Source organism: Denticeps clupeoides, chromosome 15, assembly GCF_900700375.1.
Source record: "Denticeps clupeoides chromosome 15, fDenClu1.1, whole genome shotgun sequence".
Lineage (NCBI taxonomy): Eukaryota > Metazoa > Chordata > Actinopteri > Clupeiformes > Denticipitidae > Denticeps > Denticeps clupeoides.
This window is the reverse complement of record NC_041721.1, coordinates 1,101,592-1,242,732: the sequence shown is the minus strand read 5'-3', so window position 1 is coordinate 1,242,732 and position 141,141 is coordinate 1,101,592. Positions and strand designations below refer to the sequence as shown.

The 141,141-nt window shown below is 48.1% G+C and overlaps 7 protein-coding genes and 1 long non-coding RNA gene across 23 annotated transcripts; 3 read left to right on the top strand and 5 right to left on the bottom strand.

Annotated features, from left to right (window-relative positions):
- Nucleotides 1-23,353: 23,353 nt before the first annotated feature.
- Nucleotides 23,354-63,822, top strand: LOC114764566 (cGMP-inhibited 3',5'-cyclic phosphodiesterase A-like). 6 transcript variants are annotated; one of them, XM_028954292.1, is made up of 16 exons: nucleotides 23,354-24,058; nucleotides 43,619-43,669; nucleotides 50,598-50,858; nucleotides 52,367-52,524; nucleotides 54,298-54,419; nucleotides 54,493-54,703; nucleotides 55,309-55,379; nucleotides 55,675-55,856; nucleotides 56,102-56,239; nucleotides 56,334-56,445; nucleotides 56,526-56,636; nucleotides 56,703-56,902; nucleotides 57,503-57,706; nucleotides 57,789-57,950; nucleotides 59,957-60,230; nucleotides 60,341-63,822. In XM_028954292.1, exons 1-16 carry the CDS (start codon nucleotides 23,354-23,356, stop codon nucleotides 60,568-60,570), a joined length of 3,192 nt encoding a protein of 1,063 aa, XP_028810125.1. In that variant the 3' UTR covers nucleotides 60,571-63,822. The 6 variants fall into 6 exon arrangements, with proteins under 6 accessions (XP_028810125.1, XP_028810126.1, XP_028810130.1 ...); XM_028954297.1 differs by lacking the exon at nucleotides 23,354-24,058 and adding an exon at nucleotides 26,353-26,392; XM_028954294.1 differs by lacking the exon at nucleotides 23,354-24,058 and adding an exon at nucleotides 28,205-28,409.
- On the bottom strand, nucleotides 24,620-28,462 carry LOC114764568 (uncharacterized). The gene is made up of 3 exons (XR_003742525.1): nucleotides 28,263-28,462; nucleotides 27,973-28,176; nucleotides 24,620-24,821 (listed from the first exon to the last, which is right to left on the bottom strand). It is a non-coding gene; the product is annotated as an uncharacterized LOC114764568 (long non-coding RNA).
- A 2,797-nt stretch (nucleotides 63,823-66,619) lies between the features above and the next one.
- On the top strand, nucleotides 66,620-79,952 carry slco1c1 (solute carrier organic anion transporter family, member 1C1). Of its 6 annotated transcripts, none has more exons than XM_028954223.1 (16): nucleotides 66,620-66,749; nucleotides 66,944-67,092; nucleotides 67,806-67,951; nucleotides 69,970-70,111; nucleotides 71,476-71,608; nucleotides 72,768-72,889; nucleotides 73,032-73,178; nucleotides 73,500-73,598; nucleotides 73,893-74,144; nucleotides 74,422-74,586; nucleotides 75,309-75,504; nucleotides 75,592-75,757; nucleotides 76,615-76,784; nucleotides 78,127-78,191; nucleotides 78,314-78,428; nucleotides 78,497-79,952. In XM_028954223.1, exons 3-16 carry the CDS (start codon nucleotides 67,820-67,822, stop codon nucleotides 78,702-78,704), a joined length of 2,112 nt encoding a protein of 703 aa, XP_028810056.1. In that variant the 5' UTR covers nucleotides 66,620-66,749; nucleotides 66,944-67,092; nucleotides 67,806-67,819; the 3' UTR covers nucleotides 78,705-79,952. The 6 variants fall into 6 exon arrangements, with proteins under 6 accessions (XP_028810056.1, XP_028810053.1, XP_028810055.1 ...); XM_028954220.1 differs by having other exon boundaries at nucleotides 78,311-78,428; XM_028954222.1 differs by having other exon boundaries at nucleotides 66,661-66,749; nucleotides 66,876-67,044; nucleotides 78,311-78,428.
- Nucleotides 79,953-79,997: 45 nt separating this feature from the next.
- bcap29 (B cell receptor associated protein 29) lies at nucleotides 79,998-82,807 on the bottom strand. 5 transcript variants are annotated; one of them, XM_028954226.1, is made up of 8 exons: nucleotides 82,741-82,807; nucleotides 81,966-82,068; nucleotides 81,770-81,870; nucleotides 81,543-81,690; nucleotides 81,328-81,463; nucleotides 81,148-81,250; nucleotides 80,659-80,759; nucleotides 79,998-80,578 (listed from the first exon to the last, which is right to left on the bottom strand). In XM_028954226.1, the coding sequence occupies exons 2-8, from the start codon at nucleotides 82,055-82,057 to the stop codon at nucleotides 80,540-80,542; spliced, it is 720 nt and encodes a 239-aa protein (XP_028810059.1). In that variant the 5' UTR covers nucleotides 82,058-82,068; nucleotides 82,741-82,807; the 3' UTR covers nucleotides 79,998-80,539. The 5 variants fall into 5 exon arrangements, with proteins under 5 accessions (XP_028810059.1, XP_028810062.1, XP_028810063.1 ...); XM_028954229.1 differs by having other exon boundaries at nucleotides 81,966-82,150; nucleotides 82,741-82,801; XM_028954230.1 differs by lacking the exon at nucleotides 82,741-82,807 and adding an exon at nucleotides 82,309-82,481 and having other exon boundaries at nucleotides 81,966-82,150.
- An 816-nt stretch (nucleotides 82,808-83,623) lies between these two features.
- dus4l (dihydrouridine synthase 4-like (S. cerevisiae)) lies at nucleotides 83,624-86,219 on the bottom strand. Its single transcript, XM_028954219.1, has 6 exons — nucleotides 86,052-86,219; nucleotides 85,264-85,385; nucleotides 85,050-85,167; nucleotides 84,844-84,966; nucleotides 84,547-84,773; nucleotides 83,624-84,159 (listed from the first exon to the last, which is right to left on the bottom strand). The coding sequence occupies exons 1-6, from the start codon at nucleotides 86,171-86,173 to the stop codon at nucleotides 83,909-83,911; spliced, it is 963 nt and encodes a 320-aa protein (XP_028810052.1). The 5' UTR covers nucleotides 86,174-86,219; the 3' UTR covers nucleotides 83,624-83,908.
- Nucleotides 86,220-87,237: 1,018 nt separating this feature from the next.
- Nucleotides 87,238-124,850, top strand: cog5 (component of oligomeric golgi complex 5). Its single transcript, XM_028954792.1, has 22 exons — nucleotides 87,238-87,306; nucleotides 87,950-88,089; nucleotides 88,180-88,237; nucleotides 88,861-88,915; nucleotides 89,010-89,079; nucleotides 90,993-91,113; nucleotides 101,968-102,098; nucleotides 110,357-110,516; nucleotides 110,597-110,709; nucleotides 110,823-110,900; nucleotides 113,674-113,755; nucleotides 116,083-116,287; nucleotides 117,196-117,357; nucleotides 117,441-117,540; nucleotides 120,713-120,823; nucleotides 121,247-121,309; nucleotides 121,605-121,708; nucleotides 122,927-123,164; nucleotides 123,317-123,393; nucleotides 123,475-123,601; nucleotides 124,226-124,305; nucleotides 124,519-124,850. The coding sequence occupies exons 1-22, from the start codon at nucleotides 87,258-87,260 to the stop codon at nucleotides 124,628-124,630; spliced, it is 2,436 nt and encodes an 811-aa protein (XP_028810625.1). The 5' UTR covers nucleotides 87,238-87,257; the 3' UTR covers nucleotides 124,631-124,850.
- Nucleotides 95,264-98,198, bottom strand: gpr22a (G protein-coupled receptor 22a). The gene is made up of 3 exons (XM_028954793.1): nucleotides 97,901-98,198; nucleotides 97,245-97,708; nucleotides 95,264-96,823 (listed from the first exon to the last, which is right to left on the bottom strand). Exons 2-3 carry the CDS (start codon nucleotides 97,454-97,456, stop codon nucleotides 95,521-95,523), a joined length of 1,515 nt encoding a protein of 504 aa, XP_028810626.1. The 5' UTR covers nucleotides 97,457-97,708; nucleotides 97,901-98,198; the 3' UTR covers nucleotides 95,264-95,520.
- Nucleotides 124,851-127,323: 2,473 nt separating the features above from the next.
- Nucleotides 127,324-138,672, bottom strand: ano6 (anoctamin 6). Of its 2 annotated transcripts, XM_028954704.1 has the most exons (20): nucleotides 138,303-138,672; nucleotides 136,322-136,392; nucleotides 135,891-136,019; nucleotides 134,405-134,470; nucleotides 134,017-134,295; nucleotides 133,830-133,940; nucleotides 133,620-133,735; nucleotides 132,926-133,060; nucleotides 132,712-132,817; nucleotides 132,436-132,496; nucleotides 132,206-132,351; nucleotides 132,052-132,129; nucleotides 131,560-131,794; nucleotides 131,281-131,450; nucleotides 131,097-131,194; nucleotides 130,748-130,878; nucleotides 130,139-130,344; nucleotides 129,440-129,636; nucleotides 128,181-128,286; nucleotides 127,324-128,096 (listed from the first exon to the last, which is right to left on the bottom strand). In XM_028954704.1, exons 1-20 carry the CDS (start codon nucleotides 138,406-138,408, stop codon nucleotides 127,905-127,907), a joined length of 2,739 nt encoding a protein of 912 aa, XP_028810537.1. In that variant the 5' UTR covers nucleotides 138,409-138,672; the 3' UTR covers nucleotides 127,324-127,904. The 2 variants fall into 2 exon arrangements, with proteins under 2 accessions (XP_028810537.1, XP_028810538.1); XM_028954705.1 differs by lacking the exon at nucleotides 136,322-136,392.
- Between the last annotated feature and the right edge of the window lie 2,469 nt (nucleotides 138,673-141,141).

The following is a 141,141-nucleotide window of genomic DNA, read 5'->3' as shown; positions in this document are numbered from 1 at the left end:
CAGCGTCTGCGATCGTGTCCTTCGGAGGTCCTGCTGGTTCCGCAGGGATTTCTGTGGTGTCATCGCTTCCATGTGCTCATCCTGCAGGCAGTTTCAGCAACAGTTCTAAAATGTCTCCTTCACATCCCATCAAATGCATTTCACTTCAGTTTTAGTCGAGTCTTTGCGTCAAGGGGTCATTTGAGTCTTTATTAGTCTTTTAGTCCACGTCCAGACTCAAATCAGTCATGTCAGGTTTCAGTCGACTATTTTAGTCAGAATTATCCATTTTAGTCTAGCTTTAGTCAATGAAAATTGTATTTTAGTCTTTTTTTGTAGTAATCCAATTCTATTTAACCCAGTCAATATTTTATTTTTAGTCAAACACATTTCATAATTAAAACAAGGTTATCTTATTATATTAGTATTACCTCATAGACTCAAGAATACTTGACATCCATTCCAGCGGCCGCATTTCTCACGTGTTTTTCCGACATACATTGTTTTCTTTTCCACATTATTGTTAAGAAAGTGTCCAAAAATCACCTCGTCCAATACCAATACATCTGATATCCAGCCACCATATACCTATAACCCGCCACCATATACCTATAACCCGCCACCATATATCTATAACCCGCCACCATATATCTATAACCCGCCACCACATATCTATAACTTACCACCATATATCTATAACCCGCGACCATATATCTATAACTTACCACCATATATCTATAACCCACCACCATATATCTATAACCCGCCACCATATACCTATAACCCGCCACCATATATCTATAACCCGCCACCATATATCTATAACCCGCCACCATATATCTATAACTTACCACCATATACCTATAACCCGCCACCATATATCTAACCCGCCACCATATATCTATAACCTGCCACCATATATCTATAACCCACCACCATATATCTATAACCCACCACCATATATCTATAACCCGCCACCATATATCTATAACCCGCCACCATATATCTATAACCCACCACCATATATCTATAACTTACCACCATATACCTATAACCCGCCACCATATATCTGTAACCCACCACCATATATCTATAACTTACCACCATATATCTATAACCCGCCACCATATATCTATAACCCACCACCATATATCTATAACTTACCACCATATATCTATAACCCGCCACCATATATCTATAACCCACCACCATATATCTATAACCCACCACCATATATCTATAACTTACCACCATATATCTATAACCCGCCACCATATATCTATAACCCGCCCACCATATATCTATAACTTACCACCATATATCTATAACCCGCCACCATATATCTATAACTTACCACCATATACCTATAACCCGCCACCATATATCTAACCCGCCACCATATATCTATAACCCGCCACCATATATTTATAACCCACCACCATATATCTATAACTTACCACCATATATCTATAACCCGCCACCATATATCTATAACCCACCACCATATATCTATAACTTACCACCATGTCTCCAACCTGCCACCATATATTTATAACCTGCCACTATATATCTATAACCCACCACCATATATTTATAACTTTCCAACATATATGTATATAACCCGCCACCATATATCTATAACCCAATGGTTATCATCACATGACCGTTGTGTCTCATCTTGTTTCTGTCATAAAGGGTATTTAGATATTTATATTATTTAGATTCTTTTGTTGAGTCTCCTGCTCGTCCTCATCTTCCCATTTCTGTGGTTTATTCAGGTTAGTTGTGTTTTTTCTCTCTCTCTCTTCTATATTTGTCCCTCAGAAGTTCATCGTCTCCTTAGTCCCAGGAAGTCCAGATGAAATAACTGTGTGATCTAATCAGGCGAGATCCGGGAACGGAGTGAGTAACATAAACCGCGGCGCTCCAGAACCCTCATCCGAGGCGTGATTTATTCAGCTGCGGTGTGGGGAACGTGTGAAGACGGATGCATGGAGGCCGCTCTGACGTCGCCATTTTTCCCCGGAACGTTACTCAGGCGCGCGTATTAAAGACGCATTATCCGTGATCGATTACAGAGCATCATCACCCCCCCCCCCAGAAGAGTCGTTCAGGTCACACGTGGCCCACCGCCCCGCTCGTCTGACATCACACGCAGCACGTGACTCCCAGGAGCCAGCCCTCATTGGCCGACGAGTCCTCTCTCTCTCCCTCTCTCTCTCTCTCTCTCTCTCTCCCTCTCTCTCTACCCCCCTCTCTCTCTCCCTTCCCCCCCCCCTCCCCCCCCCCCCTCTCTCTCCCTCTCTCTCTCTCTCTCTCTCCCTCTCTCGCTGGTTCAGGCCTTCTGATGTGCACAGAGAATGTAGGTCAGCGCGATGGAGCCGGTCTCGTGACTCACGCTGCATTAAGGCTTCCTTAATGTGTGTGTGTGTGTGTGCGTGTGTGTGTGTAAAAAGCTTTCTTCATCATCATACGTGCCGCAGGGCTAAATCTGCCAGCCCTCCGTCCTGCTTTCCTGCAGGAGATTCGTTCTGTTTGGCGATCGGGTGTAGACGGAAAAAGGTATTTTTCTGTGCGAACTTCCATTTTCCATAAACTCCTTATCGTCCCGGGGCAGTGGTGGCCTAGTGGTTAAGGAAGTGGCCCCGTAATCAGAAGGTTGCTGGTTCGAATCCCGATCTGCCAAGGTACCACTGAGGTGCCACTGAGCAAAGCACCGTCCCCACACACTGCTCCCCGGCCGCCTGTCATGGTGCCCACTGCTCACCAAGGGCGATGGTTAAATGCAGAGGACACATTTCACTGTGTGCACCGTGTGCTGTGCTGCTGTGTATCACATGTGACAATCACTTTCACAACCTGGGTAATAAGGCTCCTTATAGAATTATTTAAAAAATGACCACAATGTGCACCCCACGGCCCAACGTAGAGTCGAGTTATCTTCTCATAGTAAGAAGAACTATTCCCAGCTCTGCTTATCTCCTCGGGATGGAAGCACCCTATGGCCGACTGCATCATCTGTTGCACTTTTTGGCTGTGAAAAGTGACGGACCCACAGTTCATCAGTTGAATACGAGGCACCGCTGAAGCCCCGAGCCCCAAAACCCCACACTTGTCTCTGTAACAGTTTTACATACGAGTCACAGCATTTACATTTACAGCATTTACCAGACGCCCTTATCCAGAGCGACTTACAATCAGTAGTTACAGGGACAGTCACCCCCTGGAGCAACTCAGGGTTAAGTGTCCTGCTCAGGGACACGATGGTAGTAAGTGGGGTTTGAACCTGGGTCTTCTGGTTCATAGGCGAGTGTGTTACCTGCTAGGCTACTACCACCAGCAAACTTTACTCTTTAGAATTAACTGTGATCATTGTGATTGCAGCATGTCTGATGTATTGGTATTTTTTTGTAATCGTTGGTTTGGAATATGTGCATATAAATACACGGCGTGGTGTAAAACCGGAGCGGAGGAGCAGCAGACTTCCGTATGGCGGTGTGTCTGTTGTTCAGTCAGGCCTGCATGGACAACCGTATGCATGAGAGCGTATGAGATCATGCATAAACGTGCTCCGAGCGAGAGCTTTTACTTCTCAGAGGGGACTCGGCCGCGTGAGAACATCTTAATGAAGAATCGCCTCCATTGTTATTTCTCCAAACACGGAACCGGGCCGGTCGAGGCAGTCTCGGTTCCAGTCCTCTGGACTTCATTCTTTTTTTAAAGGGCACGTCTCATTTTAAAGGATTTTAAAACTATATTATGGAATTGTACAATATGAAGAATTGCGCAGGTTTTTGGTTTTGAAGAAAGTTCTGAAAGAGAGGAGGCCATCAAGCATTTACATTTACAGCATTTACCAGACGCCCTTATCCAGAGCGACTTACAATCAGTAGTTACAGGGACAGTCCCCCCCTGGAGACACTCAGGGTTAAGTGTCCTGCTCAGGGACGTGATGCTAGTAAGTGGGATTTGAACCTGGGTCTCCCACTAGGCTACTAGCACAGTTGAAGGGAATTAAAATGATCATCTAGACTTGCCAGATTTGGAGGAATCCAGGCTTTGGTATATCTGCGCCAACCCCTCAGGGAAACTATGGGAAGAATTCCCTCTCGGATCGGAACCGAAGTGTTCCCTCCACCAACCAAGGCATCACAGAGTGGAATTGGTGTCGTATTTTAACGCACGAAGAGCACAATCGTCAGCCATGACGGGCACCGCGAGCCACGCGGCATCGATGGTTGAGCAGAGCGTCGGCATTATTGTGTTGAAGGCGGACGTCCTTGCAAGCTTTGCATGACCTTTAACCCATATGTCTGGCTTCAGCGGCCTCGAACGGCGGTGTAACGACGCACCGCGAATTGGCCAGAAATCGATATAAACGTGAGAAGATTAGAATCGGTTGATATTAAAGCATGTTGCATTTTTGCCTCGGCGCATTAGGAAGTCTTCCAGTTCGCCTCACTCGCTCTTCTTACAAGCCAGAGACGGGTTTCTAGGTAAACGCTGGGGGTCGGAGGTCAGATCTGGCCTTCTGATAAAGAGGCGAAATTGGATCCCGGTCGCGAAGAAAAAAACCACACAGGAAACCGCCGTCCAGATGTGTTTACAATGACATCCAATAAGGTCTCGGGTTCGGCACCCGCCGATGGCCACGCCCCCTCCATCACCCCACATTCCTCACGAGCCGGCGATAATGAGAGGAACCCTCAGATTTTGGCTCAAATTCCTGCGGACGCGAGTCATTTATGAAACTAAATCGCAACCCGGTGATTTGACAATCTGGACCGACTTGATGTTCTACAAGCCTGAGTCGGGTTCTCCGCCGTGTCTTTTCACCACGGTGCAGTAAGGTGTTGGGTCGGCGTCCCCGGGTCGAGTTCTGATGACTGCCAGATGTATAATAAGCGGCATTCTGCTTCACACACGATCTTCTCTCCTCACTTAGATGAGTTCAGAAGCAAAGCAGAGCGCTCCCTCGTCATCCAGCTCCCATCCCGCATCCCTCTTTCATGCTCAGTGGGGATTGTGGGTAGTATGGCTACATTAGGGTTCAAATCCTGCTTACTACCATCGTGTCCCTGAGCAGGACACTTAACCCTGAGTGTCTCCAGGGGGGACTGTCCCTGTCACTACGGATTGTAAGTCACTCTGAATAAGGGTAAATGTAAATGTAAATTTTGAGGCTGCCGGAGCCCGTCCCAGTGTCCAACCCAGAGAGGACGCTGTCTTATAAGCACTACCTGAACTTTACTTTAATACTCAAACGCACTAATATGTAGACTAAAATCTGGAATTCATCTCTCGTCCATGCCAATACCATTCAACAAGGTTTCCATTCTCCACCCACATTAGTACTGGAGTGTTTTCGTCCTTCTGCACTTTTTGTCCTTGTCGAGTGTAATGTTCAGTGTTACTATATGTTGCACCGGAGACATGGGGACACATCATCTCACCACACTGTGTATAAAGCTGCTGATGACGAGAAAGTAGCCTTGAACCAACACGGGCAGAGCCTTCAAACTCCACCCACGCAAGGTCCAGGCCGGGATTCGAACCCACAACCTTGGAGGTGTGAGGCCACGATCTTTATTCAATATTTTTCATCTTTTTTTGCTAATTTTGCATCTGGACGTAAAATTTGATTGGCCACCCGTGACCGTAATAAACGCTGCGTAGACTGGAGGAGGTGCACATGTTGACTTGCCATCGTGAAAGTGAAGCGATTGTCATTGTGAGACACTGCAGCGCAGCACGCGGTGACACGGCGGAGCGTGTCCGCCGTATTTAACCGCCAGACTACGATTGCGAGTCTGCTACTTTCTCCGCCACTGTAGGGGGGGCTGGTTTTGTTTGTCTAGTTGTCCCCTCGTGACTGACAGGCCTCTGTCCCTCGCTCCACGCCAGGGTAAAATAGTCGCTCGGCGCGTACGGCGCTACGAATCCTCCGAGCACCAATAAACACGCTCCTCCTCCTCGCCAGCCCAGTAAAACGCTCGCCGTGCGAACTCTTTATTAGCCAGTTTCCACCGCCTTGTCCAGCCGCCGTGCGCGGCAGTAAAAAACAGGCGCATGTACGGTAATTGCGGTGAAAATCCGAAACGTTCTGCTTTACTGCGGCTGCAGCCTCTCTGGCTTCCTTTTGTGTTCACAAATCTGCCTTTATGAGCCTCTCCCGCTCCGGCCGAGTCAGGAAAACCGAGGCCGCTGCCAGGCGAGGGGGGCAGGGCTGGACTCCTGAACTCGCCGTTTTTTTACCGCGCACGACAACAGCCAGCGTTCCCCCCCCCCCTCCTGCTCTCTCCTGTTCTGCAGTGCCGATGTTTTGGGAATTTATTTCATATGCATGAAGCTGCAGCAGCTTTCTCGGCTGAGCCAGGCTTTCCAAACCACACACATGTTGAAGCAGTTCCATTAATCCTAAAAAACGGGGGGGGGGGGGGGGGGGGGGGGGGGGGGACGCTTCCATCACAAAGAAACGATTGTGTTGCCAGCGTTAAACTCTTCTGAAAAAAAAAAGAAACAGCAAACCACCTGCTAATGCTTACTTCTCAGAAAGCGAGGATGGGCCTGAAATCACATCTGTGCTTCTGCACACGGCTTCACCGCTGCTGACCCCCATCTCGGGGTCGCCGAGAACAGCAAACTATAAAAAAAAACATCAAAGCACCGAACTGAACCAAGTTGAACCGCCTCATAATTGGCTGTGTGGCACTGAGGACCGACTGCTCCAGCGTGGAACAATTTGTAAACAAGGACCGCCATCACAGACCCATGTCAAAGGTCAGAGGTCGAGGTCTTTGGACACCCAGTCTTTTGTTGCTTTTACTTCCATGGGAATTAAAACGTAATGAAACTATAGGTAAGTAAATAAGTAAAAATTTATTATCATCACGCTGCGACAAAATATGGACCGTCGGTGCAACGTAGAACACAACAGAACAGCAGTTATTTTACAAGTTATTGTTATTCCAGCTACATACGTGTTAGACGTTACATAGTGAAACTGAACCTGGTGTTACATGTAACGCATAAACAACGTTTCTCCAGAACCTGGTGCTACATGTAACATTTAAACAATGTTTCTCCAGAACCTGGTGCTACATGTAACATTTAAACAATGTTTCTCCGGAACCTGGTGCTACATGTAACATTTAAACAACGTTACTCAGGAACCTGGTGCTACATGTAACATTTAAACAAAGTTTCTCCGGAACCTGGTGTCACATGTAAGATTTAAACAATGTTACTCTGGAACCTGGTGCTACATGTAACATTTAAACAACGTTTCTCCAGAACCTGGTGCTACATGTAACATTTAAACAATGTTTCTCCGGAACCTGGTGCTACATGTAACATTACTCCGGTATTACATGTAACATTTAAACAATGTTTCGGAACCTGGTGCTACATGTAACATTTAAACAACGTTACCCCAGAACCTGGTACTACATGTAACATTTGAACAATGTTTCTCTGGAACCTGGTGCTACATGTAACATTTAAACAATGTTTCTCTGGAACCTGGTGCTACATGTAACATTTAAACAACGTTACTCCGGAACCTGGTGTTACATGTAACATTTAAAATTACTCCGGAACCTGGTGCTACATGTAACATTTAAACAATGTTACTCCGGAACCTGGTGCTACATGTAACGTTTAAACAAAGTTTCTCCGGAACCTGGTGTCACATGTAAGATTTAAACAATGTTACTCTGGAACCTGGTGCTACATGTAACATTTAAACAACGTTTCTCCAGAACCTGGTGCTACATGTAACATTTAAACAATGTTTCTCCGGAACCTGGTGCTACATGTAACATTTAAACAACGTTACTCCGGAACCTGGTGTTACATGTAACATTTAAACAATGTTTCGGAACCTGGTGCTACATGTAACATTTAAACAACGTTTCTCCAGAACCTGGTGCTACATGTAACATTTAAACAATGTTTCTCCGGAACCTGGTGCTACATGTAACATTTAAACAACGTTACTCCGGAACCTGGTGCTACATGTAACATTTAAACAATGTTTCTCCGGAACCTGGTGCTACATGTAACATTTAAACAACGTTACTCCGGAACCTGGTGTTACATGTAACATTTAAACAATGTTTCGGAACCTGGTGCTACATGTAACATTTAAACAACGTTTCTCCAGAACCTGGTGCTACATGTAACATTTAAACAATGTTTCTCCGGAACCTGGTGCTACATGTAACATTTAAACAACGTTACTCCGGAACCTGGTGCTACATGTAACATTTAAACAATGTTACTCCGGAACCTGGTGCTACATGTAATGTTTAAACAAAGTTTCTCCGGAACCTGGTGTCACATGTAAGATTTAAACAATGTTACTCTGGAACCTGGTGCTACATGTAACATTTAAACAACGTTTCTCCATAACCTGGTGCTACATGTAACATTTAAACAATGTTTCTCCGGAACCTGGTGCTACATGTAACATTACTCCGGAACCTGGTGCTACATGTAACATTTAAACAACGTTTCTCCAGAACCTGGTGTTACATGTAACATTTAAACAACGTTACCCCAGAACCTGGTACTACATGTAACATTTGAACAATGTTTCTCTGGAACCTGGTGCTACATGTAACATTTAAACAATGTTTCTCTGGAACCTGGTGCTACATGTAACATTTAAACAACGTTACTCTGGAACCTGGTGCTTCATGTAACATTTAAACAATGGTACATACTGAAATAAAGTGACGGGTCAGACAAGTAATTTTTAGTACATTAACATTCACTTCTCTGTTTGAAGAGGTGCTGGGAGGGTTTTGGATCACAGCGAATCGTCTGTTATGAAGGTGAGGGGGGATGGTTTGGATGAAATGTTCAGTTACATTGTTATAATCAGTTATTACAAGACAACAGTGTTGTCTCGTAATAACGTCTTGTAATAACGTATATGTTTTTTAATAGTTTTTCACCCGGAGAGCGGGCCCAGTCTTCTGACCTGTGGACCGCATCTTTATTTAAGCTGCGTTGGCTGAATGGGCTGGATCTGGTAAATTGACGCCCTTTTGAATCTTGTGAAGATCGGCGCTGTAATGGGAGCTCCCGCTGCCCAGAGCCAGTGAGGATGATGGCGATGATGACGATCATCATCATCATTGTTGCCGCCCCCCTTCCCAGGCTCCCCTGAGCGTGAGCAGCTGTCATCGCCCATGATTACTCTCGCAGAGAGGTGAGCAGCTCCGGCCGTGACTCCTGTATCAGCGCCGGTCCTCGTTTCTGCCCTAATTACCTGTTTTTTTAATGTCCACCGTAGTCTCTAACGCGTCTTCTGTGCCCATGTCAGTAGCTCACCTACCTGGGAACATCTGTACATCTTCAGCAACTACAGCACCAGTACGGGACCAATCAGCAGGCATCATCTCTTTATCTCTTTCTACCTTTATATCTCCGAATGCAAGAGCACAGTAGCATAGCGTGCAGCGTAGGATAAGATGGAATTTTGTTCACTGTTTTGTGTGTCCATTTTGTTGCATTAAATCACATTGCTTTAAAACATGGATGGCCGTTATAAACAATATTTTTTCATTTTTTGTCACTATCTTTGACACTAGCTTTCCCGTGTCTTTTGTGTGATCCCCGTTCCTGTGTGCTTGTAGTTTCCTGCCGTCTTTCTTGTTTCGCCCATTAGATCTCTGTGTGTCCCAGACTTTGTGTCCTATCCGTCCTGCGCCGCCGTGACAGTTTTGTTTTGGTTTGTTCCTTATTTCATAACTAAAGTAACGATGTGATCGTTTTTGGACCTGGGAAATGTGTTCATTTCGATGAGATGGCCATCAAACGTTCCGCCCCATGACAGAACACCAAGGTGTTCCTGAAGACGGGCGTCCACGGGGAACTGGCTGTTCGACGACTGGAACGCGGTGTACAGAACGACAGGCTGACTTACAGCAGGGTGGCGCTTTAGGCTGAACATGACCTGTTCTCCATCGTGGTCTTGTGGTCCTAACAACCGCTCACTTCTTTTCCTTTCATTTGCTGCGTGCACTAAACAGCTCGCTGGTGGACATTTTACTTTCCGATTAAAACAGTTCAACCAACACAGCTCCAAAACCCAACACATGGTTCACAGGTTCTAGTTGAGAAATGACACCTGAGCTGATGCACATCTGAGCAGGTTCTGACCTGCTGATGAATGCTCGAGTAAGAAGACGAGGCGACCCTGCTCTGGGGTTCACGTGGGCCAACATTCTTTCACCACGCTAGATGGTGTTCTCCTGGGTGTTCTCCAAGTTCTCCAGCTCTCAGCCGGTTTGAGCATCCGTGGGATGTGGTGGAGAAACACCTCAGATCCATGGAGAACAACGTGGACAACAACAGTTGAAGTTCAGCTTTATTGTCATTTCAGTTATATACGTGTTATAAGAAATAACGTTTCTCCAGAACCTGGTGCTACATGTAACATTTAAACAATGTTTCTCTATAACCTGGTGCTACATGTAACGTTTGAACAACGTTTCTCCAGAACCTGGTGCTACATGTAACATTTAAACAATGTTTCTCCAGAACCTGGTGCTACATGTAACATTTAAACAATGTTTCTCTATAACCTGGTGCTACATGTAACGTTTGAACAATTAGACAATGTTCTAAGTGCACGCTACAGCAGATACCTTCAGAGCTTCAGTGGTTGAAATCTTGATATACTACAACATCACAATCGCCTTTTCCGCTGGTGGACCATAACCAGGATGTATGTGAAGGTTCAAAACTCAAAATGAAAAAATAGATTAATGCACATTTTGGTCTTTAACTCTTGAAATTTTGTGGGCCCATGTGCAAAAGTGAAAATACTTGCATTTGAAGGGTTAAGGAGAAATGGCGATAATTTGCCCGGTGCGGTGATGATGACGTGCGCTTTTCTCCCCACCGAGCTCCTCGGGGCGGCAGGAGCCGCACAGTATCTCAGGCCGGGAAAAGGAGAAGTGAGTTCATTTAACCAGCAAACATCCAGGCCGCGCCGTAACTGCGCCGTAAAACTCACTCATGACAGCAGGGCGGCGACGTTCCCACAAACGGCCCGGTCGCAGCGTACGGCAGTAAATCTGCGGCCTAATCAGGAGCGCTGAGCTGACGTCGTCCCGGCGCGGCAGCCGTAACTCACATCGCGGAACAGAGGGCCCCGCCCGCCGATTAGTTCACCGTAAACCGCGCCGACGGCGGATGATTTACTGGCTAATTAATGAGGGAACGAATTGGAGCCGCTTCTCGCCCTTTAATTGGTTCAGTGTGCTGCACGCTGATGAATGGCCTCCGACCTGATTGATTGAGCCAATTAGAAGAGGACTTTTTATTTTTTTTAAAGGTCGCTAGGCTCCAGCGAGGGTCCATTTTAGCCACGCAGCACTTATTAACCGCTCTGCAGAGACTCGTCCACATGAGGTCGGGGGTCACGGGGTCAGGGGTTTTGGAGCCGCAGTCATATCACTTGCAGGCGCGGACAAGAAAAATAAATTGGCACCTCTAAATATCCCGGCCATAGCTGAGGGTCCCCCGAGCGGGTCCCCCAGGGCCACGGCTGCGCATGGCGTCCTCACGTGAACCCACACGGCGAGTGTTCACTTCCACCTCGTGTTGGATGGTGACGGTGACGCGTGGTGCTCATTAGCAGGCCGCTGGACGAGGCCGGCTGGTTCTGCTAAAGCCCAGAATCTCGGGTTCAGGCGCGACGCTTCGCGGATATGCCGGCGGGTCCTGCTCGTGATCGGTGGCACCGGGAAACTGGAATTCCGTGAGAAAAGAGAAAACGGAAACGACATCAGGAGTCGCGCCTTCGTGATCGATAATTATTCATTATGTGTAAAACTGTGCGGTCAGTGTTAATATAATAAACCATGTTCTGCCACATACGAAGACTTCATTCATTATTAAATCTTTCATTTTATTTAGTTATTTACATTTTAGCAAAAAATGTCCTTAATGCCCAATTAATTGAAGTCATGTTGTTTTTAATTGCCTTTCATTAGATTTGTATTTTACTGTATTAACTGTATTTTATACGGTTCTTTTTGTTGCCTTGGAGGACCAGTAAAGCTGCGCGTGTTAGCAGGACAGAGACGACTGAGGACGATGTGGCGTCCCCGTGTGTGACCGGGTTCCGGCACCTTCTGCGGACGTCACTGTGGAAGACTCCTCATGCCGGGCAAGACGAACACCAAGAAAAGGACCAAATCAGCCTTTTTTGTTGATAATTTGGGGGGAAATGATGTCTAGAAAAAAAAAAGATCGTCACTGTCTTTGTGAGAGACGGCGTGTCCCACCAGCAATTTTTATATAACATCCCTGCAGCAGCATCCATCTGACCGGCAGGCGAGTCGCCAAGCGTGATAAATAAGAGATTACGGTGCACCGTCCTGCATCGGGTTCACAGCCTTTTTCAGCACATTCTCACAAACGACACCAGTGGCTCCCAGTCCCAGTCCCGTTTCTAATGTCCCCCTTTCCCGCCATCTGACCACCCATCAGTCACTCGCCAGGCCCTCAGACGGGATGTCACGCGTCACGACGGGATGTCTCACGTCTTTTACTCTCGTTGGCTCGGTGGGAAGTGCCTCTTTTGGGACTTTGCTTCTTGCTTCAGAGAACATCAACACACAAGAAATTGTTAATAATGCGACTGTTCATACGCGCTGTATTGCAAGTCACTTAATATCTTAATACCTATCATGTAAATTCTTTTCATTCTTAATAGTTTTTTAGTAATCAGTTAAAAAGATACGCAATGCTGAAGAAGATTAAATGCAGAACCTACTGTGAATGCAGTCTGGGTTTTAGTATAAATTAATAAATATGAAAGGTCAGGCCCTTTAATGATTTTAAAACGTCCTGCGGCGTCCCGATGGGTCTTTCTTGTCCAAGACGTCCCACATACAAAAGACGTTCAGGGCCTCGTGCCATTTAGTGCTAAATTTATCCACGTTTCGTCCATATTTCTCGCCTGCGCTTTGTGTCTCTGGCTGGTTAGCGAAGCCGGCGCCGGGGACGAGGTCACCCCCGAACGCGGCTTGATGCGGTGCGGACAGGTCATTATCTCCTAATCACCAAGGCCTGATTGTGGGTAATGAGAGCCACCTGCAGCTGTCCCCCGAACAACGTCTCCCCGCAATCTGGTGCTTTTCATGTCCACGTTTCCCCTCCTGCGCTCCCCGCTGTCACCTGCAGTTGGTAACCAGTTAGAACGAAATGGAGGAACGGATAATTGAGACATTCGAAACGAATGGATCAGTGACTGGGAACGTTGTCAAAGAACACACGGCCGCTGCTGAAGTCGGTGCTCCAGCTTCCAGATCCAGTGACGGTTACTGGGACGGTTACATTTGGGTTGGAAATTTGCCGTTATGAACCCGTTTGCACCCCGTACTGCCCCTGCCTGGTTTAATTCTGTGCAACATTTTGTTTGCTAATTACGAGTGGATCTGCTGAAGTTCCTCTCTCAGGCACTGTGAGGAACATCATGCTGCTCATTCCTCCGCTATGGATTTGATGCAAAAATTGTGTGCAAATTTGCATAAACGTGCATTGTGTTTATGACTGGTGGTAGTAGCCTAGTGGGTAACACACTCTACTACGAACCAGAAGACCCAGGTTCGAACCCCACTTACTACCATCGTGTCCCTGAGCAAGACACTTAATCCTGAGTGTCTCCAGGGGGGGACTGTCCCTGTAACTACTGACTGTAAGGCGCTCTTGATAAATGTATGGGCGTCTGGTAAATGGCGTAAATGTAAATGACTGTGGTTTGTTTGCTGGCCACTCAGGTTTTGCAGGAAGTAAAACAGAACTTTACCTGGACGGCTTTAACACTGCAGCACTGTTTGAACCCAGTGTGTTGATTGGCTGGCTTCAGTTTTTAAAGGTATTGATGGCTGATAAATCTCTAAATGGTGCACAGCCAGGGGAACCTGATGGAGACACCAACCGGAACTAAGCATGGTGAGACAGGAACCATTTTCGTCAGGATCTTAGATGTGCACCAACACCAGACCTGGTCCAGCAGGCCTGGTGTTACGTATCGGGCCGGTCCCCTCTGGTGGCATTTGCATGAGACACAAATGAGCGTGTGCGGTGTGTTTTTATGCTGCAAATGGCAGGAAACACATTCCAGATGCAATGCGGTTGGCGCCACTCCTGGCCTTTTTGGGCAGATGCTGTCACAAAATCGAATGAGGAAAAGTCCATCTGCTTGGTCTCCTGCAGAGACACATATTTTTTTATTTCAAATGGGACTTCCATCCTGAACTTCTGCACTTTTGCAGACGCTAAAAAACAGCACACAGTGCATCCACACACATGGCCGAGACTCACCCTCGGCCCAGTCACATTCCCAGAATCCCTCTCACCTGCTGGGGCCGGGAGCAGTGACCAGGGACGCAATCAGCCACTGATAAAAGTGGCTTTTATCCACAGATTCCTGAAGGGTTAGCAGTCACCGCTTATCAGTGTGTTTGACGCAAGCGAGCCGGCGTGGAGGAAAGAGCACTTTTCTATTCCGACAAGAGGGAATAACAAGTTTTTGTTGGATTTCCTGGGCTGCAGATTAGATTGGGGCAAGATTGGCACGTCTGGGGGCTGAGAGGCCTATTAGCCTTACGGGCCAAGACCGTGGAGGTGTGGCCCTGGGGGACACGTCCGTCTCCAGGAAAAGTCCCAACGCCACAAAGAAACCGAGCAGGAAATGGGCGAGCACACACTCAGGAAGTCATTTAGTCGCTGCTGTGCCTGGTGCAAGTTTTACTGTTGTTTCTCTGAGACGGTGCAGGACATGCTTTTCCATCTGTTCAACTGGAGTGCCTGGGCTCACGGTGAACCTACACTCCTGCTGGCACAACTCAGCTTAGGAACTTATGCTATTCTGTCTCCTGAGCTCCAGTGAGAAGATTTTTGGGAAAACCTTTGAAATTTTAATTCTATGGAAGGAAAACTGTCTATGTGGCAGTGGTATGACTGCTAATCAGACCCAAGGAGGTGGAACAGAAAATAAAAACAGACAAAAGCACAAAATGACTTTATTGATATCAGGGGGAAAAACAAGAGGTCCCAGCATTAAACCCTGAGGTACCCCAAAGGAGAGACGATGCAATATGCATGTTTACATTGTGTTATGACCTCCTTGTAATGCTTTATTATCTAAATGTCCTTCTCCCTCTGGGTACGTGGCTCAAGTAAGTCCTCATCCTTCTAAATAAAGAACCTGGTGACTTAATTCTTGTTGTTATTACAGATTTTCCACCTTTCTGACATGCAACTGTGCATCTGCAGAGTTTGGTTGACGTTCCAAACCTTGGTCTTCTGACTTTGTAGATGCTCTTGTCCCCCAGAGTCCCCCATCCCCCCCGTGGTGAAACAACCGGAATGCAACGTTAGAAAGTTGGACTTGTGCAGATCCCTGCTCCCAGATGTCTGGCTAGCGTGTGTATTGACATTAGACTAAGACAAAAGACAGGAAGCTGTGTATTTTCTGTTCCTCCGAGGCACGAGCGAGACACCGGCGTCTGATGGAAACAATTTGGGAAAAGCGAGGCATGCAATGAGACGCGAGAACCCAGCTGAGCTTTAACCACTGACCCCCCCCACCCCCACCCCCCTCGTTCTCTGTCTCCTGTCGAGAGTAAAACTACCTTTAGCACAATGGGATTTCGACTGGTTAATCTTTAAAGCGCATCTCAGAGCTAAGCTTATGCATGGCGCGCTTATGGGTTGAGGTCACGATTTCCCACCTCAACTGCACGTGCTGCCGTGACTTCAGCAACTTTTCTCTGAAAACATCCAGTCTTCCATGAAATAAAGTCACATCCTGTCTCCCAGTAGATGTGTACAGCGTCCCACCATCAGCTATAAACTGAAATTCTCAATCCCCCCCGTCCACAATATCCAGAGTCTGTTTCATCGCTTCACACAAATTGTTGTTGCGTTTTTTTCTTTTTTTTTTACATTTATTTCTCCATATGCTCCCATCTGCACTCGTTGCAATATTTTCCCCCATCGTGGGAATTAGTTCCTTCTTCCTCTCGTATATTAGCAATATTTAACTGGGCCAGTGACTGACACCCTATTGTTCAGTAACGATCTTCAGACTTGCACGCGGGGTTTGCTGACTGCAGCACATCCTGGTATCTCCTGTGCATCATCCAATAAACAAGTTCGCCGCATTGCCAGTGGTTCGTAGCATCCATGGCGCAGAGAGCGATGCGGAATGGGTAGATGACAGCCTCTGGCCTGGGTTGAATTTTATTTTTGTGATGAGTATTTAATGCATATGGCACAACATGGGAAGTCTGTTTCGAATTGAAAAGGGGGGACAATATCTGTCACCACTGATTGTAAGGCGCTCGTAAATGCCCTAAATTTTAATGTAAAAACCCACCGTTTACTACAGTCGGTGTGGAAGGATTAACAGATGCCATGGTGGACTGTACTACAACCTGATGTTGTGCACTATACTGTACCACACAGGACATGACCCCCCTCTCGCTGCCTAGAACACCTAGAACACTGCGGAACCATGAAAACGTTGACATGAGCACGTGAGTTTGAGACGCGCACAAGACTTCTCGTCCCTGCCAGCGGTTTGCGAGCACCTCTGCTGCTCAGCGGGATTTTTCGCTGCGTCAGGCGTGACGTGCACAGCCTGTCCCCCCCCCTTCGTTCCTGGGTGATATTTGCATGTGTGCAGGTATGTAAATGTCCCTCCATGCTCGGACACTCTCTGGGTAAGGACGATGTTCCACTGGCTCCCAGGACATGTGTCCACGCTAAACGTCAGTTGGTCGGATGCATATTGACAAAAGGTCTTGGCCAGTGTGAGTTTACCACTTATATTGACAATAAAATTGACAGTCATTGTCCATATCTGAGTGCATGACACAGAACACAGAAACACAGCCTTGTGACCAATAAAGTCACAGACTTAAAAAAAAAAATGCATTTAAGCGTCAACTTTAATACAGACAGGAAATTTTTTTTAGAAACAGTTCTGTTTTCCTATTAAGAAATGAATGTATTAATCGCTGCCATACATTTAAAATATTCCCTTACGGCCTCACTGCTGTTGCATCTCGAGTCTCTGTAACGATAAATGATTTAAATCACAAATAATTCTGATTAATCGTGATTAATTTGTTGATTCTTTTTATCGACTGACAGGCCTGTTTTTTCATATTCTCAGTGTGAAACGACGGTTTGTTTTTTGAACCCAAGTGACCCAGAAATCGGGAGAGGAACTTGTCCCGGTGAGCGGGACGGATGAAAGGCGGAGGCGCGAGGGAGGGAGGAGGCGCAGCACCTTTAACAACATTCCTGGTGTTTAGGAAAACATGCCAGAGGGGCGGGGCAGGAACTGAGCATGTGCAGTCATCACCTCGGCCCCGGGCCCCGGGTCCCGCTCCAGTGTCCCCCCGGGCCCCAATGAAAGGCCACGTTTGTTGCGCCGAGCGTGTCTCAGCTCCGAGGAGGACGCGGCCTGTTTTCACTGGCAGCGGCTGGACAAACACGAAGGCATTACAGCACCCTGGCCTCAGAATGTCCAAGCGCAGCGCGCACTGCAGCCCGGTATTATTCCGAGAGCTGCAACCGCTCACTTCCTGTATCCGCCGTTTACATCACAGCGCCGGTGCTGGAACTGCTGGCGGTGTTAAAAGACGCAGCGCCACTCGTATTACACGCAGCGTTACAGCGAAGAGCGATCTGGTTTATCAGTTGGCCTCGGAAGCAACAATTTGAAATCAAAAGTTGATATATATTTTGGTTTTTCAGGATATTATCGCCAAGGTGCCACAAGGTCATGGCTAAATACAGAGGACACATATTGTCGTGTGTCACCTGTGCTGTGTGACCCACATCAACTGCTCAAATGGATAGAAATATAAAACGTGAAGATACAGTACTTCATGGTTGACTTATTTCAGTCGGACCATGAGAGTACAAAATCAATCTAATAGTGTATAAATCCTCACAATGTTACCCTGTTCCCTCCTGGATGGGACGTGGCTGGGAAAGTTCCGTCTCTCTTTCTTTGTGGTAATAGCGAAGGTGGAGAATGGGTGTTGTGTGGGGACTTGGGAGGGTGTTGGGATCAGCACATGTGATGTTAATGGTCAGTATTGTTGTGCATTTTGTGTATTTTGGTGGTGAGATGCTTCGCTCCTGTCTGATCTCAGCTCCAGACCGGGGTGACACTGGTGCAACGTAGGAGGTACAGAGCTGCTGTTGCACTTTTAATGAGCATACGGCATGGTGAGTGTGTGTCTGTGTGTGTGTGTGTGTGTGTGTGTGTGTGTGTGGCCGTGAATAGGAAGTGGTCCAAAGGGCCATTTTTAATTGGAACTCCTCTCCGGCTTCTAAAAACAGCACGTCTAAACATTCCTCTCCAATGGGCCGCATCTGAGAGCCGGCCGACTTCAGAAGGGCCCTCCGGTGATGGCGGTCCAATTGGAGGCTCACCTGGACGCGGAGACGGCTGGACCTCGGAGCCTGGAGAGGCTTCAGACGCGGCCCCGCTTTCACTCCATTTCGTCTCATGAATTATTCAGGCCGCTGTTGGCTGAATGTTGGGGTTTTTTTTTGTACCTCGACAGCTGTGTCGGAGTCGGGGGGTCACGAGCGTGACCCCTCACGCTTTCTCCTAGTCGGGGACCAGTAAGTAATGAGGTCTTCGTTCAAAGCGAGACAATTACTGACCCGTAATGAAACCACGGCAATCAAGAAGCCAAAATGAGCCGTTTGTCTCGTGAAATACGGGAAGCTGACGACCCGGAGCTCGAGCAGCGTTCCACGTCCCCTCCGGACCCGAAGGAGGTCCCAGGACCGGGCAGCATGAACCCAGGACTTCCAGACCCAGTGGACAACTCTCTACAGAAGAAGTTCCTACAGAAGTACAGAATGACGCACGCCGCATGTGATGTATGGAAATGCGTTTCCTCGTAGGAATTTCGGCTGTCCGAGCGGTCAGCTGCCGAACAGGAAATGCGAGGGATGACTGATCCGTTTGTTCCACGCCGTCACTCGGCAGGTAACCATGATGGCCGCCTGCTTCACGAGACAAACAGGCGCTGTGAAAATTAGACAGTAGCCGCTTCTCGTTCTGAATATATGATATAAAATATAAAACCACACCTCACCGTTCTTGTTAAACACGTTTAAAGTACCCACTTACAATGATGCAATTTTCTCTTAAACTGACAATAACATTTCATTCTGAATACAATTTCTAAAATGAATATAGTTTTTTAACTATATGTCTGATATATAGCATATATATTAAATCATATTATAATTTGCTGTTTTGTATGGCAATCCTGCAGAAGAGGCACCTTGCTGAAAGCGTGTACGGAGGACCATATGCACAAAATGTAAGACAATGTATGATAATAACGATGGGCAAAGACTGAAAATTATGCAAAAGAAGATGCATCTCATCGTGGGTCTTTAAGGACTTAATTATGAATGTGGAATGTGTTACACACATTCTAAATAATTCACCATGCATTCTTGCAACCCTGAGCTGATGGCATCACTCTTGCATCTTCACCACGATGACGAGAGTCATGCTTTTGTGCTTTTGACCCGCCAGGGTTGGGTGGGAGGAGTCAGTGGGAGGGGCCATGGCAGGACTTTTTAATGTTACCCAAGCCTGCTAGCAGTGTGGCGCAGCTGTTCCCCCCCCCCCCCCTACAATGTCTTTATTTTGCTTTATTTCACATTTTTGCACATGTATATTTATCCTTGATGTAGGAATGCAAATTTTCAGCCAGACCTTCCCTGGCCCGTGTAGAGTCGGGCTTCTAAAAAGCTGATCAGAAAATACTGAACCAACCAATCCGATGTAAGGTGTGAAGGGAGGATGTGTAGGATCTTGTGGTATTAGTGGGGACCTTGTGTAATGTGTGAGGTTCTGTCCGTGGCCACAGATGAATTGTAAGGACATTTGGTCACATGCCCAGGGGCGCCAGGTTCCCCCCCTTGCAGCAAACGTCCCACATTTTTTGAAGGAGAACAGGGGTCTGTCCAAAAGCCATTGGCTCTCCGTTCAAATTTGAAACTTAACATCTGTTAGGACTTTTGTGCACATTTGTGGTTGTTGAACGCGCACGCAGTCACACGGTAACATTCCAAAATTCTGACTAGTAAACGGATGATTTACAGCCTAACGGAATAAAAGAAATGCTGAAGTTACACCGGGGCGGTTGCGATGAAAATGCTGACTAGCTGTTAGGTTCTAGAACCAGCAGGCCCCGCGCCAGGGTGCGGAGGATAAAATCTGTTCAGTCACACCTGCTCACTTTTAACATAGATCAGTAAAAACGAAGCCACCAAACTGCATGTACCTGCACAGGGTCCCTGTTGCCCTTTCAGGAGGTTACTCTTGGCGGCGCTGGTTTTTAAATACGTGCACTTTCCGCGCTTCTGAAGTCTTCTGGCTTGGCGTGCTGACCGCCGGGGTTCTGGAAGTGATTGACAGAATTACACCAAGGTGGTTAAGAGCGAAATGTCTGCCTGTTTGGAAGCGTATGCCACCATTTTTTTCCCAGATGAACTCTAAACAAGCCTTTCCTGTTGCTGTCTGTGGGTAATTGACGTGTGAGGATTCTTTACAGCGGCCAGCGTTCCTGTCCAGCAGCCTTGGGAACGGTCTGCTTCCTTTGGTTTCGAGCTCTGGCACTTTCACGAGAACACAGGCTGGATGGTAGAAGACGCTGCCAAGGCAGGGTTCGCATTAGCACTGTGATGTACTAGCAGCGAAAGTGGAATTCCGTCCCAGATCGTCCCTCCCTGTTCAGCCTCGGTAGAGAAGCCGAGGGAATCAGCTCATTTTTCATCTCCAAGAGACATGAGGACAAAAACAGATGACTGCGTCCTCAGTGTTCTCCATCGTGGGTTCCTCCCATGTTTTCTGTGTCAGGTCCCAGGGCCCATGTGGGGTCCCCAAGGCTGTCAGTCCACACCTCCATACACCCTCTGAAACACGTCTCTTCACTCGGCAACGTTTCTTGGTGTAGAACATCAATCAGATCTCCAACCAACTAAAAATATGTGGGAGGTGCAGGAAAAACAAATGCAATCCAGCTTCCAGTTTATGGGATTTAATGGTTCTGCTGCTGATGGCCTGGTTGGAGATACCACAGCAGACACCTTCAGAGCTGTAGTGCTTCAGGGCGGCTTTGGCCACGAAAGTAGGACCTTCTCCGTCATATTTGATTCCTGTCTATGGGATCGCTCCAGCAAAACAGTGTGAAACAAAATTAATGTGCAATAAGTTTACATACAGTGCAGTTGTAATGTGTGTTACAGTTCAGCTTTTCAGAAGAGTGAAGGCGAGAGGAAAGAAAAAAAAGTTCGACCCGACACGAGCCAAACAGAATCAAACAAGTATGGTGCTTTAAAAGTCCGGCTTTCCTTGTGCGCTACAAGCCCTGGACTAAGAGGGAAAGGAAACAAGCTAGTTTAAAATATGATATCCTCCGTTTCACCTCCTCAGCATTCATTTTCACATCTCTCTCTCTCGATAATTAACACGCATCACCGAGAATTGCAAGTCAAATGAACTTTTCCTTAAAATTTTACATTTGATAAAAAAATTTTAATCATGCAAAACATTTTTACCAATCACTGAAACAAAGTCACTAGCGATGGGTACTATAGACCAAAAGGATGGGTACTATAGACAGAAAGGATGGGTACTAGGTACTATAGACAGAAAGGATGGGTACTATAGACAGGAAGGATGGGTACTATAGACAGGAAGGAGGGGTACTATAGACAGAAAGGATGGATGGGTACTATAGACAGAATGGATGGGTACTATAGACAGGAAGGATGGGTACTATAGACAGGAAGGATGGGTACTATAGACAGGAAGGAGGGGTACTATAGACAGAAAGGATGGATGGGTACTATAGACAGAATGGATGGGTACTATAGACAGGAAGGATGGGTACTATAGACAGGAAGGATGGGTACTATAGACAGAAGGAATGGATGGGTACTATAGACAGAAAGGATGGGTACTATAGACAGAAAGGATGGGTACTATAGACAGGAAGAATGGGTACTATAGACAGGAAGGATGGGTACTATAGACAGAAAGGATGGGTACTATAGACAGAAAGGATGGGTACTATAGACAGGAAGAATGGGTACTATAGACAGAAAGAATGGATGGGTACTATAGACAGAAAGGATGGGTACTATAGACAGGAAGAATGGGTACTCTAGACAGAAAGGATGGGTACTATAGACAGGAAGAATGGGTACTATAGACAGAAAGGATGGGTACTATAGACGGGAGGTTCCCGAACCGACTAAAATGAGAAAAATTGAGCCTGAACCAAGATTTACGGCTCTACTGCAGGCTTCTGGATCATCTGTGTCCAGGGTGTAATGATGTTATAATGTTATGGGACGTCGGTGAACTTGCGTCGCTTTATTACACTCCACTATTCAGCCCCGCATGAATGTTTAATGCCGTCATGGGTGTTTGGAGGCGGGGCTACATAGTGGGCGCTTCGCTTTGACTGAGCATCAGCTCCTGTGAAGGAAGCCGAGGGAGGGAGCGGGGTTCCAGAGGAACACTCCCTGGAGAGGAAAGAAATGTGCAGCCGAGGCAGTTTCAGCCGCCTGATGGATGGCCGCCTCTGTGTCCACAACCTTCAGTGGCCGATGCCCATTTTTCTTCTACGTCTGGCCCCACCAGTAAATATCGAGGCGCTTCTGTTGAAGAAAAGATCAAGATCAGGGTTTGTCTTCCTTTCTGTCCAATCAAAAATAACTGAACATACAAAAATACACTGATCGGCCATAAATAGCAGACCCTTCAAATCCTGTAAGTTGTGAGGTGATGCCTCCATAGATCGTACTCGTTCTTCTGCCACATCTCATGCCGAGGCGCCACTGAGGTCCCCTTGATGAAGGTCCCGTCCCCACACGCTGCTCGCCGGCGCCTGTCATGGTGCCCACTGCTCACTCAGGGCGATGGTTAAATACAGAGGACACATTTCACTGTGTGCACCGTGTGCTGTGCTGCAGTGTTTCACAATTTTTTTTTCATGAGCAGGAGAAAATCGGGGTTATTATCCGTACCTATCAATGGCCCTTGATTATTGATTAGCTGGCGGTAATTGATCGGTTCCAGTGCAGGTGAGGGGTTGAGAAGTTCTGCAGCAGGGCTGGGGTGCGCGCTGCGCGCCCCCGTTTCCGGGCAGAAGAGCCGCGACCCGCAGCGCGTCCGCGGAGGGAGAAGCGCGGGGAAAATGCGCCGGGAAGCGCGGCCGCGGGCTCGCCGCTGGCCTAGATGCGCCGCTCCCGCACTGATCTGGGACCTGCGCGCCGAGTCGTGATGGCGACGGCCGACGGGGCGCGCAACGGCTACGTGAAGGCGTGCGTGACGCCCCTGCGCGACTCCGCGTCGGGACCGAGCCACGCGTGGGCGTGCGTGGCGTCCGCGTCGCTGGTGCTGTCGCTGCTGCTGTCGCTGGTGGACTGGGACGCGCAGCAGCGGCCCCCGGGACCCTCCGTCCCCTCCGTCCCCGTCCTGCCCGCGATCGCCCTCCTGGGCGCCTTCCTCTGGCTCGGCCTCTACCTGCGGCGCCGCGGCGTGTCGGTGCGCGGCGCGCTGCTCCTGCTCGCCGCCTGCCACGTCGGAGAGGCGGCGGCGCAGTGGCTGGTACGCGCGGCGGGCGGGCGGCTGCTGTCCTTCACGGCCACGGCGGCGGCGCTGCTGTGCGTGGCCGGCGGGGCGCTGATGGTGCTGCGGGTCGGCCAGGGGGTGTCCGTCGTGCTCTTCGTCGGCGTCGTCAGGACCGTGTCGCTCGTGTCGCTGCGCAAGGTCCGCGCCGGCTGGAGACCGTACCTGGCGTACCTGCTGGGCGTGCTGGGCGTCCTGCTGGCCAGGTATGCGGACCGGCTGCTGCCCGGCCCGGCGGCGAGGGAGCGCGTCCCGGCGTTTAAAAGGCGGAGGAGGTCCAGCTCCGTGGCATCGGCGGACATGGCGCACCACGGGCAGCCCAGGCGGACGTCGCTGCCCTGCATCCAGAGAGAGCAGGTAGGCGCCGGGGACGCGGCGGGGACGCGGCGGGGACGCGGCGGTGCGTAATTACGCGGAATAGGGACGCGCGGCGGACTTTTCGCTCGAGAATACACAACGAATCACGTTTTAGGTGAAGCCATATTTCCATGTTGGCGATAAATAAATACATTTTACATGTACATCGCATTTCAGAGTTAAATAAAACTCGTTTGGTTGTTTAAAGGTTTCGGTAACGCGGTCATTCATAATTTCATGCAACATTTCTTTACACCCGGACAATGCTGCCCCGGTGCAGCTATATTGCGGCATCATTTCATGCATAATCACTTTAAAATATACGAACAACAAGCAATCGCGTTGTCTGAAATGAATATCTAAAATGAGTTCTGATGAAGCACATCAATAAGTGTGAGTTTAACCTAGTATTACCCTGCAGTGATAAAATATATATATATTAACAAGATATTAAGTTGAAGGAGGGAATTCTGGGCCAACATTGAGATGTTTTTGCTGTTTTCTGGAAAACTGCTGCTGCTGCTGTTTTCCTCCTCCAGACCCGCGCCATCTAGTGGCAGCCGGTGGCCCCCTCGACACGCCCCGCTTCGAACCCTTCATGTGCAGTCCAGTCCCCGGATGTCATATGGCCCTCACATGTGCCCCTGCGGAGCCGGTCCCGCCTGTGTGGTCCCTCTGTCCAAACATGCCTCGCGCCGGGCACCCGCTGATGTCCCCCTCTGCTCTGGAAACCTCCGTCTGACCTGGGGAAGCCGGCACGGGCCTAATAATAATGTCATATCGGAGAAAAAATCCACAAAGACATTTGGTGTTTATTCGTCGCACGTTTTTATAAAGCAGCTCTCCACTAATGGAACGTTCTCAATATTTACGATGTCTTGCGGGTAAATTGTTTGTGATGATGAGTTCCATTTCGCCCCCAACCCTGTTGTCTGAAATGCCCCGTCCCGGACTGTGTCGGAGGATAATGGGGTTAGTGGTGAAGGAGAAGGGGGTGCGCGCTGAGCTATTTGAGGGAGAACCCTATTCTCTCGTTGACGCAAGCGAGGACCCGGAGGGACCCGGAGCCGGCAGGGTTTCTGTGTCGTGGTTTCTCCACGCCCCCACCCGGCCTGTCAGATACGAGGTTAGTGGGCGGGACTAACGCCTCGGCCTGCCGTACCCGGCTGACCGGTATTATAAGCCACATAAAAGTATACATGCGTGATCACACCTTGAAAACGCGACGAGTGCAACTCCAACGTGGTAAAATGTGCCGGTGCGTGTATAAGTAGGCCAGGGCGGTTAAACCACGTTGTTATTTAGGTCGCTGGTCGTCGCGCCTTTCTGATTGGTGGAGGTGCTGCACCTTAGATTTGGTCTACTGGCACGAAGTCAGCTTGCCGTGAACGTTGCCGTTTTCCTCCCGGTTCAGCGGCGGGGTCCTTTTCCGCACCTCGGCGAGGAATGCGTGGATTCAGCTGACGGCACGAGTCCACCGACCCCCCAACCAGGCCCCGGGTGCGGCGCGAGCGAAGGGGGCGCCGAGTCTCACGGCTCGACTCGTACGCGCCATGTCAGCTATGTTCATGTTTTCTTTTTTTTAAAGTGGAGTGATTGTCACATGTGATACACAGCAGCACAGCACACGGTGCACACAGTGAAACGTGTCCTCTGTATTTAACCATCACCCTGAGTGAGCAGTGGGCACCATGACAGGCGCCCGGGGACCAGTGTGTGGGGACGGTGCTTTGCTCAGTGGCACCTTGGCGGACCGGGATTCGAACCGGCAACCTTCTGATTAACCGGTTGTCTTCGTTTTGCGTCACTTAAACGTAATCGGTTTTACTTTAGTGTTACGAACATGCAGACACATGCCACGGGTATTTCCGTCAAGGAACCTGCACAACTGTACGTAAAATATTGTCCCGTGTCCTTACAACGGCTGCTGCGGCCAGGCCCATGGTCAACGTCGACCTTAAGCTCCAGCACCTGGTGTTTGATGTCAGCGCCGGTGACGTCACAAAAAAAAAAATGTCATATCCGCTTCTCAGGAACTACTTATACTAGACGCCAACGTCACTCTGTCGATGCGGGAACACAAGCGAAAGTCGCTCTTACTTCAGCAGGTTCACATCAACCTTCCCTGGAAGAGAAGTTGCCGCAAATTCGGCCATTTTTGATCGCAGCACTCGCAAAACTTTATTGCGAACACCCGGAGGAGCTGAATTTTGGAGAGCGACACGAGGCCCCGTCAACTTCTGGGTCTTCTACGCCAAGCTGCTTTGTTCTTCCTTGCACTGCGCCATCTAGTGGTGCTTTCGGAAATGACAGCAAGAACCCATGAGAATTCAGGTAGTGTTAATTAAACATTATTATGCATAAATGATTATGTGGCAAACGAACTGATCTTCATGCTGATGGACGAAAGTCGTGGAACGCGGGTTCTCTGGCATCTGATACAGTGACATGTTGATGCTGCCTATGGGCCCCATGCTTCATGTCTGTGTGTGTGTGTGTGTGTGTGTGTCTGTGTGTGTGTGTGTGTACACATGTTCCTGTGTAGCAGCTTGTTGTTTTAACCTGGCCTGGCCGCGGCCCAGCGGGGAGCGCGCCGACTGAGTGTCCATACGAGCTCCCCGCCTGGGACAGAGCCCGCCTTGTCCCTCCCTCAATGCCGTGTTTTACTTCCAAAATATGCCTGGCTGGTGGCGGGAACGTCGGTCTGTCCGTCAGTCTGGACCTCTGTCCCTTCAGCGGATGAAAGGAGCTCTTAAATAATTCTGATGAGAGGTTAATTTTCCCAGAGACCTAAAAACAGGGACATGCACGCTTTTCCGGTCATCCCAGTTTTAGAATCGTCACTGTTAGCCCCCCAAATTGTGTATTTCTTATTGTACTGCGTCCTAGAGGATCATGGTCCAAAGTCTGAGGTCATTTTACATATAACTTAGAATGTGGATTATTAGATTATCTTTAAAAGTAAAAAAGTGATTGTCATACACTGCAGCACAGCACACGGTGCCACTGTGAAACGTGTCCTCTGTATTTATCCCATCACCCTGAGTGAACAGTGGGCACCATGACAGGTACCTGGGGAGCAGTGTGTGGGGACGGTACTTTGCTCAGTGGCACCTCGGCGGATCAGGATTCGAACCGGCAACCTTCTGATTATGGGGCCGCTTCCTTAACCGCTAGGCTGCCGCTCAAACCCACAATTGCTGACTTATCCATTATCACAGCATGTTGATTACGGATTATATCATGCTTCCGTTAATAAAAGTGTAGTGTTTGTGGTGTGTGTGTGTTGTGTGTGTGAGTGTGTGTGTATGTGTGAGTGTGTTGTGTGTGTGAGTGTGTGTGTGTTGTGTGTGTGTGAGTGAGTGTGTGTGTGAGTCTGTGTGAGTGTGTATTGTGTGTGTGTGAGTGTGTGTGAGTGAGTGTGTGTGTGTGTTGTGTGTGTGAGTGTGTGTGTGAGTGTGTGTGTGTGTGTGAGTGTCTATGTGTGTGAGTGTGTGTGTGTTGTGTGTGTAAGGTGAGTGTGTGTGAGTGAGTGAGTGTGTGTGTATGTGAGTGTGTGTGAGTGAGTGAGTGAGTGAGTGTGTGTGAGGTGAGTGTGTGTGTGTGAGTGAGTGTGTGTGAGTGTGTGTGTGTTGTGTGTGTAAGGTGAGTGTGTGTGAGTGTCTGTGTGTGTGTGTATGTGAGTGTGTGTGAGTGAGTGAGTGAGTGAGTGTGTGTGAGGTGAGTGTGTATGTGAGTGTGTGTGAGTGAGTGAGTGTGTGTGTGTGTATGTGAGTGTGTGTGTGTGAGTGAGTGTGTGTGTGAGTGTCTATGTGTGTGTGAGTGTGTGTGTGTTGTGTGTGTGAGGTGAGTGTGTGTATGTGAGTGTGTGTGAGTGAGTGAGTGAGTGTGTGTGTGTGTGTGAGATGAGTCACCTCTCTGTTCAGGACAGTAGACCAGATCACACGGATCCCCAGTGAAAAGTGGCTTCGGTAGAAGAAGGAGCCCAGATGAGGTTATTTTGTTATTCCACCGTTGCTTCGGTGAACCAGGACGATGGGTTTTATTGCTCAGCCGCTGGTTATCGTTCCTGCGTGATGAGCAACTGAGTCCTTCCATCCTGGTATCTAGAAGAAGATCTAGAACACATTTTTGGCAGGTCTCCTTTTCAACGCGCTTCTAGTCCGTTAGTATGTCCTGGGTTCTCCAGGGCCGGGCCGCGTACCTGCTGCGGTCGGGGCCTCCAGGTGTGCGCCAGATGTTGCGCCGCCATCTTCAGGTCCTGTTGTTCCCACACTCGATGGAGGCGGGGAAAGCGGGGAAAGAGTTCCTCCTCCGTCTGCGTTCCTCATGTGGACGAGAGGGAACGCGTGTGAGTGATTTGTATGTTTTGTTGGTGTGTGCGTTTATATACAGATGTCAGCGTGTTTATCCGCGCGGAAGACAGAGTGTGTGTGTGTGTGTGTGTGTGTGTGTGTGTGTGTGTTACCAGTCTGTGAAAGTCCCCGTGTAGGCCGAGGTGTGAAGGCGCGTGGTGGGAATGTGACATTTTGTGAAGGGAAGTGAGGTCGTGACCCCGAGCTGTAAAGTGAGCTGCTGCCTCTGTGACGGACACGGCCAGCGGCTACCCAGCAGGCATTGCAACCCGGTCAGCTGATCCCACGATCCCATGCACCATCATTTCACTCGGCTCTCTGGTTATTTTGCCTGTTTGGTTGTTGAGAATTTATCGTGATTATTCGGTTAGATGCTGATGTTAATAAAGGTAGAGGTGGGTAGGTGGGCGGGGCTTGTAGAGTTTGACTGCAGGATTATCTTTTCATGTGGAATATTCTAGTTTGGAATATTCTAGTTTGGAATGTTCTAGTTTGGAATGTTCTAGTTTGGAATGTTCTAATTTGGAATGGTCTAGTTTGGAATGTTTTGGTTTGGAATATTCTGGTTTGGAATATTCTAGTTTGGAATGTTCTGTTTTGGAATGTTCTAGTTTGGAATATTCTGGTTTGGAATATTGTAGTTTGAAATATTGTAGTTTGGAATATTCTGGTCTGGAATATTCTAGTTTGGAATATTCTGGTTTGGAATATTGTAGTTTGGAATATTGTACTTTGGAATATTCTGGTTTGGAATATTCTAGTTTGGAATATTCTAGTTTGGAATATTCTGGTTTGGAAAATTCTGGTTTGGAATATTCTAGTTTGGAATGTTCTAGTTTGGAATGTTCTAGTTTGGAATATTCTGGTTTGGAATATTGTAGTTTGGAATATTCTAGTTTGGAATGTTCTGTTTTGGAATGTTCTAGTTTGGAATATTCTAGTTTGGAATATTCTAGTTTGGAATATTCTAGTTGGGAATATTCTAGTTTGGAATGTTCTAGTTTGGAATATTCTGGTTTGGAATATTCTAGTTTGGAATATTCTAGTTTGGAATATTCTGGTTTGGAATATTCTGGTTTGGAATATTCTAGTTTGGAATATTCTAGTTTGGAATATTCTGGTTTGGAATATTCTGGTTCGGAATATTCTAGTTTGGAATATTCTGGTTTGGAATATTCTGGTTTGGAAAATTCTGGTTTGGAATATTCTAGTTTGGAATATTCTAGTTTGGAATGTTCTGTTTTGGAATGTTCTAGTTTGGAATATTCTGCTTTGGAATATTCTAGTTTGGAATATTCTGGTTTGGAATGTGGAAAGATGGAGAGTTCAGTTACGTTGGTGGTTATTTTGGTCACATTTCTAACGAATGGGGCTAATGATTTTGTTGTATTATTGTTATGATATTGATGCTGATACCGTACAGTCGAAGAGATTTGGGACGTATAACGGGTTACGCAACGCAGGTCCCGTTTCCTCTCCGCTCCAGTTCTCTCCGCCTGCCGGTCTTTCATGTGACAGCTGGCAGCGGCCGCGGCATCGTCCTCGCCTGTCACGCTGCTGATGTCGCTGGCCGTTGCGTAAGCCTGAGCGCAGACCCCGGGTCCCGGACCGACGCCGTGTCCCGACGGGACCTGGACAGGGCGAGACGAGGCGCATTCGTCCAGAAAAACCAACAACAACACAGGAACGTAAGATAAAATGACGGAGGATTTCCTCAATCATTAAACATGGGCGCCTATTCACCCCGAAAGGCCTCGCCGGCACGATAAACCCCGACTGGCAGGCCGAGTCGGTTTTATTATCCCTCATCCCGGGGACTCGGCCAGTTTTCCCACCGAAACGCGGCATTTTTATCCCATGATGTATTCACGGGGCTGTTATTATTGGTCTTCCGATCTTATCTGGGGCAAATTTGATGAGCGTGTGTGTGTGTGTGTGTGTGTGCGCAGCTGTTAAATCTGGTTACGAGACCGTGGGTTCTGCGCGTCGGTTAATCCAATCATTGGAAGCCATTCCGCTAAATTTACTCGTGCTGGACTTTGATCCTCAGCCAATCAAAACAGTGAATATTGGGGGACGTTAATGGACTCCTGTTTGTACGGTCTGGGCCTATAGTCCTCAGATGAAGCTTCATGCCGCGAACTGGATCTCATCTAAACGGAACCGTGCGACGAGCTTCCTCGATGCTTCGGGTAGGACAGCATCAAGCGGTGTGTGTGTGTGTGTGTGTGTGTATGCATACGTCTGTGTGTGTGTGTGTGTATGTTCACTCATGTCGTAGATCTGTGGGAGAAAACCCGGGTTATTTCAGGAAACCCTGAAGAAGTCTGAGACACTCTTGAAGTTTGGGAGTAAGAGGGCCACAAAGCCATGCACTTTCCCAGTAGTGTGTCTCCAAACACACACACACACACTCACACACCATTGGATTAGTTTTGCACGGCTCCTCTTAGAACAGACTTGAGATCCACGGGCAATTTTGCAGCACGAAGCTGAAAGTGCCACCGTCTCCCGGCAGTGTTGCCCTCGCATTTCATAATGCAGCACGACCCTGCATATTTCATGCATCTGGTGTGTATCTGTCTCCGTGATTGGCTCTTTCAGTCACGCTCGTGCGCATGGCTTTTTTATTGCTAGAGTGTGTGTGCGTGTGTGTGTGTGTGTGAGCGTTCGGAGGTTGAACGTGGATCTGAAGAGCGTCTTTACGAGCCCCATCCGTCTCTCTCTGTCCACATAACCGACTGACATAAACACAGTTGAGTTTACGGTGATGCCGCGGCATTAAGGAAACGATCCATCCAGCGATAACCAGTGAGCGCTCGGTGGCTTTATTAATTATAACCCGCTGCCTCTTCTGTTATTATTTCGTCTGTTTATTTTTTACACGCCGCGTCCGGCGACGTACCGACGTGACTCGTTCGTGCCCTTAAATGGACTTTCTCTCCCTTCCATCTGTCCTTCTCTAATCCCCCCGTCATCCGTGTAGAACAGCGGTGAGGAGGAGGAGGTCCGTCCCTGCTCTTCTGTGAGACAGATGTGGACACACTCACGCACACATGGATACAAACACACGCATGCACATACACAGACGCATGCATACACACATACACACACACGCATGCATATACACACCCACGCATGCATACACACATGCACGTGCATGCATACACACACATGCATACACACACACGCATGCATACAAACACACGCATGCATACACACACGCATGCATACACTCATACACACACGCATGCATACACGCACGCACATGCATGCATATATACACACTCACGCATGCATACACACATGCGCGCGCATGCATACACACATACACACGCGCATGCATACAAACACACGCATGCATACACACACGCATGCACACATGCATACACACATGCATGCATACACTCATACATACACACGCATGCATACACACATGCACACACACACACACACACGCATGCACACACATGCATGCATATATACACCCACGCATGCATACACACATGCGCGCGCATGCATACACACATACACACGCGCATGCATACAAACACACACGCATGCATACAAACACACACACGCATGCATACACACACGCATGCATACAAACACACACATGCATACACATCAATTCAGTTGAACTGGTCAACAAAAAAACTTTCAGATGCAAATTTACACATAATAATCTATTCTGCCCCGCCATGCCTGGCCGGATTCAGTCGCCGTGTGTTACATGAAAGTGCCGGAGTGGCGTGATTTGAAAGTCGTTTCAGGAATGGCATGGAGTGAGCGGGGCTGCGTTGTTTAATGGTTGCCAGCGGTTCTCTGTTGTTTTATTGGGACGATGTTCGGAACCACGGTAGGACAAGAAGGCAGAAAAAAACTCGACTTTTCTACACGGTTCCTGCTCTGGAGTGGTGAAGTTTGAGGATGGATGGGTGAACATGCAGGTCCCATAATATGGCATGTTGGGAGTGAGGTGGACAGGTGGACAGTGGGGTCCTCCAAGGCCAGACCTTCGTACACCATGCTCTTGAAGGGAATCTCACAGCAAGCGCGGTGATAAGAAAAAGTCCAGCCCTGGTCACCAAGAGAGATTATTAAAGGAACACGCGATCGAAAAGCGTTTATTTCCGGGCCGACCGGGCCACGCCGCGGCGGTCTACACGTTCTGGCTTTATTTGAGCCACTCGTTGCCCAAGATCAGCGTGACTTCAGCTCCGGCAAACGCTCCACTTAGCGAATTGACGCTCGGCGTGGGGGGGGGGGGGGTATGGAGCTGGGCACGCATGAGATGATGCAGGAACACTTCCTAACGCGGCCTGGCAACGAATCCCCGTCCTTACGACGTTCTTAACGGGTGCGCGGCTGCAGCGTTGCCAGATTCGCTGCTTTTCGGCCAGACTGTGACAGATCGGAGGGAGCTGAAGTAAAGAAGGCTCTGCGAAGAGCAGAATTAGGCAGTGGTTGGTGTGAGATGCTCGTGGTCCAGCTGCACAGTCACTGCTTTGAGGAGAGAAGAGCGTTTCATCGGCAGCCACCTTCGTGCCGGTTGCAGCTGTGCGTTTTATTTAGTCGCTGCTTAGGTTGCAGTGCTCTGAAATTCATTACGAAGGCCTAAGCGGCTGGGGCAGTTTATGTTCCTATCCCATTTTATAATCTGGCAACTCTACGCAGCCGTCTGCGTATTCAAGGACATTGTTGGAACATGTTTTGCTTGGTGGAAGTGAGATTCTCCCATTTCCTGCATCAGGCCCTTTACTGCGCCGCAGCCGCGAGGTCCCGGGTGGCCTGAGTGTCCACGCTGAGATTCATCGGCGTGCCTACACACACACAGCATTACTGTAAACAACGCATTCACTTGCACACAGACATTCATGGATTCCCATGCGCGAGCAGGGGCGTGTCTGATGCAGGTGATCTCCCCCAATCACTGATGAGGGATTTTAACGGGGGTGTAAATGAGCAGGAAAGTCGCGGCGGGACGGGCTTCTCCTCCTTCACCGGCCCCGTGCGTAATACCGCGATGGCCAAACGCACGTCACCCCGCACGCATGTTGCCGTGGTTACACCGCAGCAGGGTGGGGGAGGCTGGCTGGGAACACCCGCATCAGCGGATGAGAGTTCTCCCCCAGTTTTACGTTTTAGGGAATAACCTTCTCCTGTCCTGTCTGGTCGCAATAATAAAAAAGGAGGTCTTATAATAATAATCGCTGTATAAATTATTATTTATATTTTTTGCATATTTTGGCAGATATTTCTCAGTATTTATTTATTGGTCAGATGACAAATGTGAAGTCCTTTCTTGTTGTTAATGATGGCACCCGTGGTATGTTCTAGGCTCTCCAGCGATCGTGTGACTTGGAGGGGCGAGGCTATTATCAAGTCATAGATTTAGTAATTATAGATCAATAGTTCTGGGTGAACCCCTCACGTCTCTTTACTTGTGAAAAGGCGACTCCCGTTACACTCAGCTACTCCTGGGAAGAAATACATTCGTCCGCTCGGCCCATTTTATTTCATTTCATCTCAGATTGGATTCAGCCGGGGCTCTCATAGACATTAGAGAACGTCTGATGGGTTCTCGGTTCCTCCCGAACATGGCCGGGTCTTCAATAGATGTTCTTGGGCTTTTTGGCGAGGGCTATTTTGGATGCTGTAAATGATCCAATTTTGTTCTTGAAACATGAAACATTTTATTTATCTAAAAATATGTCTTTCACACTGGTGCCTGGTATCGTTTTTCCACTTCTGTGTACACCCTGTCCCCATCTACACCATCTGCATTCATTTCTCCCAATTAGATTGTGTTGCAAATGGAAAGCAGGTGTGTGTGTATGTGTGTGTGTGTGTGAGGTGCACAGTCTCTCTGCCCGGGTTTCATGCAGGGCCATATTGTGCTGATTTGGGACACCAGACACGTCCTCATTAGCGTCCGAATGTGATCTGTGCCGTGGCTGCGTGGAGGCGCGGGGTTAATGCAGACGCCCACAGGCCGGCCATTAGAGCCGCCTAACCCAATCAGAGCCGAGCCAGAAGCCCCGCTCCTTCCCGCTCTCCAGGGACAGGGACGCCCTGTTTACATTTCGCCTCATCGCACGTTACACTCGCACCGGGGTCAAGTCATGTCCTGCATGCTGTCCTGTGTTATATGCATTATGGGTAATTACCGGCCAGCATGTGGCACCGCGATGACGTTGGAGCTTTACTCAGCAGTATTCATTTAATATTAGTGATGGAGAGATGCACGCAACTTACGATCTTCACACTATTTTTTTTTTACAGATTGAGCTGCAGACAAATTATGGATTTTATTTAAAATGATTAAAAATAAATTTTGTCCCATGTGTAGATGGACGGACGTGGGTGACAGATGTGACCCAGCAGGGGCGTGGATGTGGGGTTCACATTCTACATTATGGCTTTTCACGCCTCTGTGAGTGAGAGTATTGTGTGTGTGTGTATTGTTTAATATTGAACAAAACCTCACGCTCTATCAAAATACCGAGAATCAATGGCTTTGTTATTTGATATAAATTCTGTTGCAAATAATCACAAACCCCAGATTGATCATTTTGGTAGAAAGTTGTGGCTGGAGAACCTGTTGAGTGGCATATAAAGCGCAACTCTACTGTACTTTCATCTTACATCAGAATTAAGAAGAAGTGCAGCGAAGATCGCATCTTGTTGCATCATTTTCGGTTATCAGCCTCTTCACCTGGCCACCCCGCCATGCCACGTGCCATGTGACGCCTGGACTTAATCAAATCAATAACCAATCAGGATCTGAGCACATTTTGGATTGACAGGCCTCTTCCGTGTCAGATCAGGACCTAATTAGCATTGATGAGCATTGACGAGAGGTGTGAGTCATCGTTAGGGAGTCCATCAAGACTGATACAGCGGTGCAAGTTGGTGAATTCCAATTGGGCAGTGTGTGAGTGTGTGTGTGTGAGTGTGTGTGTGTGAGTGCGTGTGTGTGAGTGTGTGTGTTTTAATTTTTTTTTTGTGTTAATGGAGCTGTCCGTGATATCTGAACTTTGGGAGTAAACTTACACACCTTGTTATTTGAAAAATTAAAGAGCCATTGGATGATCAGTAGGCTTGGGATCAATAAATTTGTCATCCACCAATGAAATCAGAATCATTAGATTTTTGTGGCTAACATGAATACGTGGCCTGATTATTCTGATTTAAGTATAGTATTTATGTATAACCCCTTTGAAGACCAGCTGAATCAATATGAATTGATATTGTCCCATTATACATGTCCTATATATATATATACACACACACACACACACATCTGTAGACTCCGGACCTCACAGGGTTTATGAAGGGGAGCTCGATGCTTGATACACGTTGCCGATGGGACCTGGGAAGGGAACGTGATGAGGAACCTACAACCCGGAAATGTGAAAGACGTGCCGCCAAGTGCGCACTATTTGATGGGGTTACAGGTACAAACGGCACGTCGCGGTGACACAGATCCTAATACTCAGGGGGGACGTGACAATATGTGTGATCAGTTTCACCCAGATGGAATTGCTGTATATCATATTCAACCCCATGCTTTATAATTATACATATTTTTAATATTTGATATTTTTCCTGTTGAAAACTTCAGCTGCAGTATAGGGTGTGTGCTCTGTAGACACTCTGCATTTTCCACCGCTGCTGATTAAAGGCAATTTACTCCTTAATACGTCCATGTTTACGAATCCCTGTTGACGTCGCAGCCATCTGCTTTATCAAGAACTGACGTCAGGCCGTCTTTGAGCCAGTTTCTCACAATCTGTTCAACTGGAAAGGAAAAACCTGTTGAGCTGCGGTCCTTTCCGATGGAAAATCACGTCTAGTAACAGCTTCACTTGACGTCCCGTGTGGAACGCGAGTTCAAACCAACCGGTTTTCCAAGATAACGTCAAGAAAGTCGTTCATATACATGATTAAATCATATAGTGCAATAGGGAAAAAATGGAAGTTTTTTGTTGCGAGTTTGCAGCAATGCATTTTTCGTGCCATGTTTTTTTTGTTGCTTCACACTTCGAGCACCGCTGAGTGACCCGTATGTCCGGAATTCCAGACCCGGCACACATTGTGCTGCTACAGGGCCGCTGAAGAAAACCAGCAGCATTTCTATTATTTTGCAGGAACTTGCAGTTGAGTGCAGAACCCGTGTAAGAACCCGTTTTACACGGCCAGTATGTTTTATTTTGAGTTCTATCAGAGAACAACCTGTACCTGGTTCCTGTTCCAAAGTGGAACCGCCGGATCAAAAAGGAAGAGACAGGCCCTTCAAATGTTGCCAGATTTGGAGTAAGTGTAAGTATGGTGAGAAGTGTTGATCAGATAGCTTTTTTTAAACTATTGAATATCTGGCAACTTAGGGCCAGTGGTGGCCTAGCGGTTAAGGAAGTGGCCCCGTAATTAGAAGGTTGCCAGTTCGAATCCCGATCCGCCAAGGTGCCACTGAGGTGCCACTGAGCAAAGCACCGTCCCCACCCACTGCTCCCCGGGCGCCTGTCATGGCTGCCCACTGCTCACTCAGGGTGATGGTTAAATGCAGAGGACAAATTTCACTGTGTGCACCGTGTGCTGTGCTGCTGTGTATCACATGTGACAATCACTTCACTTCACTTCACTTGCTTTCCCTACTCTGCGTGTGTGATATATTGACAGGAGCGGTTTAAATCATCCAGAATGAGGAAGTAGGGCGTGTGACAGCTGTCAATCATGCACACCGGCTCCTCCCCTTTTTAAATTTTGTTTATGAAACACCATTCGAGATCACCTTCTACATTTGCACACCACCAAAACGGTGTGGGTGGGTAGTCGGTTCCAGTTCTTTTTCCAGTCTGTTCATTTGATGTGGTACTGGGTTCGGAGTCCTGGGAACCTGTGCGTCCTGCGGCTCTCCTGTGTTGTGCTTGGCGTTTCTTCTGTCACCAGCCTCCGACCCGGGATGGCTAATCTTATCTCGCTGGGCAGTAAGTGCCTCGGTATCAGAAGTGACATTTAGCGGCGGCCAGCGTGTGTGTTTTAGGAGTCATGTGAAGGTATAGCTGCCAGGGTTAAGAGTGCCGTGCGAGGGGCAGCCAGCGCTCATCTGTCCCCCGGGCGCTCTGAAGGATTCCCTCAGTGGCACTTACTCGCGCCAGGGCCCTCGGCGGCGGTGCCAAGTTAAACATTTACCCAGCGGCCAAGTGAGTGGGTGCATGCGGGAGCCGATAAGGGCCGCAGCTTTCCTGCAGAGCGGAAACGGGACGGGCCAGAACCGGAGCCGGGCCCTGGCTCCGGCCTTAAAAGTCCGGGCGCTGGGGAGAGGTGTGAGTGCCATGACGGCATCGTTTCCATGCTAATCCTCACCGACGCGGGTTATTTTAATACGTGGCGGATTATTAAACCGTGGAAGGTGGAAGACGCGAATAAACATGTTGTCACTGGACGGAGGGGTAGCTCGGGTTCGGCACGTGACGGTGACGAGGTCAGAGGCCTCTCGGGCGTCCAAGTGGTGCTGCCGTGACGTACGTCAGCCTCTTGCTCTCTTTTAGACGCCGTTGTCCATCTAGGGGATGATGGGAGGGGGACCCCACATTGTCCCGTTGTGCGTTTGCCAGCCTCAATAGGACCTTAATGGGCTTTTATTCCTTACAAGGCCCTGAGTGTGAACGCTGTAGTCCCGCGTCGCGGGGAGAGCCCCACCCCCAGGACAAGATTTATCTGGGGCCATTTACACTGACCTCAGATCAGCTAATGCACCGGGGAGATAAATGATGCTATTAATAAAGCCAATATTTATTAATAACTTTTTAACCTTGTTAATCAGCTGGGTTTTTACAGTGCCCTACAGCTGGAATGCTGTCCCTCTGAATTTATTCACTGTTGATTAATTAATTGAAATGGCTTGATATGTAACTGGCTGGTAAAAAAAGCAGGGAATAATATTTTAAAAATATTTTTCCAGTTTCCAAAGAACTGGACACACCCTGTGAACCATTTGGGAAAGCTCCTGACAAAGCTTACAGGTGACACATTTACACACACATACACACACACACACACACACACACATACAGTTACTTAGCTTTCAGTTTCAGGCCTTCTGGCTGCTGACGCAGTTACGTGTGCTGGCCCTTTTTTTCTGCGTTCTGTCGGCTTTAGTTGGCCTCATGTGCTAGTTTGAATGCACGTGATTATCATTTACGATCCATCAGTCAGTGTGTGGTGTGGGCATGAATGTGATTTAAGGATCCATTTACATTTACAGCATTTATCAGACGCCCTTATCCAGAGCGACTTACAATCAGTAGTTACAGGGACAGTCCCCCCCCTGGAGCAATTTAGGGTTAAGTGTCTTGCTCGGGGACACAATGGTAGTAAGTGGTGTTCGAACCTGGGACTTCTGGTTCATAGGCGAGTGTCTAACCCACTAGGCCACTACCACCCTGGATCCCAGTGTGTCTGGCTCGCCTCCACCATTCATTTGTGCGCCGCAGTGATACTGTAGAATGTAGATGGTGTGTAGCTCCTCCTGCAGGTGTGTGTGTGTGTGTGTGTGTGTGTGTGTGTGTGTGTGTGTGTTTGTATGTTTGCGTGCAGCTTGACCATACAGTGGATTGGTGCATGTCTGCTGATGTTGCTTTTTAACCAAGAGCAGATGCTAACAGGCTCATCGCCATAATCACAGGGTCGATTTCCAACGCAGGGATTCACGTCATGTTTTCTGTCACTCGGGAGCCAGCTGGTGTGTTAAAAGGCTGTTTGCTGCACTATATACAGGCCCTGTCAGCAAAAACCCGCCGATCCCACCCACAGTCAGCTCCTCAGGAGAAGGCCTTCCCTTCCCCACCCGCCATGGTGCTACACTACACTAATACACTAACGTGTCTACACTATAGTACTGACTCTCAAACAGTTCTACTTCACACTTTACTGGCATGTGCTCTTCACTACGTTACACTAGCGTGTGTTTTATTGCAGTGTATTTAGACTCCACGCCGTTGCACTAGCGTGTGTTGGAGTTCAGTGTATTTAGACTCCACAACGTTACACTAGCATGTGTTGGAGTTCAGTGTATTTAGACTCCACAACTTAGCACTAGCGTGTGTTTGATTGCAGCGTATTTAGACTTCACAACTTTTCACTAGCGTGTGTTTGATTGCAGTGTATTTAAACTCCATGAAGTTGCACTAGCGTGTGTTTGCAGTGTATTTAGAATCTATGACTTTGCACTAGCATGTTTTATTGCAATGTATTTAAACTCCTCAACGTTGCACTAGCATGTGTTTAATTGCATTGTATTTAAGCTCCATGAAATTATACTAGCGTGTGTTTGCAGTGTATTTAGACTGTATGATGTTGAACTAGCGTGTTTTATTGCAGTGTATTTAGACTCCACAACGTTGCACTAGTGCGTGTTTGATTACATAGTATTTAGTCTCTATGACATTGCACTAGCGTGTGTTTGATTACATTGTTTTTAGACTCTATGACATTACACTAGCATGTTTTATTGCAGTGTATTTAAACCATGATGTTGCACTAGCATTTTTTTTATTGCAGTGTATTTAGACTCCACAACGTTGCACTAGCGTGTGTTTGATTGCAGTTTATTTAGACTCCACGACGTTGCACTTGTGTGTTTTTGATTGCAGTGTATTTAGACTCCACGACGTTGCACTTGTGTGTTTTTGATTGCAGTTTATTTAGACTCCACGACGTTGCACTTGTGTGTTTTTGATTGCAGTGTATTTAGACTCCACGACGTTGCACTTGTGTGTTTTTGATTGCAGTGTATTTAGACTCCATGACGTTGCACTTGTGTGTTTTTGACTGCAGTGTATTTAGACTTCACAACGTTGCACTAGTGTGTGTTTGATTGCAGTGTATTTAAACTCCATGAAGTTGCACTAGCGTGTGTTTGCAGTGTATTTAGACTGTATGATGTTGAACTTGCGTGTGTTTGATTACATTGTATTTAAACTCTATGACATTGCACTAGCGTGTTTTTGATTTCAGCATATTTAGACTCCACAACGTAGCACTAGCGTGTGTTTGATTGCAGTGTATTTGGACTCTAAGATGTTAAACTAGCGTGTGTTTGATTGCAGTGTATTTAGACTCTATGACGTTACACTAGCGTGTGTTTGATTGCAATGTATTTAAACTCCATGAAGTTGCACTAGTGTGTGTTTGCAGTGTATTTAGACTCTATGACGTTACACTAGCGTGTGTTTGATTGCAATGTATTTAAACTCCACAACGCTACACTAGCGTGTGTTTGCTGTGTATTTAGACTCTATGATGTTGCACTAGTGTGTTTTAGGGTCAGCGGTGGCCTAGCGGTTAAGGAAGCGGCCCCGTAATCAGAAGGTTGCCGGTTTGAATCCTGATCCGCCAAGGTGTCACTGAGGTGCCACTGAGCAAAGCACCGTCCCCACACACTGCTCCCCGGGCGCCTGTCATGGCTGCCCACTGCTCACTCAGGGTGATGGGTTAAATGCAGAGGACAAATTTCACTGTGTGCACCGTGTGCTGTGCTGCTGTGTATCACATGTGACAATCACTTCACTTATTGCAGTGTATTTAAACTCCACAACGGTGCACTAGCATGTTTTTGATTGCAGTGTATTTAGACTCCACAAAGTTGCACTAGTGCAACTTTGTTTGATTACATAGTATTTAGTCTCTATGACATTGCACTAGCGTGTGTTTGATTACATTGTATTTAGACTCTATGACATTACACTAGCATGTTTTACTACAGTGTATTTAAACCACGATGTTGCACCAGCATTTTTTTATTGCAGTGTATTTAGACTCCACAACGGTGCACTAGCATGTTTTTGATTGCAGTGTATTTAAACTCCATGACGTTGCACTAGCGTGTGTTTGGTTACACTGTATTTATACAGCCCTATGACATTTATGTGTGTCTGGCTGTGTTATATGAATGAGTCTATACTGTACACCACAGCCCTTCCTCCCGTACATCTGGTCCCATTCGTCTCAGCTCTTCCAGCTCTGCCTCTTATGTAATGACACAGTTTTAACTGTAGCGGTGGCACAGAGACAGCTGCTGAAAAGCTGAATGGATTTCCTTGGTTTTCATTGTGAGTTTGAATGGACTGTTCATAGTACCTGGTCTAATACTGAATTATACATGTCAGTAAAAACTTTCTCTAGACCCACATGTCTGGAGGCAGATCGTCAAGACAACCATTCTTTTAACCCCGATGATACTCTGGAGATCACCCTCAAATGACAGGAACAACACTGCTCCAAAGCAGCAGTGGATTTCTAGGAATTTTTCCATACTGTATGTGTGGAAAGACTTGGCTGCTCGGTCTGTCTAAATATGCCGTAAAAACTGCACCGACTGCACTGGCTATAGCGCCACCTGGAGTTTTTAATGCGAGGCAGATTTCATCAGCAGCGTTCTAGAATACTCAAAAGCACAAATCTGTCTGTTAAAGCCTCAGCGCTCGGGCCCCAGGCGTCCCTCGGAGCCAGGCAGTGCTGGTGTCCAGGCCTCCTGGCTGGTCAGCCTCAGGTGAGCATTCAGGCTCATGGGGTGAGTACGGGGGTCCAAGTAAAAGCGCTGCCCGCTCGAACTGGCATCTGGTTTTGTCAACTGGGCGACGAAGGGCAGGTTGGATCCTTGCTGGCGACGGTGCGGCAGATGAAGGACCCCCCGGTGGGCTTGACGTTCTGTCAGAATTACGGATGAGGAGCGAGGCGAGGCGTTGGTGTCTCTCTGGCCGTAGCTCAGAACGTCTCGGGGTTTAACGTGTCCTTCCCGCGTGGAACCCGCGTGGGTTCCGTCTGCAGCTTTTTTCCGAGGCGGCAGAGGCGTCGCCCTGCAGGGCATCAGCAGCACTTCACCGCCACAAATTTATCGACCCTGATGGTGGGAACAAATGAGCATCACAGGTGGGCGGAGAGAAAGGGTGGAGCGGCGTGGCTGTGAAAGTGTGAATGGTCTCTCGTGCCAGGCTGCCTGCGGCCTTTACGTTATTAAAAGGGACGTCCCGGCCGGGGAGGCCGGACACGCACGTGGCACAGAGAGGCCGATTAAAAACCCGCCCTCGATTCCAGTTTCTCCGTCCCCTCCCATCACTGGCCGTCACCGCCCCCATTCACATAGCCAAATATGGGCAAATTCTGTGGAGGGGAAAAGTAATGACCCTCCGTCCCTTCTTGGTGAAGTGAGTCCAGCACACCAGGTTCTTCTGAAGTGCTGGAGGGCGTCCATGAATAATGTTGACTTGCCGGAGGAGCCCCCCCACCCCCTCGCTTGGCCGGGCAGAGAGTCTGTATGGCAGGTGCCGCTCCGGGCCGAGGGGACCTTATTCGCAGGTGAGTCACGGCGCGAGGGCGCGGCGAAGTGACATTTCCACGTCCCCCTCAATAATTCAGCGGAGGAGTTGCGGCAGCGTCCTCGGCCCTGGAAAACGCTGGAATATGCATGAGAAGGAGAACAAAGTCCGTTACGTAACATTACATAACCCCCCGCCGCCCGGCTCTGGCCACGCCCCCTGACCCTCGTGTCTAATCCGCCGGTCTTCAGTCATCCCGACCTTCTTCGCTCACCGACTGCGGGTTTAGGGCCCTGACCAGGGGTCACCTGCTGTATAAACCAGGCTGTGGACCCCCCTAGTACAGATCACCGGGTGTAAATGGTGTCCCGGTGAGGGGGTACAGTGATTTACCGGCTCCCCACCGCGGCCGGATGAGGCTCTTTACAGCCATCAGGACGCGGCGCCGGCTGCTAATTAGAACGCATCAGGTTTACAGCCGGGAAGAGGCCATTAAACGGCGGCGAGGGCGAAGGGAGGCTGGCTGGCTGTCTGCGAAATTGAATTATGCCGAACAGAACGGGAACCGCGTGACGCGCCGCGAGCCTCCGTGGGTGTGAGGGGCGTGTCCGGTTCGGGGATTCTGGTCCCTCAGGCCTGCTGGTGGCCAGAGGTCGGTTGTCTGGACCGACGTCCCCGCGTAAGATGATTACCCCCCCCCCCCCCCCCCGTTTTTTATGAAAAGGACTTTATTCCGCGCCCCACCGTTAAAGCACAGCCCCTCGTACGTTTGCGTGAACCTGCCCGCCCGCCGCGCTCCCTCTCCACATCCCTCGCTCTCTGCCGGGGCTGAATGGGAGTGTGTGCCGCAAGCTCACCGCGTGACGCTCTTCTTCTCCCCGCAGATGCTGCCGCAGCCAGAATGGGACCAAAAGCGAGGAGCCCGAGGATCTCAGGTCAGCGCCAGTCTGTTTCTGCGCATTACATGCATTAAAGACAGAACAGTGATCACAGAGTAACAGAAGTGTGTGTGTGTGTGTGTGTGTGTGTGTGTGTCATCCTCCATATTGCTTTTGTCTCCTCCACGTTACCTTCACATGTGGACCGGACCCATGTGTGTCCCCACGAGCAGTGACTGTGTTCCGCTGATGTCATCGCTGACGCTCGCCCGCCTTCCCTTTATGTGCTGTGACAGCGAAAGAAAAGACGTGCGTGCGTGCGTGCGTGTGTGTGTGTGCGTGTGTGCGTGTGTGTGTGTGTGTGTGTGTGTGTGTGTGCGTGCGTGCGTGTGTGTGTGTGTGTTTTATCTCAGTGTGTCCTGTATAGGGATGACGGAACCTCAGCTTCTGCTTCATGGCACTGTGGACCGAGGACATTTTGAGAATGAAGTTTTAAATGATCAAGTGTAGAACGTTCCTATTGGACAGTCTCTACAAGACTACAGTATTGGGAAGATGATATAAGAAACAGTACAATGGAGGTGTGTGTGTGTGTGTGTGTGTGTGTACGGTATTGCTTATCAGTAGAACATCCTTGCGCTCCCTCAGCCAGCATCGCAGCCGAGTGGACCAGAAACTGTAAAATAGTTCTCCATTGCTTTGTTCCTTTGCTCCCTGCGCTGACCTTTCTCTTGCCGTGGACAGACAGGCACGTATCGCCAAAAAAACGAGTGTAATTCTGTCTGTACCTGGCAACAGACTCCACCCTCCAATTCTCCTACATAATTTTTTTTTGGTCGTTTTCTGCAAGCGTGCAATGCTGCTCTTTGGCCTGGCCATCTCCTAGCAACAGGCTGTTCGAAGTCCGAATCTGCCCCGATGCCGCACTTCTACTGACGGCCTTGTTTGCCGTCGTTCTTTACTTGTTGGTTTGATGTTTTGTTGGGGCTGGACGAATCTCCTTTGAGGGACCAGAATCGTGTTTTGGCTCCTCGTCCAGTCACATCCACGCTCTTCGTCTGCTCGCATTTCTGTAAACCAGGTCTCATGTCTGTACTCCATCAGCTGGATTGATTTGTTTCTGGCAACTTCTCATTCCATGACGATACTTAAAAAAAAAAATTAAATGAAATGCATAAGAATATGGCCCAAATAAAAGCCCCCATGATTTCAAGACTATTTAAAACATTAGTAAGATAACATTGTTCTAAAGTAAAATAAAACGAGTTTTTGTCTGGTGAGGGGAATGTAAGATTCCTTATAATTATTTTTTTAATTATTTCTCACACACACAAAATTCTATACGTACATATATATAATAGTGTAGGCTATAGTAAACTTGAGGTGAGTGTGTTTTGGAATGATGCTGGGCCAGTGGAACGTCCCCTCATCTCAGTACTACCTAGTGGGGGGGGGGCAAGGTGGGTGTGGTCATCCTCTCCAGGCCATGGAGGTGAATGAGTGGTAGAATAGTAGTGGTAGAATGTGTGAGAGAGAGAGAGAGAGAGAGAGAGAGAGACTCAGCATCTGAAAGCAGTGTTTTGTCTCGGTTGTGTACATCGGAGTCGATGAGCCAATATTGACTGCCTGTTTTGTGTGTGTGTGTGTGTGTGTGTGTGTGTGTGTGTGTCACTTGCTAGTGTGGCCCGATGGTTGTTGCTGGGCTGACAGATCGATGATGTTTCTTCTGCCTCAGTTCTGTTCCACTGTTTACTGGGACTGTTTTCAGTTTTACCTGAACACACACACACACACACACACATTAACAACACATTCACACAACATACACAATCACACAAAATCACACACTCATACTGAAATACACTCATTTCCACACAACCACACACACACACCGTCACGCACCTAGTGAAATGCACACACACACAGTACATTAAGCACACGGAGAGTCCATTACTGGGAGGTAATAGGTGAGCGCGGCGATGACAGGATGTTGTAAAAGTCGGCGTGTGTTGGGGGGGTTAATGTGTTGTTTCAGGACGGGGAGTGTGGAGTAACTGTGTACTCGTGTCTGAGGAGGTCATTAGCGATGCTATTAACCGTCTGATGATGGAGACGCATTCCTCGGACCCGCCGCGTTTATCACCCGGGGGTCATGGCGTTCACGACCGTTCCGCATTTGCACATGTTGACCGTGTGTGTGTGCGTGTGTTTTTGTGCATGGTGTGTGTTTTGGGCCATATTTTCCCAGTGCTGTATGAAACGTGGTGCAGGGGTCACGTTCACTGACGTCACTCTATACAGAAATGAAACAGGAAGTGGCTGGTTACCGGTATGAGGACCTTTTTATTGGTGTGTGATTATTTCTGATGCCAAGAAGTTGAACTGATGTTTTATAAAGAACTTTCGACAGGGAGAGGAGCCTGTGTGCATGATTGACAGCTGTCACACGCCCCACTTCCTCATTCTGGACGATTTAAACCCTCCTGTCAATACGGGACACGTCCATTTACATTTACATTTACAGCATTTATCAGACGCCCTTATCCAGAGCGACTTATAATCAGTAGTTACAGGGACAGTCTCCCTGGAGCAACTTAGGGTTAAGTGTCTTGCTCAGGGACACAATGGTAGTAAGTGGGATTCGAACCCGGGTCTTCTGGTTCTAAGGCGAGTGTGTTACCCACTAGGCTATTACCACCCAGGTGTGACACAGAATCCATCTCCTCCCTTTCAAATCTAATCAAATCAAATCATGAGTCTAAATAATTTCATCTGGTGACCAGAACATTTATTAAAAAGTGTCACATTCTACATCTCTGTGTCTATTTGGGTCAGTGGTGGCCTAGCGGTTAAGGAAGCGGCCCCGTAATCAGAAGGTTGCCGGTTCGAATCCCGACCCGCCAAGGTGCCACTGAGGTGCCACTGAGCAAAGCACCGTCCCCACACACTGCTCCCCGGGCGCCTGTCATGGCTGCCCACTGCTCACACAGGGTGATGGGTTAAATGCAGAGGACAAATTTCACTGTGTGCACCGTGTGCTGTGCTGCTGTGTATCACATTTATTTAGAGAAATCGATGGTCTGACGAGAATGGTGACTTTCTAGTCCCAGTTTTTGCTCAATTTCATTGGTTCTCTGTGAAATCTGTTTCGTATGAATTAGCCACCAACCTCCAGGCTGGATTTGCATTTTTGTGACATTTCTGATGGAAGCATCATTTCCCAGCATCCCCTCCGCCTGACTCCTGATGAAGAGCGGGGTTTGTAAGCGGGTCAGATGATTGCGGCTGCGCCGCGTGGTATTTTTAGCGCGCCTCCTGCGGGACCCTGCGTGGTGTTGAGTGTCTCCCTGGGGTCTCTGTCGCCGCGCTGGGTTCCCACGGTGACGGAGTCAGTCACTCCGCCCGTCACACGCCCGCCTGTAATCTGCTCTCGAGCGCGTGGATAATGAGGACGTTCGTCAGCAGAGCGCCGACGTTCCCGCTGTCACTTGCACTCCGAACACGGACCCCAAAGTGGAGCAGTCAGGTTATAAAGTCCCGACAGGAAGCGCTGCCTGAAAACAGGAAGACCTGTAGAAGAGGCAGGTTGTTCGATTGCAGAGCGTGGAGGGACCTGAGAAGACCCACCCAACCATGGACAGAAAAAGGGTCAAATTGCTCTGTATGAAGAGCAAACGTCTGAGTCTGATTAAGTAGACTGTAGTATATATTTTATATAGTGTATATATATATATACATATACATATACATACACACACACGACCAGTTAAACGTCTGGACGCCCCGACTCTGTGGCGGTTGGAGAATCCAGTAGAAGAAACGTATTTCGTATTTGTTGTATGAGGAGAAAGTGACGTATGTTTGATGAATCAGTCATTTCCTCTTTTTACCGCCATGGCGGCTTTGTTCACCATCGTAACTGTCGTCAGCCGCTTGATGAGACGCTCATTAACATGAGTGGATGATCAGAAAGTGTTCAGTAGAAACCTTCAGGACTGTTGGAACCCGTCCCCGTTGTCCAACTGAAGGCGGTGGAGAGAAGACGAGATGAAGAAAAAATCTTCATCTTTTTATTTATTACATGACCTGACGTGGGTTATTTCCTGCGTCTTCAGTTTTGTTCCGTAATGTAAAAATGACGAGACCCATAAATGAGTAGGGGCGTCCAGACTTTTGACGGCTAGTGTACATATAGGTGCGCAGGAGATATTTTTATGGATATTTTATATATACTAGAACATTAATGCGTTAATTGCTGTGATTAATTGTATATTTGAATGTGTTAAAATACTTTTAATTAACATCGGCTGGTTTACGTTACAACAGCAGCATAGAAACAGCGATAGACCCAACTGATTTGCAGTCTGATACAAACAATGCACAGCGATGGACAGTCAATTCCGTTTGGACGTGGACGTCATCACCCCATTCAAAGCGCCGCCTTCGTTACGTCCTTGTCTCCGTAATAGCCTTACAGATTGTAGGGAGCTTTCATTCAAGCACGAATTATGTTTATTTGCTATTAATTCTGAATTGACTGCAGAAGTGCAGCTGCGTGCCTGGTGTGAATGAGCAGCACCCAGAGGCCAATCTGAGAGGTTCTGGGACAAGGTCCTGGGAAAAGGGGACGGTTTGATTCGAACTCGCGTTGAAATGGAGCTGACTGATGCATGCATCCGTTGCAACGCTGGGAGTTTTGGGCTGCTGAGCTGAATAAGGAACGTGGACGCTAGATTTTTGACCAACGGTCAAGAAAATGGATTTTTCACTCTGTGCTTTAGGGACTCAAAGACGAAGCGGAAAATTCCAGAACGTTGCTATAATCAGTGGCTTGCTTCATACCCCATTTAACCGCAGGGTGCGTGGGAATTCCGTGGGGAATTTTGTGGGAAGTTCGTATTAGCGTCCAGAGGACAAGAGCAAGTTAAACTTGGTTGAAAGTGTGATTCTTTTTGAAATAAATAGATTTGAATTTGTGTGGATATATATATTTTTTAGGAAGAGGTACGATCAGGCATGCCATGGCTGTTGCTGGTGCAGGTCTGAGTTCTGTTTGCGCAGGAACGCTGCGATGGAAAGTTAAACATGTGCAGATGGATCGTGGTTAATGTTCGCCAGTGTGAACCCGTGCTCGTTGCACCCGTCCATTACGTCTGCACTTTCACGTGCGTCTCCTTTTCCGAACGCTCGCGTCTGCATGTGGAACGAATGTACTTTGACTCAGATCTGTAAGAAGAAGGTATCTCCGTATGAGATCCTGTTGCCACAGCAACAACTCATGTCCATGGGTGCATCTGGTACCTGAAAATATAACATTTTATAGCATTTTATCCACACAGATTTAAGGCTGTTCCCCCAAAATGTGCAATGTCAGTTCATTTAGTTACATTTTTACTGGTTTTATTGTGTTTTTTTTTTTTTTATTAGAACATGAACTTTATTTGCCTTTAGCGAGTGCTTGCACTCGTCTTGCTGCACTGACCCACTTTCTCCTGAGATTCAGTTCAATTTTGTTATATTTTTAAAAGTGAAGTCATTGTCACATACACAGCAGCACAGCACACGGTTCACACAGTGAAATGTGTCCTCTGCATTTAACCATCACCCTGCGTGAGCAGTGGGCACCATGACAGGCGCCCGGGGAGCAGTGTGCGGGGACGGTGCTTTGCTCAGTGGCACCTCAGTGGTAACTTGGCATATCGGGATTCGAACCGGCAACCTTCTGATTACGGGGCCGCTTCCTTAACCGCTAGGCCACCACTGCCCCAAAAGCATGGCACTCTTTGTAACGGGCTCATCCGGGATCATGTTTGGTCTTGTAATTTCATTTTTTCTATTTTGGTCTCATATTTTTCCCGCATCTTTCACCTTTAGGGTAATAAAGTTGGTTTTGGAGAGCGGGGGCTTCCTCCCTGCCCTGCATGCCTTTTCTACTGATGGCTGAATTCCTAATGAAACTTGTTCGACTTCGATCCCTTCTGCTTATGACAATTTTTGGAGGGATGTCAAATTATGACATTCTGTTAAAAGACTGTCTTGCCAATTTGAGTGTCTTTTGAATATTTTTATCTAATGTCACGATGGTTTGACACGGTGAGGCAGTAGATATGGACCGATGGCTGGACATGGCAAGGAAGAAGGACACATACGCATGATGTCACGAAGCAGGGGTTTAATACGTGGTGAGCAGGACAGGGGAGACATCCAGTAGCTGCACGTATCAGGTTCAAAAAACTGATGCTGGCCTACAAAGCCAAACATGGAGTAGCACCATCCTACCTCACAGCCCTTATTACACCTCGCACTGCACCTGGTATACTCCGAGCCTCCAGTACTGCTCGCCTGGTCCCTCCATCTCTGAAGGTAAAAGGAAGACGCTCATCTAGACTCTTCTCCGTCTTGGCCCCTCGGTGGTGGAATGAACTTCCAGCTCAGTCACTGAGCACCTTCACACGGCAGCTCAAGACCTTCCTCTTTAGAGAATATTTAGATGAACTTGTAACCTTCTTCTTGTCTGACTTCTGTATAGAAACTAGAACAGTGTGAATAAAAAGATAGTTGGGGGTCCTAGTGAACCAGAACTGACCACTTCATCCATGGTGACATGGAAGCACGTTGTAAGTCGCTCTGGATCAGGGCCAAATGGCATAAATGTAAATGTAAACGTAACACTAACCCGACGGTGAACAGACACGAACTGGGCAGCTTTATACAATCAGACACAGGTGAACACAACCAGGAAAGATAACACAGGTCCAACATGAAACTCCGGTCCGGATCCCGGAGTTACCCTTTCAGAACCAGATCATGACACCTAAAATGAGTTGATTAAGCAAGGGCCCTGTTACAGAAACCACTATAATTTGATTCATTTTAATCCGTTTCACTTGAGCTCATGTCCACTGTTACTGTTGTTCTCTGACAGCCAGGTTGTGCGTCAGTCGGGTGTTAAATATATTTCACTCTTCCACTTCCTCCCCTGCAGTCCTCGGGCACCGCCGTGATGGTGGACCTCGCCGTGATGGGCGAAGCCCACGGCCTGATCTCCGACCTGCTGGCCGACCCGTCGCTGCCCCCCAACACCTGCAGCTCCCTGCGGGCCGTCAGCAACCTGCTCAGCACGCAGCTCACCTTCCAGCCCCTCCACCGGCCGCACCTCAACCCCCTGGTGTCCTTCAGCGACACCCACACCTGCTCCGACTCCGAGGAGGGCCTGGAAAAGGGCGAGAAGCTGGCCATCCCCAAGGTAAAGATTTTATCAATGGCTGCAGGTGTAAATAATCTCACCGTTCTCACAAACGCTTCACACCCCTGCCGTGCAAACTGGCACAGACACGCACACACAAACACGTCTAAAAATACACACAGGTCACAGATGCATGCAAATTATGCACACTTGCACACTCACACACACACACACACACACACACAGACACACATGCACACGCAAGCCCATGACAGGTGAGTGATGTGGAGGACAATGACGCACTGGAGGCTTTTAAAGTTTTACAAGAACAGCACTTACAAAACGAACGGCAGCACTTAAGGTCCAGGTGAGACTAAATAAAGGGGCTGTGACGTTAACCAGAATAGACACACACACACACACACACACACACACACACACTGTACTCACAGACATGCAGCCCCAAAGTGGCGACACATAAGACAAGTTGCATGGCGGAAGCAGGAGATGTTCAGCCATATTTAACCCTAGGATGTCCATTAATGTCGGTTATAGTGCACTGACTCACAAACCAGTACCGCACTGACTCACAAACCAGCACCGCACTGACTCACAAACCAGTACCGCACTGACTCACAAACCAGCACCGCACTGACTCACAAACAAGTACCACACTGACTCACAAACCAGCACCGCACTGACTCACAAACCAGTACCGCACTGACTCACAAACCAGCACCGCACTGACTCACAAACCAGCACCGCACTGACTCACAAACAAGTACCACAGTGAATCACAAACCAGTACCACACTGACTCACAAACCAGCACCGCACTGACTCACAAACCAGTACCGCACTGACTCACAAACCAGCACCGCACTGACTCACAAACCAGTACCACAGTGAATCACAAACCAGCACCGCACTTACTCACAAACCAGTACCGCACTGACTCACAAACAAGTACCACACGGACTCACAAACCAGCACCGCACTTACTCACAAACCAGTACCACACTGACTCACAAAGAAGTACCACACTGACTCACAAACCAGTACCGCACTGACTCGCAAACCAGTACCGCACTGACTGACAAACCAGCAACACACTGAATTACAAACCAGCACACACTGATCAGCTTTTCCTCCATTCCCGCCTTGTGTGTGTTGTTCAAAGGGGCACGATATTCACAAATTTCATGTATGATCATTCAAAAAATATTTGTCACTGCCGACATGGCCATCTTTGCAAGTGGTAGCAGCCTAGCGGGTAACACACTCGTCTATGAACCAGAAGACCCAGGTTCAAATTCCACTTACTACCATCGTGTCCCTGAGCACTTAACCCTGAGTGTCTCCAGGGGGGGACTGTCCCTGTAACTACTGACTGTAAGTCCCTCTGGATAAGGGCGTCTGGTAAATGCCAGAAATGTAAATGTTTCCTTCAGCAGCATTCATGATGGAGAGTAGGCATGCAACGATGCAAACAGACACACAGCAGTACTGACTGGAGTGTCTTATTTTATTAGATTTCTCAAAATGTCTTCTCTCGCTCCCCTGTTGCAGCGTCTGAGGCGCAGTCTGCCACCAGGCCTGCTGAGAAGAATCTCCTCCACGTGGACGACTACCACCTCTGCCACGGGCCTCCCTACCATCGAGCCAGGGCCCGTCCGGCGGGACCGCAGCTCCAGCATCAAGCCCACCCACGACTGTCCCGCCTCCAGGTACGAGGCTCCGCCCCTCCTCCCCAACCCCAGGAGTCCTGGGTCAGTTGTTTTTTATCATTTTTTCAATTTGTCAAAAGAGATCCACAGTTGTGTACACACATCTTACAGCTTCGCATAATTTGAAAAGGGCAGCCAAGAAAAAATTATGTATAAAAATGAATGTCTGTGTAATTAATTTCCCATGAAATCCCATCTAAGATTAGATATAATCTGCATCTATAAAACTGCTTTGGATTAATGAAAATGGAGCAACTGTGCTTTATAGGAGCAAGAAGGATCTGTGCTGTAATGCAATCTTACCGTGCAGGTGAGATTTAATTCTCCCACTTCATTTCAATGGAGCTCAGATGCCAGACTGCGCTGGGGATTATGGGATTTTACAGTGATGCAGAAAAAAAATCAAGAAATCTTCAGATTTATGCAAATAGGGAGCCAGTTGCTCACACTGCTCCACTTAAATTCGCACCTAAATATGAAACGCAACAGTGGAGAATTTCGCTTTCATGACACACAAGGAAACAAGTCTCTTCAATGATCATTTAGTGAACACTTGTCTGGTCTGAAAAACTGGTCTGATGGTTTTATTCTTGAAGGATCTTCTCTTTTTGTGCAAAGCTGTTGCCCAAGGTATTTGTGCACTTTGTAATGGAGAAAAAACAATACAGCAGTAAGATGCCACTCAAGGCGTCCCAACGATAGTAAGAATTTTGAATTGACCTCGTAACATGGAATACCCATCAGGCCCTCTTTTTACAGGGATTTCTATAACACCAAACACCCCCTGCTTCCTGTGCAGAGGCTTAAAGCTCCAAACCGAACGTTGCATGGTTTATGTGCATGATTGACAGCTCACGCCCTACTTCCTCATGTTGGAGGATTTAACCCCAACTTTTCTCCTCCTAATACCCCTAATACACAAAGGTGACCACGCCCACTACCGACACCAACATGCAGGTTATCAGGCGCTTTAATTCCAGTGAACGTGACCACGCCCACTACCGACACCAACATGCAGGTTATCAGACGCTTTAATTCCAGTCAATGTGACCACGCCCACTACCAACACGAACATGCAGGTTATCAGGCGCTTTAATTCCTAGTGAACGTGACCACGCCCACTACCGACACCAACATGCAGGTTATCAGGCGCTTTAATTCCAGTGAACATGACCACGCCCACTACCGACACCAACATGCAGGTTATCAGACGCTTTAATTCCAGTCGACGTGACCACGCCCACTACCAACACCAACATGCAGGTTATCATTTATGTAATTCCAGTGTCCTGATGAGGGAACTGGTGAATGTGACTTTATGCCCCATGCCCTTGGTCTAGGTCTTATACAGCCCTGTGTGTGTGTGAGTGTTATATAAATCCAGTGTGGATGTATATAGAGAAGCTGGTCTCCAATGAGTTGATCATGATTTCCATCTCAGGAAGATCTTGGTCCACTCTGAGTTGTGGAAGCAGTCTGCCGTTCCCTCATTAATCTGCACTCAGATGCCTATCTGTAGACTGGAGACGGACCCCACTGCCATTTCCTGCATATTTTTATTTTTTCCTCTGCTGTAAATTGTGTTCTTCAGTCCTGGGCCTGGAGCTATGTTTGCTTCAGCCCCATTGCTCTGACCCTTGAACTCTTTCTAATGTCCTTTTTCAGCCGCTCCCTAAATAAAATCCACTTCCTGGTCTTAGTTAGTACAATACTGTCTGCAGTATAGAAAAATGTAGATTTCCACTGACGTGTGTGTGTGTGTGTTTCTTCCAGTGTGGGCAGCAGTGAGTCATGGAACTCCTCTGTCATGATGACCATCTCCAAGAGTCGCTCCATGTCAGCCTCATACACTCCATCAGCCACCAAGCCGATGTACAAGAGACTGAGCAGACCAGGTAGACCTCTGTTTGAGTGTATGTGTGTGGGTGTGTTACTGTATGAACTGTTCTCCTCTCTTGTCAATTGCAGGTTGTCCCCCCACCTGCATTTCGCCCCTGGCGTCGCCGTGCCACTCACCCCCCCAGCAGGGGACCCCCGTCAACAGCCCCACGTCCAAAAACCCGTCAGTCGACCTGCCTGAACCCACCGCTGTCCGGGCGCCACACCGAGCCTTAATACACAGCCAGAGTGCCCCCAGCGCCACAGCCTCACAATGGGGATCGTCACCCCTCTGTGGCAGGTGGGCTCTCCTCGACAAAATCCTCCCCTTTTTAATCATCTTCTGGGCGTGAGAAATGAATGCACAATAATTATTTCCTCCTCTGTAACGCAGTAACATGGTGTACCATTTTAGTAAAGGACAGTAGTAGAAACCCAGTAGTGAATAACAGGCTTTATAAAAACGGCAGTGGGCGATTCCAGAGCGTGCACACCGTTTACACACACACACACACACACACACACACGGGGAACAGCAACCCCACGGGCAGCATGACTTTTATTGCACTTTGAAAGAAAAATAATAAACATATTTGAATCAGTCAAAATTCAATCAAAAATGTTCATTACAAAAATTGAAATACAAAAATTGTACTGTACTGTTGCACAGCAATGCTTCCCAGATCTCCCTAGAGTGCGGTACATATTTCTGTGCACAAAATGACAAAATCAACTTTATTTTAGCATAAACTTTGTAAGTGTTATTTTTATTAAATATAACTGATAATTTTAATATTACCTAGAATAAAAAAAATGTATAATGCGTGAATTGGTTGGACGTGAAAGGTTGAATTAAATAGCATAAAACAAAATGAAATGCACAACAAATTCCCTTTTTCCCCCTAGCTGTGGGAGACCCTTCACCAAACTCAGCCACGAGGAGTCAGTTGAACAAGGAGACCGATTACAGCAGACAGGTGAGGGGAATGATATAAGTGAAGTGATTCTGAAACACTGCAGCACAGCACCCGGTGACACGGTGAAACGTGTCCTCTGCATTTAACCATCACCCTCGGTGAAGCGCCCGGGGATCAGTGTGCTTTCATCAAGGGGACCTCAGTGGCACCTTCCGGTCACGAGTCCAATTCCTTACCTGCTAGGCCACCACTAATAACCACCTGAAACATCTCGATCTCGACTGGACTCTGAATAAATCGATTTCCAGCTGGGTGGGTAGACTGATAGACTGGGCGTCTCCCCTCTGCACTGCAGACGACCCGGTGCTGGCCTCATCTGACTACGACAGCACCTACGAGACCAACCACAGTGACAGCAGCGATTTTGCACAGAACGAGGAGGAGCAGGTGGGGCGCAGGAGAGCTCCCGACGTCCAGGATGGGTGCGGGGCGTATGAGGCCGAGGGCCTCGTTCTGCACGCCCTGCTGCCGCCAGAGGTCAGTCCTGACAGGAATCCTCCTTATGCAAGATGAACATCCAATAAACCTGGAAAAGAGACAGTGGGCTTACTGCTTTTATTTTTGACTTTTTTGTCTCTCAGCTAGTTTTACAGCCCACACTGACAAATTCGTCACTTCATGTCGTGTTCGGGTCACAAGGGCCATAGACGGATTTAAACAGACGACTAGTTAGCTGAGAAAATGGAAAGAAAAATGTCCTTTAATTCCGCTTAATACTCCAGGACAAGGCCGTCCTGGCCCCGGAGCCGCTGGTGATGGAGGGCCTGGAGCCGCTCATGAGTCAGATCAACAACTGGAACTTCCCCATCTTCAGCCTGGTGGAGCAGGCCGAGGGGAAATGTGGCCGGATTCTCAGCCAGGTGAGTGGTGCTGCGCTGTCCCCTGGTGTTGGGCGGTGGGCACTGCGGCCCATCGCCTCGCCGCCGACTCACGCGCCCGCGCCGTGTGTTCCAGGTCTCCTACAGGCTCTTTGAAGACACGGGGCTCTTTGAAACCTTCAAGATCCCTGTGAGGGAGTTCATGAATTATTTCCACGCGCTGGAGAATGGATACAGGGACATCCCATGTGAGCAGGTTTACCACGTTATGCAACTTCGGAGAAATTTGACGTGACGGGGAAATAACATGTGATTTAATTCTCCCCAGACCATAACAGGATCCACGCCACCGACGTTCTTCACGCTGTGTGGTACCTCACCACGCAGCCTGTGCCAGGGCTGCCCAACATGACAGAACAGGGCTCCGTCAGTGACTCAGGTGAGTGGGTTTTTACATCGTTCAGTCACTCCATTTCGGAGAACTTGACTCACACCGCACCCTCAGACTCAGAGAGCAGCATGAGCCACGGCCACACGGGGTTCCTGACGTCCAGGACGTACCCGGCGGTGGAGGACGGCTACGGCTGCCTGTCGGGCCTCATTCCCGCCCTAGAGCTGATGGCGCTGTACGTGGCGGCCGCCATGCACGACTACGACCACCCCGGCCGCACCAACGCCTTCCTGGTGGCCACCAGCGCCCCGCAGGTACAAACCCCGACTTCCTGTAGCTGCTCCAGAACTACAGCCATGAATGTTAGAATATACCAATACAAAATGGTGGTGGTAGTAGCCTAGCGGGTAACACACTCGCCTATGAACCAGAAGACCCAGGTTCAAACCCCACTTACTACCATCGTGTCCCTGAGCAGGACACTTAACCCTGAGTGTCTCCAGGGGGGGACTGTCCCTGTAACTACTGATTGTAAGTCGCTCTGGATTAGAGCGTCTGATAAATTCTGTAAATGTAAAAATCCGTTTTTGATTGATAGTAGATAGGTAGTATTATAATTTCTCATGACCAGCCTATCACAATTGGCAACTAAAGATTTGGCATGTAATAACTGTAGCGTAGCAAGGTGAAATTGAACGCGGTGACACGTGTCCTCTGTATTTAACCATCACCCTTGGTGACAGTGGGCAGCCGTGACAGGAAATAAGTCATCTTCCATTCGCAGTCTACACACATTACCAGGTGGTGGCGCCAAATATGATATCTTGCAGCTAATGTTTTTCACAATGACGATGCCGATGCAGCCGGTTATATGTGTAGAAGACGGGTTTCTGGAATTCTCTGCTCCTCCGCAGGCCGTGCTCTACAACGACCGCTCCGTGCTGGAGAACCACCACGCCGCCTCCGCCTGGAACCTCTTCATGTCACGTCCCGAGTACAACTTCCTGTCCTACCTGGACCACGTGGAGTTCAAGCGCTTTCGCTTCCTCGTCATCGAAGCCATCCTCGCCACCGACCTGAAGAAGCACTTTGACTTCCTGGCCGAGTTTAATGCCAAGGTAACGGCCCCGCCCAGCCCGACGGCGGCTGTGACGGCCACCTCCGTCCCTCCGTGTGACTCCTGCTTCCTCCCGCCCGCAGGTGGGGGACGACGGCTGCTCAGGCATCGACTGGTCCAATGAGAACGACCGGCTGCTCCTGTGTCAGATGTGCATCAAGCTTGCCGACATCAACGGCCCACTCAAGTGCAAAGAGCTCCACCTGCAGTGGACCGAGGGCATCGTCAACGAGTTCTACGAGCAGGTTGTTACTCCTCCTCTCCTCCTGTGTTCAGCACCAAAATACTGCACTTCGTACCAAATATGAAATAAATATACACGGAAAAGATGAGGGGATTCAGGTACTTTTGTGCTGCGGTGTGAGTCTGATGGCGCGTGAACGGGATATAAATGGCCGTTTGTGGCGACATTGTGTAGTATTGTAATGATGCGCCGTGAATCAACGGGAGGGACGCCAGACTGGTCCCATATCGAGTGTTTAAGACACTCCTCGTCACGTGTCTGCTGGCTCACAACGAAGACCAACGTCCGTCCAGATGCGAACATTATATTTATTTTTGGTTTAGCCCATTAAATATTTTTTTTATTTAATTTGTTTTAATCGAATAAGATGCTAATTTGTTTCTATCAAACGGTATTTTTCACAGTGTATATTAATAAAGTCAAATTTTCAACCATAATTTGTCTTGTCAGCCAATACAGTGAACTAGAAAAGAGTTACGTATCAGGTGCATCGTTATATCCCTAAAATGGAGACAAGTAATGACATTTTTCTGAACATTCATTAACTATTTGGATCATATTTAGCTCTGTTTTTTGAGGAAATCAACAGCAAATTTTCCTATTTTCTGTTTTGTTTGTTTGTTTTTTTATATTTATAGATTTATAGATTTATAGATTTATGATCCAGCCAGCATTATAACTTCGATCGACCACAAGAAATGCAAGAAAATGTAAATATGGCAGGGAGAGCAGGGGGCTCAATAAGCCATTTTCTGAATGAGGATACAACTGCCTGCATTTCTCGGTATCGTCCACGCCGGCGGTTCTGGGGGGGGGGTAACCCCAGGTGGCGAGGTGGACGTCTTGCGGCGAAGGGGACGTCCTTGGAGAACTCTGCTGACCCAGTGGTGTCAGACGCACAGACCTGCTGCTCCGAGAACGTAAACCTGCGTGAGGGCTTTTTTTTTTTTTTCCCGTCAGATTATGATTCATACGGACTCACACCTGCAAACACACACACACTCGTACACTACAGCCCAATGACGTCAGCTCCCCTGTTCCCATGGCAACAGGCGGCATTGTCAGCTGTGCTCCACTTGCACTGTTTACACCTTGTCATCAGGGTGCGCGTTCATTCGGATTTGCGATTCGTAGGTGCTCTGCGGACAATATTTCTCCGCTGGCGGCCCGGATCTGCCCATCACAAATGTACCTGAACGCCCCTCCCTCCACAGCTGACCCTACGCGCGAGGTGATCTCAGACCAGGCTGGTTCATGGTTACCAGATGCTGGATTGAAGACATAATGTAATGTACCGGGTCGACTCAGATTCATGATTCTGAGTCATTTGCTGATGAATTGATTCAAAGCCTTCGCCACCTCGTTTTGACTTTGTTCAGATCCGACCGTCTGAACTGCCGCTTTCTGAGCACTGTTTACACCTACCGCCATTTATAACCACTGCAGGGCCACAGACAGGCTCAGGGAACTCGTATTAATGTTAAATAACCTCACAGAGTCACATTTTCACGATAGGGGACCTAGCAAATAGTGTTACAAAACAAAGGACACAAAGGATCGCTTTGTTCGCTTTTATTAGATATTATCCGGAGCAGGTCACCACCGGCTGGCAGACAGGAAGTTCCCCACAGGAAGTTCCACTTTGCTGCAACGTGCGGAGCTGTTGTAAGACGTGTAAATGAGCGCTGTTGGGAGCTTTTTCTTAAGGACCCCGGATTGTGCGTCTCAATAAACTGCAATTGAATTGTGAGAAGTGAAGAATTTACGGATGTAAAAATGCAGTTTCAATTTCATCCGATTTCATATATTGAAATTATTACATTCAGATTCAAATATATTCCATTCAAATCTCAGCCCATATCTCTGCCTGTGTGTTTCCATGACGGCGTTATTACCAGATTATTACCTGCATTATTAGGGGATTAAAACTCATTAAACTGCTCAGTTACAGCTTCTTACAGGCAGCGCTGTGTCTTGGCGACTAACAATTAGCTGACGCCATTGCAGGGCGATGAGGAGTCCAGCCTCGGCCTTCCCATCAGCCCCTTCATGGACCGCTCAGCACCACAGCTGGCCAAGCTGCAGGAGTCCTTCATCACGCACATCGTGGGGCCGCTCTGCAGGTCGTACGACTCGGCCGCCCTGATGCCAGGCCGCTGCGTGGACCCGGCCGGGAGCCAGGCCCCGAAGGAGGACGAGCAGGACGCCGAGGCGGGGGACACCGATGAGGAAGACGAGGACACGCCCGAGGAAGACGCATCCACCAGCTCGGAGCAGTCTCGTAAGATGCACCCTGCTCACTACTGCATGCCCGGTTTACAAAGTTGTTAAAAGGGGAGGGGCCTAGTTCAAATTCATCTGTCTGATCTTGCTGTTTGTTCCGTCATACAGAGAAGCGAGCGCCAAAGACGCGACGGAAAGTCTTCTGCCAAATCACACAGCACCTGCTGGAGAACCACGAGATGTGGAAGAAAGTCATCGCCGAAGAGAGCCAAAGCCAGACCGAGGAGCCGATCCTGGCCATTAGTGAGGAGGAGGAGCCTGTGAGCAAGGAGGAGGAGCCGGTGGATGATCGGGAGGAGGACTCGTCAGAGACTCTGGAGGACAAGGAAGGCGAATGAAGACCTTGTCTGCACATGACAAGAACTTTGTAACATTTTCTCCTGATAAACGGTTGCCAGCACATCACTTAGACACAACACTGTAGACGCGCAGGGAACATGTGCCTATAGATAAACGCGGGGGGGGCGGAGCTCTTCCCCTGTCCAGTTCAGAGACGTGGCGTGGGCGGGGTTTGTTGTTTTGTGGGTGTGGCTTGGATTGGCTGAATTTGCGTTAGCAGCGGGGTTTGTCGGTAACGGCGGTCGAGATCCACTCAGTGTCAAGAAACGACTTTGGTTCCGCCCAGGTGACCAGAACCCGTTCTAAAAACCTCACTTGCCTCAATTCAGTCGCATTCCAAGCAGGGAGAGACACGGAATCTTTTCTTCTTTTCCTTTTTTTCCGGAGAAAACACTTTACACGAATCTCAAGGGGAACTAACAATGAGAACACACACACACACACAGTCGGTTCCTCACTTTTTTCCAGAGGAAAAGTGCCACACAAACCGAACCCTTCATCCGTCACTTGAAGCCAAATTCCTGCAGCATTTCTTACACCTTTTTTTCAGGGGGTCCGTTTCAGCTCTTCTTTTCATGTAAATACTGTGTAGAAATGATCTTTTTTTTTTTTATTGTATTTATTTTCACTGATTCGTTCCTTAACGCCACAAAGGGGACGCCTCATTTTAATATGGCTTTCAGGGTGGAGTTTATGGTGTGTGTTTCACCCAGTCTGGTTTCATGTAGACAAAAGGGATTATAGACACGTTCTGTCAGACGTCTGGTTCAACGTTAGGAGCGTTTTAAGGGTGTGTTTTTAGAACTGAAACCAGTGGGTTCTAGTTGGGGTCCTAGGTTCTCTCTCATTTCCATGCACTCTGACACTTGTGAAGAACCTTCTATGTTTTTTAACGTGGTCCAGCTGGATCTGGCACTCCGTCCAGATGGAGAAAGGTTCTTGTGTTCCTTCATTCGTGCTAAGCGGATCCGTAAGTGGAACCTCTGGTGGTTCTGGACTGGAAAGAAAGGAGAGTGTGCAGTTCCAGGTTTGGTGCAGCGGGAAGGTTCTCCAGCCACGAGAGCGGTCAGCTGGCGGGCCGCGTGATTGGAGAACTTCAGATGGGCTGGCATTGGTTCCGCAGGTCGGGGCAGAAGCGCATCGCCGGGCCTAATCACCTCCGGCCCGCCGGCCCGCTTCTCCGGCCCGTCGCTTTCAAGTGCATCCAATTAAACATTTCGGGCACGCCGGCGCCGCCATTCATCTCGGCCGCAGCTCAGTGTAGCGCCGAATATCATTATGGAAAGAAGAAGGAGAAGAAGGCCTGGGTGTCCTGGGAGTCTCACGCGTTCTCTCCTGCTTATTAAAGGGACACTTTTTTTATCATTTATTATCTTTATTACGTAACCCAGTGCAATTCGAGCATGAGCGCCTAATATGACTTTAATGCCTTTCTTGAACTTTGTCCAAAGTATGTAGCAGCCCCGTCTCCTCTCTCTTATCTTCAAAAAATTCCCAGCAGGAAATCTTATTTGACGTTAGCAAGAACGTGACTCGGTCCAAAGTAGCGCCAAACGTAAAGGCTGAACTATATGGGAAGTGGGAGATAAAGCAATATGAGCTCTTGTGAGGAGTCATGTGTGTGTGTGTGTGGGTGTGTGTGATTTCCTATAGACTGTATGAAAGTTCAGAAAGTGCAGCTGCAGGGCGGATATTGTAGCGAAGGTCTTGAGGAGAAGAGGGTCTCGTGGCTCCACACAAAACAGGCGTTTGTGCTGAAGACCCCTTTCATCTTGAACTTAGTGGGCTGATGGGACTGGTGCTGGTTGGACTGAGTTGACGAAAATGCAAATTAGCCTGGGCTTTGCGTATCACTGTGAGCCAATGGGATCGTCTCCTTCTCTCTGATGCTCTCAGGACGTTTTCTTCTGGTACGGAAGCAAGAGTACCTGCATCCAGGCCCCACGATGCAGCACAGTTCATCAAACCCTCGTCTGTCTCACAAAATGGCCGTTCGTAACGTGCTCATCAGCAGATGTTCAAAGAACATACCACACGTCGCGTCTTTTTTTAATGCATCACCGCTCGGAATCTCCCCATGGAAGTTCAGCTTGTCACACAGTGGTTCCCACACGCTTCTTCTGGTTGTATTCGAACTGCGGAGCGAGATGAACCATCTGACACAAGCGTGACACGATGTCCCCGAGGCCCTTTTTACGCGGTGACCACAAAGTGAACCGAGGCCTTTAACGCCGCTGCGGTTAATCCACGTTCGAGCACGTTACAGCATTCAGGAGAGACTTGGTCCGGTTAAAACTCACCCAGGGACCTCCACCTTAACGTAGCTGGTTTACCACCAACTGTTCGTCTTATTCTCCTCCGTTCTTGAGTGCCTCAGCGATTCGGCCTTTTTTTCTGTGTGTAGAAGCTGTTTGTTCGCGGAATGAAGCCCCCAGGAGCGCTTCCTTTTAATTATTTCCCTCCTCGGTAATTACGTGCACGATTTGAGGGTTTTTCGCACATAGCTTTTCGTGATTCGAGTTCACCGTGCCAACGCGTCCTGCTCCGCGGGGCTTAAATTGAAGCGTGACCGCGACCCACTTCCCCCGAGGGACGTCCGGCCAGAACGGCCTCCTTTCCTGATGCATTATGGGAAATGAATTTCTCTTCCTGGCCACTATTAATTAGCACTTTTCCCCCACAGTTCCACTATCTGTGTGTGTGTGTGTGTGTGTGTGCGTTTTTCTGCCGTTCCTTTACACTGCCACTACCTGTCCCCACCTAAAACAACGCAAAACAATCATCGGCCCGGACGAGCTTTAAAGGAGAGCCGAGACGTGCAACTTCTCACTTCACAGATGAGATCTTCTCCTCACCGGTAACTTGCACTTATCACATGTAGCAATACCCGTAGAAAAGGGACGCGTGGAAGCCACCAGTATTCGTAAAGTGAAAAATGTTCATTTTATTGCTGGTCGTTGCTCCATTTTGTACAAAAAAAAAAAAAATTATATATATGCTGTACAGATGACAAAAAAAAAAAGTATGAAAACAACAAGTCTTTTAGATAAACATTATTTATTTTTACTGTTTTTTGTAATTTAGACACTATACTGTAGCTCCTTTATTCCCAGGATTACTGGAAGTGCCTCTTGGTATAATGTATCATACAGTAAATATCATATGGAGATTATTAGACCTTGTCACACGCGGAACAATGTGGATGTTGTGATGTGAATACAGTTGAATAACACGAGTTAAGCGCTGTTGTATCTGCCGAGTCTCCGTGTGGTTTCTTCCTTATCGACGGCGACCGACACCTCGGGTCACACGCTCACAGGCTGTCCCTGTGCTATCCGATATCTCGTTTTGGGGGGTTTTATTCCTCTTCTTAAAGAATAATAATAATAATAATGATGCAGCCTGAACGCCCAGAACCGGGGAGGAAATGTCTGAAGAACAGAGGGATGTTTCTACACCTCTGAGGGAGAAGCATCTGGCGCACGTTCACGTTCACCACGTTCTGAATGTGGAACGGCCTGCTGTTGGATGGGGAAAAGCATGCAGAATTATGAAACGATGAGGAAGATCCTGGATGGAGAGTCTGTGCACTAGTCTGTGAACAACAGGACGGTTATGTAAGTGGATTAAACGGATCCGTGTTCCTTTTAACTTCAGGATTTCTCGGAAAGATTCCCATTGGGAAGAGTGAATGGCGACACCAGGCAAATTAAAAAAAAAAAAAAAAGATCTCAGCTTTTTAAAGCTACAGCTATTGATCATCCAGCCTTTCAAGATTGCCCAAGATCTAATGGTTCTGAAAGGCTGTCTGCTAGGTTCCTTCTGGATGACTTGGTCTAGTACGCTGATGCGCAGACAGCAGTCAGAACTCTGGAACGAGGAGAAGAAGGACTGCAGGAACACCAGAATGCGGCCATTAGAACCTGCTGAGGTCATGCCCCTGTCTCTTCATCCAGAGATGGAGGTGGAACCAGATGACGGTCCGTCATCTTAATAGCCCGTCATTAAATCGATGAAAATAAAAAAAAAGTTGTCTTGTCATTATCATTCTACATGTCACAGTGACACTTTAATGGTTCTGAGTGCAGTCATCATGTGACGTCCTCAAATTCACACGCAGACCACTATTCATTTACATTTTCCCAAACATCTCTTCTCAGCGGTCCACAGCACAGCACACGGTGACACGGTGAAACGTGTCCTCTGCATTTAACCATCACCCTTGGTGAGCAGTGGGCAGCCATGACAGGCGCCCGGGGAGCAGCGTGTGTGGGGAGTTAAGGGTGCTAAGGGACACATTTCACTGTGTCACCAGGTGCTGTGGGTGATGTGTCACATGTCACATCACTTTCACTTCTGGGATTGGGATTTGAACTTTAGGATCACTTTCTTACCCACTAGGACACCACTGTATAGATGCCTGCACCGAACGGATATATAATTACAGGATATTATAAATTATTATACCCACAAATATTATTGATAACTGAAGCCAGTGGCTCCTCAGAAGGTCCCTTTCGTCGGATGGCGCGGGTCATGTTTTTTCTGCTTCATGTCTTGGCCTGGCTGCTGTAAGTGGGTTAAGTGGGACCTTTATTAAAGCGGGTCGTGTTATGGCCACTCCAGCAGGAATGAAAGGGAGGGAACAGAAGCTGTTTGTTGACTCTGGTCTCATGCGGCGCCGCAGTGCTCAAGACAGAATCCCTTTGTACCACGAGTCCCGCCTCGGCCTCCTATCCTATGTTTACCCATAATCCACAGAGCAAAACCCACTGTCCAATTATCATCCATGAGCGTGTGTTCTTTAACGGGTTTTCTGGTGCATTTTATAGCAGGCAGCATGGCTTATTTCATCAGAACTGCATCGAAGGACGCTGGTTTTAGGCTGAAGAGACCTAGTTTTACAATGTGAAGGTGTCTCAGAGCACATTGTTCTACAGATCAGAGGGTGGGGGGGGGCATCAACAGGAGACACCTTCCAGTCACTTCCCGAACATCTGCCCCTGTCTCGAAGGCTTGTTTCCCGTTTTCCTGAAGGCCTCGGATTCTGTGAACCCATACGATTATTGTTCCAAATCCAATTCGCCAGACCAGGTCCTGATAACCCTCAAGCGACTGGATCCTGGAACGCTTCTTGAAGAGGAGCCTGCTGGTATTAATAAGGATCAAAAGCATAGCCAGAAGTTGCAATTACGAGGGTCCAAGCACCATGACCTGAGCAGATGCAAATGCTGAACGTCGGGTTCCATCAACATGTCTGCTGTACTGAACACTATGGATGCCTGAGTAGCATATACACATATTTTTATTCGTCATAAGCCAAGAAAGGCAGTTTGTATGATTGAGGAATATGAGGCCAACATTAAAGAAGATTGTTGTACATTTAATTCTACCTGTACCATGTGCAATTGTCACGGGTGGGCTGGACATGGCGGTGAAGGAGGACGCATTCGCACGATCACAGGACAGGGGTTTAATATAAACTACACACGAGACAAGGGAACATGAACACGCACAATGACCCGACGGCGAACAGACACGAACAGGATAGCTTTATACAATTATATAAATATACAGCAAGTGAACACGATCAGGGAACTTTACACGAGACGAACATGAAACGCCGGTCCGGACCCCGGATCCGGAGTCAACCCCTGCCGGTCCGGATCATGACAGCAATATTAATAAAGCTTATGCAACAGAACACAAAACTTGATCCGTGTGTTACAAAATACTTAAATAAAGTGAAGTGATTGTCACATGTGATACACAGCAGCACAGCACACGGTGCCACAGTAAAATGTGTCCTCTGCATTTAACCCATCACCCTTGGTGACAGTGGGCACCATGACAGGCGCCCGGGGAGCAGTGTGTGGGGACGGGACCTTCATCAAGGGGACCTCAGTGGCACCTTGGCCGATATTAGATCACTTATGCGTCTTTATCACGAAATTATTATTATTAAGATTATTATTTATGATCACGCCGCTGTTTACTCCGCGCAGGCCACGCCCCCGCCGTCTCCATGGCAACCTCCAGCCGCCTTGCGGTGCGCCGTGCGCCGGGTGCGCGTCTCCCCGGAACGCGCACTGGCTCCTGATCGCCTCCGACTGACGTCACGCAGCGCGTTTTCTGATAAGGGCCCTACTTTTTAATCGCGCTAAATACTAACGCAGAGGTTTGGGCTGTTTCTACATTTCCATTCAGCATTTTTGTATTGTTGATCAAGCTGGCCCCGTTTTGGCGCGGGTTTATAAAATGTCGAAAAGTGGTGAATGAATGCTTTTTTAATTATCTGTGAAAGTGAACCGGATCGGTCCTGGTCCTGGACTCCTGGTCCTGGACCCTCCTCTCATCACGTGTCTCCGCCAGTTCCTCCAGAAGCCGCGGATCCGCGTCACTCCCCGGCGAAGGAGCAGCCACGACCAGGACATGGCACCCACCGGAACCCAGCGAGCCGCGCCGAACTGAAGGTCCGGACCCCGTTTCGGGAAGTTTCTCCGCGCCGCCGGGGGTGTCGGGTGAGGGTCTTTCATTATGGGGCGCGGAGAGTCCACATTTCAGCAGCGGACGATGGGAAACGTCGCGCGTAATAACGCGCAGTAATATGTAGGTCGACCCCCCTCCCGTTCCGACGAAAACACGCAGATGAGCCTGCGAACAGACGGAATAATGCACGTGGAATAATGTATAAAAGATGGAAATATGTATTTCTGCACCTGAGTAGCTCTTATGTGACGGCATATGGTGCGTTTTTGGGGACGCGCGTTGCGCATTTTGCGCAGACCGGATGAGTGCAGTCGCGGTTTACTACGTGTCATCATCATCATCATCCTCATCATCACTGGCCGCTGTGGAAACGTGTAACGCGCTGCGTTTTAATGACGTCTGCAGCGTCTAGTGTGCACGACACTGGCACCCCGAGGTGACCCCTCACCTTCCCCAACACCTCAGATGAGATGACGGACAGCGTCTGACCTTTAACTCGGCCTGTCTGTCACGTTTATTCCAACAATAAGGCCACTGTTCACCGCAGGGGTGCTAATCTGTGCTGCCACCATAAGCAGGTTAATCCCACCATGCTGCACGTATCTGAGATGGAACTTCTTCTGCCGAGGGCAAATTCCCTGACCAGAGGAGTAACATGCTCAGATATGCAGAGTGTTCTGTCGGCATGGATCTTACTGGCTCGGCGGGGCCACAGAGGTCACATGATCCAATCATCTGCTTGCAGGGGTGTGTGCATCAATGCCAGTTCATTTCGCCGGGCAGCCTTCACCCAGAGCGCTCAAGACGTTCCTGCCGAGCATGGATGTGCCCAGCAAGCCCGACAACGGACCCGTCCGCTCCGGGGGGCGCCCCTGTTGCTCCGGCCTGAAGGTACGTTTTCCCGGCAATCTTCTTTCCCGATCCCTCGTGGGAATTCTTGAGGTCCAACGTGCCTGGTGCATGAGGTCTAACCTGCACGCGGCTCTGCTGAGTGCCGCCCATTCAAACGCGGCCTTGGATGGGAGCGAAGCAGAAGAATCACCTGAATCCAGCATTTATACTTTTATTCAAAAAGAAGAATGTTAGTTCTTCCCTCTGCATGATGACGCTTTATGACATTCAGGATTTGGAAACTGTTCATAAATGCATGCAATTTTTTTTTTATTATTGTACGTAATGTATTTCTCCTCATATTAAATACACGTACACATTAAAAATGTGGATGTTGGGAAGGACTTTTTTTTTTTTTTGGAAAGCCAATACAAGTGAAATTCAGGTTCCACGGGGCAGCAAGGAATATTAAATTCTGACAGAGGAAAGTCCCACTTTCACTTTAGCCCATATTTAGGCCTTGTTTTTCTACGGGATTAAGTCTCTATGAGACAATCGCGTGAAAGCTGCTGAAAATCAGATTATTTTGCGCAGCAACCAAATCTGAAATGACTCTTTCTTAGAAAGTGGACCATGCTGGGTGTGGCGTATTGTGCTTATGTTTATCTTGGCAATAATCCTATAAGAACTCCCACGCTGCGCTTTTCCGTCCTGTTGTGGGCAGCGTGTGACCAGGACATGTGCACCATGACCGCTGTCACTGTCCTGGATTGCGGTGGACATCTTTCACATGCTTGGTGATGTCGAACACGTTCGACTTGTTGAGAAGTCAGGAAAACTTTGGTGAGATGTTGGTGAATTGCAACGTCTGCATCTCTGCGAAGACCCTGCTGTTCCTTCGCTGTTCCTTTGTGGCCAGGGTTCTTCGCTGGACCCAGTGTGTCGTTCTGTTGAGTGTGTGTGTGTGTGTGTGTGTGTGTGCTGTCCGGCTGATCTGAGCATGACCTCTGACCCGGGGGCCATGCAGTCCCGCTCTGTGTGTGTTTGCTCTGTCTGGGGTGTGACCTGATAATTATCAGTCTGTGGTCTCGTAGATCACCCGCCATTTCCGATTCCTCCAGATGTGCACGCTTCACGCACCATCATTCTGAACGTCCCCCCGTCCCACATACACGTCGGTTCCCGCTGCACTTCATGATGCACCATGAGATGTAAATTGCCGCCGGAGATATAAATACACGTGCTGGTATTTATAAAGGAATCATGTGAACTGGCACACAAGTGAGTTTGTTCATTAGAAGCGCCGGTGGTGCCAGGAGCTGGAAGTGTGGAACTAGGTCAGGGGAATGGAAATCGCACCGGCCCTTCGCTGCTGTTTGCCCGATAAGATGGAGGCTTATTCCCCTCGTGCCGCCGAGCAGATCAGTGGCCCTGGGGATTATGGGATATTAACTGTCGTGAATGGGAAGATGGCAGCGTCTTGCATTATTATAAGATAATACGGCGGTGGGCGGTGGAGCTTTGGGATGAGTTCAGATTTTTAATCTGGCGCTATAAACTCTAATCTGCGCGCTGATATTAGGAATCCATTTTCATCTCCGCCCGGTCCGTTGGGTCTCCATCTCCGACCAGATATCTAGCCTGCTAGGAAACCGTGCACTAGGCTGAACCAGGCGTTGGACTGACCTGAACTTGATTTCTCTCCTTCTTTCCTTCCTCTTCTCATCTCCGCTCCCCTTTGAAGATCATTAGCTGCCCTGGCTGCATGTGTGTGTGTGTGTGTGTGTGTGTGTGAAGGTGTAATGAATGAAGATGTTAGCTGTGATCGCGGGTGAGATCACGGCGCCTGTTGTCACCAGCACGTCTCCAGCCAGCGGGCGTTCCGTACGGAGCGCGGAACCTCGCAGGAGCGTAAGCTCCCCTAATCCACTTCTTTTCTGCTGCTCCAGGGTGCCGGGCTTCGGTTTCCGTTCTCAGCCGCCTCGCTCCGCCCACCATTCGGAAGCGGGCTGATAACGGAACGCGTCTTTATCCCCTCCTCACCTCCTCCACCTCTCCGTGCCTCTCTCTCTTTACAGATGTTCCTCGTGGCCTTGTCCTTTGCCTACTTCGCCAAGGCCTTGACTGGAAGCTACATGAAAAGCACAATAACTCAGCTGGAGAGGCGCTTCGACATCTCCAGCTATTTAATAGGCGTCATCGACGGGAGCTTCGAAATCGGTAAGAAGCGCTACGGACCCCCCCGCCCCGCCCCACGCCATGATTACACGTCAAGCCGGTTGGTGAAGAACCGTATTGGATCTCCTGCTGAGTTGAGGGTCGACATCAGAGGCTGGTTCCGACAATACAAAGGTTCTCCCGAACGACCGCAACAGCCACGGGGGCCAGGATCATGTGATTCCATAGGGCCGTTTCCATGGGAACAGAGCAGCGAGCGGTTCAAGCCGGTTAGCGGGAGTCGTGTAAAATCAAATAAAGTTGGTTCACCCATTTGCACTCAAACAAAGTTGCATGACAGAGTTGCATGTGCTTCCTGGTGGAGGTCAAAGGCCAAACTAAAATTAGGGTCTTATGAGAAGTAATCTGTGCCTGCCACAGAGGAACCCTTTGAGTTCCAGTGTGGAGCCACGCCATTGGTCGAGCATGCAAAGGCTTTATTGATGTGTGGATTTTAAAGCGCATTAAGATCTGCAACGTTCCAGTTTGCTATTTTGGTCTCGCCTCCGGTACATGTCCAAATTCTCAATTTGTTCTGGTCAGCTCACATGATCACATGAAGCCCCTGAAACATCGACGGATGGGCGAGTGATAGTAAAACCAGCGGCTGGTTGCGACCGCTGCACGGAGCGTAATGCCATTCCGCCGATGGTGACCTCCCAATCTGGCAACACTGGTTTTCCGAGACAGCGCGGCCAGTGAACTTCCTTCGGCTTCTAACAAATGAACAAGTACCGGAGGGTGACTGAATGAGACGGATGTGGAAAGGGTTTATTTGGTCTTCAGCTCGCTTTTCAAGTGACCTCCTGGGACGCGGGAAGTGCGGCCGGTGACGTCCGCCCTTCCGAGGCTTTGAAGGACTTTTTTCTGGCTGAAGTAAACTGAAGTGGCCCAAACAATGGCTGCATTGCCTGGGTTTTAATTGTGTTGCGTGTGACTAATTTCCGCTCGGCTCCTTCAGCCCTGGACCTCAGATTCAAACCCGCCTTGTTTCTGGTTCCCCTGAGGCTGTTCCTGATTGGCCACACAGGCTCGCAGGCAGGCAGAAGAAGGCTGGAAAGCCTTGGGTCTCTGAAGTGACCATCCTCAGCCACTGTCCTCCCGTCCCATGCCACATCTATAAAATATCATTTCGATGAGAATAATCGACCAGGGATGAGGTGTGGACCACCTGCATCTGTCTTCCTTCGGGGAAAAGATCAGAGCGGTTCCTTCACACACTCTGGAGAAGAAATTCAATTATGAAACCATTATAAACCACAAGTTAGACTAAGGGTTAGGGGATATACATTTTTTTTTAAAGTGACTGGTGAGTGTGAATTGAATGTGCCAAACCCTGACGTCCTCTCCCTCATCTCCTGTCCAAGGTAACTTGCTGGTCATCGCGTTTGTCAGCTACTTCGGGGCCAAGCTGCATCGGCCGAAGATCATCGCCATGGGGTGTCTGCTGATGGCCGTGGGCACGTTCCTCATCGCGCTGCCTCACTTCCTCATTGGACGGTGAGGGCCGGGTCGGGGGGCTTCTCAGAGATAAGCGAGATTAAAAAAATATCTAGAATATCTACAAACCTTAATGACGGGACTGAAACGATGGCGAGACGTGAAAACTGGTCATGTGACGATAACTATAATGAAACATATCATGTAATATTACAAAAAAATAACTAGACTAAAATGTTCTCGAGTCGTTATTTCCTCTCAGATGACATCACTTCCTCAATTCCCCTTCGTGCATTATTTCGATTTTACAATACTTGTGGTGGGTTATGGATGTCGAGTATTCTTGAGTCTATGAGGTAACAATAATATAATAATAAGATAACCTTGTTTTAATTATGAAATGGGTTTGACTAAAAGAAAATGTTGTACTCGGTACTTGTACTTTATCGACTGGGTTAAATAGAATTGCATTACTACAAAATAGACTTAAATACAAATTCCATTCACTAAAACTAGACTAAAATAAGACTAAAATGCTCTGATTTTCAGTCGATTGAAAGTTGACTAGAATAAAACGAGTCTGGAGGCGACTAAGGCTAATAAAGACTAAAACTAGAATTAAGACCGGCCGCTAAAAAGGACTATACTGGTAGCTCAGACCACATGCCCTCCATAAGAAGCACGTTTGGAGTGGTCACATGTTATCTGCTAAGCTTATTACGGGAAATGGCTGAAATGTCGCACATACCTTCATTTCTGTGTTTTGAAGGTTAAGCGTTCACTTTTCACGCTCCTGTGCAGCCCAGTGTTTTGCAGAGTGCTGCATTTCTCAGCATTTCACATGAGCCTTGCCCAGGGATTAAAATTCATCTCATCCCGGAGAGAGATCGCAGTGCGCTTTCCGACCTTGAAACTAGGCTTCCCGTCGATCTGCGTGAAAGCAGAATATTTTGGTTTTTGTCGGTAGTCTGCTCTGCAGTGGCGTCCCTCATTGAGCTAATGACAGTGTTTGGTATGGAAATGTGATGAAGAAGTGGGCCGCTGTGATGTTTACTTGTGGACTCGCATGGTGTGAATCATTTATGGATTTTTTTTTTGCATATTGTAGCAGGGGATCAGCGCTCCGCAAGCTCCCCGACGTCTGACGTTCTGTTTGATGACTTGCACTCTGCCTGATGCTCTCCCCTCCTAAACCGTTGCATTGGTGTTTTGTACGCAGCTATAAGTTCGAAACGTCAGTTAGACCTTCAGTGAACTCAACCAATAACCTCTCTCCATGTCCAGCAAGCTCACACAGGGCTCTGTCTGCAGGTGAAGGCCTCGTGGAAGAGCCTATCACAGGTGAGCAGCGATCTCACGCAACTCAATCAGATCGTTCACGCACACACAGACGTGGCCTGAATGCCACCGAATGTTCCAAATGTCAGCCGCGTCCCTCTGTAATGAAGTTCGCCTCGTTCCCTCTCCTCTGGTCCTGCCACAGGCTGTGAGAGGGAGTCCAGAATATCCATGTGGATTTATGTCTTATTGGGAAATGTGTTGCGCGGAATTGGGGAGACTCCCGTTCAGCCTCTCGGCATCTCGTACATAGACGACTACGCTCTGGAGGAAAACGCCGCCTTCTACATCGGTGAGGTTCTCTTACACAACACGTCCAGCCAGAACGCACACATTCAAGTCAAGACTTCCGCAAAAGCACTTAAAGAGATAATGTGTTATATGCAAATGACTTATTACTTATTTCAGGGAGTAACAATGTTACCAATGTCGCTTATTACTTCTAATGTATCCAATCCCATTCTGGTAAGGCAGTATTAGGTGGATTAGTTACTGTAATATTAATATTATTACTTGCTATAAGGGAAGGTGTTGGTCAGTATCAACGTCTCACATTATATAAACCTCCAAGCAGCAGGAAACGGGTCGTCTCTGTTTGTTTTGTCTACTGCAGGCTGCGTCCAGACGATATCGGTCATCGGCCCAGTCTTTGGTTATTTGCTGGGGGCCGTCTGTGCCAGAATATACGTGGACGTTGGCTTTGTCAACATGGGTGAGTCGGTCTGTAAATGTTGGGCTCCGAGGTTCCTGGAGTTCAGAGTCGGTAGCCGAGCTCAGTGAACCTGAACTTGTCCGCTTGGTTCAATTGGCGCACCACACGCTGTAAATTCTGCCGTCTGCCTAAACCAGGACACCTTTCAGTTGGGAACACTTACCCGCCCGTTACCCACGCAAGACACGTGCCCCAGATCTCTGGCGGACCTTGATTTAGCATCTGGGCCCATCTGGCGTCTGCTTCTCTCGGAACGTTGGTGTGTTGACGCAGGTTTCATGTGGGTGTGTGCAGACGACATCAGCATTGCCCCGGGCGACGCCCGCTGGGTCGGGGCTTGGTGGCTGGGGTACCTCATTGCCGGCTTCATCATCCTGCTGGCCGCTGTGCCCTTCTGGTTCCTGCCCAAGACCCTCCCTGTGCCTGTGGACAAAAAAAAGGCAGAAAAGGTCCCCCCCGAATGCACCAGCTTCATCAAGGACTCGCCCCGCCTGGAGCCCAAGTGGCAAGCTGACGAGCCCAACGGCTTCTTCGAAATGGCCAAAGGTGAATTACAGCTGCTGGTCACCTCGCTATGCCTCTGTATAATCAATAAAAACAATCTGATATAAAAAAAATTAAGTGAAGTGATTGTCCACGGTGACACTGCGAAATTTGTCCTCTGTATTTAACCATCACCCTCAGTGAGCAGTGGGCGGCCATGACAGGCGCCCGGGGAGCAGTGTGTGGGGACGGTGCTTTGCTCAGTGGCACCTTGGCGGATCCGGATTCGAACCGGCAACCTTGTGATTACGGGACCGCTTGTGTTTTTCCTCTCTTCCAGACTTCCTGCCAACGGTGAAATCCCTCCTGGGAAACCCGGTGTACTTCCTGTATCTCTGTGTGACCATAATCCAGTTCAACTCCCTGATAGGGATGGTGACGTACAAGCCCAAGTACATCGAGGAACATTATGGACAGTCCACGTCTACCGCTAACTTCCTCATGGGTGTGTATTAAGGCTGTAAATCTTGGCCCTTAATGCGCAGTCACCAACAAGAGAACCTATAATCTCTGTATGAGGCGCTGCTTGTAAAAGGGTTTCGGTTTTTGGTAATTGTTGTAATTGATTGTAATGAAATGTATAGATATGTTTTTTTTTACGAAATGTTGATTTTGTTTGCCACCATTCTCGGCCATCGTTGTAAGGTGATGAGTTTTTAATTATCAAGAGAGATTAAAACATGACGGATGGAACGGAGGAGATCGTGTTTTAATGTCCACTCGTAACACGCTTTAAGGTAGCTGCGCTTTTTAGAATGCCGTGACCGGGCTACGTCCTCCCTGCGCTCCATAAATAATGAACATCTGAATGGATTATTTCCAGTTCCAGAAATGAAGCAGATTGAGATACCGTCAGCCAGTCCTTTCTTTTTTTATTCCTTTAATGTCCAGCTTTGGGCCGACCCTCACTGCATATGAAAGAGAATGTGAAAAGCTGGGTGATCTCCAGCCCCTGCTTTACGTAAAAATTCCAATTTACTCAGAGAGGGCCAGTATTGTCTTCAATCCAAACGTTCCAAAAACTCCATATTATTCCAGGTTTTGAACAGCAGTAGTCTACAGTTCTCGCTCCAGAATGCAACATCGTACGTGTTTTGCTGCTCTGCTTAGTTGTTGCTCCTTTAAAGTGCATTAATGACATTCTGTAATGAAATTCATACTTTTAAGGCACCATCAACATCCCAGCCGTGGCTCTGGGGATGTTCTCAGGGGGCGTGGTGATGAAGAAGTTCAAGCTGAGTGTCTTGGGAGCGGCCAAGTTTGCCTTGGCCACCTCGTTGCTGGGCTACTTCCTCTCCATGTTCTTCTTCGCGATGGGATGTGAGAACTCCAAGGTGGCCGGAATAACAGTGTCTTACGATAGGTAAGGCGTCTCCCCATCACGTATTCACTGTCATTCTGCAGCGGGTATGTGATAAACATGTTATGGCTGTCCCCTCTGTCCTGTAAGGACTGAGGGTCTCTCTGAGCAGGAAAGCGTGCTTTTTGTGACCTGCAACTCGGACTGCCAATGCTCCGGGAGGGACTGGGACCCGGTGTGCGGGGAGGACGGGATCACCTACGTCTCCGCCTGCCTCGCCGGCTGCCACTCCTCCTCTGGTTCTGGAAAGAACATGGTGAGTCTGAGCTTCGCCGCAGGCCAGAACAGTATGCTGCAAAGGTAACTGACTGCTTTTGAAAATCACATTTACAGCATTTACCAGACGCCCTTATCCAGAGCGACTTACAGTCAGTAGTTACAGGGACAGTGGAGACACTCAGGGTTAAGTGTCCTGCTCAGGGACACGATGGTAGTAAGTCTTGGGTCTTCTGGTTCATAGGCGAGTGTGGGGTTACCCCACTAGGCTACTATTGTGCTCATCCACATGCGAATGAACACATGTGGAGTTCTGTACTTAACAAAAAAATGTGAAATAAGTTTCATATTCTAGTTTCTTTGCTCTGGTTGCTGCTTTGCACACTCTTGGCATTCTCTCGATGAGCTTCAAGAGGTCGTCACCTGAAGTGCTTCTCCAACAGTCTTGAAGGAGTTCCCAGAGGTGTTTAGCACTTGTTGGTCCAGCTCACCCCAAACCATCTGGATTGGGTTCAGGTCCGGTGACTGTGGAGGTCAGGTCTCCACTTTTTGTTAAGTACAGAACTCCACATGTGTTCATTCATAGTTTTGGTGCCTTCAGTGAGAATCTACCAACGTAAATGGTCATGAAAATAAAGAAAACACGTTGAATGAGAAAGTGCGTCAACTTTTGGCCCGTATTTTATACGGCCAATTTAGAGTCGCCAGTCCACCTAGTTTACATCAGATTGGATGACAGAGGAACCCGCCTCGCTAATTCAGCCTGACATGGTGAACATAACAGCTCGGTCCTTCACGGGTTTAATCAGTCATTATGGGCTGTCATCTTTAATGAGCCTCTGGGACTGATTGGATTACAGTAATCTGCTGTACTTTTCGTAATTGTCCGTGTTGTAGGTGTTCGACCAGTGCAGCTGCATTGCGACGGGGAACCAGACGGCCACGGCGGGCCACTGCCACCTCAGGAAGGACTGTGATCACATCTTCCCATACTTCCTGGCTCTGTCCGTCATCACGTCCTTCATCATCTCGCTGGGTGGGACGCCAGGGTACATGCTGCTCATCAGGTCAGGAGCTCCTCAGGTTCCTGCAGGTTCTTGCTGGGATTTTGGGTGTAATCAGTGCAGTCTGGGAACGTTGAGAACGTTGCATGTGTGAATTTCTGCAGCACATAAATGACAAATGCGCAAAGCCAGTCATGTGACCACAAACCATTTTGGCACTAAAAGCTGAAACCAGATTCGTCCTGAGCCTCCAGCCAAACTGACCATGCACGAGCGTTAATTAAAAGCCTTTTAAAGAATGTTATACTAAATATTTCTCGCCCGCTGGATTTAGGCCATGGTACTTTTCAGGGTCAGAGGTCATGTGATAACACTAGTATGATATTTTATGCCATTAAAAAAAAAAGTCATGTTATCAGGGATGTAATGACAGGATGCATTCGCGTTCATTACATTTGTGGTAATACCATGGGTCACGGGATTCCTCTGGGCTCAGAGTCAGATGACCGCAGTCCTGCAAGAACAAGGCTCAATTATTTTAGTTACTGTTGTAGTTAGAATAAGATATAAAGTGAAATTGAAGTGATTGCAGCGCAGCACACGGTGACACGGTGAACCGTGTCCTCTGTATTTAACCGTCACCCTTGGTGAGCAGTGGGCACCATGACAGGCGCCCGGGGAGCAGCGTGTGGGGACGGGACCTTCATCAAGGGGACCTCAGTGGCACCTTGAGATTCGAAACGGCAGCCCTCTGAGTACGGTGTTCGTTCCTTAACCGCCAGGCCGCCGCCGCCCCTGCCACTGTGGTTATGCTGTAGGGCGCTACTGGCACCTGCTGGTGGTAGACGCACCCTTTTTAATTAAAATATGGAAAGTGGTTGGTAGTAAAAGCGCTGCCACGTGTGCCTAAATAAATGCCGCGAGTACGTGCTGGTGGGCCGCGTGCGGTGGTCCAGATGCAGGTTATTGAGTTTTATCAGGAAGAGGCGATTACGGCGGCGCAGGGTCACGTTCCCGTCAGGAATGACGTCACCGTGGCTTCGCCTCCGATAGTCGGTGCTTTTGTGCAGACGCTGGGGATAAAGGAGCATTGAGCTCAGAGCAGCCCTCAGATCCTCCCACCGTCCCATCAGCTGACCCTGCTGGAAACGAGGTTACGGAGCAGGCGGTCCTGAGGCCCGTCTCTGGTCCTGTAGTGGGAGATTCGTCTTCTACGGCCTCGTCAAACAACTTTAAACGTTTCGCAGCCTTAAGGCCGCTTCTATGATACGAGGCTGAGAACCTCACTGGGGACTTGAGGAGGAGATAAGTGGTGCAGATCTGCAGTCATCGCCCCTGGTTACAGGCTGGTTGAACCCAAATGGAATGTGTGGGTGGTGGGTGACCGGCCCGTTTCTGCTTTCAGGTGCATCAAGCCGCAGCTGAAGTCTTTAGCTCTGGGGTTCCACACTCTCGCCACGAGAACTCTTGGTAAGACATTTGGTGTCTTCTGCATCCCCTGCACCTTCTCACCGGCATCTCTGAGAACTTTGAGAACCTATTTTTGGATTTGACGGAACGTTTGGGTCCCTGTGTGCTTCGCCGTTCAGCAGGCATTCCAGCGCCAATCTACTTTGGGGCAATCATCGACACCACCTGCCTGAAGTGGGGTCAGAAGAGCTGCGGCGGGCGAGGGGCCTGCAGGATTTACGACACCACGGCGTACCGGTTCGTCCCTTTTCTGTCTGTTCTAAACGAGATACCCGCGATAATCACACCCTCCTTATACCCCGCAGACTGGTGTACCTGGGCCTGACCCTGGGCCTGCGCACCGTCTCCTTCTTCCTGTGCGCGTGGGGCTTCGTGGTGCTGCGGCGGCACGTCCGGCGCGAGGAGAGGACCGCCCTGACCAACGGCGGCTCTGCCGGCGCGGAGCTGGAGGCCAACGCGGACCAGTCCCCGCGGGCGTCGGAGCAGAACTCTGAGCGCGAGACGCGCCTGTGAGTCCCGCCCCCCCCGGACCGCATTCAGCCTTGTACAAAAAAAAAAACGCACGCTGAAAAAAGCGGGCGGGGCCTGCGTGTCAGCGACGCCATAGATGTACAGTGAACCGAGCGGTCCAGGCTCTATTCAGTTATAGCTCTACGCACTGGACGATCCACAGATGCGGTGAAAAGAGAGAATTCTTCTTGAATGTAACCCTTGTGAAAAAGTATAGTACTTTTTTTTTTTTTTTTTACCCATATTTAATACACTCAGATATTAATAATTGTATTATTTGAATGCATAAAAAGTATATTGCCGCCTTATTTTATACTTAAATACACAGAAAGTGTGCCTGTGTTAAATGAATATGGAATAAATAAATTCATATGAAAGTGTTACGTTCAGTGTGTAAAAATGGACACTTTACAACGTTAACACAATGTTAATAATTAACACTGTCATATTTAATGCGTATTCAAGTTTGACATGAATTGTCTTTGAAAGTATTAAATCAACACCGTTATCATTACACTAAAGCATCAAAAAAGCCTGTTAAAAGTATACTATAAATGACACAGTATGTGTCCTCGTATGCCATTTTTTTTCACAAGGGAAATTATGTTTAAAGAACAAGAGAATCAGTAGCAAAGAACGTCATTTTTGGGGGGTACAGAACTTTATCGAAGAATGATTTAATCACTTCTAACTGGTCTTAAAACTGTTAATTGTATTCATGTATTTTGTAGGCGCTTTTGTCAGTATTTTTTGTCGAAACACTGTATGTTGTCGTGGTGCCGATGCAGGAAAAACTGTGCGTCCAGTACAATATGAAACATTTTTCTCCTGCCTCTGCAGCATCAGCGCCGCGTTCACACCTTCAGCTCATGGGCTGTGCATGAGGAGCTCTTTGCATACATACGTTCTAATAAAACACGTAGTAAGACGCCTATGAACGGTGCGTTGGACCGCCACACTGTGCGCGAGGTCCGGCGGTGTCTGGCCATCGGGCCGAGCGGGCGAGCATGTGCCAAAAAACAGGAACGTGGTGACGAGTCAGCCGTCTACTCTCAGGTTCTTCTTCATACTTGCAAAGATTTTTCTATCCACGCGTGAGCGCCGCGTTCCGCGTGGAACTCGGACCTACTGCCATTGTGTCTTGTGGACATGGACTCGTTTCCTTCTTTATTTTTGTATCCGTGTGTGTGTGTGTGTGTGTGTGAATGTCCTGTCAATGTACATGGATGGAAAATTAAAAGGTTTATTACAGTCAGGGTGTCATGGTGAATAAATGCTCGTGGAGGGAGAACGATGCAGAATAAAGGCTTTTTAATTCATAAAATGTGTAAAAGAGGCTCAGAGTGAACAAAGTAAAGGCACTTCTGACGGAGTCGCGGCTTCCATACATTCTTTCATCGGTCAGAGGCTGTGCAACAAGCGTGAAAATACACCAACGAAAGCGTAAACGTCCGAGGCGGCTAACGAAATACGAACGTGGAACGTGGAACATGCAGCGCAGGCGCATCTGAGGAACGTCTTCCTGCAGGTTGCCATGAAAACGCCTTTCGCTCACATTACGGCAACGCCGAGAACCATAAGAGGTACCGTCTTGTACAGTCATTAGAAAGAACAGGAACCCTAAAGAACCCTGAAGTGTCTGTATATCGTAGCTGCAGTGCACCCGCGTCAGGTTAAAGCAGGGGTCCCGGTGACAGTGGTGACCCAACCCGTGAAGAGTATGTATAATACTAATAATAATAATAATTAAAAAAAAAAAAAAAAATGTAAAAAACCCAGACGCTACACCAGCACCTGATCAGGAAAGTTCTCTCGCCGCTGAAGAACCGTGGTGGACGCTAGTTGTCCTTCTTGTCTCCGGACTCGCCCTGCGGGTTCTGCACAACAGAAAGCAGGAGGGGCGCGGCTCAGCGAGTGCGGGCGGGGCTTGAGATGACGATGGGCGTGGCGCGGTTACCTGAAGCTCCCGGTGGGCCGTCAGCAGGCGGTCGTACTCTCTGGTCAGACCCTCGCTCTGTTTCCTCAGCGCCGTCATCTCCAGCTGGGACGCCTTCAGCGCTGTGGGCACCAACCGGTTCGGTTACTTGTCCCTCGGGTAGCGGCATTACAGGAACGTCCCTTCTCTGTGCTTCCATCACACCTTACTAGGGGTGCGTATTGGGCGAAGATCTAACGATACGGTTATATCACGATATATTGTGAGATTCTACAGTTCACTTAAAAAGATGCTGTGATCAATCGGTCAAGTTTTGCGCTGTACAGCGCCATCTACAGGACCGGAGGCCGTAGTTGCACGCCGGCTCATCTCTGCTGACCTCACTAAAGAAACCGCTCGACGGCACCACCCGCTGGACTAAATCTGTATACAAAGATAGTGATATGTGGTGTCCCTGTATCGACACAATATTACCCTCACTAAAATACAATAAAAAACTTGTCTACCCACCATCCTCTGTGGTCCTCAGCCCCTCGGTCAGTTTCTTCACCTCCTTTCTCAGCGCATCGTTGTCTTCAGAAGTAGCCTTCTTCCCCTTCCCTTCTGCCAGAGCCTGGGGAACATTTTTAAATAAGAGAGCAGCTGCAGTTCCCCGTCCCTGAATCCCTGAACCTCGCCTGGACCCCAGACCTGTTTCAGGAGCTCGTTGTCCTCCATGTACTTCGTGGCCGCCTGGTTGGAGCTCTCCGCCTGGGCCTGCAGGGCGGCGCTGGTGCCCTTGGCCGTGGCCAGCTGGTTAATGAGGGTGATGACCCTCCTCATCACGCTGCGGAAGAAAACCAACAGGCGGTCAGGAGAAGACGCCGCGCCTTCTACGTGCGGCTTCGGAAGCCCCGGCGACTCACAGCCACAGGAAGAGCGAGAAGCCGGAGATGTAGATGTTCCTCTGGGCCCGGAACAGCTTCATGTGCAGGTGGTCCATCATGTTGGGGTACAACTTGGCCTCCTTGTTCTGCTCTCCAGCGGAGTACTTCCTCACCTCGCGAACAGCATCTGTACACAGAAACGGGGCGTGCTAAAGCGATCGTGACGGACGAGCTGAAAGGAAGGATGTCGTGCTTCCGTTACGTACCGAGGAAGAGGATAATCAGAACCACGATCATGGTCAGGAAACCTTTGTTCCAGTACGGAGCAACTTTGCCCCATATGCTGAAGTTGAAAATTCTCTGCCATCTGAACAGACAATTGGAAGAAAACACCAAATGAGCCACAGAACCACCATCGGCCCGAACGAACGAATGCACGGACGGACGGACGGACGGGTTCACCTCTGCGGGGAGATGAACGGGATGCAGAGGACGAGGAGGAGACCAACTTCCACGTAGAGGAAGCAGGCGACCGTGGTCCACTGCAGCGTCATCCTGCTGATTCCTGCAACACGCCGGTGGCGGAGTAAAGGTCAGCGACGGAGGAGTAAAGGTCAGCGACGGTGGTGGTGATGATATCAGCGCTGCTGATAAAACCACGACAAGAAAAAGGCCCGTACAGTACAATTCCACAACTTACTGGCCAAATTTGGACACAAAGCAGCGCCTTTTTTTTTTTAAACGGTAGTACGTAAGTTGTACCCTGTACGTGTTTAAATGCCACTGTTGTGGACTGGAAAATTACCTTCAATTACCTGCTCCACTTAAACTTCAACACTCCACACGTCAACGCGCTGAATTTACTGCCTCATGGATCCATCCTCCCTACTATAGACCCGGGTTCCTGCAGCCTGCGGCTTATTACGTTCCGCACGTCCTGCTCAGGCTGCGCAACCACCGAGTTTTACTTTCCAAATCGAAAGAATCGCCAACCGCCAGCGACCAATCCGAACCACGAAGAGGTCAACGGTGAAGATCCACTGACCAATCAGAACCCAGAAAGGCTCATCGCCGAAGCGCAATTGACCAATCAGAAGAGAAACTGTCTCTCCGGTCTTTCTACACCTTATTAACAACACGAGGGGACTTTTCCTCAGCCTCTGAGGGTCGGTGTACAGTCCTGGCACTTTGCGGTTTAACTCTGACGTTCAAACACACACACACGCACCGCACTTACCGAGCAGTAAACAGAAATTCCCGCCGCCTGGCCTCGCGTCTACAGGGACCTTCCCTCGTCGCGCACTGATGACGTAGGCAGAGAACTCCGGCCGTCGCATAAACAAAGGCAAAGAGGAAAATGAATAAACGTTAAAAGAAAACGGTGTGTACTAAGGATAAAACATGGCAAGAGTGGTACGGAATTATTTAATATGTCCCTGTTACATCTCTACTGTGATTAAATAAGATAAGATCAACCTTTATTCGTCCCACAAGTGGGAAATTGCATTTGTTACGGCAGAAAGTGGATAGAAACAGAAGTAATAGCAGCAGCAAAAAACAAATATCTATATACCAACAAATGTACAACTGAGATCTACACATGTGCAATGGGGAAAGTAATGGGTAAAGTGCAAAGGGTACACCTGTACAGTTGATAATTACCGTGATGTATTTGAAGTGTGTGTTTGTGTGGTCAACTGTGAGGTCTTTGTTAGAGTCTGACAGCGGTTGGCAGGAAAGACCTTCTGAACCTCTCCTTCCCACATCGCGGGTGCAGTAGCCTGCCACTGAAGGAGCTGCTCAGTGCTGTCAGGGTCTCCTGCATGGGGTGGGAGATGTTGTCCACCATTCTCCTGTCACTCACCACCTCCACTGGGTCCAGGGGGCATCCTAGAACAGAGCTGGTCCTCCGGATCAGCCTGTCCAGCCTCTTCCTGTCCCCAGCGGCGATGCTGCTACCCCAGCAGACCACTGTGAAAGATGGCTGATGCCACTACAGTCATAAAAATAACGCAAAACCACACAAACATTCAGAAGATATGATCCTCACCAGCCGCAGTTTATTCATCAGCACAAGTTCAGTGCCTACTGTTACCAAAAAAAAAAAAAAAAAACACGCTGTTCTAATAAAATTTATTAAATTACATCACATTATCACAGGAGCACCTGCTCAGTTCCACGGTTCTAAATCACAGATAAAAGTTTGTCTGGTCACCACTTGATTTAAAAACAAGGAAGCGTATAAAAAAAAATGTTCATCCAGTGTTACGGAGGTTCCGAGGTGTGGAGGGTGGTGTGGAGGTTCCGAGGTGTGGTGGGTGGTGTGGAGGTTCTGAGGACGTGTGGGTGGTGTGGAGGTTCCGAGGACGTGTGGGTGGTGTGGAGGTTCCGAGGACGTGTGGGTGCTATACGGAGTCGTAGGTGGTGTGGAGGTAGTCGATGACTGCGGAGGTGCTGGACAGGGTGTTGAACACCTTCCTCTCCGGCTGTGAGGAGATGCGCTCCAGCATGTAGATGAGGTGGTGGTGGAAGCAGGTGAAGGGGGTTCCGTGTTCCAGAGCAACATCCACCCAGTCCCACACGCAGTCCAGTGGGGTCTCCTCGTACCCTGCAAACATTGCCGGGTTCGCCAACAGCCCACGGGCAGCCATCACTCCTGCACACACAGCAAAACAATGTTTGAGATGATATTATTCTTATTATCGTATACTATAATACTACTTATTCTTAATTTCCACAATTAAAGGCTGGTTTGTACTTCATTTAAGCCATGATGGATGGAATAGGCCGGGTCAGAAATTAATACATTTTTATATACTTATATAATATACTTTTAGGCTCAGTTTCCTGTTCATAGATTAAGTCTAGTACTAGACTAAAAGAGAAGAAAATTTAAAAAACGCCTTTAGTCTAAGACCAGTCTTAAACCACAAACAGGAAAAGCTGTTACTCTTTACCACAAGAGGGTAACACCGATGGACCATGAACACAATCTGAATTGGTGTCTCTTTCAATCAGATTAATCAAGTACATTCACACGAACCGTCCACTCCCGTCTGCTGGTGGGTGGACTCGATGTCTTGGAGGCTCTTGATGTCTCCGTTGGCAATGACCGGGACGGACAGGCTGTCCTTGATTGTCTTTATGGCGTCGTAATGGACAGGCTGGTGTCGCTCGTCGGCTGTGCGTCCGTGGACCGTCACCCAGGACACCCCCGCCGCCTCCGCCTTCTGACACAAGTCCACGGTCCTTCTGATGTCCTTGTGGATCCTGACGGAGACATCAAGATTTTTTTTTTTAAGAAGCCGTCAACGCAAACATCCCAAAATGTCCTGCTCACCGTATTTTGATGGAAACAGCGTAGTTGGGATTGTCCACTTGATTTCGGACATGCTGCACCATGTCTTTGACCAGCTCAGGCTTGTTAATTAAACATGCCCCGTACCCCTCTGCCATGGCCCACCTACAGAAAAAAAGGCATTCTGTCATTCAACTGTGGAATCGTGTATTACCGTTATTATTATTATTATATTGCATGGCTCATACCGCTGAGGGCAGCCGCAGTTCAAATCCACCCCGTCGGAGAAAGGAGCCACAACACGAGCTGCGTCCGCCAGCGACTGGGCATCTTTAGCAGCAAACTGCACGATCAGGGGGCGATCGGCTGGAAAACAGGGGTTGGGTGGCATGTTGGGGACGATAGTGGTTACAGGACACCAGGTCAAGGGTCACTGGTGGGAGTGGAGGGGGGCAGCCTTACCCTGGTTGGTGGTGAACTCGCTGTCTCTGGCCTTAACAGAGCGCACGAAGTCAGCCGCCACGATCATGGGGGTGAAGCAGACGTCACAGTCGTACCTGCGCACCAGACTCCTGAAGGTCAACCTAGAACCAGCACAGTACCAGGCGTGTGCAGGTTAAAACCCCGGCCACATTTACAGCATTTACCAGACGCTTACAATCAGTAGTTACAGGGACAGTCCCCCCTGGAGACACTCAGGGTTAAGAGTCCTGCTCAGGGACACGATGATCGTAAGTGGGATTTGAACCCGGGTCTTCTGGTTCACAGGCGAGTGTGTTACCCACTAGGCTACTAACACCCCTTTTCAAACCGAACGCAGAATGTCTGGACTGCATGAAAGACCGAACAAATGTAATTTCGTCCACTATACGGCAGAAAGGGATGGGGGTGGCCTAGTGGGTAACACACTCGCCTATGAACCAGAAGACCCAGGTTCAAATCCCACTTACTACCATCGTGTCCCTGAGCAGGACACTTAACCCTGAGTGTCTCCAGGGGGGGACTGTCCCTGTAACTACTGACTGTAAGTCGCTCTGGATAAGGGCGTCTGGTAAATGCAGTAAATGTAAAGTCTTTTTGTTCCCAGAATGCACTCGGCCACCACATTTCTGTCTCATATAGCCCATAACCACATGCACTACGTCTCAGTGTGTCACAGTCAACATTCGTGCAATAAAGGAGCTGTTCTCGTTCACGACAGAAATAAAAGTTCCGCAGTATAAACCGCGGCCCTGTTGGACGGAACTTACTTGGAGTAGCGCACCATGGGCGCGCACACCTTCACCACCTTGCCGGCGCCGAACAGGTCCGCCACGCCGCCGCCGCCGCGCATGGCTCCGAGCCGGGAAGGGCCACCCGACTCCGGCTCCATCACGGCCGTGGCTCGCCGGGTAGAAGCGGGCTGGATCGGGCGCCGGGCGCCATCTTGGAAAGACGCCGTGGGCTTTATTTAAATTCGTGTTATTTAAATTCTTTATTTAACGTCCACGGACTCGACCAACAGGTTAAACGGATTCAATTCTGCTTCTATTCAATGTGCAATAAGGACTGGTGCAGATTGACTGTTTATTCAACATTTATTTTGGAATTTGACCCCCTGCCCACCTTTAACTTCACATGTCTAGGAATTTGCGAGAAAAACAGCTTTTTATTTGGCCAACAGAAGGCGGGTCACTTTTAAACGCGACACCTGCGACAGAAGCCAGCAGCGGGCCGACCTGTCCGACAAAACCGAGCAGGACTGAGAGAAAACACACAACGGATTCCGGATAGATTCTTTATTTAAAAGTCCACGGACTCGGCGGTACTTCGTGTCGTTAAAATTCTGGCGAAATGTTGCATTCACAGGGGAGCCCAAAGATGGAAACCCTCTATTTGTGTCCTCTATATTTAAACAAGATAGTTTAGATCGTTTTGTAAAGAATTCCACTAATTTCCCAGACGTGGAATTTGTAGTCTCCCCGATCTCCTGATGGTGCTTTGTTGGCCTGGCGGACTGACATTTACAGTATTTACAGTCAGTGGGGACAGGGACAGTCCCCCCTGGAGACACTCGCGGACACGATGGTAGGAAGTGGGATTCGAACCTGGGACTTCTGTGTCGTAGTTCTAACCCACTCAGAGACTACCGGCCTCATAGCCGAAGGGTTGCAGGTTCATACCCTGGAGCGTTAATGTGCCACCCCACTTACCGTCCCCACTTAAAAGGACGTGGATACGTACCCGATCTATCATCCCATTTCTATCGCCTATGTATGACCTTTAACCCCCCGTCTTTTAGTTAAATTAAAATCGAATTAAAGCGCATTCGTCACGTTTAAATGAACATGGTATTATCACCACTGTCGTTTCACGTGGAACGTGACAACGTGGGGAAAAAGGCCACTCTCCTGCCCACTTCCGGTTGGAGGCGACGCGGCGCGGGATTGTGACGTCATTGTGATGAAGTGGCAGTCATGGACGCGGGCGAGAAGGGCTCCGCGGCGGAATCCGTTCTAAAGGACGGTGCGTTCTGTGTTTTCTCTCAGTCCTGCTCGGTTTTGTCGGACAGGTCGGCCCGCTGCTGGCTTCTGTCGCAGGTGTCGCGTTTGAAAGTGCGACGTTCGCGACGCGTCCGGGCTTTTAAAGTGACCCGCCTTCTGTTGGCCAAAGGTGTTCGGGTCCACCTGTTTTTCTCGCAAATTCCTAGACATGTGAAGTTAAAGGTGGGCAGGGGGTCAGGGTCGAATATAATACAAATTCCAAAATAAATGTTGAATAAACAATCAATGTGCACGAGTCCTTATTGCACATGGAATAGAAATAGAATAGGAGCTGTTTAACCTGTTAGTCCCCGTTTTAATGGCCATTTGGGTGTCTTCGCAACATGGGGCGTCACCCACGCCTTCCTGCTCCTGTACAAGAAGCCATTTACATTTACAGCATTTACCAGACGCCCTTATCCAGAGCGACTTACAATCAGTAGTTACAGGGACAGTCCCCCCCTGGAGCTACTTAAGGTTAAGTCTCTTGCTCAGGGACGCAATGGTAGTAAGTGGGATTTGAACCTGGGTCTTCTGGTTCACAGGCGAGTGTCTTAACCTCTAGGCTACTACCACCCTATAGAAGGCATTTCTTTGACGTTGACACTGTATTCGTGTGAAAGCAGAATGCTACAGAGACTTCCTCTCGCTGAACTTCGACGCGAAGGCCTACACGTCCCGGGCCATCCACCATGCGGTCATCGCAGAAGAGCTGGCCAAGCTGGCGCAGGGCATCAGCCAGCTGGACAAGGAGCTGCACGCCCAGGTGCCTCCACCGGACAATCCCTCACACGGTTTACCAGCTGAATACAAATGAAGCATAGCGTAAAGCCGACGTTTCCTTTCTAACCCTCAGGTTGTGGAGAGACATGAAGATCTGCTGGCCCAGGCAACCGGCATAGAATCGCTTGAAGGTTAAAAACGCCGCCGTTCGCAGAACTACATGCGCCAGATACTCAGCTCGTGTTATTTTGGCCACTTCGACCAGTGCAACTCTTTTCAGTTGTACTAGTGTCATTGCAAGTGGTTTTTGTATCATAAATGAACCTTTTAACGACACGTGTAGCATTAATGCACCATTGAAACTAAGACTCTTACTGATAACAAGCCTCTCTACTAGGGGCGTGTAATGGCAAGGGTCTCATGATACGATACGTGTACAATAATAACACCACTACTCTCTACCCTTATGCAAATGTTCCATCACTAACTGCCACTTGTAAATTCCAGAGTCGTTTAGATGTTATTTTATGTCCATAAACATGAATGGTATACCGCAGGTGACCACTTTGTACTAATTAATAATCTTAACCCAAGCTCGAATAATTAGGATCTTCAGGATCCAGTTGTGCTATTTTTGTTCACAAGAGTTGGGTTTAGATGCCACTGTGGCCACTTGTCCACCAGGGGGCATTAAAGCCTCATGGCGTTTCGCTGCCAGATAGTTTATTTTACGTCAGCACAGTTAACTAAAGGAGAAAATAGACCTTTGCTTCCGTAATAACTTGCACGTTCGACGTTCCGTCGTCTCCGACAGGCGTGTTGCAGATGATGCAGACGAGGATTGCGGCTCTGCAGAATGCAGTGGACCGGTGAGTCCATGCCAGAAACCGGGGTGTCTGAGTGCTTTGTTGTGATTGCTTTTATAATAACCAGACGCTCCTTCCCTGTTCCCACCTCCGACAGGATAAGAACCAAAATTGTTGACCCCTATAATAAGATAGTGGCCCGGACTGCCCAGCTGGCCAGATTACAGGTACCTTATTTCCACTTCCTGTATGTCTCTGTGTGTTTCTGCAACGTGGCCGTTCTTTATTCTAACAGATGACATTAGCCTAATCTAAAATCTAATAACACTAAATAATGCAACACTCTGAACAGCTTGTAGGAGCTGCATTGCTCGCGACATACAATAACGATAACTCACGTTATTAACTTAACCGTAGCTTAAACTGTCTGTTCCTCTCCCTTTTCCCGATGCATGTTATGAAAGTGAAGTGAAAAAAGTTAAAATTAAGTGATTGTCATTGTGATGCACAGCACACGGTGCACACAGTGAAATTTGTCCTCTGTATTTAACCCATCACCCTGAGTGAGCAGTGGGCACCATGACAGGCGCCCGGGGAGCAGTGTGTGGGGACGGTGCTTTGCTCAGTAGCACCTTGGCGGGTCGGGATTCGAACCGGCAACCTTCTGATTACGGGGCCGCCTTCCTTAACCTGCACATGCCAACCTCACCCCAACCTGGACTGCAGTGTCTGCACCTGATGGGGTACTAGTAGCCTAGTGGGGTAACACACTCACCTGTGAACCTGAAGTCCCAGGTTCGAACCCCACTTACTACCATTGTGTCCCTGAGCAGGACACTTAACCCTGAGTGTCTCCAGGGGGGGACTGACCCTGTAACTACTGATTGGAAGTCCCTCTGGATAAAGACGTCTGGTAAACTGTAAATGTAAATTACGGTGTTTTTTTCCCAAAGCGCCTGCAGTCTGAGGGTCTTTCTGCTTGGAAATTGATGATGTTTGGCGTTCGAAAGGTGACTGCGGTTGGGATTTGTGTGGAACAATGTTAGTTATTCAGTCGAGTTTCTTTCAGGAAAAAAAAAGACGTTCAATGACACCAGAGGTTGATGCGATGGCTCTTCTTTTCAGTGGTGCAATCAGAGAATGATGACTGCTCGCTGAACGTCCTAGCTGCAGGTCGGCAAGTCAATTTCGTTTTATGTTCTTTTATGAGAGTACGAGGGGAAGCAAGAGGAGCCATGCCTTTTTATTGCAGCGCCTTGGTGTCCTTTAGCCCTCCAAAAATTCATATTGAACCATAAAAAAAAACCATCAAGGTCGTTTTGGCCCCCTCTTTTAAACACGTGACACGCCCAGGTGTAGCACGCCGTCACTCTCCTCCCTTTCTCCTCCGTTTTCCCCATTTTTTTCACGCTTAATACCCCTTTCAGGGTTTCTGTGGATGCTTAAAATGTCTTAAATTTGATTTTTTAATTAAAAATGGCTAGTAATCCTCTAATCCAGATGTTATAGGTCTTGTGATATGTTTCATTATTCTGGAAGTGACTGGAAATGACTCGCACACAGTACGAACCGGAAATATCACCGTTTTCACTCTATTGGCTTGCAGCAGTGCAGGTAATTGAGCACGTAGAGGCAGACGCACACGGCTCCAGCAATAAATCATCCCTCTAATCACGCCCATCCGGCTCCCGACCCATGTGTTGGGAATTCCGCGACGCGAAAGGGAAGTGATTGTGAAACACTGCAGCACAGCACACGGTGACACGACGAAATGTGTCCTCTGCATCATGACAGGCTCCCAGGGTGCAATGTGTAGGGTGACTGTACATGTGTGATGGAACTTTGCTCTGTGGCACCTTGCCGTTTATGGATTCGGACCCACAGCCTTCTGATCACTGGTTCGCTTCCATAAAAAATAATGAATAAAATACCAAGGTTTAACACAATTAATGTTGTATTTTAAAAGCCTTAAATTTGGCATCCTTAAACATGCAGAAACCCCGCCCTTGTACACAAGGCTTTAATTGCAGGTTTTTTGTTTTTTTTTATTGGTTAACCAGTGCATGTGGCATTAGGAGCCCCGCCCCCACGCACTGCAGTTTATTTACATGGCGTGACCATCGTGGCCGTTTTTTCTCAGGTGGCCTGTGACCTGCTGCGGAGGATCATTCGCATCCTGTACCTGAGCAAGCGGCTGCAGGGGCAGCTGCAGGGCGGCAGCCGGGAAATCACCAAGGCGGCGCAGAGCCTGAACGAGCTGGGTGAGTAGAACCTCGCCACACTCCCCACTCACCACGGCCCGAGAATGGACTCTTTACTTTACTTTACTTGGCAGACACTTATCCAATGACTTACAAGCAATTCTCATTCGGCTTCTATAGATTTTGAGTTACAAAACTTAGAGCCCCGATGAGGCCGAACTTGTCAGGAATAGAACATTCTAGGGACTCATGAGCATCGTCGGCATGGACAATCTCAGAAGCAACTGATATTATTACCCTCACGGCTCCTGCAGCCCACTGCACGCTCGTCCCTCTCGGAATTTCTCCTTTTTTCCTCCGCGTGGGTTGATCCTTGTGTCCAGAGAGGGTCTAGCTATGAAGGGGTGTAAGGCCATTGTTATTATATCTGTAAAAGACGCGTCGCTCGGTGTGCACTGGGCCTTTATTCCGCGTGTGCTGCAGTCCCGACTGCTCCACAAGCGTTCCTTAAGTCGATAGGGTTCTGAGCGGCAGGATAAAAGGCGGTTCAGGAAGCCGAGCGGCAGTGGCATCGCCTCGCCTCAGGCCCGGGGGAGGCGGTCTTGCATGGCGGCCAGTGCCGCAGGGATCGATGCCGGGGCCTTCATCTCCTCCTGCCGAGCGGGAAAGTGTGTGAGTGCGGCGTTTATCCGGTCCACTTGATACGCGAGTGTATTTTTGGTGTGCTGTGGACACACACACACACACACACACGGACGTGTCCGTTTGATTAATGCCTGACCTGGATTGGTCTGGAAGAGCAGATGCACTTTTAGGGCCGTTGTGCTTTCTGCAGCAGAAAACGGACTTTGCGTTGCGTTCTTGGCGAATGCCTGATTCTGATTGGCCGGTGGGTGTGCGTTTAAGGCCGTTTACACCACGGACTAGACGAACGCTCGTTTCTACGTTAACGAGCTGCAAGGTGGCAAACCGACTTCTGTAACCATAGTAACCTGCAGAAAGAGGCAGAAATTTGGTGGATGATGTCAAGTCAGATGGTTCGTGGCTTCCTCTTTGTGCCTTGAATGTCTGGACCGTAATTCTATTTAGCTCATTTTTTTGACGTTTAAACGAATGTATTTTAACACCAGGTTTCTCCGCCAACCGTTCACCATGCTGAACATTCCAGTTCCCCAAAAATGGATGAAATCCAGCACCTCGCCGGTCCCTTCGTTCAATAAAATCCCGACCAGTATCCAATGTTCTGGACCAGCTCGAATCAGAACTGGAAAAACGATCGGGTCCCAGGTGACACGTTCGTCCTGCTTTTTCTTCCCCTTTTCATGATTTATAAGGATTTCAGAATCAGCGCGGTTGTATCTCAGCTTTATTAATATGTCCAGGTCCAGGCCGTACTGGCTTATTTCTCGTGTGCGTCCTTGCTGCGTATGGCTGGTGTGTGTGTGTGTGTGTGTGTAAGTGTGTAAGTGTTTAAATTGTCCTTGTTCCTCTGCTGATCCGTCTCATGTTTGCTTTACTTTGGTCTTTTTTTTTCCTCTGTGTTCGTGTGCTGCCTTCTCTCCCTTTTTTAATGTGTGTGTGTGTGTGTGTGTGTGTGTGTGCGTGCGCGTGTGTGTGCGTCTTCCTGCCTCCGAGCCGCAGTCCGCCACATTCCCCACCCCACCGCGCCGTGATCCGGTGACGCCGATGCTCCTGCTAATACAATCACAACACACACCACTGGCGGGATTTTTATTTTCCTGTTCTTTCCATGCTGCATTCGGTGTGTGTCGTCGTACAGGCAGTAGATTAAAGAGAAGGGGGTGACTGACTAATTGGACAGTGTGTGTGTGTGTGTGTGTGTGTGTGTGTGTGTGTTGCCTCTGATTGAATTGGATACGGCGGCGGCCGACAGGGACGTGCAACAGGGAACAGCCTGTTACTGTTAAGAGGGAATCAAAGTCGGATAAATGTCAAGCGGCGGCGGGGGCGCGGCGCGGCGGCGCGAGGAGTAAATAAGGCTGGGGAGCGGCGGAGGCGGGGCCAGCCGGGAGGTGTGACATCACTGCGGCTCTTTCATCTGGAGTAAACTGTCCCTCTGACCTGATCGGTTATTCCATGCCCCACGTTCACTCCGGGTTTGTCACTCCGTGCCGCGCCGGGGCAGAAAGTGAAATAAATATAATAAATAACTTGCTTTTCCCGCGCCGTATAAACACCAGTCGGTCGAATTGGTTTCCATGTCAACGTCCGGACCAGCCAGTCGCATTTATGAGAATGGCGAGATAATCCCGGGGCCACGTGCACACTTTTCCGTAATAAACTGTTATTGCCGCAGCAGCCGGGGTGGTAAAAGCCGCGATGTTCGTTATTTGTGTAATTAGGAAGGCGCGAGTGAAATGTTGTCGAGCGTACGGGCAGATGCACGCAGCACCATCGTCCCTCTCAACACGCCCATCTGGCTCCTGACCCGTGTTGGGAATTCTGGGACGTGCGAGGCTTCGGAAACCTTACCTGGACCACCTCTCTCTCTCTCTCTCTCCTGCTGGCTCGTCTTCGTAATTCCATCTTCAGCCAGCATGTGATGGAAAAAGCTCGGAACGCGACGGACGATGGCGTCCGGGAGGGCTGTGACAGACGATGGCCCGCGCGTGACCCCAGGTGACCCGTTGGGGTTGCGGCAATAAGGCCGCATGCGTTGCGAGAAGTAATAATTATTATTTTCTGCACAACGATGCATCCAACCGCACGGCCTGGTGCTTGGTAGAGGTCAGCCCAGGGTCGTCGTCGTAGCAACGTGGCTCGGGCCCGGAATTTTGTATGCAGGCCGCGCCCTTGTTCTGATTATTATCAGGGGCTTAGTGAGGTGGGGGGGCTGCGACTTTCGTCCCGACTGCGGATCAGTACAGACGAAGTATTAACACAACACAACAATGATTACACGAAGGTCCGGTCAATCAAAAAGTTCCTTTGATTTCATGTGGACCGTGTGTATAAGAATATTGAAGCGTTGTACCCGCCGTTTGCACTGGCGGGCATTGATGCCGGCTTCTCGTTCGTCTGGCTGGCGTTCCGCTCTCGTTTGAATATCGTTTGTCACGCGGACATGCAAACACCGTGCGCCCCCATCAAATCTCACTCGCTCGGGGCGGTCGCCCCGCTGAGATAACGGGCCGTAATGTGGTGCCTGCGTGGCTCCACGCGCAACGGCCGCCGCCACTGTTCTGTGCTTGCATTTACAAACTGCGCATTATCGTGTGTGTGTGTGTGTGTGTGTGTGTGTGTGCGTGCTTCTTTTGGCTGATGTAGACAAGATATAAAGTTGAGGTGCAATCTCGCCGCCTTTTAAACTGTGAGGATGTAATTTGTCAGCTTGATCGGTTTCACCCTGGTACATTTACAGTATTTACCAGACGCCCTTATCCAGAGCGACTTACAGTCAGTAGTGACAGGGACAGTCCCCCCCTGGAGACACTCAGGCTTAAGTGTCCTGCTCAGGGACACGATGGTAGTAAGTGGGATTTGAACCTGGGTCTTCTGGTTCATAGGCGAGTGTGTTACCCGCCAGGCTACCACCACGCTTAGGTGTAAGGTGTTCATTAGACCCTGGTGATCTCGTAGTTATTTTACATGTCCATATACGGCATTTACCAGACGCCCTTATCCAGAGCGACTTAGTCAGTAGTTACAGGGACAGTCCCCCCCTGGAGACCCTGGACATGATGGTAGTAAGTGGTTTGAACCCGGGTCTTTTCACACTTATGCTTCTTTTCTTCTTTTTTTTTTTAAATGTCTTGTATGCGCGAATGAGAAGTGACAGTAGCTACATTGGGTCAGGCAGGCATCCCATTCGAATGTCCCTTTGTCCCCGACTTAACCGTCCAGCGCCACCCGCAAAGTGGCGGTCCGTTGACTGCCACTCCGAATTGTTATTATCTGCTATCTCGGCGCGATTATCCCGAAAAAAACCCCGGCGCGGCCACAAGGACAAGTGGTTAGCGCGGCCCGCTACCCATTAGCACTTCGCCCGCTCCCCGCTCTCCTATAAAAAGATCGTTCTGATTAGCCTCTCTGCCCCGGGGGTGACGCTGAGACGAAGCAGACAATGGCGGTGAATGACTGTGATTAGAGGAGCAGCAGGGCACGCCACGGAGGTCGCGAGGGGCGCGCCTCGAGTAAATTTCACCGCTTGATCGCTCTGAGCACCGACGGTCGGGAAGTACGAATGGCGTTGAGAATGTGGACCTGTTTTAATCGTTTTTAACAAATTCCAAATCGTCTTTTTTACACCACGTGCATCACCACGCTCCCTCCACCCCAAAAACAAAAAAATAACAACAGCATGCAACTTCTCACACTTTAACAATCCATGACGATAATTAGTAATAAATTACAGCCCGCTTTGGGGGGCGCTGTACAGGTGTTACACATAACCGGTTCGGGCACCTGGTACCTGATGGAGGAGTTCAGGGGTCTCCAGACCACGGTTCATTCCACGTCCTCCGATGACAGACACTTTTGTCTGACTTCGGTTTCCTCAAACGTCACTTTCTTGTTTCGTTTGGGGTCAATCCACGAGTTGTGGATGACGACGTTATTGGGCATGGGCTCCGCCTCTACTACGGACACCACCCGCTTCTTCATCTTGCTCTTGAGCACCTTCTGGAACTTCTGCCGGGTGAAGGCGTAGAGGAGGGGGTGGAAGATGGTGGTGCCGTACGCCATGACCAGGAAGCCCAGACGGAGGCGCACGGTGAAGTCGCTGGGCCCTGTGCTCAGGATGACGGTGTTGAGCACGGTAATGGGCGTCCAGCAGAGCAGGAAGGTGGAGATGATGAGCAGCGACATCCTGAAGACCCGTTTCTGCCGCTCCCGCCGCTCCCTGTGCCTCTTCACCGCCCGTCGGAGGGCGATGATGACCGAGACCGACGTACGCATGGCCAGAGGTGGGTTTCTTGCGGCGCTGCTTTGTGACGCGTCGGTGGACTCTGGCTGTGTGGACGTCATGGATATTGTCTTCTTGGCACGAAGCTTCTTCTTTGGTGCAGCATGGAACCGCGTTCCAATCCGGATGTTGAGGGCCTGGAGGATCTTGTAGTACGTAACCAGCATCACCACCGCAGTGAAAAAGAAGATGGGTATTTGTGCCAGAAGGTGGTAGTACAGACCCAGTTCGGTGTAGTACTGGTTGGTGTGCACCACCTCCAAGGTCTGGTTTTTCTCCAGGCCTCCTCCCTGGCTGAAAAAGCCCACCTCCATGAACGGCACCAGGAAGCTGAGAAACGAGAGGGCCCAGATGGACCCGAGCAGAGCCACAACGCGGCCCATGGTCAGCACGCGGTTGGCGGGCCTCACCGAGATGTCGTAGCGGTCCAGTGTGATGGCCAGCACGTTGGCGGCAGTGGCCACGCTGGCGAAGGAGACGCAGGCCTCGTGGAAGCAGCAGACCAGCGCCGTGTCGCCGTGCAGCGGCAGCAGCACCACCACGATGGTCAGCGGGATGCAGGCCAGGCACACCAGCACGTCCAGGACGTGGAGGTTCATGGTGACGATGTTGCTGACTGAGCTCACCAGGTTGGACTTCATGCAGTAGAGCACCAGCACGGTCAGGTTGCTGCTGAGCCCCAGTACGATCTCCAGCATGAGGAAGACGGTGAGGGACGCCTGGAAGCTGACTGGGTAGGGTTGTGCCGGGTCCATGTCGTGATCCAGGGCTTCAGTGTCGTCGAGGACGGTGACGTTGTTGCTCATGGTGGCTTGGAGTGGCAGCGCAGGGGGGGTATGCATTCTCCTGCAGCAGAAGGAAGAGAACGTTTTTGCATCGGTTCAATACGGCCCAGGCTCAGATGTCCCTGCGAACGGGACAGTGCTGTGGCGCTGGTGTCATATTCCTTCATCTTGCTGTACAATATTTAATGTTTCACACATTCACACTGGCCTAGCGGTTAAGGAAGCGGCCCCGTAATCAGAAGGTTGCCGGTTCGAATCCCGGTCCGCCAAGGTGCCACTGAGGTCCCCTTGATGAGGGTCCCGTCCCCACACACTGCTCCCCGGGCGCCTGTCATGGCCGCCCACTGCTCACCAAGGGTGATGGTTAAATACAGAGGACACATTTCACTGTGTGCACCGTGTGCTGTGCTGCTGTGACAATCACTTCACTTTGGCTAACGTTGTCACTGTAGTATAACTCGCGGTTCACAGGCACGACTTACCCCCGCCTCCTGGTCGGGCCCCCCCTCAGGAGCGTCCGACTCGGCCAGCTCCAGACTGCGTGTCGGGAGAGCCCAGCATGCTCCGCCTCCCCTCGGCGTCCTTCCACGCTCCGGTTCCGGCCGAGTTCGGACTCTGCAACTGTGCTATATTCCTGGTATGGAGCCATGGGGGGTCTTGTCTTGCCGGGCCATGGCGTTGTACGCTGTACCATCCACGAGGTCGCGACGCGTGAAAGCCTTTTTTTGTTTTCACAGCCCAGTCTATTGTCCTTTGTCCCTGCTGTGAAGCGTCCAGAAGGAAGTCTTTGGGGACCGCTCTGTTGTGTGGAATTTTAGCCAGGCCAGGCCAGGCTCCCTCGCGACCTTCTCCCCGTCCGTCGTCCCCTCTGCCCCGCCCCTCGCCGGGCTTCAGGCTACTTCGGCCGGAGCAGGATGCGCGGTGGCGTCCCCTCGCGCCGGGCTTCCTGCGGGATAAAACACAGACAACAGAACTATAGCAACGGACCCGGTTATTCCCGGAGGAATATATTCCCTCCGCGGGGGGCCGTCCTGGCACGGGGCGCGCCAACAGGTGGGCTTGGTGCGGAGTTAGCAGGTGTCGTGACACGCCCCCGCGACCCTGCTCCGAACCTGGGCATTCTGGGTATTCTCCTTACCTCTTTCTCGGCTCCCCTTCCTCAGGCCGACGCCTGGCAGGTGACGCCGAGCGGCCAGGTAGTCCAGAATTCCCGGAGTGCCGGAGCGGCGGCGGAACTCGGGGAGGGGGGGCGTTCCGCGCCCTGCCGTCACCTGCGGCGACCAGCCCGGAGCAACATCCCCGTCTCCGTCCGTCCGACCGACCGCCTTCACGCTCTCCCACTCTGCCGGGGAGAGAGAGAGAGAGAGACGCTCTTCCCTCCCCCTCGCTCGCTCTCTCTCGCTCTCACTCTCTCACACCATCCCTTCATCCTCGCTTTTAACCCGACCTCCTCGTTTTTTTATCTCTCTCTCTCTCCCACCCTTTCTTCTCCGCTCTGACTCTCCTCCTCTCCCTTCACATTGTTGCGCGGCTTTTCTCCGCCGCCTGATTGGTTAACTCTTTCCTGACACGTGAATAATTCTTGTAAATCCGCCCTGGTGCGACTGCGCCTCCTTTTCCGCTTCAGGTGTGTCTCAACAACTGTCACCTCGTCACCATGCTCACTCTTTGTTTGCCTTCCTGAGAGGGTCCGCTTCTGTTACCGTGACGATCTTGATGGAGATGCTTCCGCTAGAACGGAAGCCTTGTGACCTTTGATCATGCTGGAACGGTACTTATTAATGTTAAAGTGTCCCTGTTAGAGATGACGGGATGAATTACACCTTATTTCTGATAGGAAAGTGTGGAATAATTCATAACACCGGCCCGGCCGTCCTGCGCTTGAAAAGAGACAGGATAGGACGGGATAGGAAGATACGTGGCAAAGCCGAAAGTCTTATTAATTCATATGGACATAAATTTTTTACTTCCTACATCCTGTCGTTTCACAAGAGGTGCAATACCCTCTCGTGGAATTGTCTTTTTAATATAAATACTAAACCTGAAACCATACATTCTTGCATTTAAAATCTGTCCGAATAATAATAATAATGATAATAATAATAATACATTTTATTCATTCTGCACTTTACATTTAACAAAAAAAATCTCAAAGTGAAGACATACCATGAAATAGCATTTTGATAGGATATAGCATTTAAGATCCTGAGGGCACAAATGATGAAAAACAAATGTGGCGGCAGGGCGTTCCACATCTGAAGGGCGTGTGGGTCGAGGTTCTCATCATCATGCAAGAAGTCTTTTAACCGCACCTGCTGCTGTAAATGTCACTGATGGTGACATTATAAAGAGGTGTTAATTAGGACAAGTGTATTAGTCACGAATCGGGACCGAAATGTCTTGTTTGTTATTTGCCATCATTTTTGTCAGGTGTTACTGCTCCCGGTCCGGGGGTGATTGAAGATCGGCGCCCGCCCTCTGATGTGGCGGAGTTGGCGCTCTGCTTGTGAGAACCCGAGTTGGGTCGGCAGCGCTGGTCGTCCTCCAGTGTCAACACGGCATTGTTCTCGCGTGGCGGTCGGTGGAGCAGCAGTAAAACTGGCTGGCTCATCCGCACTGGCCCCGCGTCACCCACAGCGGTGCATGATGGGACGTTTCACCTCGCGTGCGGACTACGGTCTCCGCTTCCGTTCGGGAGGCCTGGGAACCGGTCTGTCCCTCAAACCAAAAACCAAGATCAATCAGAACACTGTGGACAGGGTATCTGCAGATCCTTAAAATGGCTCAAATCGGAGTTTCCGAAAATGAGGCCTTGAATGTCATTAAAATGATTAGTAGTCCTTAAATCCTGAGTTTAAATGTCTTTGTGTGTTTTTTAAAAACGAGTAAAAAAATGTGTTTTTTTACTGGTAACCTCTGAATATTTGTAACTTTTGTGAACGAGATCAGAATCAGTGGAATCAGCAACGTTTTCCAGTTTATTGGTCTTCAAAGGAAGACGTTCTATGATCCTTCATACCTCCTCTGCAAGCCCCTTTCTTGTTCTTGGGTCGCTGTGTGCGGACCAGAGTGCCGAGACAAAGAAGCTGTGGAGCTTTTTTCTTTTTCCGATTGACTTTTTAGAACAATGCATTCCCTGTCTCCTGTGGGCTGGTGAGCCCGTCTCCAGGCAGGGCTGCACTGAAGCGTGCAGGTGACGATAGCTGGAGTGGCCTTGACAAGGTGCTCTCCATCCAGTGGGAGCAAATTCAACCTTTCCAACCGAGTGACACAAGGTGAACCCTTCAATGCTTTGATTCTGAGCCTTGAGAGAAGCCCCCTTTTTTTTCTAACCATCACCACAGCTATAAAATGGCCAACAAACGTTACAATTTTCTCTACAATACAAACCATCAGGTGGTGATTCCTCCTGGAAAGATATAACCAGGGAAGATAGATGCTCAGATCAGTCTCTGCTGTTGGATTTGAATGGGATTTACATTTACAGCATTTATCAGACTTACAGTCAGTAGTTACAGGGACAGTCCCCCCCTGGAGACACTCAGGGTTAAGTGTCCTGCTCAGGGACACGATGGTAGTGTCTGCTGAGCTGGTTTTGGTGGCGGTTGGTTTTAGGACTAAAGTGTGTGTGAGGGCTTTATATCTGGGTTTCAATCTCATGGTTATGATGAAGGGCAGGAAGTAAAAATGGAGAATGCGACTATGGAGGAAAGCATCGCAGAGAGTCCGTATTGTGCAGATTTAGGCCCGGCGTATAGATGGCGATGAAGGCAACCCGTATCTAAACACTGCACTTTAAACCTCTCCTTCATTAAATATATAAATCTGCGGCATGTGTATTAGTGTTGTCGGGACTTTTCAGGATACTTGTGATGGGAGAAAATGACGACGCGGTCTTTGGACACACTTTCTTTGCAATGCAGTGGAGACGAAAACAGAATGTGTGGTCGAAAAACACGGGGAGAAATCAAAGCGTCATATAATAATAATAAGTCGACCTTGTTTTAATTATGAAATGGGTTTGACTTAAAGAAAATGTAGTTTTTGTCCGTTCTACTCTGTACTTGTACTCTACTGACTGGGTTAAGTAGTGTTGATTATTACTAAAACTAGACTAAAATATCCATGGATAATTCTGACTAAAATGCTCAGACTCGTCTGAAATGCTCGTCTGAAACTTGACTAGAATAAAATGAGTCTAAGACCCTAACAAAAAAATGGAATTTAAGACCAAAAACAACCGTGTACCACAGTTAGGTGTTATTAAATCAAACCGCCATTATCGTCGCGTCATATATAACAGGAATACACTGAAACTCACGCCGGAGTGGTGCTACAAACACAAACGTGTGCATATGGATGATCTATATGCATAAGTTGTCCATGCAACAACGACTGTAATGCCAGATATGTGTGTTTTCAGTGTTTTATGCCCGCGTAGTGTGTATTGGTTCAAATGTACTAAATGCGATGATGACTGCGTACATGAGCCGGCGTTTGCAATTCGGTGTCTTTCACCCGGTGGTGTCCCTGGGGATGACTTTGCGAGCCACACCGCACACCAACCTTGTAATGAGTGCAGTTTTGTGCCGAGTTTTTGCCGCAACACCGAAAAGCAAGCGGTTTCGTTTCATGAAGTGCGTCTCTTGTATGCGGCATGATTTAATCAGTCACTGCAATTATTGCCAGTAAAAAAAAAGATGTGTGTGTGTGTGTGTGTGTGTGTGTGTGTGGGGCTCCCAGGAGCGGTCATTAAGCTTGGCATTCAGTCTTGTCATTAATCTGACAGTCTGTGAGTGAATGTGCCGCGCCGTTCGTTCGGGGGACCTGCCAGGCCCCGCGTGTTGACCCCGTCTGGACCCCACCGCCCTCGGCCTCGTCGGCGGCCATTTTGCGAGTGGGGTGCTTGTGGACCTTCTACGGGCTGATTTGCATTGTCTTTCAAGATCAATATTACATGCTGTGTTTTGAGTCTTTTATTCACAATCTGTGGATTTTCAATAAAAGACAAAAACCACGTGGAGCAGCGTCACATCAAACTGCCTGCCCACTGTTGTAAAATTGTAAAGAGTGACAACTGAAAAGAATAACATGATCATTAGTCTTTATAACAATAAAACTAATGCAATAAATCTGCTTTTAAAATCTCTCGCCCCCAGACACACAATACAAGTGCATCACACTCTGTCCCTGTCCTGCTCACAGATTACCTGTCTCAGGGCGTGGACCTGTCTGGGATCGAGGTGATTGAGAATGACCTCCTCTTCATCAGCCGAGCCCGGCTGGAGGTGGAGAACCAGGCCCAGAGACTTCTGGAGCAGGGGATGGAGATCCAGGTTAGTGCATACACAGAACCTTCTCAGGTAACCAGAACCTGCATTGGTCACAATTTGACTGGGGACCTGGAGGTGACTCTAGATGGACCTTCTTTCGTCGTCTCTTTCCTACTGAGCCGTGGCTCCCGCCGCGAGAACGTGATCGGCACACGCGCGCACAGCAGATGGTCAGTGGTGGATCGCGCTCTCTGCCGACGGGACATCAGGTCCCCTCGCTGCCAGGCAGACTGACCTCAGCGCCGCAGGGGCGTGTGCTGAGGAACAGATCCTCTGGGCACGCTGACTGTGGGTGTTACCGACTGCAGGATATGAGCGGCACGATTCTTGAATTTTTGGGAGAAAAAAAAAAAATGCTGCTCACGCTGTGTCAGTATTATAAAGATGGTTTTACAGGAGAGCACAGCGGAGTAGTACAGTCCCCACCCAGTCCTTTTTGTTGGTTTAATAACATTAATAACATTTAATAATGTTTTTATAAACAACTAAAAGGGTGTCTTCATGAAGGTGTCGTCCCCACACACTGCTCCCTGGGCGCCTGTCATGGAGCCCACTGTTCACTCAGGGTGATGGGTTAAATGCAGAGGACAAATTTCACTGTGTGCACCGTGTGCTGTGCTGTGTATCACATGTGACAATCACTTGACTTTAACATGCAGGTTATCAGGCGCTTTAATTCCAGTCATCGTGACCACGCCCACTACCAACACCAACATGCAGATTATCAGGCGCTTTAATTCCAGTGAACGTGACCACGCCCACTACCAACACCAACATGCAGGTTATCAGGCGCTTTAATTCCAAGTGAACGTGACCACGCCCACTACCAACACCAACATGCAGGTTATCAGGCGCTTTAATTCCAGTCAACGTGACCACGCCCACTACCGACACCAACATGCAGGTTATCAGGCGCTTTAATTCCAGTCAACGTGACCACGCCCACTACCGACACCAACATGCAGGTTATCAGGCGCTTTAATGCATCATCCGTACTTTAGCACCAGGAGAATATGAACCCTACCATCTTTACATCATAAGGGCTCTGCCAGAGTGATAATGGGAGTTGACTGTGGGATTTAATATTAAAATCCACCCCTCTCCTCCATTCAGATTGGAGAGAGACCGTTTTGAAATGTAGCCCTGATTCATTCCTGAAGCCGAAAAGCAACACGGCTGAGTCAGGTGGAGGGGGGTCGGCCATTGATTGTCTGCTCTTTTTCTGTCTGCCGTGCTCGGCCGGTCCAGTCAGGTGTGGGTAAAGAGGAGCTCTGGAGACGGCCGGCCTCCTTTCTATGGCTCCTCTTCCTGTCCGTGAAGCTCCAGGGAAGACCCGGCCTACTCTGCATCTTTTATATCTATTGACCGTAGCTGAAATAGCCGCACTCTCACCTGGCCCTGCCGGTACTTGAAATTTCATGCCTGTAAAGATGAGTTCACAGAAAGGGTTTTATTTTTCTCCGTTACGAGCAGCGCCGCCGCACATTTATCCTCGTGTGGTTCGCACAGGCCTCTAATTCCCGGGTCCTGGCGAAGGCTTTATTTCGCGGGGAAGAGTAGCGGACGCTGATCTGCCGGATGATCGAACGCTGATGGGAGAACATGGAACGGTCGCGGCGTTGACTGTGTCTTGTATTCCCGTCCCCCCCCAGGACCTCCTGATTGTTTCCGTCTTCTTAATATGAAATCAACGTTCTTGCTGCGCTGAGAGAACAGAGGGCTTTTCGCATTGCGTGCTTAAAGTCCAGTTTATTCCATCATTTAAATGAGCTTCTGGAGTGGACTGGTGTCCCTGTGGACCCGCCCAGGAGTCTCTTGCCGAGGCTACATGATTTAATACTCTCTGTTAGGGCTGCACGGTATAAACGGTATGCGATGTACATTTTTGATTCGTACCGGCCTACCGCAGAAAGATCCTCTCCTCGCGGAAACCTGCGCAAAACGGCTGGGGTGGGGTGGAGCCTAGCGCTTAAGGAAGCGCCCCCTTAATCAGAAGGTTGCCGGTTCGAATCCCGTTCAACCGAGGTTTGCCTGTGAGCAAAGCACTGTCATGGTGCCCACTGCCCACCAAGGGTGACGGTTAAATGCAGAGGACAAATTTCACTGTGTGCACCGTGTGCTGTGCTGCTGTGTATCACACGTGACAGTCACTTTTACTTTCAGTTACATTTAAATGTAGTTTGTGGGGACGGAGCCTTGATCAGTGGCACCTGCCAGTTATGGACCTGCTAGGCCACCGCTGCCCTGTTTGTTTCCAGCGTTTATTTGAAGCCCAATGTGAAGTATGTACAAATGTTTATGGGATGTATCGAAATTGATAATCAGAATCGATCGTAATCGGTTCACCCCTCCAGTTTTGGCCACATCGTGTTATTGCTGATGCTACAGAACGGTGTCACTCCATGAACCTCCATTCCGATTTGGTCAGACTATTTTTAAAAATAAAGCCATAATGGGATGCTTCAGGATCAGAGCCACCCTGCCTCGGTTCTGTCATCCTGACCTAGAAAGCGCGGCGCTCTGGGGGACCGTGTCCTCTTTGCCTGGCTCGGCGGCGGAGGGAGGTAATGTGGCTTCTCCATTTCACGCGGCTGGAGGTGACGGGCCTTCTGCCCCAAAAATACCCTCCCCGTTCCTGCCGGCTCCTGTTCGCCCCGCCAGCCGGGGCTCAAATAATCGTGGCACCGCGCTGCACGCCTGACATCCAGACGGAGGGATGAGGGGAAATATCTTTGCCAGCGTCCTCCCCCATCCGCCGGCTGTGTGCAACGTGGCTTCAAGCTTCCTGGTTCCGCATAGAGGAGGAGAAACGTAAAGAAGACATGCAGGTCGACCTCCACCATCAGTCATGCTTTCAGTCATGATTTACAGTAGTCATCGTCATTAGTTCCCATTTTTGTCTGGAATTTTAGAGCCCAAGTAAGATGACTGAGAGAAGCTTGGCATTGGGACGTAATTGCACAGCCCGCGGGCTTTCTGATTGGCTGAGAGTGGAATCTTGCTGCAGAAGGGGAATATCAGTCACAGGGTCATGTGACCGGCTGCTGAATGGTGTCGTGTAGGAATCACAATACATTTACATTTACATTTACAGCATTTACCAGACGCCCTTATCCAGAGCAACTTACAATCAGTAGTTACAGGGACAGTCCCCCCCTGGAGACACTCAGGGTTAAGTGTCTTGCTCAGGGACACAATGGTAGTAAGTGGGATTCGAACCCGGGTCTTCTGGTTCATAGGTGAGTGTGTTACCCACTAGGCTACTACCACCCTACCACCACAATAAATAAATATCAGCAGATCACTAGTTGCATATCGCTGCAATCATTATTTATCTGATGTCCTTTATCGTACAGTCTGGCCTGCAATAAATATTAAATATTCGTGATTTATAATGTGGAGTTTTATTTGCCTGTTATTATTATTATAATTTTGCTAAACATGACTTTTTGATCACCTTTCATTATTTCCTGTCTTTGTGTTCCTTGGCGAATTGCTGTGCGAAAAATGTTTGGACGAATCTGGCAGCGAGGAGGAATGAAGTCGTCCAGCCCCGAAACCAGACAGCGTTGCGCCTGCAGCGAAGTGTGTCATGTTGACTCAGGGCTGGTGGTGTGCACGGCCTCATGGGAAAACGGTCACAGGCCCAGTCGCAGCAGGCCAGGCGTGCCAAGATGCGAGATGGCACAGGGGCAGATGGGCTGCCAGCCTGGGAGCCTGGCATCACCGCAGCTATTCTCACTAGAGTGTGTGGTTGTGTGCGTGTGTGTCTTAAAGTAACAGTTGTCTCATTTCCAACCCTTCAAAATTAATGTAGTTAGAACTCTACAATCATTTTACATTATAATCACAATATAGATATTTTTTTTAATGTGATAATTGTATTGGATCATTTGATGTTTCCTTTTGTGTTGCATGAAAATAAGATCCTTTGCTCTAATTTCTACAATGGAACTTGAATATTCATGATTAGGGTTGGAATGATTATAGTCGGAAATAATCCAGATTTCACAATTATTTTTTGCCTGAATTGCTTTCACAATAAACCCCACAAACACATTATATAAAGGTTTTAAAAGTAAGAAGCTATTTATTGCAGCTTTTCATAAATAAAATGTGTAAATAAAACAAAAAAAATTAAAATTCGTAACTTAAATGCAGTGACAATAAAAAAAACAAGAACTTAAAAAACCTGTCTACGTTAGATCTTTTAACAGTTCACAATTCAGTTCAAGCTGATGTGCCAAAACGTGAGTGTGTTCACATTGTCTGACCTCAGCTTTGAACGATGAGGTTAGCGAATATTGCCACTACCCTGCTTGCACACTCTCTGTACGGTCCTTTTACGACGTTTTATTGTAAAAACGCGTATTTTACCCCGCTGTTTTTGAAAAAGCACTCTCAGACGAGACTCATCTCTCGTTGTCCTTCTGCCGTGATCCGCTTGAGGTCTTTTTGGGCGTGTTTCTCTTTGTCCGTGCGTGTCACGCTATTCTGTGTCTTTGGTTCGTGTGGACATTTATTTTACTGCGATGTCTTGACTGTGGATTAACGGCAACGTTTCACACCGAGGTTACTCGTCAAACCGCTTCATTCCTTCAAGCCTAATCATCATACAACATTTCTGCCATACATACTAAATGTAATTTCTTCTGTGTGTGTGTGTGTTTGGTTGGCAGTAAGATTCTTGGCTAAATATGAGCCGTCCTCCCAATAATTGTCCTCCTCTTTAGGGAAATCTGAATTTCCATTGAAAGGTCATCTTACTGAGAGTGTCGTTCAGGGTTCGCTCGTTTCTCACCGCCTTGCGAGACTGTAACCTTTACATCAAAAACCGACACGTCCAATTCCAGAGTCTTTGGAAAATTCCGTTTTGTCACATTTTCTAAGGTCCTATCTTCAAATTGCTACCGAAATCACATTTTTACACTTGTCCCACGTGTCCCACGTGTCCCGTCCCCAGCGCCCCCCACAGACTGGCCCGTCATTCTCAGCACGACCTTGTGCGGATTTTCGTGTTCCGACCTCCGTCGGCCTGGGTTTATACACCTGGTAACGCGGCCTGTGCGACGCTACGATCTCCTCAGCCGTTGTACAGAACGGCTGGATGGAAAACGAGGGCCACCCTCTCCTAGCGGGTTAGACGCTCGCCCGTGGACCAGAACACAACGTCCAAGGTTCCGGTAGGTTTACAACCTGATTGTAAGTCGCTCTGGATAAGGGCGTCTGGTAAATGCCAGAAATGAACATGTGTGTATTGTTCGTTTATCAATGCCAACATATATCAATGCCAGGGTGTCACGTTCCCATCTAGGGGGAAGGAACGTGGACAATGTGAACTAGTTGGACGGTGCAATAAGAGTATTTATTTACAGTGCGGGAAGTAATCTGTTATACAACCAAACCTACTAGTGGTGTAAACAGCACCATAAAACCCTCAACCAAACACACACAAACTATATAACAGAGGGGAATCCACACACGGGCAGAGGGAGGGACACAAACAAAGCCCAATGGACAACAGCTCCACTACAAACTCCTCTGAGCACCAAGCCACCGTCTTCACGTTTCAGCCCTCCTCATATGCTGGCAGCTGAAGATTAGCCACCAGGCCGTGGGTGGAGCCAGCAATCAGAAACTCCGCCCCTTCAGGCCCAAAAAGGAAAAACACACGGACAAGCAGAGGGACCCCCACTAACCCACTCCTGAGGACCTTAGCACCTTAGCATATTGTGGTACTGTAAGTAATGCAATACTCTACAGTTCACTGAAAAAGAAGAGAACAGTTGATATACAATCTGTACGATCTGGGTGGAGCATATTACATTAATGACGGTGAACTGAATTTTAACTATATTGTCTTTGCCTTTTTTAAAACTGAACTAGTGGACGCCAAAAATGTTAAGATAAAAATGCATAAAATGAAGATTGAAAATGAGATGTTTAATTTCCCAGTCAGTTGTCTAAGGCTGGTGTGGTGCTTGGAGAGGACTGGGTCAGCACCATATTTCTGTATACAAAATATCGATAGTTCATGTTCCTCTGTCGATACACTATCACCAGCTAAAATATTGCCATGTATTTTTATTTTTAATGATCATATAATTTATTGAATTGTTTTTTTTTTTACCAAGTGTGAGATGACTCCTTGATTGCCGCGCAGCGCTGTGTTCGCCCGTTTGTCGGGTGGCGTAAACTGTTTATCGCCTTGCGGGGGGTAGATGAGTGTTCTGGTATCCGCCTCAGCAGTTTGGGCTGCGTGTGTATGTACGTGTGCTCAGTGTGCAAATCAAGGGCTGGTTTTCCCTTCCGGCTCGTTGGTATCAGTTCATTTATGTGTTACATTTACATTTACAGCATTTACCAGACGCCCTTATCCAGAGCGACTTACAACCAGTAGTTACAGGGACAGTCCCCCCCTGGAGACACTCAGGGTTAAGTGTCCTGCTCAGGGACATGATGGTAGTGAGTGGGATTTGAACCTGGGTCTTCTGGTTCATAGGCGAGTGTGTTACCCGCTAGGCTACTACCACCCTTCATTGTCTATTGCTCTCGCCCTCCAAGCAGGAGGTCGGGCCCGAGTGTCTCTGTGACAACTCTAGTTGCCTTTTAAAAGGCTTTAGTCGCCCTGCATGATGATTTGTGGCAACGTGGATACATGAAAGTTCTACATACATACATACATACATCCTTGTGATGGAGGGGACCGATGGACGTCCTTTCATGAAGAGTCTGTTCCCAATTTTCTGAGGTTGTGTAATTTATTTATGTTTTTGGAGGTAACTAGAAGTAACTAGAAGATTGTTTCTCGCTCCAGCCCCCACGCCGGCTCTCGAGAAACACCTACAGTGTCACTGATGAGGACGGTAATAGCCTAACGTGCCTAATGCGATGGAGCTGCACTGCGGCAGCGTGAATCTTATTCTCCTTCCGTGGAAAGCTTCGCGGCTTGCACAACATCCCACACCTTCTCAGTAGTGACCTGCCGAAGATGCTGAGGACCTCACACGCGTTACTCGCATTTAGCTCATGGTCTGTTCTCTTGGCGTCCCCCGACTGAGGAAGTTCCAGCCATAACCTCGGTGGCAAATTCAAATTTGATGTCACATACACAGTCATACACGGTGTGATATGCAGTGAAATGCTTTTAGCGACTTTTACTGACCGCAGTATTGCAAATGTTGCAAGTATACAATGAAAACCAATATGCAAATATTGCAAACATAACCAAATATTACACTTTTATGTCTTTAACATAAAATATGTGTAACAGGTAGGGTGAAGGTGTGCAAATGAGTGAGAGTCAATGTATAAAGATAAAAAAAAAAAAGAGCAGAGATTTTGTGCAAAGAGTCCAGAGTGATTGAAAGTGAAAGTGCTGGAGTGTATGGGAGTTCTATGTTGTTGTTGAGAGGACAACCTTCTGATCACGGGGCCGCTTCCTTAACCGCTAGGCCACCACTGCCCAAGTGGTATGCAGGGGGTGCCTTCTTCTCAGCTCAGTTCATCGTCTTTGGTGACCACAGAACACTGGTGCGAGAGACACTCGCTGTGTCCTGGCCTCAATCTGAAGAGCAGGGTGGGGTGGTGGGACGACCATCTGCATGGTGATTAGTACAGGAACAGCGCTGCGTCTCGGCCCAGAGCTTCCTCGTTAATGAGAGCCTTTCATCCCGACCGCTTTTGCTCATTACACCTCATTTTACCGCCATTATCGTGGCTCAGGACGAACTATCGCTTCCTGTCATCTCCTCGTCTTGCTTGGTTTTTTTTTGGTTTTGTTGATCAAGGAGAAAGTGGACAACAGAATCCTCTGCTGGATGCGTACCCTCTTACGTCCTGCAGCCATGAACGGTGGAAAAGGGATGGAGATTTTTTTTTTGGGGTTGAATATGACCCAGTTTCCAGCACCCCCTTGTGTAATGTGACGTCAAGGCATGGAGCTGAAATGTGTGTTCAGGTATTTTTTTTTTTTGTTTTTTTGTAGGTTGATTTGATTTCCCCGCCTTCTCTGACCCGCTCTGTGGCACTGAAAGATTCAATCCGGTGCAGGTGGGAAGGGGGGGGGGTGAAAATAAATGTCACCTGCAAAAACCAGTAATTTTCAGATAGTTTGGGTTCAGTTTGACAAGGCAGATCCAGAAAAATTAGTTCAGCCTCATCTTCACAAGGTATTGGGAAGTTTACTTGGTTAAAATGTTATTAAATGTTATTAAATGATGAATTACTGATATTAGTCCATATACTTTTTTTTCCTGCAGAACCCAACTCAGGTGGGAACAGCTTTGCAAGTCTTCTACAATCTGGGCAACCTGAAAGAGACCATCTCCAACGTGGTGGACGGCTACCGGACCTCCATTGAGGAGAATGTGACCAAGTCCCTGGACATCAAGGTCTTGACCCAGTCTGGGAGCATTAAAGGTACGTAGACACTTGTGTGGTCTGAGTTGGTTGTGATCTCTGTAACTCGTTCTGTTCGGTTTGGGGGGTATGACATTCAGGGGCTCCAGGCAGGGCGGTCATGCCAACACCAGGCAACACAGCGGCTTTCAGAGCGGCTCTTTGGACTAGCTTAGAGAAGCTCATGGACCACATCTGTGCTGCCTGTAGTCAGGTAACCCCACATCATCAGGGGTCAGGCTACACCCCTCACTCACACACAGCACCATCACCATGGCATTTCACCACACATCTTTCTTGAAAGTGTGTGTGTTTGTGTGTGTTCAGGTCCAACATCTTCAGAAGGTCTTGGGCAAGAAGAGAGATCCTGTCACTCATGTATGTTTCATTGATGAAATTAACAAGGTGAGTTGGTAGTCATCACTTTGCATTTGCGTTTGTGTGCCCATTTGAGTCCATTTGTGCATGCCCAAATGTTTGTGTGAGCACTTTGTGCATTTGTTTATGCATGCATGTGTGCATTTGAACGTGTATTTGTTTGCACATGTGCATGCATATTTCTGTGCGTGCATGCATGTGCTTTTGTGCATACATGTGCATTTTCCCCCTACATGCGCATGCATTTGTGTGTGCAAGTGTGAATGTGCATTTTAAAAAAAATAAGTGCATACATATGCATTTGTTTTTACGTGCGCATGCATTTGTGTGTGCAAGCATGCATGTGCATTTGTTTGTATTTGTGTGCGTGTGCACTTGCTTGTATTTGTGCATGCATTTATGTGTGCATGTGCATTTGTTTGAATATGCGCATACATTTGTGCGTGCATGTGCATTTGTGAGTGCACGCGCATGCGTTTATGTGCATTCGCATGCATTTGATTGTGTGAGCGTGACCTTGCCTGTAGCTGTAGGTCTGACTGTCCCCCTGCTGGGGGAGTTGCTGCTGGGCATTAACAGCAAATGACGTCCTAATTGAGTGTCTGCAGGTGGTTGGTCTCTGTAAGGAGAAAAAAACTTCCTCACACACACACACACACACACACACACACACACACACACACACACACACACACGGTGTGTTTTTCCTATGGGCAGCCTGTTCACCGCATGCCTTCCTGTAACTAACTTTGCTTCACACAACCTTCAGAAGCTTCTGTCAGGATGCTGGTTTCTATGGAGGCTGTTGATCGCCTCCCTTTATAAATAATCTGCACATCAGGTCTCAAGACCCCTAGCATCTTCTCAAATGAGCCTTTGCATCCTTCTCATCTGTAAAATGGCTGGTGTGTGATGTTAAAGATCCCCAGACAGAAGTCGCTGCACTTCCCATCTGTGTTACAGACCTGAGTTTGGTTCTGCTCTGTGAAATTGAGCATCAATATGACTGTTTTGAGCTTTTTTTTTTAACTGTGGTGGCCTAGTGGTTAAGGAAGTGGCCCTGTAATCAGAAGGTTGCCGGTTCGAATCCCGATCCGCCAAGGTGCCACTGAGGTGCCACTGAGCAAAGCACCGCCCCCACACACTGCTCCCCGGGCGCCTGTCATGGCTGCCCACTGCTCACCAAGGGTGATGGTTAAATGCAGAGGACAAATTTCACTGTGAGCACCGTGTGCTGTGCTGCTGTGTACCACATGTGACAATCACTTCACTTCATTTAAGGCGATTTGGCGACTCTCCACACTGTGGCACTGAGCAGAGCACTGAGCTGGTTTTAGATTTACAGTGTTTGTGTTTTATAGCGAGGGGATTCGTTTTATTGTCCATGGTTGTGTGTAATTATACAATCATGTCAGTGATTCATATAAAACTCAGGTCAGGTCACATATTCCAGCAGCAGCCAATCAAAGTCCACCTTTTCCTGCTGGGCCACTCCCATTTGTGACCGTACGGCCACATGTTCGCGACACGTTGCATCAACTGGTTCCTGCGTCTTTAGTTTCTTTGGGTTTGGGTCCAGGTGATGCCCAACTTGTAGTACAGTGAGCTGCTACAAGTGGATCCATTTTCAACAACCTCCACCTCTAACACACACACACACACACAGTTTGGCATCTGTGTAGAGAAACATTCATATTTTCTTTCACACACACACACACAATCAACACCGGAGGGAATCGGGAAAAAAAAACATGCGTGAATCTCTGAGAGAGTGTGAGGTTTGGCGCACCAGGGTTTCTATGGAAACCCATTCTCTCCACGTTCCTGCACGCCGACTGCAGCGTTGTAGTGAGACCCTATTAGCCGAGACGGACACCGTGTCCCGTTCCAGGGCCACCAGAACCCCCCTGCTACCAGCCGTGATTATGGGCGGGGTTCCGTAGAGGTGGGATGGGGCTAATTGGGCAGTTGCTAGAGTACCACCTGGGCTCAGGTCAGGTTTCCTGTGATTGGTCCATCTGGTAACCCCGCCCATGTATTCGCAGTCGGAGCTTTGAATTGCAGAGCAACGGCAGCAGAATTCTGTCGCGGGTTGAAAATACTGTAAATATTATCTTGATTGAAGACTGAAGGACCAGCGACTATTCCACACAGGTCCTGAAGCTGAACAGATGCACGTTCTGTAAAAAACTGTGGGTGTTTTTTCGTTTTTTTTTTTTTTTTTTCCACTGTAGTTTTATTTTGTTATTTTGAGGACCATCATGTTTTTCTTAATTTTGGTTGGAATTAGGAAATGCTTTTTTGTTTTTTGTGTCGCTCATTCAATCTCTGATTTATTAATTTTCAAACATTGGTGAAAATGAGGGTTTTTTTTTTTTTTTTTTGGAGGAGAGCAGCTCATGTTCGGGTGGTGAAGCTGCCACACCGTTGATCTGACTTCGAATTAAAGCCCCACCCCCTCCGTCCCCACTGTCCCCATCGTGTCGTCCATCACGCCGGCAGAACAGGCAGACAGAGGGAGATGCTGCTTCAGATTAGATTGAGGAGTGAGGAACACCAGAGCAGATCGCCCTTCATATGTCTTTGTGCTGTTTCTCTGATGCACGCGCACACACACACACACACACACACACCGTCTTCTTTAGATTAGAGCTGCAGTTGAAGCTTACTTTAAAATGCATGTTTAAGATTGACAGCTGTGAGATGATTGATAAGTGTGTGTGCTGTGTGTGTGTGTGTTTGGGCTTTGTGAGTTCCGTTGATGGCGTGTGTGTCGTGTTTAACCCTCTCCTCTGCGCAGGACGGGCAGCCCGACATCCTCCTGACTTTCTGGAGTTCTGTGACTCAGACGCTGTCGGTGGAGTTCCAGAGAGCCTCCGCCTGTGAGTCCTACACACTCAACACACACTCCCCAACACACTCAGAGAAGGGCAGAGTGTGTCTTTGTATGTGTGTACACAATGCCGCACATCTTTTATTTTCCTCCTGCGCGCAAATTGCATTCCACTCCATCATGTCCCCGTCACCGCGGCACCCACGCGTTTCCCGCGCAAATAGCACCGCGCCGGCCGCGTCATTCCCCCCCCCCCGTCCAGCAACACGCACCTCTCCGCCGAGGCTCCATCCCACCCAGCACGTTCGGACGCTTTTAGAGGTGAGAAAGGAGGAGGAGGTGGTTTCTGGTCGAGGAGAAGCCGTTTACATTTTTCCAGGCTGTAGTGAAGCCAACAAATGCACACACACACACACACACACACACACACACACCTTTCTGTTGTACCCTGAGTCCTGCACCACGCCCCCGGTGGACCAGGGACCCTCACTTCCTACAGAGGTGGGATGGACATCAACCCTGATCGGAATGGGAAGGAACTGTTCCCAGACCAGTTCACCGCTGCCTGAACACTCCACCCACGCTGGTTTTGGTGAAATTATGCACAGGACAACGGCGGTGTAACTTGTTTCTGTCCATTTTCTGATTGCCCCACAAATGTTTTAGTGTTAGACGTGCTGAGACGTGCCACTGAGGTGCCACTGAGCAAAGCACCGTCCCCACACACTGCTCCCCGGGCGCCTGTCATGGTGCCCACTGCTCACTCAGGGTGATGGGTTAAATGCAGAGGACACATTTCACTGTGTGCACTGTGTGCTGTGCTGCTGTGTATCACAAGTGACAATCACTTCACTTCATAAAGAAATGAAGGATCATTTTTTATGAGTTCCGTTCACTTGCCTGATCAATATATTTTACCCATCATAGACTCTTAGTAACATAGTTCTATTTGCTCCGTATTTTTTTTATGAATAATCTGATGAGAGGTCCCCCGGCTGTATCAACTTGATGCATTATGATGTTATAATTGTAATTTTGTATTATTAATTATATGATTGCATGAGCAGTGTTTGAAGATGCTGGATTGTTATTCTCTATATTTAATCTACCTGACTGCCAATGGAATGGCGTTGCTTAGCAACAAAACCCACAACCGATTGTTAATCAGAACTAATTTTCATGGCAGTTGAATCTGAAATCATTTTGTCTCAACTGCAGTTTGACTTCACTGCCATCAGCTGAGGTAAAATAACATGAATTGTGCTGATGCTATAAAGCCCCGCCCCCTGCTTTATCACTTCATGTGTTGAATTAATATAAAGTGTTGTTGTTTTTGTCTATGAAATTTATGATTAGAAGAAAACAGAACAACTGTGTCAAAAAATGGATGTCGAGTATTCTTGAGTCTATAAGGCAACAATAATATAATAATAAGATAACCTTGTTTTAGTTATAAAATGGGTTTGACAAAAGGAAAATGTTGTTTTTGTCTGTTCTACCAGATACTATATTGACTGGGTTAAATAAAATAAAACTAATAAAGACTAAAATGACAGCTGGACAAAATGATTCGACTAAAACTAATTGAGACAGGGGAAAATTGTGATGTCTGATATCTCCAGTATCTCAAATTATTTTAATGTTACACAACACTGAAATGTCTAACTCAATACTTGGTTGGGCCTGAAGAGTTGAAGACACCATTAACCAATTGTCGTTCTATTTTTTGAGATGCTCTGGTGGAATGAACAAAATAATTAATAACTAAATCATGTTGTTTTGTTGAGGCCACGATGACGGACGACAACCTAGAATCAAGACGTTTTTTCCACGCCGTAGTTGCCAGCGATAGTCACACATCCGCGTTTTTTATCAGGGGAGCTTCCTCAGTTCCCACATCCACATTAACATTTTCATTTCACACCAGACGTGGAACGTTAACAGCTCATTTAACACTGAGCATTGCCCCCCTAATAAACACCATCACTGCTTGACTATTCACGTGCCAAATCACTCTTGCATTAAAAAAATAAATAAATCTGCCTAATATCCACCATGAGCACTTACTCACTCGTAAGGTTGAGTTATTATCACATTAATGGAGACGAATTCTGGGAGAATCCACCTGTTTTCCCTTTTACCTTCATTTTTCCCCCTTGCTGTTATCAGCAGGGGAGTTTGGATTATGGAAATGGAATTTTCAGCCTCGCTGGAGAGCAAAGAGCGGATCTTTACAATGTGGCTGCTTTTGTACACTGGTGTTACCTTCCTGATGCGTGGTGGGGGACTACAGATGATCTCTACTGTTCCTGGTGTCTGAGGACAGACCGGGGACCTTTGACCTGGCAGTGACCCTATTGTTTCTTCTCTCGGCAGCGTCCACGTTCCTGAAGCAGGCCCTGGAGGGCGAGTACCCCAAGCTGCTGCGCCTCTACAACGACCTGTGGAAGCGCCTGCAGCAGTACAGCACCAGCATCCAGGGGGCGCTGTCCAACTCGGGCAGCCTGGACCTGCCAGCGGAGCTGCCCGACCCGGTGGCCGATTCGCCGGACCTCTTCACCCAAGCCAAACAGGGTTATGAGTGAGTCGAGCGACACATTCAACGGCCAGCCATGCTGTACACGTGCACAATGCGTCATGGGTACAGAACCTTGCGTGGCCAGATAAGGCACCAAATCCAGCTTCATTAAATTCTGATCGATCAATATTTTAAAGGCTGAAGTGGAGAGTTATGTGGTCCAACATTGTAGTTTTTGTTCTATAGATCTTAGTTAGCACATTCAGGGGGGATCAACAGCAAGCATCCGGCCAGATGGCCCAAATCATCCCTGAACCCCCAAATATGTTGCGGGCAGGAGCCCGACGTCCCGGTATGAGGAGCGTCTCTGGCAGCTGAATCGGCTTCAGCTGAAAGGAGGGCCTTTAAACAATCTCCACATTAAGGGCAGAGATTTTGAGGTAGCGGATTTCCTGCGGGGCGTGGCTGCAGTTATATCGTTTTTTTTTTTTTTTTTTTAATCATTATTCTTGTGTTTGGCCAACCGGACCATCAGCTCACTTCATCTCGACCAGGGCGACTGTGATGTTGGATGAACGATAACTTCCATTCAGAGACGTCTCTGATGCACGCGCCCGCCACAAACGAATTGCAATTCCAGATAATGATTTTAAAAATAAATGAAAAAGGATCACCGCCCTCCAGCGCTGAGGATTTAATGAGAGATTTTCGACAAGGTAATAACGTGCAAAAAAAAAAAAAAAGTACTAATTGTAATTGTATCAAAGTCGGGTCAATAAGCAGGGCCTTAGTGATCTGTTTAGAGCCTGAATATGGACTCAAGTCCTATTTAGTGTTTAAAAATAACGTGATTTCACTGGAGGGGGGTGGTCACGGTCAAATTAGTGCACGTGAATTGTGAATAATTGCACATGAGTGGATTTTTTTTTTTTTTATGTGCCTGTAATGATGTTTCTCTTTGTTTGTTCCAGTCCAGAGAAGGAGCTGAAGGCATCTCTCCAGCCCTACGAAGCGGCGTATCTTTCCAAGTCACTCTCCCGCCTGTTCGACCCCATCAACCTGGTGTTTCCACAAGGGGGACGGAACCCTCCGTCCAGCGACGAGTTGGACAGCATCCTAAAGACCATAGCCAGGTACAGCATCTCGATGGCACGAGCGGTTTCTCTTTACATCTGTACACACACATGGCTCTTCACGTGGCTTTTGTGTCCCACAGTGAGCTCAGTGTGGCCTCTGTTGACCCCACCCTGACCCTGTCAGTGGCCAAGAACGCAGCCAAGACGGTCCAGCTCTTCTGTGTGAAGTCGGAGCAGCTGGTGAGCGCATTGCCACGTCGGTTCTGGTATCTTCACTAATTTACATTTACGGCATTTACCAGACGCCCTTATCCAGAGCGCCTTACAGTCAGTAGTTACAGGGACAGTCACCCTGGAGACAGTCGGGGTATGTGTCCTGCTCAGGGACACAATGGTAGTAAGTGGGGTTTGAACCTGGGACTTTGTGTTTTTACTGTAGTATCCAGTATGACTGAGCAGATTAATCTCTTGCAAACGGGCAGTGGTGGTCTAGCGGTTAAGGAAGCGGCCCCGTAATCGGGAGGTTGCTGGTTCGAATCCCGATCCGCCAAGTTGCCACTGAGGCGCCACTGAGCAAAGCACCGTCCCCACACACTGCTCCCCGGGCGCCTGTCATGGCTGCCCACTGCTCACCAAGGGTTAACATTGCTTCACAATGACAATCACTCCAATTTCAACTTTCGAACAAGGCTTTTCGTTTTCTGAACATTTTTCTACCGGAAGGTAGATCACAGCTTTGCTCTTCCATGTGGAAAAGAATTCTTGTTTTATATACTTTTTAGCAGAATTTAGTGCATCGTCACATCCATAACTGTTCCTCTAGTTTGTTCCAATTTAAATCAGAATTTGAATAGCTTGTTTGAATAGCTGACATTGCTAAATTGTTCTTTTTCTTTGTTATTGTTACTGCAGAACTGTAGGAATAAAAAAAAAAAAAAAGGGCTCTTCACTGTTCCACATTAATACAGGACTGTCGTGTTAAAGGAATAATTCTAGTTATCAGCTTTCTGCTGATGGGCGTCATCGAAAGTAATGGACTGCTGCAGTTACGCATGTTCAGGGGGCTTTCTTTCTTGCTAATTCGCCGCCACCGTGACTCGTGGGGTCACTCTCCAGAGCCAATCGCACAGCAGATCCTGTACACCCCAGGAAGAGCGGAGAGTTGACGCTGGAGACATCCTGTTCTCCAGGCGCATGTTGTCGTCTCGCAGCTGCGATGGACCTGGGTCCACGTCTGTATTGACCACGCCCGCCTGTCCTCACCGTCTCTACACCTGTCTGCTGTTTTCAGCACAAGCATTGGCTGAAATTGATTGGTTGGGCCTGATATCTTGTAGACCGTGATGCTGTATTGATTTGGCGGCTTGGCAATCCCACGATCCTCCGGGCCTGATCGTCTCGCGTCTGCAGGGATGAAATTTCTGTCTGTGTCTTGGAAGGAAACTCAATGGGTATTTGCAGCTCTGTCACCAACTTGAAGAGCCAAAAACCACCATCTCAGAATCTACCCCGTGGGGCAGGTTCTCTAACATCACGTTGACTCGCTGGCCCATCAGAACCATGTTAGTGTGGTGGTCGTGTAGGGACCGGAGGACTAGGATTTGGATCGGGGTTTCTGATTCTCAGCCCGGTTCCTGTTGATGGCCATTAAGCCATCAGCCGCCCTTAGTGTTGACGGCCGCGCAGCACTTAGCAGGTGCCGAGGGTCCAACGTTCTGGAGCTGCTCTGTAATCACCGTGTACGTCTGAGTGACAGTAAATGCTCTCACTCTCGGGGATAATTGTCTACTTTTCCAGTCTCCACTCCTTTCTCCACTCAGCTGGGCCCGGAACGCCACCGCTGAGAAAATGGGCCAGAGTGCCCATTTCCGTTATCCTCACGGCGACCTCCCTGCCAGCGTCACTTTTCCCATAATGCAGTTTAGTAAATGCAGAAACGAGCAACGTCTAGAACATGTCTAGAATCGGTCCTGATGCGTGTGGTTCTCCACCGTGGAGGAGGAAGACCACCTGGCTGCAAGTATTCTTCATCCGGAGCAGCGTGGATGAAATGGAAAGTGACGGGCAGTATTCTTCTTGGAGAATAATATGACAGTTTGTCCCGTTCTAACATCACATTAGTTTAGTGACCTACACCGACGGAATACCCGGCAGATAAAACTTCATTCTTCATTCTGGATACTTTTCGGATCGTCTGTGCCCTCTTGTGAAATGAGGTGAAACCGAATCCTCTTTTCAGCAGGCGCTCCAGACTCACCTGGATTTTGTCCTCATTACGCCCCACGCTCCTTTTTTTAGCTGCTAGATTTAGTCCAGAGCGCGAACGTGTTGCCACTCCGGGTCGGTTGTCCCCACACTTCACCCAGCGGGGGACGCACACCTGCAGATAACGAACTCCTGCTCTGCCATTTTTACACCGTCGCCATGGTTACCCGCCGTCACCCCGCCTGACTGGACTTGACTGTCTTTTCCTGATGGAGGAATGTCTCTCCATATATCTGCATCTTATTCACAATCGATTACAGAATTTTAGCAAATTAATTGCATGTTTTACAAATAATTGATTGCAATTAATCATTGCAATTGATTTATGAGACCAAAGCTTCGTAAAGAGGCTCGTGCCGTAACATTCACACATACGCGCTGGAGGCGTTAACAGAAGCACTTCCCCTTCAACTGCACTGAATTGGGAATATAGCTGTTTTTTTCTTCATTTTAGAGTCAAAACGGACCATTTTAGTCTAGTTTAAGTCAATAAAAATTCATTCTATTCTATTTAACCCAGTCAATATAGTACAAGTACCAAGTAGGACAGACAAAAACATTATATTTTAGTCAAACCCATTTCATAATTAAAACAAGGTTATCAAGGTTAACCTTAACAAGGTTAAGGTTATTATATTACGGTTACCATATAGACTCAAGAATAGTCAACGTCCATTCCGGACACAGAAGACGCTCAAATTTGTTCCGTGTTTTTTCGACCCACTTTATTGTAAAGAAAGTGTCCTTGTCATTCTCTCCCAATCATCTGCTAAATTATCTAAAGATCGAATGAAATCTGATTATTGTCGCGATTGTGTATTGAGGAAGTGACGTCATCTGCGCAACCCGATGGGAGAGACAGGAAACAGAAATACTGCATAATAATAATAATAATAACATTAAACGAGAGGTAATATCGTCTCGTCTCGAGCAACACGTCTCAGCCGCTTTACATGTGGCCACAGATCCGGAAATGAACCAGTATGTCAGTACGAGTCTCTGTGTGGAGATTTTTAGCCCAACTTTCGCCTCTGTCTTGGTGCACCAGTTGCCACAGCAACCACGGTGTGACACCCTGACCCCAGCATGCCCGCGCGCCGTCCCTGTTGACCCTGCTCCTCTCTTGTCTTCTCTCCGTGTCGAGCAGCTGTGCACCCAGGGTGACGCCAGTCAGGTGATCGGCCCGCTGACGGAAGGCCAGAGGAGGAACGTCGGCGTGGTGAACTCGCTGTACCGGCTGCAGCAGTCCGTCGCCAAGGTGGGCCGCACCCATCCACATGGCCACTCCCACGAGCACCACATCGAGCACCACATCGAGCACCACATCGAGCACCACATCGAGCACGTCCGGTCATTTGGCGGCATCACCTTACAGGTGGAGAATTGAGCCACAAATTTAAAATTGGGAAAACCCGGCTGCTGAGAATATTGGGAGAATCTGGCCCGGCAAAGTTACATTTACAGCGTTTACCAGACGTCCTTATCCAGAGCGGCTTACAATCAGTAGTTACAGGGACAGTCCCCCCCCCCCGGAGACACTCAGGGTTAAGTGTCTTGCTCAGGGACACGATGGTAGTAAGTGGGGTTTGAACCTGGGTCTTCTGGTTCATGAAATATTTCAACAATGAGCTTGTAAAGTTAATCTGCGAAATCTTAGCGAGTGTGTACGTGTGCGTTTCAGATCGTCTCCAGTCAGACATCCTTCCCACCGGCGGCGGAGCAGTCACTCACAGCGTCTCTCGAGGTGCGGCGCAAACGGCACACACACACACACACACACACACACATCCACAGCGGTGGCCTGGCGAGTAACGAAACGGACCCGTAATCGGAAGGTTGCGGGTTTGAGTCCCGAGGTGCCACTGAGGTCCCCTTGATGCAGGTCTCATCCCCGGGCGCCTGTCATGGCTGCCCGCCACGACAGCATCCCACACAATTACACAATTACAGCTCCCAAGGGGGGTCAAGTCTGCACTTTTTGAGACCACGTCTGGAGGACTGAGTTTGGTCCCCGTCCCTCTCTCTCTCTCGCTCCGCAGGCGGTGCAGGCCCTGATGGACGGCGCCGTGCAGCCTCTGCTGCAGTCGGTCGGCGACTCCGTCGAGGCCATTCTCATTACCATGCACCAGGAGGACTTCTCTGGGTGAGAAAACAACTCCACATTCCGTCCTGAGTCCCACGTTGCCGCTTTAGGCCGAGACCTCTGATTGGCTCAAGTCCGGTTCGGGTGTCCGTTAGCCCCTCCCCCGGATTTCCAGCGCCGTGGTTTTAACCTGTAGATGTGTTTTTTTTTTTTTTGGAGAGTTCATGACCTTTAACCTCCACACTCAGTTCTTACGCGTTCAGCAGTCTGGACGCCGAAAGTCCGAAATCCCCTGAGCTCCGCCCACTTCACCAGACCAGCGGCTTCCTGTCCGGCCCGCCGCCACGTGAGCTTGCCGTGTGTGTCACATCAGTCTGAGGAGCAGAAAGAACGTCTACTTTCTTCATGCTGTAGACATCAGCCTTGTCATCAGCGTCTTTTTAAAAATTAGATCAGGCCGCTGCTTTTCTGCCCCATTACTTCCTGTCTGATATAGCTGAGCGCTGGTGTGTGTGTGTGTGTGTGTGTGTGTGCACGCGCGCTGGAGGCCATGAGGGACATGTTGGAACAGTGTGTGTCCCTTTCACCGTCCCGGCGCTCGTCTCCTTGTCTCGCGGTCTGAATGAAGGAGATGAATGTGCTGCTGCTTGATAACATTTAACAGACGCCGCGACGGGACGGTGACGCAGCGGATCTTTTGTTCCCGTTTTCCCGGGAGTGTGCAAGTGTGTGTTTCTTTGTGTCTCTCTGTGTGTGTGTGTGTGTGTGTGTGTGTGTGTGTGTACGTGGTTGGTTCATTGGGACTACTGTTATTGGGGGCCATGTGGGTACAGGCCACGTGAAATTCGGTCCAGAAAGCCCTTTGATGAACTTCTGTAAAAGAACGAGAGACTGTGTGTGTTCTTTCATTCATTTCTGCGTAAGGTCCATACATTTTGGGACACTTCTTATCTTTTTGGGCTCTGTGCACCCCCACAATGGATCTGAAATGAGCGAGAAGGTCTTCAGCTGAAGGGTAACAGTAAGATCGTAAAAGATCAACGCACGGGTTTCTTTCTCGTGTTCATCTGTAGTGGGTGGTGCCACAACAGCGATTGGACAGTTACTCGTGGGGTGGGGCTTTCGCACATTGGCGCCTACAGCTGCTGTTAAACTGTAAACTGCAATTCAAAATGAATTATTCAACTGAAACCCTGCGGCCTTTAAGAGCGAATTGGGACGTTGTAATGTTGTGTTAGGGTCACACTAGGTCCTCACTGAGTGTGTGTGTCCCCACAGTCCCCTCTCTGCTCCAGGCAAGCCGGACGTGCCGTGTTCCCTGTACATGCGGGAGCTGCAGGGCTTCGTCGCGCGCGTGATGAGCGACTACTTCCGCCACTTCCAGTGCCTGGACTTCATCTACGACAGCACGGAGGGCATCGCCCAGCGCGCCATCCAGCTCTTCATCCGCCACGCCAGCTTGCTCCGCCCGCTGGGGGAAGGGGGCAAGTTGAGGCTGGCCGCTGACTTCGCCCAGGTGGGTGGGGGCGGGACCAACACTGGAAATGTCCAAGCTGTGTAGAGATGGACACATTCATTCAGCGGCCTGAAATCGTCCCCGTCCTCGTCCCTGTAAATGTCATTGACTCGCACTGAAGACCTGACCTCGCTCGGCTGTGTGCGTTTCAGATGGAGTTGGCGGTGGCTCCTCTCTGCAGGCGGGTGTCGGATCTGGGGAAGCCGTATCGGCTGCTCCGCTCCTTCCGGTGAGTCGCGGTTTGACCCCCCGCCCCCGCCGGTGCTCCGCCCTCTTCACGTCACGCTCGTTTTTTTATCGTTCCGTTCAGGCCTCTGCTTTTCCAGACAAGCGAACTGATCAGCAGCAGTCAGGCGGTGGGCGACCTCATCCCCTTCAGCACCGTACTACACTTCCTGTTCACCCGCGCCCCGCCCGAGCTCAAGTCCCCCCATCAGGTACCACGCCCAGAACAATTCTAAAATATTATTATACAATAATAACTAATATCGTGTATATATCCTGAAACTTGCCTCTGAACCGGAACCCCACTTACTACCATCGTGTCCCTGAGCAAGACACTTAACCCTGAGTGTCTCCAGGGGGGGACTGTCCCTGTCACTACTGACTGTACACATATTTGTGTGTCTGTTAGACGTATTTTATATTTTATGTTAAAGACATAAAAGTGTAATATCTGGTTATGTTTGCAATATTTGCCTATTGGTTCATTGTATCCTTGCAATATTTGCAATATTGTGGTCTGTACAGTCGATAAAAGCATTTAGCTGAATATCATACCGTGTATGACTGTGTACGTGACAAATAAAATTAGAATTTGTAAGACGCTCCGGATGAGGGCGTCTGGTAAATACTGTAAATGTAAAACACGGTCTGACATAGAGCCATCAAACGAAACATCACGACAGGAATTTTCATTAAATTCTGCATCAAAATGTTCTCAGAGGCAACATAAAAAGATAAGAAAAGTTAGTAAAAAGGTGAATAATTTCGAAAACTACTTCAGCTGATTGTGTGTGGGACCTTCTGTTGGACATGTTTGCGTTTCTGCCCTCACACAGAGAGCGGAGTGGTCCGTTGCCCGTTACTCCCAGTGGCTGGATGACCACCCCGCTGAGAAGGACCGCCTCACCCTCCTCAGGTGAGTCCGCGTATCCCACAATGCCCCTCAACGTTCGCAAAGGGCAGCAGCGCAGCCGAGTGGAGCTCCGCGGAGCTCCGTGGCCCCCTAGCGACACAGGGGCCGCAGTGAACGGTAGAAAATGGCTGGTGGGGCAGCGCCCTCCACTGGTGCCTTTTTCTGCCGGCTGGATGTTTTAACGCTTGCTTCTGTCCCCTCTCCGTGTCTTGACAGGGGAGCTCTGGAGGCCTACGTCCAGTCCGTGAGGGCCAGACAGGGCAAAGAGTTCGCGCCCGTCTATCCCATAATGCTCCAGCTCCTGCAGAGAGCCACCAGCGGGCTGTGAAGAGCGGACCAAACTACGTATTGTAAATGGAAGGGTTGGGCACAAAGGTTCTAGTTCAGCGTTTTATTCGTATAGTTGTAGGCAAGGTGAGGATCGTGGGATCGTGGCGTCTCCGTGACGAGTGTTAACAGGAAGTGCTGTTGGTGTATTTTTTCCCGGGATTCATTTCTGTGTCTTTAAGATTAAAATAAAAATGCTGCTGGTGCACGTTTGGATACTTTCTCATGTCAGCGTTTTACTGAAAATTAATATTTTTAGAAATGAAATAAACGTGTAAATACACATTGCGGTAAAATCGGTGGGAACCGGTGTACGTAAGTATCTAAAGCAGCTGGTCAGGTGCAGCACGAGAAGTCGGTCGTCAGCATCACATCGATGCCGTACGTCTCCAGGACGCCCACCAGGAAGCTGTGGTCCGCTTTGGGGTCCAGGCCCATGTTCCGGACGTGATCCTACGTCAGCGTTACGGTCTGTGCTGCCTGTCGCATCCAGGAGGGTCTGGAATATTCTCGTGTTCAACTCGCTGAAAAAAAAGGAACCAGCGTTGTTCCAAATTTACGCAGTTTTAATACTTTAATAAAAGTCCAATACCCACGCAGTAAAGACACCGTCCTTCACCAGCATCTGCCTAACAAGCACATTAAACCACTTTACACTATACGTGACTGTGACACGGTGAAACGTGTCCTCTGTATTTAACCGTCACCCTTGGTGAGCAGTGGGACCATGTCAGGCGCCGGGGAGCATCGTGGGGGGACGGTACTGAGATCAAGGGGACCTCGGTGGCACCTTCCGATTAAGGGTCCACCATCCAAGTACTAACCAGGCCCAACCCTCCTTAGCTTCTGAGATCAGATGAGATCGGGCATTTATCAGCTGGTATGGCCGTAAGAAAACCTTGGTTGAAAATGTTTGAGTTTATAATCAAATAAATATATAAATAAATGAATGAATGAAAAGGGGTGGAGAAACATATCAAAGAGTGAAATTAATAAACTAACAAAGCGATTTAAAGCACCTCATATTACAAGGCCGTCTCCCATCCAAATACTAACCAGGCCCAACCCTTCTTAGCTTCCGAGATCGGGCGTTCTTCGGCTGGTAGGGCCATAAGCAAGCTCTGCTTGAAAACGTTTAAAGGAATTACACTGGAACGTGTTACTTTACTAATAAACCAACAAAGATGCAAAATAGTTCATCTAAAATGATTCATCAAGATTTACATTTAGAGTATTTATCAGAGCGACTTACAATCAGTAGTTAAGATACAGCTTGCAGCAACTGACAGTCTCACATCTCACTAACCAGCCCCAACCCTCCTTAGCATGAGAGAACAGATGAGTTCGGGGGGTTTTCGGCTGGTATGGCCATAAGCAAGCTTTGCTTAAAACTTTTTTACATTTAAAGACATTGCACTGGAACTTGTAACTTTAGTAATAAACTAAGGGCCTGTAGCCTAGGATCATCCAGCAGCGCTGCAAGCAACCGCATGTACAACCCCCACCCCCTCTAAGAGCCACCAGAGACCCATCCCGGCCAGGACCATATACCACCACCATAATTCACTGTAGGGATGGTATTAGCCTGGTTATGAGAAGTGCCTGGTTTCCTCCAAACATGACTCCTGACATTCACACCTAAAGAGTTTAAACTCCTGTTATTGGACTCTTTACTACCACACGATGGTAGTAAGTGGGATTTGAACCTGGGACTTCTGGTTCACAGGCGGGTGTGTTACCCACTAGGCTACTAGCACCAGGATAACAAAATAGTTCCTGACCAATCAGCACCCAATTGGATTTTTTTTTCTTTTCTAATATTCCAATTAACCAGCCAACTAACAAAATAAATGACAAATTTTATTACATTATTTAATTGCAGGAATGTCAAGCAGGCTTGTTCATGCAATGATGTTTAAATGAAACACTTACCAAAAGTTGGTGAAAGAACCAGCGTAGCTGGTTCATGCCATCAATAAATTAATTAAAAAGCAAATGTAAATAAGAGTATTTATAGTATTGCACTGAAATCATGGTTCGGTACTTGGTTTATTTATCATGGATGTGAATAAATCTGTAGGTGATATTTTATATGAAGCTGGAAATATTAACTTCCTGTGATTAGTAACAAAAAAGGAGAGTGAGTGTAATACATACGTTTAAATTCCATAAACTGTAAATAATTGTAGGTGTGGGCAGTAAAACAAGTACATTTACAAAGTTAGTGGTTTTCAGTGCACAATAGTACATGATTCATATTTCTCACATCCGTTCCACAGTATTATTAACTCACATATGTGACAATCCTTCAAATGAACAATATAAATATTCATACAGATTTAATCCACATCTAGCTACTGAAAGCATTAAACAATTTTAGAAGGATCACTCAAGTGCTTTAAAATACAGGGTGCGCCATTTATATGGATCCACCTTAATAAAATGGGAATGGTTGGTGACATTAACGTCCTGTTTGTGGCACATTAGTATATTTGAGGGGGGCAAACTTTTCAAGATGGGTGGTGACCATAGTGGCCATTTTGAAGTCGGCCATCTTGGATCCAACTTTTGTTTTTTCAATAGGAAGAGGGTCATGTGACACATCAAATTTATTGGTATTTTCACAAGAAAAACTATTTTAACATAACTTTATTCTTTCATGAGTTATTTATAAGTTTCTGACCACTTATAAAATGTGTTCAATGTGTTTTATTAAGGTGTATCCATATAAATAGCCCACCCTGTACATTGACTTGGGCATAGTTACACATTAATTACAGTTATATATGTTGACACTATTGTAAAGCTGTGCCGTGATTGTAGGAGGAAAAAAGAACAATTATTTTACATTTAAGGCATTTGGCATACAGCTTTGACCTGTAAACAGCTTATCGACAGTTTGACACAATCTGAAGGCAACAGAGGCCGGATGTGTAACACTGCAGTGCAGCAGGGATTGTCCCTCTGCCTGGTGTCCCCTCGCTACTTTAATCCACCTTGACCCATGGACCCATAACAACAACATTTATTTCTTATATAGCCCAAAATCACATACAGTATGTCTCAATGGGCTTTGACAGGCCCTACAGTTGACCCCCCCCCCCCCACACTTGACCTCACGTGTTTAGCTACTGCAACAATTTAGAGCTAGTTTTGCAAACGAATGGCAAGTCTGAAGGGCGTCTGACCTAAAGGTCCAATAACAGGAAGTACATGGAAGGAAAGGTGAGTGAGTGAGTGAGTGAGTGAATTATTTCCCAGTGCTCCGACCACCTTTATCCCACATTCAGCACGTGCTCGTCTGCGTGCTCGCGCAATTTGTCCGCCACCGGCTTGAAGTTGCCCAGTTTCAGCTTGAGGTTGAGCGCCTGGGTGAGGTGGCGCTCGCGCTTTATCTGCTCCTTCACCCGCTCTGGCACGTCGGGGATCGCGTAGGACAACACAAACTTCGTGACGTACACGATGTGCTGGTAAACAAGAGAAATAAGGACTATTATAATATCTCCAAATAAAAGAATATCTACTGTAGAAAATGTGTTGGTTCTTATTACCTCAACAACAATAATAAATGCCAGTTTGGCGGCAATGATGTGCCAGTAGTAAATATTGAACTTGTACTGTTCGTGGTGACCAGGTGGGTACCTGAAGTCCCGATACCTGGAATCAAAAGGAACAAGTTTATTTATGACCTTAATGTCACAGGATTTTCAGAAGACAACAGGTCGAAGCAGGAAGCGTCTACTGGTTATGTATATGTTGTAGAAGACAAACTAACTACCCACCCAGACCTTTTTGTTGGTGTGTAATTATTTTTGACACCTAGAACAAGAACTTTAAAGGTCCCCAGACATGAAAAAGGAGGGGGGGGAGGCCTATAGAAGTGGAAATGACATCATCAACACCGTTCACCAACCACAATGTTTTGTGCAGACAGGAAGTTGACGACATAATGAGCTAAATTCCAGATCCGACCATCTGAGCTGCTGCTCTCTGAACAGCAAAGAAGAATGACCAAAGCTCTCTACACCTATCACCATTTCTAGCCACCGCAGGACCACAGACAGGCTCGGGGAACTCATTAATGTTATTAATAATCTCACTGTCAGGCTCGTTTGATGACTGGACATGACGAGGACGAAGGACGCATTCACACAACGTCGCGAAACAGGGGTTTCACTGTCATGATTTGGTCCGGAAGAGGTTGCTCCGGGATCTGGACCGGAGTTTCATGTTGGTCCTGTGTGATGTTTCCTGATCGTGTTCACCTGCGTCTGATTGTATAAAGCTGCCCTGTTCGTGTCTGTTCACCGCTGGGTCATTGTTACATGTGGTACTAGGGTGTTAGTAGCCTAGCGGGTGAGACACTCGCCTATGAACCAGAAGACCCAGGTTCAAACCCCACTTACGACCATTGTGTTCCTGAGCAGGACACTTAACCCTGAGTGTCTCCAGCGGGGGGATTGTCCCTGTAACTACTGATTGTAAGTCTCTCTGAATAAGAGCGTCTGATAAATGCTGTAAATGTAATGTTAAGTGTTACTGGATGTCTCCCCTGTCCTGTTCATCAAGTATTAAACCCGTTTGTGTGACGTCGTGCCTATGCGTCCTTCTTCATCGTCATGTCCATCGTCATCATTCACCTGCCTCGCCATTCCAAACGAACGTGACACTCACAAAGTGATATTTTCGTGTCTGGGGACCTTTAATAAGATTAGTCTATGGATGGATTTCCATTAATATTATGCATTTACACCTTTTTTCTTTTGCTATAGCAAATTCGGAAGTATGAGTGCACGAACATGAAACTGACCTGCAAGTGGTGCTGTTTTTGAACCAGGGAGGCTCATCTTCAGGCATGCTGAAATTGGTGAAGTCGCTGATCTTGAATACCGAGAGTGTGTTGTTGATGTAGCCCTCCATTGTGTGGTTTGTGCTGAGCGCCATGGAGGTGGACCAGTAGTAAACCAACCGTGGAATCATATCCGAGGTGAAGGCAATGATCGCGGCCTACATTACGAGCATCAAACAATTTCTCATACTTTATTATACATGCCTCACTTTCCAACTCCACTCAAACAATATAAAAACGGATCTTTTAGAATGCATTAAAAATTTGATCTTTGTTACCCACTGTTATCACAGTTTTTTTGGCTCCACCTAATTATCAGCCTTTGGTAAGACTAATATGGTGCAAGAAAATGAGTGATTATTTATCCTCCTTATGACGCCAGCTCACATCAATAAATGTTATTCAAATCATATTATTAGTTATGTTTAGGTAGTCATTTTATTAACCCCATTGTTACCCAAATGTTCAGAATTCCCAGAATTTGGAGCTTTTGGAGAAAACTGTTAGGGGGTGTCGAAGGTATGTTAGGTATTTAAATAGACAGACAGGCCGTCCAATCAGTGCATTTAGGCATTATGAACAGAATATGATTAACAAAAGAATTCACATGAGCATCAGATGAGCCCTGTACTCAGGAAGTGGGGCGTCTGAAAAACTCACATTGGTCACCACAGCCAGGATCGCGACACCCTGGAGAATGGCCTGCCACGCCCCGATGTCCTGTGCCTTCTCTGGCACCATGCGCCGGCACTGCGTCGTCATCTTCCAAGCGTCCACGCGGATCTCGAACAGGTTGTTTACCAGGGCAAGAAGAGGAGCCAATGGGAACGAGGCCACAAACAGCGTTACAAACCCAAACTGGATGACTTGGAAATGAAGAACAAAACAACATTAAGTAGGACTTCAGAAGGCTTTAGAAGAGCAATTTATTACACAGTGGTTGCTCAATGGTTTGGTATTGAGTAACCAGGGTTTTACTAAACACCCGGATTATTAACATCTGTACTGCAATATACACAAACTACTCAGGTACGTTCAATAAATGGATTAGACGGGCTGGCACTTGCTGGTGCAAGCAATGTGAAGCAATGAACCCATAATTCAGTTTGGTAGAGCTTGACGTCACCCCAAGTTACGCGATTAATCACATCCCACATGTTTACTGAAAGAGTGCATGTGATCCCGAAAGTCAATTTATGAACAGCGTTCTTTAAGGGTTAATATCAAAAGCATAAAAAAAAATCCTTTGAAATGCAGCAACGGCCTCACCCATCTCCAGATACTCGTAGAACAGTCCCAGCTTCCCCACGGGCTGCAGCTGATAGTCCTGCTCCCACCGCGGTAGGACCTGTTCGGAGGTCTGCTGTGAGCAGCGGCGGAACATCAGGTTTTTCACCCACCTGAGGCGAGGATGAACAAAACTTTTACTCAACTTCTACTACCAGGGCACCTCAAAACATTTGAATATTGTGACAAAGGTAATTTCAAGCCTTCAGCCCCAATGTATTAATGGAATGAACATGAATATCATCGGAAAAAAAGGCAAAGCAAAGAATATAGCATGTAAAAAAAAATGTATCACAAAAACAAGTAAGTCATATAAAATCCAGTTACTCACGGCAGCAGGACCTCTTGTATGTTATTCCAAATGGCCTTACCACCCATAATGATGGCGAGCTGGGTGGTCAGCTCAATCAGGCATCCTCCAGGGTCACACTACACACCAACCAGACACTCGTGTGAACTAACCATTGACAGTTCTAGCGGATAATGGCCTCGCTCAGACACAAAGAGAAGCCCACCTCCTCATTTCGATACTTCCCCAGCCAATAGACTGGCTGTCCCGGGTAGCCGACCACTTTGCCCTTAAAAAATGCCACATATATGCAGGAGGAGTAGTAGTTGACGAACTGGAAGAGGAACATCTTCAGAGTCAGACTGTTCTCATAGTCGGTCCTTGTCCTTGGTAGTTCTGTGACGCATAAAGAACAGATGCAGAGAGAGAACTTCCACATTTCACATAGTTTTTCACGTAGACACGTGAACTTCCACATTTCACGTAGACACCAACAATTTCTCACCAAAGTCAGTGATCCAGATAGCCACCCGCTCATAAACAACGTTGAGGATCATGATGATGACAAAACTGATGAGTGACGCTGTGACAGTTGTAGCCATCTGTGGTGTCACATACCCTGTAAGAGGTTCCAGTTCTTTAATGTGTTTAATGTCTCTGTGGAGACTCACGGAGAAGGCGAAGAACACAGCCAGGCGGTACACGATCACGGCCACCACAGATACAATGATCAGGGCAATCTGGCAACAAAAATTAATTAATACATTTAATGAATTAATAAAACACACATATATATGTGTGTGTGTGTGTACATGCAAAGTGTGAAATAAAATATATGATTTATTGAAAAGACAAAACATACGTTAACATTTCAAATAATAAATTTTTACTTAGCAATGCATGCAATTATTTCAATGGAAGAATACAGCATGAATAACAAATAAATTAATTCATTGGATATTGTAAAGATGTAGCTGTAGATGTGGCTCATATTTACCCAGAACAGAACTGTGCCAATTCCGCAGGACAACCTAAGACACTTGCCACACCCTCTAAACGGGACTTTCTCTTTTTCCTGAGATAAAGTAATGCTGTGTGTTAGGCAGGAATTGGAGAGTTACTGAGGTATGAGGCCGAGAACCTTTTCCTACCTGGGTGACAGGATTCATTCTTTCGTGAACACACTTGGCCTCATATTCTGGCCTCGGCTGTTCCTCCTGAGTGTAAAACTCCACGGTATCCCATTCATATTCCAGCCGTGCTTGGTAACGCTTCCAAAACTCCAAAAACAGGGTTACTGCACAAATCGAAATGCATTTTCAGTTCTGTCAACATACTGTTTTAAAAAATTTGCATTCAACATGAATTTCAATCAGCTTACCCCAAATAGACATAAATACGGCAAACACCAACGTTGCATAGTTATCAAATATGCTGAGCTTCTGTGTGATGAATAAAAGCAAAGTTACTGTCACTGGAAGGATGCAACACATGGACATTGACTGGAATGCATGGAAATGCTTGTTTTTTCTGCATGCTTGAGCTGAGCACTAATTTAAATGTAATCATTATGAGCCTGGACGGGTCCATGAGGTCACTAATTGACTAATGTTCACTCGTTTCCCACTACAACAGAGGTCTTTCAGCACAAACTCACTTGAGACGTCTCACAGGTGGTGTTGAGTCTCCAGTACGTGCACTGCTTGTCACACCGAGGGCACATGAAGATCTCACCACCAATCTGGGGATCGCATACCTCCTTACTGCACAGAAAAAAACAGTTTAAACATTAAAAAATGCATTGTGGTTATTAAACATGCCTCAGTATAATGGGCTGCGTTTCTATAAGGTTGAAAAGGAGTTCCCATTACCTCCATGTGCTGGTTTCCCGTGTGTAGTAGCCATAAATGAAACAGGCGAGACCCACAGCAGCAGCCAACGTCAGCATGAATGTGTAGAAACCCAGCCAGGCAAAGTAAATTCCAATCTTCTCACCGTAATATTTCCTACAGCCAATACAACGTACTTATTATGTGCAGTATGAAATTAAATGACCACATATTATACTACGGGTCCAAATGGACGAGGAACGCAATGCTGATGTGAGGAACCTGACAACCATCAGTTGGCTCAGCACGCCTCTACATCACTGACCTGTTTTGACTGTTTTCCTTGCCTTCATTTAGCAAACAAATGACACACATTGTTCTGTTTTTTTATTCTAGTTTTGCTAAGTTTTTATTTTAATTCCACAGGGCAGACAATGGAAGGCAGTGTTGCTGTTGCATTTGAATAGTGCAAATTATTACGATGCTTTTTTGAGGACGGCGTGTCAGGATGATTTAATGCCTTGTGGGGATTTCATGCGATGTCGCACGCAACAATGCTAGTGGACAAATGGCAATGAGAAGCTGAATATTCCATTAAAGAAAAAACAGAAACCCAGACCTTCTGTTAGCAGCACAGTGGCTGTGACTGAGGCATGTAGCATGCAGAAAATATATGAATAAAACCAGTAAAAATCCAAATGATTGATAGCGTCTGGCAGCTGATGCTGAGCTTTACCTTATGAGGTCAAGAGGCTGCATCTTGTAGAAGCTGAGAGGATTCGCCCACTCGGTGTACAACAGGTACCTCTCATTGGAACTCTCGCTTTCTTTAGACTTCACGTTAAATCTGCACTGCAACATACATCAAGAATCCATCACAGGCCTGCGTGAAGCTCCACAAATGGGACCTTATGGTTTTTAACCTCTTGTATTTTTTTTTTTTTACATCGTGTAGAGGGTAGGCAGCCTTGTACACTCCTCCATCCAGAAGCTTGGAGATGCCGAATTTGGTTTTCCCTTTTGGTTCATACACGGCTCGAGAGAGGATGTAATTGGCCTGTAATGTTGAAGGACATGGTAGTCAGATTCTTCTCCTGGAATTATAGGCAGAACCTTGAAGAGCATTTTGTTACCATCCTGCTTCTCATGGAGGGTGTGAAGAAGTGATCTTTGTTCTGGACAAGGAAATGATCCAGCCTGTCCTTCTGAAAGGGGGCGGTGAAGTACTCTTGCTCCTTGTGAATGATGTCCTCGCTGGGGTAGAAGCACCTGATGAACCACCGAAGCGGCGACTGCTCCGAAGGGAGGTCGTTCGTCTCGATGGGCATTTTAATGTGGAGGATCTCAGCATAGGTGCAGAGCACGTCCCACGGCAAGTGTACTTTCACAAAAATGAGCTTATCGTTCACCACCTGTACACACGACCAGAAGGACATTTCTAACTGGTCAATATGGTCTAAAATAAACGTTAAATATGAATTATTCCCTGAGATTGTCGAGACGGTGACTTTTGTTACTCACTGATCTTGCTGCCTCAAGCTCCACACCCATCTTCATTAAACTGGACTCGAAATATTCCCTCCGTCTCTAAACAGAGGAAAGGACCAATCAGCAGTGGCATATGTACAGTAGTAGTTTTATTATGACGCACCACGAGGGTTCAGTACATGCTTTTCACAAATTAGAGGTCTTATTCATTTCAATTACATTGTTCTTTATTAAATAACTTCTGATGTATCATTTCCATAATTGTGTATTGCTACTGGAGTTATTTATAACACTGAGAATTGTGTTATAAAGAGACAAGCTTTGTCCTACAGTGGTCAGAGGGACTTCCACCAAGATATGATCGTTCAAATAGAACTCTAGACCCAACAAGTACATCTCGGTTCATAATTATAATTAATTCCAGATTTTGGAATTATAATTAATAAAATGTATGATGTGGATTCCCAGGATCAAATCCCACTTACTACCATAGTGTCCCTGAGCAAGACACTAAACCCTGAGTGTCTCCAGGCTGGGACTGTCCCTGTACCTACTGACTGTAAATACTGTAAATGTAAATGTCTGATTATTTTGTCGTTACATGTGGAACGTGGAACATGAGGAATGTTTGCCAGTCTCACATCAAATATGTCTTCAGGATTTACAAAAAGAAGAAGAGACCGCTGGCTGGTTATCTTGGACAGGAGAGACGGATTACCCAACACGCCCTTTTGGTTCCACTGTCATTACAAAATGAATCATCAGGTTTTTTAAAAATGTCATTTATGAGTTAAAAAAAAAAACCTTAGTACACTAATCAAATACTCCACACCACTGCATGTACTACACTAAACTTTTTATAAAAACTTCCATAAATGATATTACAAGTTGTTACTGTTATCAGTTCATTGTTTTCCATACAATCTTATGCCATACGTTTTTTATACAATAGCTTTATGAAATACATTTTGTTGTGAAAGACCTTGAGCAAGATCTGGCCAAGATCTGGTCCTTTCATAACCATAGCTAACTTCTCAACACACCCTCTGGAACACATCCTGTTTAAAGGTCCGGGACAGACAATTCTTCCACATTACAGTAGAAATGAGTTTTACTGTGTCCACATTCTATCTCTTTGCAAAGAAACTGGCAAATATGACTGAACAAACTGGATGGATTTTTTCCTTTTTAATACTCGTGTCATGAGTTTACCAGCAATACGAGGACATAGATGTGGACTAGGGAACATATAAAATGACCTGGCAGCGGAAACAAGGTACATTTATCCCACAATCAGAAGGAGAGAACGATTAGGAAACCAGGACCGTGGGACCACGCCCCTCCCAATGTCCGAGTCCAAAAAATCAAACTAACATTTTATCCGGTTTAATAACCAGAATATGTCAAATCTGTGAATCCGTTTCCCACACTAGGAAAATATGAAAATAAGAGCATCTTATCAGAACCCGTATGTTCTGGCTTTTGATAAGAATTCAGTGTTATCTGATATCCTACTTACTTTGTGCTTCTGGAAGGCATGCCGCTTCTCGAACTCCTTCTTGCTTTCATCCTCATACACCAACACAAAGTCGATCCGCCTCTTCTCGTCGTTGAAAAAGAGCGAGTCGGGGTTTCGGTTGAATTCCACCTGTGGGTACAGAGCAGGCCTGTCAGGAGGCTCGGGCTCCTCGATCCTGTACTCCTCCTCCTTCATCCCCTTGTACAGCCTCTTCTTTGGGTATGAACTTTTGGAGCTGAACCGTGCGTCCATTCCGCTCAGAGCCGAGTTCTGAGGCTGGCATGCAAAGCAGAGCAAAAAGACTAGCAAATAAAGGCCCCGCCCTCCTTCCCAGGATGCATCCCGTTACCTGTGCAACCTATGCGACTATGCAAGTGGGCACTGCAACGCGAGCGATGGCATTCATCATTTAGTTTGCCGCTGGTGCTGACCTCGTGAACTTTGAACCCGAGGGCTCCATCCGCCGCCGCGCCGTACTTCTGCAAGGCCTCCTGGGAGTAAACTGCGAACACAAGGCGGTTAGTTCGGCGCCTCACTTCATTCTTCTGCGCTTTGCAGGCCTGTGCGGGCAAGTCCTGCGCAGTCGTCTGCATTCTAAAACTGCGCCTGCACCCAGCCACCGTCGCGCAGGCGGTCCTGGACCTGCACCACACCGCGGACTGCATTCACCCACAATTTTCTATATAAAACTCTATGTATATTTCGGCTCATAAAATGTATTTCTACACAGATTTTGAAACACAAGAATGTCACTCACATGCACTGGATTGGTGTCATGTGATGTGACCCCATTCCTTGGGGTCCAAGTTTCTTATATTCTTACACACTCCAGTTAAACTGGCGCCATTTAATGTCCTGTCTTCGGAACCCACTTCAAGCGGAAGCTCACGCCGTGGCGACAGCTGACAGATGCAGACTGGGAGCGTTGCTAGACGGCTTCTTATCAGTCATGTGGCTTTTTAGGTCTGCTGTTGCGTTCCTGAAACTGAGTCGGGGAGCTAAAGCCCCTCCAGGCTTGGTAGACACGCGTGCAACGCATCACAGATCATAACAGGACATGTTCAATTCTTTGGAAAACATGACACACTGTGGTTGTGGTCAGAGCTGCAACTCACGCCCTCGGAAACATTCCACGGGCGTGGATGCATGTGAGCGCACCAACAAAGCTCCGCCCCAAGCCGGTCCTGGCACTGCGTGTACGCGAGTGAAAACGATTCCACGCTTCGTTTCAGGCTGATTCCAATCTCAGCAGAAAATCTGCATCCGATCGACAATCTGATTGATGACTTTTTTTCTGGATTAATTCAAATGTTCTAAAACACAGAATATTGCCTTTTGAAATGAATTGTCCCGATGACAGAGTGATCTGTGGTGTCTAGTGTCACTCGTGTGTAGACAGAACACCTGCAGTGGGGACATGGGACAGGCGTGTCTGCTCTGCCCTTCAGAATAAAACTGAATCACCTGACCCCTGACCCCTGACTGTGCATGAGGTTGTCCTGAAACTGGTACGCAAAACAATACAATAAAAGCACTTCCGAGCCAAAGGGGGAAATAACTTCAGCATAACGTTATCGTGCAAAGTGACTTGCTCTGTGACACTGCGGTAGTACAGGTAAAACCAGTGACTCTGTGGGCAGGTCTGTAACCCAATAGGCTGTGTGGGGGCGGTGGTGGCCTAGCGGGTAAGGAAGCGCCCCCATAATCGGAAGGTTGCCGGTTCGAATCCCGAGCCGCCATGGTGCGACTGAGGTCCCCTTGACGAAGGTCCCGTCCCCACTCGCTGCTCCCCGGGCGCCCGTCACGGTGCCCACTGCTCACCGAGGTTGACGGTTAAATACAGAGGACACGTGTCACCGTGTGCTGCGCTGTTTCACAATGACAATCACTTCACTTTCACTTCCCCCATAACAAGCAGAATTAGTTAATAAATCCCCGCCGCGAGTCCCATCTCAATCTTGCATAGAAGTGGCCTGCAGTGTGGTCAGTGACGGTCACTCGGACGCTCCATAAAAGCCACCTCAGCAGGCGGCCATGCGGCTTCAGAAGCTCAGAAGTTCAAGGTTGGGGAAGCGGAGCACGTTCTTTTCCTTCTGCTGTAATTCGACATGTGAACGTGGTGGTTTTTTTTTATTTGCAGTATTATTATCATCAGTTTATAATGTAAACAGCCCCTCAGCCTACAGGCCCGTTATCTGCTGGGTCAACATGACTATCAGCTCCTACTGCGGGGAGGTAAATAAAGAGAGGAAAGGGGGATGAAAGAGTGAAAGGACAAGCTGGGGCTGACAGCTGTTTACGTGCAACAGTTTAGGAGGCGAAGTTAGAACTTCAGGAACTGACGTTATGGGTGGAGGTCTCGTCGCGGTATGACTGTTCCTCAACTTCAAAGTTTGCAATAATGACGCTTACCCACGCCGTCCAACATGCCCAGGTCCACGTCCACGTCCGCCTGGTCGTCCTGTTCTGCGTCCGAGTCCATCTCCAACATCTCCAGGTCTCCTCCCTTCTCCCTCATCTCGCCGAATTTTTAACAAGACCGATCGACGGCAAAACGTAAACCGTGACGTGATTTTACCGCCGCCGATCGCTCCGGGATCCCGTCCGACACGCCATAACCGTACAAGTCCGAACCGGAGCCCGAGGTGGGGCCGAGAGAAGAGAAGAGAAGAGAAGAGAAGACAAGAGAAGAGAGGAGGAAAAAGCAGAAGGACGTCTTCTGGAGCGCTGCTTCTGCGGGCTCGGTTTCCGGTTTCAAACTCTGAGATCCACACACACACACACACTCACTTACACACACACACACACACACACACACACACACACACACACACACACACACACACACACACACTTACACACACACACACACACACACACACACACACACTCACTTACACACACACTTACACGCACACACTTACACACACACACACACACACACACACACTCACTTACACACTCACTTACACACACGCACACACTTACACACACACTCACTTACACACACACACACACACACACACACACACACTTACACACTCACTTACACACACACACACACACACACGCACACACACACACACTCTCTTATACACAGAGAGTGAGAAGCTGTTACTTTGTAACCCCTGACAGTTACTTTCACACAAAACCACCTTCACTGTTTCAAAACAGAGTGTGTGTGTGAGTGTATGTTTGTGTGTGTGTGTGTGTGTGTATGTGTGTGTGTTTGTGTGTGTGAGTGTCTGGAATGACCATAACAGGACATTTTGCAAGCTTTACAGGAAAGTAAAGGTATTAAAAATGACCACAGTTTGATTTAAATTTCTGTGCCGATTTATTTTCTTAAAAAACATAGATGACAGTATACAGAGTAAACAGTACTTCAAATTTTATTTTACATTTCAGAACAGTTTCACCCCAAAATGTCACTAGTGCCCCCTCCAAATGCCACTTCCATTTCAAATGTACATTCCTTGTCTGCATCTTATTTTATATATAATACATATATAAAGTCTATATAATTTTTGGGAAAATAGACTAAACAGAGAAGAAGTCTTTATAATAATAATAATAATTTTCATTCACATCATAGCAATAATATAATAACAGTAATAATAATTTTCTCAACTGATATTCGATTGCATATGGAAAGTACGCTCCATAGGTGGAGAGGGGCTGGGAAACGTGACCAACCTGCTTAGCCGCAGTGGACGGATGGGTGTGGCTCCCACAACCTGTTCACACGTGTAGTGGGTGGGCGTGTCCTTTTATACCCACTGCAAGCTCCTACACTCATCAGGGGCCATGAATTATTTAGATTATTAACATGAATTCATCCCCTGGGAAGGTTTCTACACACTGGCCTAAACATAAGAAGACATTTACGGTGATATAAGAAATGTGATCAAATTAAAAATTATATAAAAATAGTAGCAATTACACAGAGTAATGGAAATTGTAATAATTACATTTTAATTGCAGTTAATTGCGCAGTCAGGTGTCCTATTGCACTGTCGGTAATGTGTAATTGTCCAGTTTGGGTCAACTAATCGTTCCTGCTTCTCCCCGTCCTCCTGTGAGGAATTGATCAGTTTGATGGTCCTCTTGATCTGTTTTTCCAGCCTTTTGCTATGCTGCTCCCTCAGCACAACACTAACCCAATCCCTAACCCTATAGAACATCCAAGGACGCTGGTAGAACACCCACAGACTGGTAGAACATCCACTGGAGCTTCTTGCAGATGTTGAAAGACTGCAGCCTCCTCATGAAGTACGGGCACAGTGTGCTGTATGTCCTGTCCAGTTTATTGTCCACCCACAACCCAAATATCTTCAGGGTGTATACCACCTCCAGCTCCTCTCTCTTTATCTGAACTGGTCGACCACATGTGATGTTCTTCAGCCTGATGTAACATGTTTAAAAAAGGGATGCACGGGAACATAGAACTGAATATGTTTCATTTTAAACAGAATCCACTAAAAAGAGAAGAAAAGAAACAACAAAACGTAATAATCTTCCTGCAACCGTCAGAATCGTTGTGTAGCGCAGGATGCAACATTGTGATGTGCTGTTGGTGTAAAAGGTTCTAAAAGTAACCAAACTCTGAAAACCAGAAGTCCAGAACCCAAATCTGCCAGATTCTTCAGCTAAGGAAACACTTGGGGCGCAGCAGCAGGTGCATTCAATGTGCGGATTATCACTGCGGAGACTCGAACACAGACATATACTCTCTCTCACAAAACATGTTTGATTCTGAGCGAACCAGTTGTTCTTGGGATAATACGTTTGACGGTTCTGTGGCAGCCTTGTGGTTAACAAACGTTGGTCTTTGTTTTTACAATAAAGTCTGTGTGGTTAACCGAATATCTGTGACATGCCTTCATTTCTGTTCCAGTATAGTAGTCCTATAATAATGGTGATTTCATAGTAAAATACTGTGTATGTTTGAGTGAAATCAAATGGGTTTTGATGTACAATGTAAAAAAAGTCCCGTAGTTTTTACGGAAAAAAACGTGCAGCTGGGGTTACCAGAATAATTCCATAAAATATACAACAGAACAGTAATTGCTTTTACTGAATAACATGTACATTTTACAGTTTAAATTAGCATATAACACACTGGACTTCTGTTATATTTACTGGTTTATACTGTAAAATTGACATGTTATTCGGTAAAAGCAATTACTGTTTTGCTGTATATTTTACGGAATTATTCTGGTAACCCCAGCTGCACGTTTTTTTCCGTAAA

Bases quoted from the DNA above. Each gene is read 5' to 3' on its own strand.
- dus4l (XM_028954219.1), bottom strand. From the start codon at position 86,173: ATGGAGCCGGAGTCGGGTGGCCCTTCCCGGCTCGGAGCCATGCGCGGC. The intron at 85,168-85,263 runs GTAAGGCTGCCC...CCTGTTTTCCAG, and splicing joins CGAGTTCACCACCAACCAGG to CCGATCGCCCCCTGATCGTG. The intron at 84,160-84,546 runs GTTCGTGTGAAT...CTGTGTGTGCAG, and splicing joins CCAGCAGACGGGAGTGGACG to GAGTGATGGCTGCCCGTGGG.
- LOC114764566 (XM_028954292.1), top strand. From the start codon at position 23,354: ATGGCGACGGCCGACGGGGCGCGCAACGGCTACGTGAAGGCGTGCGTG. The intron at 24,059-43,618 runs GTAGGCGCCGGG...TTCTCCCCGCAG, and splicing joins CCTGCATCCAGAGAGAGCAG to ATGCTGCCGCAGCCAGAATG. The intron at 56,903-57,502 runs GTACAAACCCCG...GCTCCTCCGCAG, and splicing joins TGGCCACCAGCGCCCCGCAG to GCCGTGCTCTACAACGACCG.
- ano6 (XM_028954704.1), bottom strand. From the start codon at position 138,408: ATGAGGGAGAAGGGAGGAGACCTGGAGATGTTGGAGATGGACTCGGAC. The intron at 129,637-130,138 runs GTGAGTTTTTCA...CTCGTAATGTAG, and splicing joins TCCTGGCTGTGGTGACCAAT to GCCGCGATCATTGCCTTCAC. The intron at 128,287-129,439 runs GTCAGTTTCATG...TTTTGATTCCAG, and splicing joins AAAAACAGCACCACTTGCAG to GTATCGGGACTTCAGGTACC.
- bcap29 (XM_028954226.1), bottom strand. From the start codon at position 82,057: ATGACGCTGCAGTGGACCACGGTCGCCTGCTTCCTCTACGTGGAAGTT. The intron at 80,760-81,147 runs GTGGGTAGACAA...TGGTGCCCACAG, and splicing joins GCTGAGGACCACAGAGGATG to CGCTGAAGGCGTCCCAGCTG. The intron at 80,579-80,658 runs GTAACCGCGCCA...TCTGTTGTGCAG, and splicing joins CGGCCCACCGGGAGCTTCAG to AACCCGCAGGGCGAGTCCGG.
- cog5 (XM_028954792.1), top strand. From the start codon at position 87,258: ATGGACGCGGGCGAGAAGGGCTCCGCGGCGGAATCCGTTCTAAAGGAC. The intron at 116,288-117,195 runs GTGAGTCGAGCG...TGTTTGTTCCAG, and splicing joins CAAGCCAAACAGGGTTATGA to TCCAGAGAAGGAGCTGAAGG. The intron at 121,709-122,926 runs GTGAGAAAACAA...GTGTCCCCACAG, and splicing joins CACCAGGAGGACTTCTCTGG to TCCCCTCTCTGCTCCAGGCA.
- gpr22a (XM_028954793.1), bottom strand. From the start codon at position 97,456: ATGGTACAGCGTACAACGCCATGGCCCGGCAAGACAAGACCCCCCATG. The intron at 96,824-97,244 runs GTAAGTCGTGCC...CTTCTGCTGCAG, and splicing joins GGCCCGACCAGGAGGCGGGG to GAGAATGCATACCCCCCCTG.
- slco1c1 (XM_028954220.1), top strand. From the start codon at position 67,820: ATGCCAGTTCATTTCGCCGGGCAGCCTTCACCCAGAGCGCTCAAGACG. The intron at 67,952-69,969 runs GTACGTTTTCCC...CTCTCTTTACAG, and splicing joins CCTGTTGCTCCGGCCTGAAG to ATGTTCCTCGTGGCCTTGTC. The intron at 74,145-74,421 runs GTGAATTACAGC...CCTCTCTTCCAG, and splicing joins CTTCTTCGAAATGGCCAAAG to ACTTCCTGCCAACGGTGAAA.